Source organism: Hippocampus comes, unplaced genomic scaffold, assembly GCF_001891065.2.
Source record: "Hippocampus comes isolate QL1 unplaced genomic scaffold, H_comes_QL1_v1.1 scaffold142, whole genome shotgun sequence".
Classification (NCBI taxonomy): Eukaryota; Metazoa; Chordata; class Actinopteri; order Syngnathiformes; family Syngnathidae; genus Hippocampus; species Hippocampus comes.
In genome coordinates this window covers 920,578-1,064,756 of record NW_017805482.1, presented here as the reverse complement: position 1 = coordinate 1,064,756, position 144,179 = coordinate 920,578, and the positions used below count along the sequence as shown (strand labels likewise).

Here is a 144,179-nt window from a genome sequence, read left to right as displayed (position 1 = left end):
CTGGTGCAGAGCCTAAATAAACACACCAAACAAAGGCAGGGCCTTCTTAACGCGTGTGGACTCAAGACTGGGAAAAGACGGCAATTATGATGATGAGATCATTTGTGCGCAATTACTTTACCGTTTAAGAAACAAAGCATCTTGTTTTTTTATCCTTGTCAATTGGTCAATATTTAGCTATTTTATCTCGTAAAGTGATTTATGTTGAAACGCCACATTGTATTTACAAACTGAGTATTTTCTGGTATTGTGCTCATATCTCCAGGACACGCCCACAATTGCGTACAAAATAAAAAAATATGTGCACAAAAATTGTTAAATCCCAAACTTATGCAAATTCTCCCAAAACATTTTTGGGAATGGCTTTCTGTATAAAATCCTTCTAAATTCTTGGTAGTACCATACCGACTTCAGTGACATCAATGAAAATCACATCACATCTTACGTGCTAACATGACAGAGTTGTTTTAAACACTCTGGAGCATGCATGTTCAGCCAATGCTTATTTTTGCTTTTAGTTGTGTGAAGCACATTGAGTTGCCTCACGTACTCCATAAATGAATTTGCCTTTGCCTTGCCATTTCAAAATATGATAAAACCCTGAAGTGGTACATTACCAATTCAGTGAAAATATTCCGAGAAAATATGCCTCAAAAGTCGCACAAAAGAGTTGAAACAGCTGTCAAACATGCCCTCGAGCAAGGTTTAGAGGTACTAACCCCAAAAATGTTTTTGTTTTTTTTTTGCTAAAATACACTGTATGTGCCAGCACGAGTCAAAACATGGCAGTCTGATGAATATTGTGTTGATGGAATCAAACGGCATAATTCATTCACGTGAGGGTCCCGTCATGGCGAAATCCATTCACTTGTGAACCGGATGTGGCGTTGAAGCACAAGCAGCACAATGGCTGCGGTTATGTTCATCCTTTAAGTTACGTTATTCATTTATGAACAGTCTTTGTTGTTATAAGTCTGATTTTTACTTGACGCACGGCACTTTGCTCTGAAGCTGTGGTCGTTTTTAAAGTGCTCTACAAATCAAGATGAGTTGTGTTTGAGAGGTTCCCCTGCATTACTTGTACAACACAGTTTTCAATTCATATGTATCGGTGGATTACATTTTTATGACATTTTTGGACATACTAGCGGTGGCTGAGAGCCGATGGTCTGAAAGCTTTATCGTCACCTGTTTGCAGGTGTCGCCGCAGATTTTCTCCAGCAACTGCGATATTTTCCCCCGCTGTTCTCTCGCAAAACACAAGCCCTGTGTTATTGAGGCACTCTTTAAACAGTGCTGCGGTGTATTTACTGATCTATTTCTTGCAGCTTTTATGTCGTTACTGTGCCTCTTGTAACTTTGCTGCATTGTGCGGCGGGCGCCGAGCTCCTTAGAACGGCAGAGGTTATCCTCAGTGTGGATGACTGCAGGGGAGTAAACACTATTGGAGCGCGAGTGAATATTTTGTGTGAGAGGACATTAATTATTCATGGCCGCCTCATTGTGTATGATGATGTGTCAGGATGTTTGCCAATAAACAACAATATTCCTTGTAGGATTGATACGATATGAAAAGTTGTGGAGCTAGTTTGTCGCACTGTGGAGAAGTCTGACGAATGCAGTTTGCGGGAGACTGGGTACTTATTTATGGTAATATCAATATTGTATTATAATGCCGTATCCTCTCCACTCAGTAAAAACAATACAGGCGCTGCTACTTGAAATCTGGACTGTGAGACATTCAAGTGCATTTTAAACCACTGGGTACAAAGCTGTGTCATCAGATTCACAAAGGTAAACTTGGGAAGTCCACTGCAGATATTTACCGGAAAAAAAAAAAAAACACAAAAAGACTACGCGCCTCCTTTCCAAGTGTTTAGCTCCCACACGGAGGCTCTAGTGACGTATGGCGCGTACCATTGGCTCAAGTGCACAGTGATAAGCTCCTCCGTATGTCCACGGGGGGATTTTGTTTCCCTTTCATGGCGCCCCCGCCACCCGTCTCCCTGCAGCGCCCCGGGGAATACACCAACGCACAGGCAGGAGTGCAGCAGGCCGCACGCCGGGCGTTATAATTGCTATCTCCTCCTCGTGCAACACTGTGAACTGCGGAGCACGATGATTAAATGAAAAAAAAAAAAAAACCTCAGCATCACAGTTTTTACCTTGCAGGCAAAACAGCAGGGTCCTCTGGGATGGGGTCATCACGGATCCCTCCCTCTGTGATCTGTGGATGGGGGTGTACCCGCTGTTCACTATTATGTGTCAGTGCAGAGAATCCAAATCAGTCAAATGTTCACATACAATGGCGAAAAATTGAACACATATTTGAACTCGAGCGCATTCAGTAAAGTTGCCCACTTGGGTATCTACCTCATACATCCATCTGGAGTATGTCATTAGGAATGCATGTGTTATGCATTGAGAAATGTATCAATCACGTTAACACCACCACACTTTTATCAGGGTCCACACTTTACTGGCCCGTGACCCAATCTGCCATAGTTTCATAAAAGCAGGTTTTGGAATAACCATTTTAGTAGGCCAGCAACTAATGAATATTTGAATAATCTCGAGTCATATGTCCATTATTTTGTCGATTAATCAATTAATTGGATTTTTAAAAAACATTTTTAATATTCTCGTCCCTATTTTCAAAAAAAATGCACAAACCTGCACTAATTAAGATTCAGTCAGGTTTTAGGTCCCTAACATGTCAGAAAATGGGGAAAAGTGTTGGTTATTGTTTCCCAAAGTACAAACGTTTTTCAACACAAAAATAATAAATTTGCTGTCATGAAGGATCACAGAAATATGAGAATATTTTCTGTTGAGAGGCTGAATTTCCGAGGTTTGGGATAACTGTAAATTAAACAAGCTGACAACACAAATACCTTGTCACAATAGGAAAAAAAAATGTTCTATGCTTCTTCATGACGTAGCAAATAAATATGCTATGTGTAAATATGCTAGCAAACAATACAAGGTTCTCACGTATTTACTTCTCAGCAAGTGATTATTGTCCATGATCCAGATGACATTTAATTCAAGAGGAGTCCGAGGACTTCGAGAAATGTTGATATTTTTAATACTGCAGTGTCCGGAGTTAAGGTGCAGCAAAAGGGTAAGCTAACGCTAGCATGTGTGGTTATTTTTGTGTTTTGTAGCAGTGTATCCACAAATTTTTCAATCACACAGGGGATAACTGCTTGATCAATAAGAAACAATTCCACTTTGCAACGCTTGGAACTGATTTTGACTTGATGCGTACGAGGAGTTTAATGACATAAGATGTTTTTTGTCAACTATCGTGTCATGAACCTCGATGACATCATTGATATTTTTTTTCAGCGTAGCTTGGACCGGTGTCATGTGACGACATTCCGACCGACAGGTACAGAAATATAACGAAATGATTTTAAACGCAACTCACCATGATGCTATTTCTAGTTAGCGGGAGACTCCAAAACAGGCCAGTCTCGGTTTGTGTTCCCCAGTGCAGCGTGTTGTAAGACGGGAAATCGGAGGCAGTCTATTAAAAAAAAAAAAAAAAAAAAAAAAAAAAAAAAAAAAAAACAACAACAACAACAAAAAAACAAACATTTTTCTTGTGTGTGTGTTTTGTTTTTTTGTTTTTGTATTTCAGGATAAACATGCTTTGAGTCTGATTTTTGGTCAAATATTTCCAAACACTGGTGGCATCCATAAGGTCATAATGTATACTGATGTCAGTTTCGCAAAGTGACACGAGTGTCGCCATATTGGTGTGTTGCATCTCGCAACTTCTATGATGAATAAAGTTGCATTACCACCCAATTATTGTCTGTGCATTACTTGGCAAAACATTTGCGCGACTTTCCCACTTCATCGCCGATAGTCCCAAAGAATCGCTCTTATGAATCTCTGGAGTTGTGTCGATCGGAATAGCAGAAGTAAGGCTAACCCGTGCAGATGTACAGTATGAGAACTGTGTCGCCCTCCCTCGTGCTGTCCAACAGAATGATGACAACAGCAGAAGAGCAAGTCGAAGTTTTTTTTTTTTTTTTTTTTTAAATTGGCGGATGAGAAGACGGAATGCCAAAAAGACGTGATAGGCGATTTGTCGAATTCAATAGTTCAACCTTTTTGCGGATTTGTAAACGACGTAGCCCTGATAGCACCTGGCATTGCCAGTGGAAAAGCATCAAGAGTGAGTGAGAGCTGTGTTGAACAAAGCATGCACAGCGCAGTTGAAAATGGTTCTCAAACTCCCTCTGGTCAGCTTGTCGCCGATACAGCAAATTATACCTAAAAAATGTCAAATAACCAACAAAAAGCGATTGAGAACATTCCGTACCCTTCGTGGTGAGGCAATTAGTGAAGAAGAGCTGAGGAAGAACAATAAACTGCTTCATTTCACGCTGTGACACAATTACTTTGGATTTAATCACGGTCCTATTAGAGGATTCATTCCTGATTAAGCACAGCTAGTTTGAACGCTCACTCAATCAGCGGCAACCTGATTTAAAGTTGTCTGTGGCCATCAAGGTGCAGATAATTCACCTGCAGCCATAAAGAGAATTAGACCAAGGTTTTACGCAGCGTTATTGTCCTTGGACAACCTGCACATACGCCCGGAGCCGACCAATGATCACATCGGGTTAATGGCTTTGTTAATTTCAAGACATTAACAACTGCTCGCCTGTCCCCAATGAACATGTCATACAAGGCAGGCCTTGCATTGTTAAACGGGCCGCTAAGTAGATTGATTCCTCGGTTGCAAAGCGCAGCGGCGATGTCGGCGAGCGGGTTAATTAAACATTTACACACAAACACCCCAACAATCTATTGTGCTCGGCTAATTTATGACATCAATATGCACTTTCATCAGGATTTTTCAGAGGCATATGTCCGCCTGCTCCGTGCTAATTGGCACCATGCCGCTTTAACTGCGCCGCTGTTCTTTTTTTTCCCCCTCTTTCTTTTTCTTTTTTTCAGAGACTATTGAGCTCGCTGCATTCAACCATAATAGGGACATAGCGGTCCCACCAGAGTGCACATGCAGACTTAAGCACCTGCACCCACACCTCCACCTCCGCTCGCTTTCATCTTAGGAAGCTTTTCTGCCCACCCCCCTTCCCCCCACACAGCCTCCCCACACCCGCGCCACACACACACACACACACACACACACACACACACACACACACACACACACACACACACACAAACATCAATGCAACGTTTGTACACAACGGTCCACGCTAGAGATTCCTTCACAAGGCTCAATGTACAAGCAAGCTCCTCTTCCGAAACTCTTTCGCAAAACTCCTGGGGTCACCAAGGTGGGAAAAGTTTTCGCTTTTATCACTTTCTTTCTTAGAATTTCGACATTTGCGAGTGCAACGCGGAATCAGGACCAGGGGCGCCAACGTTCTCCATCTTTTCATGTATCCTCGGCTGACGGGAGAGCAATCAATCACCTCCCCGTTTTCCATCGTACGTGCGTGTGTCGCTTAATTTGTTAACACCGGGAAAACGGCACCTTGTCTCTTTGCCGGTCGTCACGGCGATGGAGCGTAAGGGCTGATGAATCCCAATCATCGCTCCAGATGCCGGGCCTCATTAACTACGGATGTGTTTGCTCATAGCTTCGCCTTAATACCTACCTCCAGTAGGCTATATGCTCGCATGTTGTTTTCCTCCCTTCCTTTCAAGTCGCTCCCAATTCACAAACACACACACACATGCCGCGGCAAAGTCTTTAATACGCGTGCCAAGCGTGCACAGGCCCTGGGTAAGATTCCTCCCGGCTCGATGTGTATCCACAACAGCGTCTCTCCCTCTGACATATGTGGCGTGGGTAAACAACACGGTTAAGCCTAAAACAATGCGGGTCCCCGATGACTGCAATTATTTATGAAATCAAACACAATTCAGCTCGTCGCCAAGTGGGACGGCTCTCTGACATCACTCGACAAATCACCACTCTTGACTGCAAACACGCCATGTGCCGAGCCACTTATCACAATAAATATCTGTGCGGTTAACTTCAGAAATGCATTGAAACATTGTAAAGTGGATCATGTGTAAAACAATGGCGAGCGTATCGGGCCTCGGGCGTTCGATTCTCATCCCCCGGGTGGTTTATGTAGGAGCCGGGGCTAAATTATTCAAGATGAGCTGGTATTGCTTGTGACCGCGGTGAGACATTGTCAGGAGTCAGGACAGTATGCTTGCTTGAGGCACTGGGCTGCGAGCAGCTGCTGCATATGGTGCGCTCACTTTGGAGTGAGATTTCAAATCAAATAAATGGTTGTGAAAGGTGAATGGCGGAAAGCACAGCAAGGAGCTTGACTGACCTGCAATATACCAGGGATGGCTAACTTGACTTAACTTTGGGGTATTTTTCCAGCATTTTTTTTTTCAACATTTCCCATATTTTTGTGGGGTACATAAAATGAATGTTTATCAAAAAATTTTGAACACTTTGGGAGGGTGTTGGGGGTTGTATTTTATTTTATTTTATTTTCTCAAAAAAGAATCAAAAGTGCTACTCAAATGGTCGACTAATACTACTTAGATCTTTCTGGCCCCTGCGGATCCGTTTTGAAAACATTAAATGGTGCCTATTTTGGCCACGATATTAAATATATCACCGACTGCCTACTTTTGTTCCGAAGGTTGTCACCAAGTCACAATAGTTTTATATTCAAAGTCCCAAAAATTTAATACACAACTAGAAACAATCACACTGTAACAATATTGCACCACCTATACAAAAAGAATCCGTTAAAGAGGTATAACACCAGTGTTCCTTGGAACAGCAACAAAGCATGATGGGAAAACCGCCTGTGATTACCGTAGCTGTCTTAAAGTTAGCATCAGTCGGCTAAATAGTGCATCAGAATGGTTGTGAATAGGTTTCAGAACAAGAGCATTAACAGGAAGTGTTTTAGCTGCCTTAATCTTGCTGTCTTAATAGTGTTTGGTAAATATGCCTTTATCCATCCATTTACTAATCCGCTTGACCTCACGAGGGTTGCGGGTGTGCCAGTGCCTATCCCAGCCGTCATCGGGCAGAAGGCGGTGGACACCCCGAACAGCCAATCTCAGGGCACACATAGACAAACAACCATCTACGCTCACACTCACACCAAGGGACATGTAAACCCCACACAGGAAGGCCGGAGCCGGAATAGAACCCTGCACCTCTGCACTGTGCGGCGGACGCACTAACCAGTTGACCACCGTTCCGCCGTAAATATGCCGTATAAAGCGTAAAATGTCTTATCGGATGTTATATATACTTTCTATTGTTCCCTTTTTGTCCTTTTGCCGATATTAGCCATTTATGTTGTCCTACTATTTCAAATGAACACTTTCAATTGTAAATTTGATTTTTAGATCAAATGCAATATGAATGTTGTGGGAAGGAATTGTAAGCAATTTTATATTGACACACCAATAAGTGTAAAATTGTGTATCTTCATTAAAACGTGAATGACAGTGGGCCTGTCTGAAACGCCAGGGCTGGAAATAAGTCCTACCCGAGCCCTGCTTGAGGGGGACTTCAATCAAACCGTAATTTTTTTGGACAGACGCATACAAGCAGATGGTGACAAGACAATACCCTCAAACTTTCCTCGATGTCGGGGTCACTGACCTCTCTGTCAGCGATCCTCTCCAAAGTGATGTAACAGGAGACTGGGACAATTCCAAACGAACGCGCATGTAGAGGGGAAAAACAACACTGAGGTCAGACGTTAATGACCTCCGTCAACACATCTGACTTGCTATTATTCGTATCATTTCTTGGAAATCTGTAAATCTGGTTGAAAGTCAGGATGAAAATGGAAAAGACTTTAATATTACTATTTTTTTTTTATTCTTTATGTGTTATAGTTTGTACAGAGCACCGATTAAATTGTATGAGCCATATAGTGTTGTTTTAGTGTCAACTCGCTGTGACGGACAAGCAGATGCTATTCTTTTATTGGCCTGTGGGGCACCACTGATCACGCTCCACAAAGCAGACAACGATGTGGCCGAACCCATGTGATGTGGAATCGATCTCATACCTGGATTCCTAAAAAACAAAAAACAAAAATCAACAGCAAAAAAAAAAAAAAAACAATTTAACAGCAGTTGCTATTCCAAACTTTCCACGGTTAATGATGAGTTATTTTTCTAATCCGGAAGTAAAAAAAAAAAAAGCCTGGTTCACTAAAACTCCTCCTCTTCCCGTGTGACTCCCGTACCCCTTTCATGAGGTTGTCCAAAAGCTGGTTGCTGCGCACAGCATCCACGAAACAGTAATGAACAGTTGTTATCGCTAGGTAGATTAGCGTCGCTTTTCCAGGAATCCCAAACAGCCCCAACACCACACACGGCTCCGAGCTCCCTGTCATTCATTTGGCCGCCCCCTCCGAGTCAACGGCTCGTCATCTTCACTCTGTCTGAAGTCGGTCGGCGGCTGTCTGAAGCCGCCATCCACGAGGCGGGAGCCACAACTTTCAGGCCGGGGAAGCCCTGAGGTCAAATTCTATGAGTTTGAACGGACAGAGCGTCCGCTTGTCACAGTCAAGCAGCGCACCCAACTTTGGCTCAACTGCTTTTTAGAAGTGAGTAATCAATATTCAATTCCAAACAATCATCAGAATTGTTAACGATCGACGAATCTGTTATTTGCATCCTCGCTTAGCTTGTTGTGGACGAATGCACACTCACATACAAAAACAAGTTGATCATCGTGACTCCGATGACGAATTCAAATGTAACGTTCGGAGCTGGCTGCTTATCGTGCGAAATTCTGCAGAACCGGCCGAGCGATGCCACACCTGCCCGCATTTCCGGTGCAGGGATTCTAGGCTCATAAATCAGTGGCAGATGATAAATACGTGAGGGCGACTAAATTAAATGGTACTTAGCCTCGTGAGGTACATTGTAATAGATCTGGAGTCGGAGGTCTAGAGAAACAAAGAGGTGCGCGTCCTTTCTTCTCCAGCCAGCGGTTGTAAGCCCTCCGATGATGAGCCTTGGCACAAAGGAAAGCAAAGATCATAACAAGAGCTTCTGGAAATGGATCTCATTAGCCGCCTCTTCCCATCGCTTCCTGCAAGCCCTCGGTGGGAATTTTCGAGAGGCGGGCAGCGCTGTCTCGCACTGCTCCCTCAGCTCTTGTCAAAACCTTCTTAATTATGATTAATTACACCGCCGTAAAGATTTCCTCTACAAATAAGAAGAGCCTCTCACTAAACACTCCATTATTCATTCATTAAAGGGCCGTTTGCCGCAAAGTGTAATTCCTGCTGAGAACGCGCCACTCGTGACGAGAAGCCATGTTATTCTCCCCGACCGCTCGGAAAAAAAAAAAAAAAACACATCGATTTGGGGAGCAAAGGACGCCCGAGCTGCGACTCCTCTGCATAGCGGAGCTTTTCCCCTCAGAGGCCTCAATTGTTATGGATGCTGTTTATGGTGCTGCGATGACAAGTGTGAAGGGCACGGCGTGGCGGAAGATGCACGGCTGCTCGCTGTCTGAATAGGATATAGGATTGTAAATGGCCCCGCATCGTGGCACAGGTTCACGGCGCGCTAAAGCGATTTTTCCTTTTTATCCCCGTGATGACTTTTTTGACACAAAGTGACAAATACCGCTCGAGAGCTTAAACGTCTGTAAATTCATTGGAGTTGTGAGTGCATGCCTGTGTGTGTGTGTGTGTGTGTGTGTGTATGTATGCGTGACTGTTTGTAGCAGGGAGGGGGAAGGGGGGGGGGGGTTGTTCTATAACGCCTCTGATATGGTAGGAGATCAAATTATTTCGTCTGTCTCACATTGGAAGTTGCTCCCAAGTTTGCAGAAAGTCGTCGGAGGAAAACAGCCAGCTGCGAGTAAAACAGCGAGAGTGAGTGACAAGAGGCAGACTAATGATAAGCTTTATGAGTTTTGATAGTTTTTTACGGCCTTCTCGCAGGCAACGAACGAACGCCAAGCGCTTACGGAGCCGCAAAGAAGAACAATGTGCCTTTGAGACGCGCTCGCTTGCACCGAGGCAGCCGCGTCCTTCCGCCTCCTGCCGCACATGCTTTACTGCCGACAATAAACCATTTTAGTGCAAAATAAATTGGGATCGTATTGAAATGCTGGCACTATATATGTCACGGAAGACATACAGTTATTTTTTAGCAAAGCTGGGAGCATAGTTTATCATCATGCGGCTGCCTAGATGGGTCTGTTCCGCATCATTGGCGTCTCTTGCTTAGTTAGATTGTGAAGGTCAGAGTTCTCAAGCCGTTTATGGCTGTTTAACTTTGGAGAATTATCACATGGGCGCCGCTTGGCTGATATACTGCACCGCCCCAACCCACCTCAGCATTGTTCATTCCAAAGCCATTATTTGGACCCAGAGGACAGAAGGGGATGGCCTCACAATGTGATATTTGCACGCACGGACCCGATTTCTATTGCAAAGTCAAAACCATGTCTAGAAATCCCCCCCACCACCGCCCCCATTTTTAAAAATATATATTTTACACCGCGAGAGGGCAAATTTTAAATTTTTCATATTTTTCACTCCATTATTAAAAGTGATAGAATTGGCCAGCGGTACACACATGCACAAAGAGAGACGTCAGGGCTGCGTTTTTGAACGAGTGCCCTGAGCAATATTGAAGGGGAAGGCGGGCGTGTTCTTTGCTCAAGGGCACCGCAGTAGTACTTGAGAGGCAAACTGGCGACTCTCCAGCAAACAGTCCCAATTTCCATATTTTGGTTTGAAGCAGCCACCCCCCATCCCGCCAGCCCCCACTCGAAGCCAAAATACTGCCACGAGTTATTCTGAAATATTGATCAAGATATGACAAACAGCCGACATAGTTAACTTGGTTTGACTTCTGACATTTAAAGTGTAACTATTGTTGAAGTTGAACTCGTGTTTTGATGACTCGGTATGTAGATAATGGGAGGAATGCTTTTAAAATGTGTTTTTTCTTTTTTTTGTCGTGTGACGGTCCCTCGTGTAACGTTCTTTGTGAGCAGACGTGTTTGTTGTGATTTACGCAAATCTAACAGTTTTTTTTTTGTTGTTGTTATTTCTGCATAGTGTATTAGCCCCTAATCGTGGGCTAATCAAATAGTTTCGGATTTCGAACAAATCGCTTTTCGAACAGCCTTCTGGAACGGATTATGGTCGAAAACCGAGGTATGACTGACTGTACTGTATACAGTATATAATTTTTTTTTCAGTGCTATTTTCAAATGGAAAACCATCAGCCACAAATCATGACGTTAAAAAGATAAGCCACTATTGTGCAGTAGAAAAAGACCATTAGTTACCCTGTACCTGGAAGGGCCTTTGCCGGTAGGGAATATTACTTCTCTGGACCTTTCCAAAAATAAAACTTAGCCCAAACGCAAGCTTCATTGGTGGTGGTAGGGGGGTGATGTTTGAATTCTCCCATTTGTTCGTAAAACTATTTGGTGTTAATTGCATTTCTGCATTTGAAAACTTTGCAAACGTAATTAGCCCTTCCGAAGTCAATGGATTTGTGCACGGTAGCGCATAGCCTCCATCAGGCAATTAGCATAAGAAAGGATTTGAAAGTTCTCCACTCGAAAGCTGGAGGGGAGAAGGCTTCTCCCTGAAACGGCAAGGTGACATTTTCTTTCTAACTGTTGGCTGTTAATTGATGCTCCGCTGATTAAAGCACATTTTATGGAGAAGACCGGGGGGGCTACGTTTGCAGGCATGGATTGCAGCAGAGTTACGAGGCCGCATCTTCGTTTGGGTTGCATCAGAGAGCCACGTTCTTGCGGCAAAGCAAACTGCTCGAAAAAAAAAAAAAAGTTGGCGAGGACAAAAGCTGCGGCAGACTCGAGGCCCGTTTGGGAGTCCGAATACTCATTTGAATGGCAGTTTAAGAACTCATATTTGAACTGCGGCGCTAACGAAATGAGCGCGTGTACTGTACTACACAGGCGACATGTGAATTATGGCATTAAATCTTTTGTGAACAATCCATATCATTAATCACGACACAGTATTTGTTTGAGCAAAGCAGACTCATAATTCAAACGCGCCCGCTGATTTATTTATGGGAGTGTGCAATTGATAAAGTGCCAGGAAGGAGCAATCTTTTAAAGCACCTCACACAAAAAAAAACCTCTTTGTCAGAATAACCAACACAATCTGCATAATTTGCATTACTTACTTAGAAGTGTGCATCCCGGCCTTAAAGTAAAGACGTTTGTTTTATCCTGTTTGTGCCTATTAGCAACACATTAATTAATCCGCCATCCAAATCCTCATTAAGCCACCAGCTATATCTGAAGACCGTGTTCTTCTTGTTTCCCAGAATACAAAAGGAAGAACGGCGGAAGCGCTGTTGTTTCCACAACATCATTGTGCCACTACACCCACATACACACACACACACCCGGACTTTTTTTTTTCTTCATTTGAATGCATTCAGAAGCCATTCAAGTTTGATTTCAACTTTAGTCTAATTTATTGATCTGCCACTAGGGGGCGAGGAGTTCCTCCCAGGGCTCACCCTGGCAGCAATAATATGCAGCCATAAAGTACTGATGAGGTGGCTCAGTGAATATTTATGAAGGGTCCTGCATTGGATTCGCTCTCAGCCGTCTTCATTCCAAACGCTCTCAGTGGGCTTTATAGCCCATGTATAACGACACATCCCAGAGCACCAATCATATAATTACTGACGTCTCCAACTTGAGTGTTCAATTCAACGCCGTTTCCCTCCGCCTTTTTTCCGATCCTCGATCCATCAATGGTGTGAAAGAGCCCGGGTCCTCCATTTAATATTGTTTGTTTTGTTGTTTGTCAACACAACAGAAGGAGATGTGCTTTTCTAAAGCTCAGTTGTTAAAGAGGCACCCCCACCCCCCGAGAAGAATACACACAGCGTTGCCATGGAGCCAATTGATGTGCAAATGTTTTCATTTAAATATTTTTAAGAGGATCAACTCAGATTACGCCAAAGTTTGACAGAGATAATTCGATGGCTTGTGTAGCAGCTTTGTTTGGGGAGACCATCATTCAAGGCACGTCGGACCACCTTCACAAGCCACATAGACTTTTTAATGAAGTTTACTTTGAGAAATAGGCCGCGGCTCGCGCTTCGCCGCCATAAGAAGGAGATCATCTTATTGGCGAGGGCCGGTTTCATATTGTAAGTCCCGCGAGGCTCGCTGAACATGCGTTGGCGGTTTCTTGCGAGAAGAAAAAGTTTGAGTTAACATGCTCGCTAATTCCGTTCAAAAAAGGCGTTGAAAAAAAAAAGTGCCAACAAGCCACGATGGTGGCATCCAGCGGATATATTTGCTCTTTTTCCTGCATTATAGATAAATGCACCATGGAGACCCCCCAGTATTCGGGACAAGTGAGAGGGGCTTAAATATTTATGCCTAAGCCTCTGGAGCCCCACTATTAGTCGTAAAATGTTTTACTTTCTGGGCCTGTCACTCTGCTCGGGCTGCCATTAAGAGCGACGCTGGCAGGGACCTCCGGGTCAAACATTTGAGGCGACAAAAGAGCCGGCTGAAATCGCTCCGTGAGACCCAAATTACTTCTGTGTCATTGGTGGACAATATTTTCTCCCCACAGCATTCCTCTGTCTGTTAACGCCGTGACCCCCGTCCCGTGCATATGGATAGATTGTTTGTCTACAACACTGGGCTATGGAGATGAGGAGAAGTTCATGGACAATGTTCCCGGCGCTGTTGGACCCCCCGCTGGGGGCGAAGCTCCCCTCCCTCCGTTTTGTTGGGCTTTGTGGAAAAAGTTGATAAAAACAGCTTGTAAATGGAGATGTGCGCTTGAAAATGAACAAGTTGGGGTGGAGCAGTGAAGCGGCAAATCCAAATATACAAGACCTCAAAGAAAAGTGGCAATGGCAAAGGGAGAAGAGACCCTGCGTCATCTGCGCGAAGAAGAAGGAGACGTGCAAAACAGCGTTTCACCGAAGACCGAGTCATCCAAACTGTTTCCAGAAATGAGATGAATTTCAGTCTACAGGTTACAATCCCATTTTGTTTGTTCGCAGGCTTACACAAAATCAGCAACAAAGTTGCAAAAACATAAACGTTTCTTCATTGCATTTCAGAATAGTTACAAAATGTCTGCTCGGACCTGCAAACAGAACCGAAGCCATAGAAACACTTTACGCTAACTGCTTACTATTTTTCAAATTGTATCCAAAGGCGTAGCTCAAATACCGAATATGAATGAAAATGAGTGTGAATAAAAAGAATGTGAGTCAGGCAAAACAGTGGCGCAGTCAATGATAAAAGTGATGACTGTGTTACTTCCAAAACATCTTTAAATGTCTGTGTTGTCATGCTCACTAAAGGAAAAAAAAAATACATAATGATACTTTTTCATCTCAGGTCAACTAATTTCCCAAAATTGAAGCGCTAGGTCAGGGGAGGCTCTCTGGCTGGTTCAATGCGGCTCCCGGGCTTTTACACGACAATTGTCGAAAACGCCTCAGAGATGGCGCTGCCATTCAAGCAACGGTGCTTAATACACAGAACGTACTACGTCAGCCTATCATCAATCCCGTTCCTTGATAGACGTAGAGGGCAACCAATCAGATGACTGAATCACCGCTCATGCGCAGACAACGGCGCTAAGTGCTAAGCTAGTCAGTGACCATGAAAGAATCCATTCAAATTTTGCCCAAAGAATGTTTTTTTTTTTTTTTTAATAAGATCTGGCCGTTTCATTATTCATGGATATTGATCCAATGACATGCTCTTCCAGTCAGCGATATGCAAAAGAGGGCTGTAGTAAGTCACTCAGCCGGACACATAAACAAACACTTTGCAGAGGAAAAAAAAAAAAAAACACACAACATCAAGCCCAAATGCTACTACAGTGCTGCGGTTCACCATGATTGTTTTTCCCATGACATACTCGTGCAGGTGCCACGGCGTAACCCAAAATTCAACAGTTGAAGCCTCACATTCAGAGAGCTAAAGAGTCACATTGCAAACACCATCAGAAAGACTCGGAAAGAAATGGCCAGGCAGGGGGAGCTTAGAAATCCCCTCTCAATCCTGAGTGGGTGGTCCTCTTTTTTTTTTTTTTTTTTTTTTTTAACTGGGGGTAACAGTGCAGTCGCCAAGCATTCGCACGGATGTTTTGGAGGAGGACCGACTCTCCAGAACGCAACATTCAGCATCCCGGGGCCATACATCCACACAGAATGAGATTCATGCTACACTGACTTTATTTAAGCCAGCAGTCCTGGCAGTGGCAGCGCTAAATGACAAGCCAGTCCTGGGCTCGCCTTTCTCTGGATTAAAGGATGATTCAGAAGAGCTTGACAGAAAAGACCCGAAGAAAGAATTCATTCAGGGAGAAAGAAGTCTATCCGAAAAAGTAACTGAGACTCGCCAAAGTGTTTTGAACACAGTGTGAACATGTGGCATTGACAGAGAAAGACACCATCGCCACTCCCGCCCCGACTCCCCTCCCTTCCCCACCTTTAGTTCGTACGCAGCCTTTCCCAATTCAAGAGGTTTCACATATTTAAAGGGGAAAAAAAATTAAAAACTAAACAAAACAAAATATATATATATATATATATATATATTCCTCATTCAACAAAAAGAGAAGAGTAGCAGCAAGGGTCAAAACACACCTCTAATTGTACATTTACATTGATGTTGGAAATGACAACAATGTCAAGCATGCGGTACATTTGAAAAGTGGGGCGTCATTAGTGTCATGGCCTCTATTTGAGCAAGCACCCAGGACCTGGGAATGCAAATTCCGCCTCCGAGCCAAGCACGGGAACTGTTTAAGTTGGCCCCACATGTCATACATTTCAATGATTTCAAAGAGACCCCCCAATTAAAAGCTACAAACATGCCTTTGGAATGCCAACTAACACAATTAAAAGTGCTTTGCGAGTGCATTAGAGGAATGAGTTGTGAATTAGGACTTTGAATACACAAGGCTGTGTTCACTGGTGAAGCCTTTCACTCATTTAAGGAGCGGAGGTGAAAAAAAAAAGGCTTTTTGAAGTCAGCCAGTCCTCTTTTCTTTCTCCAAGAGCAAAAGAAGATTGAGTCGGCCTAATCTGCTCCTTGTACATTTGAATGTCCTCTGCAAAGAGCTCATCCTGGTTGCTTGATAAAGGCCCAGGTGCAAAGACAGTGGCCGTGCCTAACTTTGTCTCCGTGGGGGCTGTAAATCATGCGCGGGGCGTGGTGGGAGACCAGCCTTTGAAGATACAAGCCTGCTTTCCCCGCTGATTTGTGGCCATGAGGGCAAACCCCTTCCAAGCGCGGCTCGTCAGCAAGAGTGGGCGTAGCGGGAGGTGGCCTCATAACTCGCCGATATGCTGGAGGACCCTCTATCACGCCGCACGGCGCACACTCCGCGCAAAGAGGAGCGGGACGACTGACTGTCAGGGGTCAAGTGGGAGAAAAACTTGTTGACATGGCTCCCCGTTTGGTGGCAGTGGAAATGTCAATAAAGTTGTTCAACCGACTGTCGTGGGGGAAAATACATTTGGTCTGCGAGGACGGTATTTAAGAAAAAGTGCAAAATTTCTCACTGGCTATGATGTTATACAATGGTGGGTGCTGGAAATCTACTAAAAGCGTCGTACCATAAATTCACCGTGTGCAAAACTAATGATGAGTTTTTATTTGGATTTATTCATCAATGTGTTTATTAGTGTGGTTGTAGTTTGCAGTGGTTCAGGGAGATGTTGCTCATATTTGGGTATTAAGCCTCACGGGAAGAACAAAGTGCTTCCGAAACTACTCTATGATAAAGGATGCAATTGTACAATTTTAAAAATTGCAATAACTAATATATTAACAATTAGACTTTGCACAGATCTTATCAGCTGGATCGGAATGGATCGGCAGATATTTTGCATTACATGCAAAATCGGTGATCGATTGCAATGTCGCGATTTGCAGAGCGATCAGTGATGGCAATGAGCAAAATAAGACATCACGGCAAACGCAATCACCTTCACTCCAACTATTTTGATATTCGATGAATCGTTTAAAGAAACTAACTTCACCCTTTCAAGCACCCTGTAACCTGATGACGTTAAATTTCCCACATCCTCACAATGACAGGCTCTGAAGAGTAAGTATTCTCAAATTTCTGTCAAAATAATCAGCAACTTAATTATGAAAACAATCTTTAGCTGCAGCCCTAATTGGATCGCGTCAGATTCGGAAGAACCGATTTGCTCCTTTGTCATGAAATAAATCTTGAAAAGCAATTTCAATCACATGGTGTGACAACAACCCGACGTCCGAACGACCTGACTCTTCCTTTTCACTTGTCTTCTGCGATGCAATCTAATGACGTCGAAGAAAGGAAATTAGCCGACCATTGCGCGCTCCCTTTGACAAACAGAGTCAATAAAGGTCGCCCAACGCCGGGCCAAAGCAACGCCCTAGCCGTGAAGCTCAGAGCGACACGCAAGCCCGCATAGGCCTGTTTGTTATTTAGATCCTTATTTACACTTGTTGTCAGCGACAGGCTGGAAGCACAGCAGTGGCTTCCTCCAAGGGCCGGATAACAATGAGCTTTAGGGAACAGCCCAGCGAGGCATTTAGCCCGGGCCCTGCCCCGTCTCGAGGAAAGCGAGGAGAGGAGGTTAACTGCCATGTGCAATCAGGCTCGCCTCCCCACTCAAATATCCACAACGGCGATTTCAGTTCAGGCACGCAAATTTGCACACCTTCAAGTTGTTGTTGCGTTGCTTTACAAGCAAAAAAAAAAAGTTTCATGATTTCCACTTTGCAGGTCACAGGCAGAGAAGGTTGGGTGCACCGAATTGAGATGATTCTTAAAGTTCTGCTTGTGGCTCTTACATTGCGTTTCATCATCCCGTACTAACGAATTTAATGACCCCAAAAAAGTAGAAAGGAGTGACTGCTTTTTCAGTGCCTCATCACAAAAACAGCCACACAGTTACATCAAATTCAGTTTGCGCTACTTTTTTTTTTTTTTTCTGGAACCAGGTCCTCTTTTGCAAACCTATGATTGTCATTTGTGTGTTTTTCAAGAATCAAAGACAGTACTTTAACATCCACCATCCATTTTCTGATCCGCTTATCCTCACAAGGGTTGCGGGGCGTGCTTGAGCCTATCCCAGCCGTCTTCGGGCAGTAGGCGGGGGACACCCTGAACTGGTTGCCGTTCCATCGCAGGGCACACTGAGCTGAACAACCATCCTCTCTCACAATCATGCCTAAGGACAATTTAGAGTTTTCCATTAACTTGCCACACATGTTTTTGGTATGTGGGAGGAAACCGGAGTAACCGGGGAAAACCCACGCAGGCACGGGGAGAACATGCAAACTCCACACAGGGAGGCCGGAGCTGGAATCGAACCCCACACACCTCTGCACTGTGAGCCCGACATGCTAACCAGTCACTCACCGGGCTGCCCGGTACTTTAACAACTGACACTATACACTATTTCTTCAGTCACAAAGAAGCACCACCTCCTCAGTGTGTTCTCATCGCAATCGCGATTAGCAACAAGTCCGTTGTGACGATGAGGTGCACAAAAACAACAGTTTAAATTCGGTGTTATCTGAAGGCCGTGCGGCTGTATGCACCTATTGTAGCTTTTTTGTCTGGTGACTTCCTGCGAGGACACGCAGCATGTACGGAGGTATCAGCAGCTGCATACTACGTGCCTCTGATCCGGGCAGCTATTGACTTCCTGAGATTTGAATTAATTACTTGCTTCACAAGAGAAACCGGATTGCTGAGGGAACCCCCCCCACCCCCACCCTTCCTAAGAAGTCCGCCAATTCTTAGGAAACTGCCCCATGGACTTGCAGATGGTTTCACTGAGATGTGCTTTCCCATAGAGAACAATTACACCGGGGATTGTGGCACTGGCGTAAACCTGGAGCGCACGGTCTCCATTCTGAACACCTCAAAACAGCCATAGGGGAGGTTTGTGACTTAACATAAATTAGACCACCAGGGAACGGACCGATCTGAAGTGGCGGAAGGGCGATATTGCAGATAAACGCACTATGCGCACACCTTTTACAAGAAATAGAGACTTATATTGGAATTACCTGTTCATTGAAACCACCGTCTAGTTTATGTAAAGTGTCGCTTTCTGATTTAAAAAAAAAAAAATGGATCTCCATTCCAATTTTTGTCCGCGTTCTTTGGCAGTCAATATGTGTAATGCATGTTTTATAAAACTATGTTTTGAACAAGCATCTTCGTTGAGCATCAGATGTGATGCACCCTGTAACCTGAAAACACGATGATCAGCGGTCCACTGGAGTAACCGCTGTCCCTGAAAGGGTTAAACAAAATACAATGATTTCACAGCACGCTGAAGGGAAAAAAAAAACTATGGAGGTAAAGCGTGACAAGACCCGCAGCACATCAAAGCCAAGAGCCAATCATCATTACTTTGCTTTAATAAGTCAAAGTGTGACAACGTTGGATGATTAAACACATTTTTGAGCAGATGATTGACAAAAAAAATTAAATAAAATGTATGTGTCTGATTGATTTATTCAGATAAAATTCAAGAGGCTAAATAGGCTTTGCTACTGATTGTTATAAGCTGAGAGTATCATAAATTACTCATAAGGATCAGTTTACCGTCGTAATCCATTATCATGTTGACACACACACACAACGTGTCCGCGCTCAGACAAGGACAATTCGGACAAGACTGTTTCAACATTTCAAAACATTCAGCGCACAACATACAGCAATGGTTCTGGTCAGAGATTTCTCTGAGAATGGACCACTTTGCTTGAAGTTTGTTCTTATTTCTCCTGAAATGTGAGTTACACGGTTGCGATCAGGCAGTTTAATGTTGCTGTTTTGGAGCTTCCTGTACGTTATTCAGAAACTGAAAGCATAAGTCATTCAACACGGTTTCAGCCTGGAGGTTTTTGTAAATAACGGTGTTATGCAAACTTAATTGTTTTCTTGTTCTTGCCAAGTCCTTTGAGAGAAAGAAAGCCACAATGACGGTCATTAACCTTTTCGTGCACAAATAATGATAACATGTAACCCGATAAACCGATAAGCTGTCCACTGTCGTAGCCGCTGTCCCTGAAAGAGTTAATAAAGTGTCAAAACAATGACAGTTGACACTCTGCCGGCCTAGCGTAGCCCGAAAAGGATTACGTTGCCTTGCCATAGCGTTTGCATTGCGCTTGCTTTCAATTGGGCCCGAGTCTTGTGTTCGGCAGCGTTAGTGCCAGCAGTCCTGGTTCGTCCTGGTCAAGAGCACACTTGAGCTGTGATGAAGGATCCAGGAACGCCGAGTTTACCGGTGGCTGCTAATTAACCCCACATTGTGCTCACTAACAAAGGGACAAAGGAACAAAGTGGAATTTCAATGCAAGAGATAATCACAATCACAATGAGCGCAGCGCTTGGATCGGGCACTTAATAGGGATTTTTCACACCAGCCACGACAACATGAGATTGGATCAAAGACAGATGAAGTTGCATTAACAAAACAATGTCGCCTTGTTATGCAATAACAAACAGCCATCTGGGCCACCTCCCGGCGAAGGCTTCGAGGTGTATGGCGCCAAGAGGCAAGAGAAACTTCGACAAGATGTTATCAGACAGTAGGAAAGGAGCTGAAATCCCTTCTTACACAAAAAAATGAGGAAATGGACTCTGATCTGGGCTGATGATAGCCACCTCTTCTTCTGTGCCACTGGCTGAGCAGCAATTACGGCTAAACATCCTATCCAGCGTAGCACCCGCCCGCCCGCCCGGCCCCCTTTGAGGAGGCCCTGACCCAGCAAGTTACCCAGAGGGCTGAAACAGGAGCCGTCAAAACTCACACCTTGTTGCTCCAGCTCCTGCCCCACGGGGCTATCGCCGCCTAACTCCCGCTAATCAGCCCCTACGTATCTCTGCAAGTAACTGGCCTCGAGTGGATGAAGGCCCCTTTCTCACCTCTGCTCCTCAGCACACCTTTGAAGTCCTGCGCAAGTGTTAGTTTACGGCAGGAGTGGCTATGATAAGATCCGAAGGAGTGGTGAAGAATTAGCTTCTTGTCACGGGTTTGAAAGGGGAAACAGCGGGCTGATAAAATCCACAGAATCTGTTACAGTTGTAACACGTCACAGCTAAAGCACTTGAGAAGGAAAAACACCGTTGTGGCAAATCGGTTAAGTACCTTCATTTACGCCGCTTGTTTGTCTCGACTGGCTTCCCACACTCAGATTGTGCACAAACAGGCATTTGGTCAGACGGCAGTGCCAACAAGCAAAGCGCGCCTTTTACAACCTCGAATTACGTCTGTTAAACGAACCGGGGCGCTCCGATGCCGTTCGCGGCGCTAAATAAGGAAACAGCAGAGGACTTGTGAGAGACGCATTAGATGTAAGAGCTGCAGGTTGTCAAGACTGGAGCCTGAACTTTGATTGATGCCATTCTGTTGGTTCTGTCTCACCTTGTCTCAACCTGCCCGACACGCAGAGGAGCCAATAACAGGAGACGTAACAAAAAAAAAAAATAATAATAATAATGCACATGAACTCAAAAGGGGCAAGGGAGTGCGGCTGGCTCTGTGAACTCGTCATATATCACTCAAGTGAAACTGGTAAACGGTGACCCCGGTTAGGGGTTTTCTAAACGCCATCTTTTTTGACTCCACGAAAAGGACACCAAGAATTTTTATGACAATGTCAAGATTTTTATGAGGTTAAAGTTTGATTGAACTGCCTATGGCTGAGACTCGCATACAGTCTGCAATGCAAGATTACTTAAGAACAGGTTATACTGTTATACCTTACGCGCATCGGAAGTTCTCAAGAGACTTTAATGTACGCTTAACATATGTTGAGTATTTCTGTCAAGAGATATTTAACACATTACAAGCTTAAAATAGTCATACTTAGGCCGTAAATCCATTTTAATCGTCCATATATTGTATCGCAGTGCCGGTTTGTTGGAAAACAAAAGTCTAGAAAGGTCGCTTTAATTCAGCATTGACAATTCTGACATGAACAGCAGTTGTAAATAAGACGGCTACGGATTTGTTGTAGTTGACGTCTTTGATATATTTTCAGTTGTCCTTGGTCATGCAATCTGCACATCTGTTTATCTGTCCAGTGGAAGGTAAGATTTTTTTTTTTGTCCTCAAATTGCATTGAAAATCACGACTTGCTTATTTGGATATTGTACATGTTCTAGAGATTCATATTTTATTTTTTTTCAGACCGATACAAGTGTTCACTCAGAGTACTCACCGATATTGAATTTTGGATAGCTCGAACACAAATATAAAATTTCATTGAACACAATGCCAAAGTTTAACGCTAACTACCGACGAGGACGACATACTCAATGTCAAATTTTCTTTGCCTTAAGTATTGGTAACTGGTATCGGCAGCATCCATGAGTACCCAATACCTAAAAATAAGGCCAGTATCGTGCCCACATGGATTGGTGCGCACTAGGGTGGTCCACATTTTCATGGCAAAAAAAAAAAAGTTTGTCGGATTCGTCGGGCCGGGTCGGAATTCTTGTCGATACTATGGTACAAGGTTCTGTGCAAAATTTCATTCCGATCTGATGATATTTTCCTGTCCCGCAAAGCGGCCAAAGTTTCCACCATAACAACTGGTCTCAATAGGGTGAACACGTGTATTTTAACCGTGTATTTTGCCATGCGTGACACTGGCTGGGCTGAATGTTGCCCGAACGATCACCTCCTGACTAACTAACCATTCCATCGCTGCTCTCAGCAGCCGGAGACAAACTCAAACGCACGCCTAACACACAACGGTCACCTACTGGCGAGCTAATATCTTTCAATTGAAGTCGAGAATAGCCGGCATTCTTACTGGACGCTGAGCTGAGGACGCCTTCACCACTGCTCGTCGGCGCGCTCGTCACCTACGGGTGGTGAACGACTTTGCGGAGAGGGGCGTCGCCCTCATCAGCGCGTTCTGCGGCGCCGTTACGCGCGACGAGGAACAGCGACAGCACCTTCTGCAGGTCGTGGAGCGACACCGGGCGTTGCACCCGTGCGCGAAGTAGGCATGGGATGGCACGCACGGCGGATTTCGTTTTTTTTGCGGTCTAACAGTGTCACTAGTGTTGATGGACATTATAGACAGATGGACAGATAGACAGATGGACCAGTTAACATGGACCAACAATCTCACCAGTGTTGAAGGATAACCACGGTTGCCTTTTTTGCAATACATGCGTTCCTGTCTTCCGTCTTTGAATTATTGCAAGTGCGAACTGAGCAAAACAAAATCCTTACTGTACGGGAGAAACCGTACTACCATTCAGCCCCGTAACATTCTTTCCATAGGGGAAACTTTGGTCGCTCTGCGGGACGGGATAAAATTATCCGATCGGAATAAAATTTTGCACACATCCTTGTGTCATAGTATCGACAAGATTTCCGACCCGGCCCGACGAATCCGACAAACTTTTCCAAAATGGACCACCCTAGTGCGCACACATCACTATTGAAAAGTGAAATAAATTATATAAAGTTTAAATTGACAAGATAGGAGCTAAGTAAAAAAATGTGATGTTACCTGAAGTAGACAAGCCCAAAAAATGTATTATTACAATTTACACATTGAAGATGATTTAGTTTTCGCTCATTTTATCTGGCTGGCATTTTCCAAAATTAACATTTTCAGTTGCCTAAAACTCTGAAAGAATAGAATAAAGTGTTTTTAGGATGGAGTAGTTTACGCGATAAATTCTTAGAATCATACATTTGTGTGACAATTATTGATGTAAACGTTTGAAATGCTTGATTATAAATTGTACAAAAGTGTATCGCATTGGGTTTCATCCCATTAGGATTTCCGGTAACTGCCTCATTTGTGGAACATGCAGGATACCAAACACTTTGACACTCTGGTTTCTATAAATTAGTCGAGTGCGACCATAAAATAGCTCTTAACTTTTTGTCAAGATTCCAACTCTTATAAGAACATGTACTCATGTAGAAATCATGAGAATATGCACCAAGTCAGAATCTTTGATGATGTCCACTGTCTGCTGCCGCCGTGGAGTTTTGCCACCCCGCTGATATAATTTGTTTCACAGTCACCAGCCAAGCAGCATGAATCAGATGTTGACACTCTAATTTCATGCACACACGGGTGTTTGGCTGAGCCAGCCCACGAAAGCTTGCGCCCTGCCCTGCCTCTCCTCCCAGCTACCCACTTCACCTGCCCTTTGCCCTCCCCTCACTGCCATGTAATGTATTTAGTCTGGGAACACTGACGGTGATGATAACAGATCCTTCTTGGGTCATTTTGATGTTGTCAGTTTCAATAAAAAGCTGACACACACAGCATAGGGTTTCGCCAGCGCACATTCCGCAGCGTCGTCGTCTATGCAAGCATAGATGCAAAGTGGGTGTTCCATTCTATCTATCAAAACGGGGCATGAACGACTATATCTGTTTACAATACTGCTCCAAGGGAAAATATTTGGTTAACTTTGGTCGTTTAAAAAAAAAAAAAAAAAAAAAGCTTTGCAAGAAATTAAAACAGCCAGAAGGCATGTTTGAAAATGTCAAATTCCTGCCCACACTTGACACATTTGCAGAGGATAATAGTGTGGTGTCCATTTGTGATTACTTTTGCCTTTTTCCTTAAAAAGTCAGCACTGACAGCCTGCTGCGGGGAAAACGGGGCGAGCTATACCTGCCGCTGTTTGTGGATGTCCTCATTCCGTCAAGCGTCGAGCGTGAACTGTTTTTCAACTCCGGTGACCAGCAGGTAAACATATCTATAGTATGTTGAGGACGGTTGGAGTTAGGGTTTAGGGTTAGGGTTAGGGTTAGGGTTTAGGGTTAGGGTTAGGGTTAGGGTTTAGGGTTAGGGTTAGGGTTAGGGTTTAGGGTTAGGGTTAGGGTTAGGGTTAGGGTTAGGGTTAGGGTTAGGGTTAGGGTTAGGGTTAGGGTTAGGGTTAGGGTTAGGGTTAGGGTTAGGGTTAGGGTTAGGGTTAGGGGTTGGGGGTGGGGGTGGGGGTGGGGGGGGGGGCGTAATACCCAGTACGTCCCCTTCATTACATATCTGACAGTTTTCCTTTTGGTGTGAGCATAAATCCACAAGATAAACCCATAAACAAATAAATTGTTTGAGAGAGCCAGACAACGGGCAGGTTTTACGAAACACTCGCATCCTCTTGACAAATAGCCAAACAATAAACACATAGTAAATAACAACAGCCCCGTCTGTATCAGTTCCCCTCGTACTTGAGGTTAAGTTGAGTTTATTGCAGAGGCCACCGTCCGCATGCATTAAGCTAATCATAAATTATACATGCTAATTACCTTGGGCCTCCACTTTAATGAATTATTTTAATTAAACGACAACGCTGGCGTTTTTTTTTTTTTTTTTTTTTTGCGTGCTGTCTATATTTCATCCCACACTGGAGATGACCTTCGTCGTTGTCTTCGAACATTGTGGAGCAACAAGGACAATGCCAACAACACCGGCGGGGGAATTATCAAATTAAAAGTTACATCAGGAGTTGACTTTTGCTTTTTCACAGAATTAATAACACGAGAAAAAGGAAATATAGGTCAAAGCATTGTTGCTACAGGTGTGCCTATTTATTCATTTTGATCTCAGTCATTCCACTGACACTTAAACCCTTTTTTTTCTCCTTCACACCTGTTTCTTCCCAATTTGCATCCCTGAAATATTTTTTCCCCTTATGCTACGTATTTTCATTCAGAGATTATTTTTTCTCAAATGCCAAAACTTTGAAAAAAGAGCGCCAATTTTATATATATATATATATATATATATAAATAAAACACAGCGCGCGCACACACACACACACACACACGCACACACGCGCGCGCACACACACACGCACACACACACGCACGCACGCGCGCGCGAATTTACAATAATTGGTACCTTGGCATTTTACCAGCCTGTAAAACACCACATTATTTTTGCAAAATATATGGTAGTAAAAGTCGAGTTTCATTTTTTAAATTCTACATAATATACACAAACCCTGCTTTGACTATTAAAAAAATGGCGATACTAAAAACAAACATTTTGTTTGTTTTCTGTCTGTAGATAATGAGGGGACATTGCATTTCAATTGATTCCTAATTGTTTTGGGGTGTTTTAGGTATTTGGCTTATTCAGTAAAAAATAAAAGGTTGTTATGTCTTGTCCCGGTTCCAACATCAGCAATCAATCAGGACTTAATGTTGCCCACACAACACAAAAGTGAGTCGAAAAAAAAACTGACACTGTTGTACAAACAGTCCATGGGGGAGGGTTGGATTTAAATTCCAAAAGGGTCTCGCAGCTCGTTTCCTAGTTCCCCAGTCAGCAATGTGTTTGTGAAAAAAATCTGGCTTTTTGTCTTGCTGAAAAAGGCTAAATCTACATTGGTGGCCCAGTTGAAGTTGCCTATTCTTTGCACTTTCAATCCGAGTGAATGAAGCAGAATGAAGTGGCCCGATCGCCTTTATTTGATCTAGTCCATTGCACAAAGTGACGGAATGTATTTGTTTAATGCCCGACGATGGACTGACGATCTGACCGATTTGTTTGAAATAACGCAGAACAATAAAATCGAATTCAACAAATGCACGTCGCGTATAAATGTAACGAAAGTGTATTTTTTTAAACTGCGCCCAACGTGCAAACGGAGAGAAAAAAAAATGTGCGTGCATCATTACCTGCAAAATGTCACTTATTCCATTAGTTGGTTGTTAAACGTGGTGCAAATCCGGGGTGCAGATTGCTTGTCGAAATCTTTATTGTTGGACTTTTTCCCCTCTTTATTTAGCTCCGCGCAGCTTGATGAATGAGCGCACTTGTCTGCGCTGTGGCCATGCCATGGCTGCACCGTGCATTCTAATGGGCAGCACAAATCATGTCTGTCTGCTGCTTCGAGGAAAAAAATCGCCCACTCTCCAATCGTACAGGTTGGGGATGCCACTTAAGCACAATAATCGTAGGAATTATTATTGAGAATAATAATGCGGGCGAATTGTTCGATCTATTCAACCCGACTAAAATGACAAATAGTAATAATAACAAGAAACATTTTGATTGTTTGCTTCACTTTTAATGAGAAAATATTTGGATGACCTTTTTTTTCCCAATTCATTGCAGAATATTTGCACACTTTTCAAAAGCACGCATGCTTGCAAAAACAAAAAGAAACGGGGGAAAAACAATAACATGAACATTAACACTTTTATTTTAGCTTAGAATGCATGCTTCACCTTTAAAAGAAAACGTACAAATTTACAGCAACTGATCCACGTGGTCACCACAGCCTTTTTAAATTAAATGTTTCACGGAACACATTTTTTTCTGGAAAATAGATATCTAAAACGTATAACTAAAAAGTGCATTTTACAACATTTCCGTTTCAGTTATTTGCAATATTCACATCTTGCATTTTTAAGCACGTCACATTTAGATTTTTCGATATTGGAATGATTTTTTCTTTTTGTGTTATTGTTTTTTTTTTTTTAAACAGGGAAATAAATCTAGTCTATTTGGTATACCCTCGCCCATTACTCCATTATTCGAGGAAAGCGTCAGTGTCATTGACGTTACAGTGGCCGCACAGAAAAGTGTGCAAAAGTTTTGCGAGTATAAAACTGAAACCTATTGACCCATTTAGGGCCTTACAACCCCCGCCCCTCCTTAACACGTTTAAGTCAATGTGAACTTTTCAAATAATTTAGATTTTCTTGAAGAGCAATACTGCGAAATTCTGTGCTGGACTTTTTTTTTTCAGGACACGATTTAAAGCGACACATTCAACATATACACAAGTGAATCAATAAGCAACTCGCCTTGAATAGAGTCCGACGTACGACAGATATATAAACTTTGGGTTCGCTAAACCAGCAGTTTCGTTTAGTCTGATCCGTTTGGTCAGTGCACGGCCACCGACTGGAGCGTCGCCGGGCTGGTGAGCGTCTCGCTGGGGGTGGCGGGGCTGCTTTGGCTGGTGGCAGTCTGTGGCGAAGTCGGGCTCAGGGACTGTGGCGAGTTGGACAGGAAGGCGGGCAGGTGGTGGGGGAGCGCCGAGAAGCCGGCCATGGAGGTCGGCGTGGGCTTGATGGGCACCGGGATGGCCGGTAGAGTCTGCGCCCCGTGACACAGGGACTTGATGGGCACGCCGTAGGCGCTGTAGTCGCTTGGAGCCATGGGGATGGGCGCCGCCGTGTCCATCACGCCGCTGTTGTACACGTGCGGCCAGGCCGAGGTGAGCTGGTTGTGCAGCGGGTAGCCGGCCGACATGGACTGCATGGTGGAGAAGGCCAAGCTCCCGGGGACCTTGTACTCTCTGGCGATGATGTTCTCGATGGCGAACGGGTGCTTGAAGGTGGAGGTCTGGTGGGACACCCCGAGGTTGTAGGTGGACATCTGGGGCAGGTGCGTGCCGGTGGCCGCCTGCAGGGCGCTCAGCCGCAGCTTGGCCTGCTGCTGGAGGTAGTGGGCGGCGTCCGACTGCTTGCTGGGGGCCAGGTGGTCGGAAGCGCCGAGCACCTTGAAGCGCTTGCGTCGCCTCAGAAAGCTGCCGTTCTCGAACATGTCCCCGCAGCTGGGGTGCAGCGCCCAGAAGCTGCCTTTGCCGGGCTGGTCGGGGCGCCGGGGGATTTTGATGAAGCAATCGTTGAAGGACAAGTTGTGCCTCAGCGAGTTCTGCCACCGCTGCGTGTTTTCTCGGTAGTAAGGGAAGCGATCCATGATGAACTTGTAGATTTCACTCAGGGGGAGCATCTTCTCCGGGCAGCTCTGGATGGCCATGGCCGTCAGAGAGATGTACGAATACGGAGGCTTCTGGTCGCTGTACGTGTTTCTCCCCGGACGAGGCATCCTCGAGACAGTTTTCAAAACAACAGCCCCCCGCCCCCCGAAAAAAAACACGCAAAGAAACAAGTAGTCACCCTTAATTCCTCGGTGCGAGTTTCTTCATGCAGGAGTTGTTTTCCCAGCTCGTGCGCCGACAGAAAGTGGGGCGGCTTGCTTGCTCGGACGTCTTTTCTCAGCTTGGTCCCGCTAGAGGAGCTCACAAGACTTCATCGGGGCGTCCCGGACTAAGTGGAAGATGCCTCCATGGCCCTCCTCGAACCATCTGATAGTTTTATGTCGTGACATGAGCAGAAAAGACCCCCGCCGAGGAGCTTCCATTAATGTGCCACCTCTTTGCTATCACATGACAATTGCCATGGGAGGAGGAGGTGGAGAGGGAGGAGGCGGAGGAGGAGGAGGAGGGAGGGGCGGAGGGAAGGAGGAGGAAGGCATAATCTGGTTTCATTTACACCTATTTACATGGACACCTTGGGCCAATGGAAATCATTTCCATTTGAAGACAGAAAAAGGGGTGAAAAGGCTCGGCAGCCGGAATTGAACGGCGATGGCACTCAGTGTGTGGAGGTATGCTCTTATGCTTGACACTTGCACCGATATTTGACATGACACGGCGGCAGAAGTTTTACTTTGTATTCATTTAAAGGGCAAATGCGCCCGCATTGTTTTTTTCCGACGGATGTGAAACGGCCCGTGTGTATCAGTTACTTTCAGTTGATTTCAGTCCGTGTATTTTGCATGGTGATAACACGGTCATTTTAAACAAGACACGTGTAAAAAATGTTTAAATGAATCACATTAACATTAAAATAAATGATTGTTTTTTTTCCTCATCCCTATTTATTTTATTAAAGGGATTAATGTATTGTTTCATTGTTTACAAAAACGCACTGTAAACATTTCGGGGGAAGCGGACGGTGTGAAAACATTACAACCCAATGCAAACAAATGCTGTTCAAACTCCAACTTGACGAGGCAATCAGGCAGCCCCTTTGTGTTTGTGGAAAGCATACTGAGAAGTACTTCAGGAATGCAAATAAACCCTTGAAGATGGTGTGCAGGAAAACTGTATAAAATATCCATAAGTCAATTATATGAATGTGAAAACCAAATGGGAAGCCTATTCTGAACGACTGCTATTCAAGCTTTTTTTTTTTTTTTTTTTTAGGAGGGAAGGGGGAGAACCCAGGGCCACCTTTCCGCTTGGAGGGTTTGCAATGGCGAGGACCACACACACGCACACGCAGATTTGCTCATAATTTATGCTAATTCCAAAACCTCACCCCCCCCCCTACACCACCGCCGCCACCCCAATAAATCCACAATGCGCCCCATCACCAGTCTGACGGATTACAAAAAAGAATCGCATTGCGGGGAACATTTTGGACAAAAAAAAAAAAAGTAAGAACGAAAGAAAGCACAAGATGTCCGTGGAAGGGCATCATCTCAGAGATCATTTGGAAAAGAAAATATAATGAAATAAAATGTTTATGAAAACTAATGTTGCAAGATGGTGCATACTTAAAATATCTTTAAACAGCGTGCTTTTTTGGGGGGTGGGGGGCCGGGGGGGGTTCCCTTCCCCTGCAGAGTGGCTTTTAACACCTGTCAGTTCCTATTAATGTTCGGCCCAAAAGGTTTTGTGCAAAAGGAAGTGCGAATAATGACAACACATCGCCATGGATAAACAACTTTTGACACCCATTCACTGGTGCATTTACCAAAACGATAAAAAAGGGGCCCTTTTGTGTTTAATTCACGCGCGTAAAAGTCAATCACATCATCTGGAATTTACGCTCATTTTATCCTGCAAATGCTGTAAATGTCACGTGTGCTTGAACGCGCCATTCTTCTTGACGCATATTAGCCTCATTGAAATCATTCATCTTTGTCAATCGTATTTGTTTATGTGCAGTTTAAAAAAAAAAAGCGCCGTGAACATTTTTTTTCTCATGTCACGCACAAAGTGTGTGGCTCCAAAATTGATGGGATATCAGTCCAGTGCACACAGTGAAAAAATACCACCGTGACTCTTGAGTGTGAATGCACCCAAACTCCCGAGTTCAAGCAGCAGTCGATCAAGTCTGCACTATGTTTGGTCATTTGTAGAGAAAGCCGAACAAAGGTTGGGATAAGCCAAATTGCATTGCACTTGTACGCGGTGCTGCAGTGGTGGCAAAAGATGAAGACTCCCCACAATGACAGAGGCTGTTCATCGTTTGGATCATTTTAAAAAAAAAAAAAAAAAAAAAGGAAGGAAAACAAAGGGCACTCTCTGCAACATCTTAAAGTAGAGTAGTGAGGCGTGACATTCCCAGGGTGAGCAGACACAAAAGCCGAGGTCACGGGGATGAAAAAGAGAATCAAACAGCCACTTTCACACGTCTGCCCTCCTCTGCTGCGCCCCCCTCGAACACAATAGGAAACAAATGTTGTTAAAAGAGGATCGATGCCATTCATCCTAAAGCAGCGAATGATAGCCAAACAATATTGTCACACACTGAGGCCAGTTGAGATATGCTGCCACCCAGAGCCACGCTGCTTCACAATGCAATTTAACCACAATCCAAATTTGGAGGTGACGCATTATTTGGGACATTGAGCTTTTTACTCACTGAGCCATGTATTTATTTTCCTTTTTGCAAAAAAAAATTGCCTATAGTGAAATATGTTCATGTCTTAAATGTACGGTGTTTGCATCATTTATTTTATTCGATTTGGGATTTGTTTGTGCATGCACTTTGCTCCTAAAACGTATACATTCTGTAAAAAAAACCCAAAACAAAAACATGTTAAATATAAATATTCCTTGCCTGCTGCAAAACCTCAATTTCCAATCAGAAAATATATATTCAAAACGTACATTTTGCCTCCCCCCCGGCCCCCCGGCCCGCAGTGGTGAGGATTTTTAAAAGATTTGTCACGGCTTGTGCATTAGAGTGAGAGCGAGCACGCGAAAACAATTTCCAAGTCAACCAATAGGTCCGCGCTTCTAATTAAGTCCGCGGTGATTTCAGCCCCCCCGGAGATGTTTTACGGTGCAATTAAGGACGCTCTGATGGTAAGGTATGAATATTCAGCGGAATGACAATTAATTAGCAGACAGAGGGTCCTCGTAAGGAGCTCCTCAATGCCAAAATTACCCCGTGTGACGCGACGCTCGCGCTGCTTCAAGGCCAACCGCACTGTGGAAATCGATGCGCCGGGAGAGGGACGCACGACGCGCGACGTTTTTTTTTTTTTTTTTTTTTTTGCATGTTTCTCCTCTTTTCTAATAAGTGATCAAACAGGCGATATCAGAAGTGTTCCTCGTGCCACTCCATTAGTTGTTCTGTGCGCGCTGGCATCAGAGGGAGTACCTGGAAAAAGACCTCGGGGCTTTCAGAACATATGCTCGGATTATGCTTAATGGTCTAATTACATAAATTAGGCATTCATTATACGGTACATCATCTGTAACAGATATCTCAATTGTGCGGAGGCGGGAACGTCTAATTCAATTTGTACTTGTGCGGGTTTTTTGTCCAATTTAGTGTTTGGAAAGAATGAGAAGAAAAGGAGATTATCCGATTGATCGTGTTTCTTAAAAAATGTCAGCATTATTATGGCATGTGTTGTAATATTTTCACAATTATGAACTACAGAACTGATGATACAAGAAAATGCATGTCTATACAGAGGAGGGTGGGAGCAGTTTCACTATATGGCCATCAGATGGGGACAACCACGGAGATATACACAGAAAAAAATATTGTGAATTTGCTCGATTTTATTTTGTCAAGTGCTTGCACAAAATAAAATCATTGGCTCCAGATACATTTAGTCAAAAATGTATCTGGAGCCAGATGCTTTTATTCCTTGCAACCACAAAATTCAACAACAATGTTGCTCAGGTATAGGCTCACCGAGTCATTCTAAAATATTATGTACAGTGAAAGAAATGTGTGTTGAATTTACTCAATTGTATTTCATCAAGTATGGTTGCACAAAATAAAATCATCTGGATCCAGGTACATCTTAAATTGTTGTATAGTCCACTTTAAAAATGCATCTGGCTCCAGCTGATAATATTTCATGCAACCAAAATAAGACAAAATAAAATAATAACAAATTTAAGAAAAAACTATTTTCAGTGTATCTAGCCACAATTTTTGGTTGTTGTTATATTCTTTTTTAAATTTTTATTATTGTGGCTGTAAATTGGAGTTACTGGGCCACCGTACATGAAAATCCAAATATTAGACACACATCATGGAGATTTCATACCAATGCAAACTACAAGCATAACAATAAACATATCATCAGTGACAGCATCAATAAAAAATTAAACATTATTATCAATGGATACTAGTCACACCTACCTACCTAAATGTGTGTGTGTGTGTGTGTGTGTGTGTGTGTGTGTGTGTGTGTGTGTGTGTGTGTGTGTGTGTGAGTCTCTCCCAGATCATTGACTCCATATGGTGAGAAACAGCAGGACTGATGAGCGCACTACCTGAGGTCCGTGTTTGTGCTGCCGACTGGAACCAAAACAGAGACCCCCGCGCGCCCCTCAACCCGCCGCACGATTCATTACAGACAAGACAGCGCCGCTCACGCCGCTCATTTCATCATTTAGCTTTTTTTCCCCGGCTTATTCTGACACGCGCCCGCCTAACAACAAATCATCCTTTTAAACTACACATGATAGTTATCTGCTGACAGATAAGAGAAGAGAAGCAGAAGGGATGGTGAAAGCGAGGAGATGTAAATGTGGGGGGGGGGGGGGTAAGATGAGCGCGAGGAAAAACAGAATAACAATATGACACAGTCCATTTCAGTATGGTGAGGGAAACGCAGTAGGCCCTCATTACGAGGGTGTGTTTCGTAACGAACTGCTTTCACGCCCAGCGATAATTATGGAGATTCCCCGGCTACATAGCTGGAAATGAGCGAATAATGCAATACAGAGCCATGTTTCGATCATGATATATTAACAATAATCTCAACAGGAGAGTGAACTTTCACTGTGAAGCATGGAGATCAAAAAGGGGGCTATTATGCACATGGGGGGGGGGGAGAAAAGATATGAATTAAGCTCAGTCACAAAGCGTTACATTTGGCAGAAGATAAAAATTAGATGGAGGGCTTTGAGCTGCGCAACGAGGAAGGGGATCACAGGATGAAATAATATTAATGGAAGGATAAAGACGACGGGATGGAGGGCTTGGCAAAAATCGTAACCGCTGTGCAGCGACGATGCGGTGAAACATCAAACGTGACATAAGGAGTGAAGAGCACTAAATGGACTGATATAGCGGGTCACTTACGGTTTGACCTCTGCGGGTCAAAGTTGTGGGTTTAACCTCCAACCCCTCTCCTCTCCGTTGCCCTCACTTTTCTATCATCTCATCATCACTCTTATTAATGCTGGCAGAAAGCAGGTTACCACTTGACTGTTTAGGATTCAAAAGCTTTGTGATCATTTCCTTGACACTGGCGTTCATTAGGCCGCTGCAGCAACGCCACAAACAAGTCACTCCTTTGGGGATTTGAGACATCAGGCAAATCCTTGTTTTATTGTGCGCTTGTGTGGTTGGAAGGCACGGGCTTTTTTGTGCGACTCATGTTCATCCAGACCTTGGTAGGGATCGGAACACACTTAACCAACTGGGACCAATGAGGGGCATTTTCCTTTCTGTCTTTCATGTAATACATGAGGGAAATACGCCGTCTCCAAGGATGGCTAACCAAGCCAAAGACCAGAACAACACAATACATAATAATAGTTACAATATGAAAGGTGTTTGTGACGCTCGTAAACAAAAACACAAGTCTGATCACAGGGACACCCACGGGGAAGGTTAATTCTGTACGTCATATATATATATATATGTATATATTTTTTTTAATTTTAAGTCTCAACATTGTTTTGAAAAGTTTGTAATGGATGTCCGGACATCTGGTTGTCTTAAGAGTGCTAATCTACCCGATGCAATCAACAACACAGTAGCATTAAAAGCTAAAGTTAAATGAGAATGCTGTTCTAAACTGCTAGCAAGATTTGAATGTAGTCTCTGGCCAAAGTCACGCCCCTCCCTAACATGCACGAAATGTGCACCGGGCGTGATTTGCACTGTAAACAAGCCAACGTTAGCCAACGCTGCTACGCTGTATGACTTATTCAAAATGGAGTGTTACTATAACAGTACATGTAATTGGTTTCAAGGTTTATTTGTTGAAACGTACAAGCAATTAAATACCCCCCCCCCAAAAATCCTTGTTTCCTGCGCCCCTTTTGATTAGTTGTGGATTAACAGGACCTTTATGTTTTCCACGCTGCGGCTCAGGTTATCTGCCCCTATTACTAAACAAATGAATTAGTGCCTGGAAATGTGTCATGCCTATTACCTCTCAGCAGAGGCGTAGTGGGCTGGTCAAGCATGCAGGAGCAGGTCACAGTATATTCATGCAACATTGCCTATTGTGTTTCTCTGTAAAGCTTTTTAGGGACGTAGTCTGAGGCCGGTTGTGCTTGGCATATTTCACAGGCCAATTAAGATGTATCAATAACAGCGCCGCTTGGTTATCAGGCACTGTGAGCGCTCATTGATGACGTGACGCTATATATATATATATATATATATATATATATAAGGCCGGCGTCACGTCATCAATGAGCGCTCACAGTGCCTGATAACCAAGCGGCGCTGTTATTGATACATCTTAATTGGCCTGTGAAATATGCCAAGCACAACCGGCCTCAGACTACGTCCCTAAAAAGCTTTACAGAGAAACACAATAGGCAATGTTGCATGAATATACTGTGACCTGCTCCTGCATGCTTGACCAGCCCACTACGCCTCTGCTGAGAGGTAATAGGCATGACACATTTCCAGGCACTAATTCATTTGTTTAGTAATAGGGGCAGATAACCTGAGCCGCAGCGTGGAAAACATAAAGGTCCTGTTAATCCACAACTAATCAAAAGGGGCGCAGGAAACAAGGATTTTGGTATATTAATTAAATCCAGGCTTGAATATTTGTACAGAGCGGGAAAAGCTGGACATAGGAGGTGCATCATTATTCCACAAGACTGCAATGTCAGAGTGGAGATGCAACCCCCCGTGCTGCAGGTAGCCGAGAGCGGCCGATAGCGTGGCGAATGCTGAGAGAGGAATATGTATTTATGTTTCTGAAATCTTGTTGATAAAGGACACTTGAAGCAGCTATTCGGTGTCGGGGATTTGTCATTGAAGGCGAGTGGCAACACAGCAAATGAACTGTGATGTTGATTAGTTTAGGCCCTTAAGAGGCGACACTTGAAACTAATGCTGTTGACTCTGACGTGTTGGGGAACAAGTACTTCAAGCGGTAAGCAGAGCGTTTGAATTATAGTCGGGGAACGATACACATGGGCCGCGCACGCACACAAAAGAATGTAATTACATTTCCGTCAAACAAATTTGATCTGGAGTTTAGGTTTGGGTGATAATGGACTGATGGGGACGAAGAGGAAGAATCAGATGAAATGTCAAGTAGTGCCCCGGTATCAAGAAGCATCACTGTTGGTCACAGAGACTGCCGGCTGCGCTTAGATATTAACATTCTGATCATCTCGGGAAATGTTTGGTTCCCCTGCTTAAACCGCCGCTATTACAATCCCAAATAATTAACTTTCAGCAGAGCAGGGTGTTGTCGTGACAACAAGGAGGGCGAGTTACTTTTGACGAAGTGTCACACGAAAGACAAAAAGAATTGGAGGCGTTCGAAATGTAATGGCTTTGCTCAGACACTCACTCGGCCATGCTTTTCGCCACTTTACTTTCCATCATACCTGACTGTCAATACGTGGCGATGTGGCAACGCAAGAACGGATGGCGCGTGCATGTGACAAAAAAAATGGCAGATTTTTTTATCCAACTGAACGCCTTCATTTACATGACGCCCATTCCAAGTGAAAGTGGAAAAAGCAATTTTTTTTTTCCTACCCACCCTTCTTTTACATGGCGACCGCGTTTCTTATGCAAAACAGGTCTCAAAGTGGGCGCCTTTGAAAATGACACTGATATCATCTGAGATCATTTCAAGAGTGGAAGACATGCTTATATGTATGCCATGTCCTAGAAACAGACATCATTATTGATTAGTTCATTAACTGATCATTAAGAATCCCATCAAATGTCTGGAACTGGCTGCTGATGAATCTGGCAAAAATGGAGAATGGTTCAATCCAAACTACTTTCCACTCTAAAGAAACAGAGATGCAAAGTTAAACCGAAGTCACAATGACCGTCAGATGCTTTACTAATACATGCGGAGGTGCCACATTCATTACAGTTTAAGGTTAAGGTTGTGTTTCATTCCAAAATTTAGATGTACGCAAGGTCTGGGCTACATACTGCACTTGTTGTCAATTCATATGAAATTCTTTTAACAAATGTCCTTAAAAAATATATATATATATATATCACAGATAATTATCTTTATGTACAAATGTCTTCCTCCACAGGATACGTTTTGAAGATCTCAGTCCAGATTATTTGGAACAGTTGTCAAAAATGTGTGCTGGTCATTGTTGAACTTCTGGAACCAAAGTTCTCTGTCTCGGGGATGAAACCACGAGTCTGCGCCTCAGACTCAAATATTCCTCAAGGCTTAAGAGGCCACTCGGATTCTTAACGTTGAGTATTTCCCAACACTCTCTTCTTTCCGAACCTCCTGAGAAGGTTATGATGATCGAGTAATTCATTGTGAAGAAAAAAAATGGACTAAATTTTTTTGGTCTGTATAAATCAAACCTCAAAAGAAGCAAATATCTTCATTTTCGGTATTTGTGTTGTATATTTGTCGACATGCACTGTAACAAAAAAAAAAGGGACTTTTTACTTGTTGGTCCAAAAAAAAAAAAAGTTTGTCGGGCTCAAATATTGCTTCAGTCATGAACTGCTCCCAGATCGGCGCCGTTATTCAATCATTACCCTGTTTATGTCCTCATCCCAGTGACAGATTTCAACAGGCGCTAAACCAACTCAGGTAATATGCGCTTATAAATGGGCACCAATAAAAAGCATTTAATCGTGAGTGTCAACATGATTAATTGTGTACTAAAATCCACGAGACCTCCCAGTCGTAGGGGGCAGTGAAAAGGCGTTTTGCATCTCAGCAGAACGGGTACCGAGACAAGCCGTTATGCGAGTCTATCCGCGCAATGGGATGAATAGCAAATTAATAATTAGCCATGTAATTTCTCCTCAGGAATTACTGTGCAGCAAACTGGCTGGCGAATTTAATTATTAGCACCCTTTTTGTTTCCATGTCCCTCTCATTACTGTCAGGATTGATGTAACGTAAACTTCATTAAAAATTAAAGCGGGAGTCTTAATTATGAGGCCGCGCTGACTGAAGTTAGAATTAGCCAACTCAGTGATGTGCAAATGAGAGCATTATTTAGGAAACATGCTGGAAGTAGTTATGCTAATTTCAAGAGTTCACAGTAGCAGACCTTTTCACTTGCACTTGCATATTCATTAAACACACTATGCAAATTTAATGTAGCAGTCTTCGTAATGCCTTGTTAATTTATTCAGATTTATCGAGTACGACTTGTAAAAAGTACAAATTTAATTACGCTATCTCCTTGGAAGGTAAGGGATATGGCCAAGGTTCTAAACTGTGTAAATCAGGAGTTTGGAGATAACGGGAATGAAAGGACACTGCTGTTAATAGCCAAGCAAGCGAGACATGATGATTTACCGAAGATATGATTCAAAGAAAAATACCTAATGTGCGTACTTAGCCAGAAAAAAAAAGTGCATCAAGCTGTAAAATGCTTTTGAGTTTGACATGGATATTCCTGCCATAATATAATGCAACAGGGCACTCCCTGTTCATTGAAGAAAAGTGGGACTTTAAAAAGCATGGTGCATGATTTATCCAATGGGGACACTTAATTGTTTAGGGCAACTGTAACAGTGAAGTGAATGCATTTGTGGCCGGAAATGAGTTAGGATATTAAGCTTGCCAAAGTTGGCGAATGGACACTGAAACCGTTTATTTTTTTAAACATTTGATTAAGTTATACTTATTGAGGAGACAGTCCGAAAATGTGAAAAATAAACTTCTCTGTGTGTTGACAAGCAGAAATGATCGGGCGGTGGCATCATCAAATTAGAACCCAACAAAAAAAAAATGTAGAACACGACATAGATACATTTTAAAATATGCTTATGAGGGGAGACACAGAGTAACTTGTGATACATTAACACAATATTTTGCCAATAATAATGACGGTAGCGCAATACGAAAACCACATCGCAATTTATCATCCCGATACGCAACTACAGGAGGGAATACTTTCAAAAACATTCTTTATTCAGAATGCAACCATGCGGAAGACAACCCATGTTTCATTTTTACAAATAGAATATCAGATTTTAACAGTAATTAAAAGGTCTAAAAATTACGTGTGCATTCGATGCACACTCAACCACCGGAGATCTGGATGAAAAGAAGGCAGTGGTGTTTATTTTGCAGTACTGACAGAAGAGAACATATTCCATCAGAAGGTGGAAATAATCAATCGGTGATGCTGGTCCGCTGATGCAGCACATAAGAGACACCAACCATAATATTGCAATATCAATATTTTGCTCCAACCCTATGATTCGACATTAATAACCCTTTCAGGGACAGCGGTTACTACAGTGGACAGCTTATCATGTTATCAGGTGACGGGGTGCATCAAAGGGTTAAGAATGCTTGGAAGAAGTCAGGTCAGAAAAAGGTGATATAGATATATATATCTATCTATATATTCTGCTCCGAGATTATTATTAATTCATGAAAACTAATGAAACAACTCAAACTGAATTAAAAAAAAATATATATATAGATAGATAGATAGATAGATAGATATAGATATATATAAAGTCTTTTCTAGTTTTTAGTCAGGTTTACAGCATATACATATATATATATATATATATATAAAAAGTCTTTTCTAGTTGCTAGTTAGGTTTACAGCCTCACAATATTTGCTATTTGCCGCATCAGGTCATGGAGAGAGCTCGGAAAGCTTGTGCACTGTGCAGCCAAATAATCTTGTTAGTTTGAAGTGGTGCGGTCAGTTGTCAGTGACTGGATATAAGCCCTGCGGGACAGCATTAAAAGACTGAATGGGAGGAAAAACGCCACGGCGCAAGAAGGCTCATCATTGTGGCCGGCGGACAAGCACAGAGGGCCACACAGCTTTGACCGCAGCGCCACACAAACACGCACACACGCGCACACACGCACGCACGCACACACACACACACACACACACACACACACACACACACACACACACACACACACACACACACACTCCAGGAGATAATTACATTGACTGGTTGTCTGTTAGTCTTGTCTGCTCACCCTCCCTCGGGATGTGTGCTTGGCACCGCGTGTGTGTGCCTGCACACCATAATGGTCTGCCAGGACGGTCCTGAAATCACCCTTAACTGCTTCTCTTAATAAAAATTAAAAGGTCTAACACAGCAACCAAATAAATACAAAATGCTATTTAAATACACTCTGCACTGTGAAGCTGTTCAGGGTTATATTTATTTTTTTAAGAAACCCCCACGCGTTTTATTACACACTCCATATGTGGAAAAGCACTCCAAAGCAAAATGTAAGTGCCTGGAAAGATTGCAGATGTACCATAAACACCTCTGAGTTGATTACATAAATATTGCATTACTCAATTATTTATGTGTTATTAATTAGAAAACATTTACTTAAAAAGGAAAATATTTGCAAGTACCCTACCGGGCCCTCTGCTTAATACATTGAAGCATGCTTCATTTGCATAAACATATATTATGATGTTCACGGTTTCATTTGCATACGTGGGAGTCGTAAATAGAATGTGTGCACACATACAAGCACATAACGTTTCATGATGGTAGTAGCATTCTGCTAATTTTCGGCTAAAAATCTTTTTTAACATGCTGTAATGAAAAAAATTAGGATGAATGTGTTCATGGCACACAGGTTTAATAATATGGAATTATGAAGCCAATTTTGCTGAGACTGAATATCATGAAAATATTCATAGATGCCCATATAGAGTAGAGGTCCCTGTTAAATTGACGGAGTACAGCAGGGGTATGTATCATGACATGGAAGGTTGTGGGTTTTCTTGGGCACTGATTGTACAATCAAGCTATTAGAACACCCCCTGCGGTTTTCCCACATTATTCTGACAAATGTCAAAATTAAAATGCGGCCCCCCCCCCCCATTCAACCCTATTGAACCGCCGACTAACAGATGACTTAATACGCATCCGTTATCGTCTTCAGAGGAATCATTTCCATTTTTCCTCACTAAGAGTGACAGATGCGAACCATCCCATTGACCATAATTAATCTGTATTTAGAATGAACCGGCCGCACAGTCGAGGAGGCGTATAGCCCAGGGTCTGAGGGCCTGTGAGAGACTTCTAGCTGTCTGGCCCCGCGCTTCTCCGTGTAATTATCCCATTGCCATGAATAATGGCACAAGGGGGATCAGAGGGATGCTTTGATAGAGATGAGATTAGTTTAATCAAGTTCATTGCTTGGGCTAGGCCACCGAATCTCATCATCCCTCCTCTCAAATCACCAGACCCTCACCCCACCAAGCGACGCTCCCTTTACATGTGCCACATTAGCCGGAAAAAAAAATTTATGACGTCGTTAGTTGTAAGTGCCACCACTGTTAGGACAACGCACACCGAAAAGAAAAGAGACCTCTGTGACGTAAGAGAAATCGTACAACATGGCGAAAAAGACAGTCCCGAATTTCTGGGGGGAGTCATCACGATTGGATTGCATTTACAACTCAAGTTTTTGAGCGAGGAAATCTATGCACGCATTGCTTTGCTAAGTGCCGTTGCTTTGCCAGCATTGACAACGGAGACAGCGTTGCCATTTCCACGTCAACATTGAATAGTCGTGAAGTGTCAAATTCTAAGCCGTGAGGATATTGAAAAAGACGATGGCGTACAACTGGTGGCGTACGGCACGTACACGTAGCATTTGTGGAATATGAATTAAGCAGGGAACGGCAATTTTGCCATTTTCTCTTGACTGAAAATGACATCACCGTTGCTCAGAGCTTAGGTAACCACTAATCACGACTCACCTGAGCCATGATTGGTTGTTTGTTACCTCAGCTCCGAGCAACGGTGATGTCATTGTCAGGCAAAATTTACCTCAGATGGATTAAAAACGAGTGGATATTATTGCTTCATTCATATTGCGCAAACGCAATATTAATCAGAATGTCATGTTTAGACTCGTGGGGCCACATAGATCATATTATTGTGAATCCAATCGTGTGAACACACTGCTCGACAGCTCCGCGGGCAGACGATTATGCTATAGTTGCACAATTTGCAAGTGATTTATCAAAAAAAAAGACATTTGATTAATTAAGCCTGGGGACTAAATTAGCCTCCCTCCTTGCTCATCAAGGTGTACCCTTGGTTTGGGTTTGGAGGAGGGGGTTGAAGGCTCCATGGTGGTGATGAGGCAGTAGGGATTCGCTATTCCTAGCATGTATTTACTTGGAAGATTATTATTTTCACCCCCCCAATGGGGTTTATGCGATTCTGTTCACCACTACAACAGAAGACATAGGAAAGGTCTTAAAAGCTCTTTGATTGTCCAATTGAAATAAAAACACCATTATATTTGTCATGCCATGAAAGTTTAAGTTATTTATCATTTTGGGTTTTAATGGACTACTTGAGAAACTGACATAATAGACCACAAGTGTTTTTTTTTTCTTATATTACACATTTTCACAATGCACACACATGCAATACGTAATTGCCATGCACTGGGTTCATTAGTCGGGAGAATCTCTGACTGCAGAGGGTCAAGCTTTTTGATGAATGGACTGAGTTGCTCGTATAGCCCCAGGCTAGGATTCGGCACCTCAAGAGGCAAGAAACGACCCAACACTGTTTAATGCAAAGAACCAGAAGAGAAATGGGAGGAAATGAGGGGAAGAGAGGGACAGAGAGAAAGCGAGGGATGAATTTGGATTACCCAGGAGTTGTGTCTCCCACGAGTGCCGCATCTGAGAGACATTAGGAATCTAATGTGCTATTATTCTCCATCGCCCCCCCCCCTCCCCCAAGCCTAAAACATCTGTCCTTGGGGTGTCTCTGGTAATAGACTTGGGCTTTCGGACCCTTGGCTGAGACAAGATAGCAGCTTCTACAAGGGCCCTTGACGTCCCGCCGACTTAATCCGCGAGTACTTCCACAAAATTGACAATGCCTGGAGAGTAAAGCAATCAGCCGACACGGTGCTACACAGAATTCTTATTTCGGCTACGGAAGGGAAGAGCTGACCTTTAGCGGGTGTGGCAAAGAATTGAATTTGTTTCAACAACTTTCAAAAGGAATTTGCGTGCCATTTGAGTTTTCTGAGAGCGTTGCAGATGATTCAGGTCAAAATACTATTTTCATCTTTGAAAGAATGTCATTTCTGACTTGATTGGAACAACTTTGGAACACAAAATCCGATTTACGCTGGGCTTGTGGTTGAATTTGGAACATGATTTTAGTCCCCGGGAAAAAAAAGGCTGTAGTAGCTCATCATAAAGACGTCAGCTTTTGAACTGCACGGTGATGATTCCAATCCTTTTGACGCGTGCAACAACAAAAATATATCATCAGCTAGATAGCATAATCACAATACATATTATATTGTATTCTTTTAGTGTACTTATTTTTTATTGGCTGTTTTTCCTTTTGCTAGCTTGTTCACCCATCTGGTTTAAGTTTTTGTTACTATCAAAAAATAAAAAATACTAATGCATGACTCTGAAAGGCATCATCACACTTGTCTAGAAAATTCATTTTATTTTGAAAAAATGTTCGATAAAGACAAAGCACTCTGAGCTCGGGACAGAGAACAGAATCACTGGGAAAGCACTGACATGTGACTTTGGTCTTTTCCTGGGATTTGTCGACAACAGCAAACATGAAGAATCTAGTTAACCTTTTGGCTTTAAGGGCCAAGTGCTGGTAAATTCCCTACTGATGACAGTTTGATCCGGACATAAATGAAACGTCTGTTTTCACTGATTCCCCGGTCTGATCCAGTGCCCCGCTTTGTCATTTTGCCCCGCAGATCAAATATGTTCCATTGAGGTGACATTTTGCAAAAACAACCAGTGTGCATGATAGCCCATTTGAAATTTCTTTCAAAATATTAAAACGACACGATATTAAAGATTTTCCTGTGCTTTTCGAGCATCACAATCATCGTTTTCGCATGACCGTGGACAGAATATTCATGATATTCATATTTAACAAGAAAGATCAGTTCGCGGAGGCCTAGTATTTGATGTTGCATTTCTGCTAAGTGAATTAAATCTAGTCAAAGAGCACTGATATTTGTCTTAAAGGCTTTTGCGCCCCCAAGGTCTCATTATTAATGTGTCCTCTTAAATGAAAAGAATATATCTTGATTCATTAATTATTGATGAGTGCGGGGGGAGGGGGTGGGGAAGCAGGAGTACTACGGGCACTGATTAATTAAAGTGAAATAATATTTCAATGTTGCGAAAGACAGGATAACGACAACTCTGCTGTGCCAATGTCCCCGATAGATCCATCACAGAAAGTGGATGAGACCGCGCAGTCTGTCAAGGTACCAAGTTTCTCAGCCGCGCTCGCGTCAAAAAGCGCAGACTGAGCAGATGGCCGAACGTGCGCCTTCCGCTCGGCTCGTGCTTCTGTTGAGCAATTAAAAGTTTGAGGCTGTTTTTCCTCTCCCTTCCCCCTACTGTACAGATTGCAAACATGACAAGGGGGTCAAATATCTGCAAGGGGAAAAGGAGTGGAACAACTGTTCCAGAGAGCCGCTTTGGCCTCAGCTGGTGTGCAAACAGACGAGTATTCACCTGCAAGAGGATGCGTAATCACCCGACACCGGAGTGAATAATTAGTGCAATAATTACCCGGCTGAAAATGAATCTGCAAGATGGCCTCGCTTGCATTGCCGTCAAGAATAACAGGTGTTGAAAGTGCCTGGAAGGGACAGAGATTAAAGATAGTTGCCTTATCCTGGTTCTCCTTCAGGCACAACTGTTCTGTATTTTATCCTGTCACCCAAAGCAAGGGTCGTGCGGGGGTCCCATTTTCCTCCGGCTTGGCAGTTTCGGGAGCGATCGGCATTTGACAGAGAATGGATGTTGTTTAATCTGGGAGTACGAGGCGTCCTTGAGCTTCCCGGACACGCCGTGTCCACATAACCGCCAGCCGCAAGGAGTTGGGTTGCAGTCGTGCTCATTACCAGCGGCTGCATGCTTTCCTTTGTGCTGACAAAATATGGACACGCCGAAAACCAAACTTCAGCTCTGCCGTGTGCTGTTGCGCTGTTTACAAATCAAGTTCCAAATGCAAATAAGCAGTTATGATATTTCTGTTGTTCCTACATACATATTTTTTTACTCATCCTTTCTAATCACACGATAAATTACCTTCAGGGAATAAAAGCTGAACAATGGACTTTCTTTTGTCAGCGTGGCTGCTACTTTATTGAGTCTCCTTTACCGGCTTTGTATGTACAGTATATTCTGTTGTGATTAAAGCAATGAAGCAAATGAGCCTCGGGGTGTTTGTTCTCATAAGAATTACTTAAGACTTGTCAAGATGCCACAACTCCTGCTTTCGGTTCCCAGGCTCTTTCTGTGTTTGTTTTTTTTCCCAGACTTCTTGTGTGTTTTTGAAATGGCTACAGCAGGTGGAACGGATCTTCGACTGGAAGAGGTAAAATATTTGTTCTCGAGCCTAAGTGGTGTGTATTTTGTACGGGTCCTTATAAATGATTTGGCATTTGAGGGCAGCTGAGCGGTATGCCCCGGACAGTGTTGTAATACAAAAGGATTGCCCAACACGCACGGCGATTTATTCCCATTTCCATTTCGGTATGACCAGAATATGTCTATGCAAAATCAAGATGAATGTGCAGTTGAAACAGACAGTGGTTGATTAAACTAGCCGCATGACATCCTGCACTTTATCTTTTCTGGTTGTCCTGTTGTCTTACAATGTTGCATCATTAGTTTCCCCTGACAATGATTTAGCTTTAAAGCTGCTACCCCATTGACCTGTGCTGTGTTTAAATGTAACCTTCTTTTCAGTCCAAGCCATCATTTGTCACTTCTGAGCGGTCAAATACACCCAAATTGGACGCAACCTGCCATCCCCAAAGACAGCAAGACATCGGGGCAGGGAAATCACGGGCATCTATTACATTTACATGGTCTGGGAAGGTTAGCGAGTCATTCCTGAAAGATAACCGCCTCTAATATCTTTGGGGATGATGGGGCCTTGGATCGGCTGCCAACCCCGTGTTCCAGGTCAGGGGCCCCTGAATGTTAACTAAGACCCGCAGGAGCAGGTCAGCCGGCAGGCCAAGGGACCGAAGGAAAACCTTTGCCCAGCTCATATACTGGTGGCCAGCAATCCGTGCAGAAAGTCGCCATCCATCTTTGGCACAATGCTAATGAGCCATTGTGAAGGAGGTTTGTGGTTAAGAGAGCTATCCAGGTGGTGCCTCCCTGTGGCTAAGCACAGCACCTCCCTTTCTTTCTTTCTTTCTTTCTTTCTTTCTTTCTTTCTTTCTTTCTTTCTTTCTTTCTTTCAAAGGTGACAGAAATGATTTGAATACTCATTTTGTTTAATATGCGTGATGACGCCCGGAGCAAATTATGGCACGGTCCGGTATGGTATTTGACCAGTTTGCGTGTGCTGAGCGATACATTGAATTTTAATCTGAATCACGATTTCGGTTGCCGCGATTAAGTTAACTTGATTGTGTGCAGTTATTCAAATTAAAATGAGGGCTCTGCTGCAGATCTAATCGAGCCCTTTCTCAACTAGTAGACAGCCGGCCACTGGGGGAAAACGCAAGGCTACACTGGAGAAAAAAACCCAAAGTACTTGAATTTTGATGAAAATGTGGTAAACAAATACATACGGTTTATACGGCATATTTTTGAGGAAAATTACATCTGTTTGCCACAAATAAATACAAAGGGCTATTTTTTTTCCAGTATGAAGCCTCATTAAGCTGCCTAAATAAAAGGTGAGCGAGCAATACAAGGGGAACGTTTTTTTTTTTTTGCAAAGTCCCATGTAGAGACGATTTTAAAACAAGCCCCATTCACAGAGAGCTGCATGAATGCTCAGTCATTTGCATAACACAGCTGTTATCCAAAATAATATTCTTAATACATTTGTTTTTCAGTTGAGAAGCAAAGTTTTAGACCTGTTCTGAACACTGCAAAATTCCTGTAGTCATTTAGATGTGCAGCCAAAACCTCACAGTTGGGGCCATAAACGGCCCCTCAGGCCTTAGAGTAATGAATATAGTGAGTTCGGCTTGAACTCTACCGGCACATGCATTCATGAGGAATAAAAAGAATGAAACGATCGCCTTACCAGATGAATGGGCACTAACGTATCCACAGTTGTGCCATATATACAATATTTACAGTACTGAACAGTATGTACATAAACAGTGCATTTCTCTTCTGCTTTCATAGGATGCTCCAAAGATGTACGCACGAAAAGACATTCCGCGTCTTGTAATTTTTCAAGGCACAATAAAAAGACAATAGGCCATCATGTTCTTGATCAATGTGTCTGATGTTGTCTTCTCTAATTGGGGCTTCCAATGAAATGGCCAATTAAAAAGGGCTGCGTTGCTTTGTTAATCAAGCAGTGACTCGGGGGAACATTTGGCTGTCAGTTAATTATGCGGCATTCTCCCACTGTCTTTTGGCCACGCGTACTGTGAGACTAGGAAGCTGTTATTGTGCCGCGCTTCCCTTTTTTGTATTTGTATAACAGAAAGAACGGGCATGTGTTTTGTTGCCGCCGCCTCATGCAAACTCTCAGAGTGTGGGAGTTGGTTGTTAAAGCAGAGATGCAAGAGCAGATAATACAAGCTCTCTGGATTTGGCTGTGGTGACATGAAAGGTAGAAATAATTGTGTGCTTGTTTGTTTGTTTGTTTGTTTGTTTTTGTTCCACCAACATGAGTATGACGACATATATTTGGACGATTGATGTTTTCATCTTTACTCCGGGACTGAGGATCATCATGAGGGCACCTTGAAAAGCCAATGTGCATGAATGTCATTTTCTGTTACGTTTCAATAATCACAACTCAAATTCCCACCATTGTGTACGGTTTGATACAGAATGTTGGTGAACATTAGACCCCCCCCCCAAAAAAAGTAATACAAATAGAAAGCTATTTAAAAGCAAAATCCCATTATTAGTGCATGTTTGATGTTTTCGGTAAATTTGAATTGGTAGTTTCATTGCACTAAATTACATTGTGGAATGATTAAAAATAAGTGAAACATTAATACTTACACAAAAGTGAACCCGTATACTTTATTCTCCGCACTACAAGGCGCTGAGGAGTATAAGGCGCACCTTCAATGAATGACCTATTTTAAAAATGTTTTCATATATAGGGTGCACCGCATTATAGGACGCTAAGAACAGAAGCTACAATAGTGGCTGCGGTTGCGTTATGCATCCACTAGATGGAGCTACACTAAACGGAATACAATACAATACAATGCAGCTTTACTTATATAGAGCTTTCACAACGACTGCAGTTGTAACAAAGCACTTTATAGAACATTTGAAATACTACGTCCAAGAAATCTGAATCTTGATCCATATATAAAGTGCATCGGATTATAAGGCGCACCGTCAGGTTTTGAGAAAATGGAATGCATTTAGGTGCGGAAAAAATACAGTAATACTTAAGATAAGTGAATCCGTGTACATTATTTTTAATACTTACAGATAAGTGAATCCATGCATTTTATTTTTAATATATTCCAGATAATTGGATCCGTGTACATTATTTACAGACAAGTGAATCCGTGTTCTTTACAAAAACGCACACGATTCTTCTACTTGTCAACACTGCTCTTTACGCTAACACCGGATGAGATCCGTCTCCCCTTTTCCATCATAAAAAATATTGGCTTTTAACAGCGACATTAAAGCACACGGGAGCTCAAGGCCATGTCGACATTGTGTAAAAGCCAAAAGACATTGGGTGCGCAGTGTGTGGATTCCCACGGCAAAAACAACTATCGCTTCATGTGGGAGTGAGCAAATACTTAACATTTGTGTGGCATAAAAGGAACCATAGCAACGCTCGCTGAAATAATAAAATATTGAAACGTCTGTGGAACATAAATGTGAATTCTTGCTACGTCTGTCTCCTGCTAATTGAGTTGCTACCAAGAATGTTAGCACTCTGGAGAATAATTTGTCAGTGCAAAACATCGAATGGACCAATTTATTGGTTGCTGCAGGCTGTGGAGTTCCAACGGTCTTTGATCAACCTTTTTTAGGTCAGTAACTCTCGAAATACAGAGAGAAAAATTGCACAGCAGAGAAAATATTTCATCTTTTTAAAAGACGAGGAAGTATTTTTGTAGTTAACGCTCCAGCTATAATGCTGGATTAATTCTTTTTGAAGGCTTGAAGCCAGAGTAGGAAAATAACAGCTCCGGTGCACAATATTTATTGTTTTGTGCGGATTGCAAACTTAAACATTTAACATGAAAAAGTGACAGACAGAGTAATTATAAGTTTTGCTTTGTCTCATCACTCACGAGGCGGAAGCAGCTTGTGCTGACAGTTACCGGGAGGCTCAGTCGCACTGTCAATTAAAATAAGCCTTCAAATGCTCGTGTTGGCAGAGGTGTTGATCAATCTTTGATTTGGAATCATTTCTGGCTTTTGATGATGTGACAGCTGTGCAAAACATGTTGTTTGATAGCGAAGACATACGTGCAAGTGAAGTTCTGTCTCAAAACTACACAAAGCCGATTTAGGTGCTCGTCTTTGTCCTTAACGTGAACTTGTTGAAGCAAATGAAGCACTGAATGCTGCTTTTCTCATTCAAAATCAGGATGCATTTTTGTCTGACGAGAGTCACTGACTGATACAATGAAAGCTAATTGCAAATATCGCTCGCAATATAGATTTCTAATGGTCCGTGGTGCAACAACGTCACACATTAATTTTGTACTCTCGTGTCAACTAATAGCACAAACTTATGTCTGTCCTCTGATTTATTTTACATTTTTGTCTTTGTGCAACGATACGCTCATTTGTTGACATTTGCGAGTCAACACATTGAGCGGCCATTACAAACCTGTTCCACTTCCAAAGCTCGCTTTTTAAATCTCTTGCCATGGCATCGTGGTTACCAGAAAGAAAACAACCGCCCTTTTTTTCCCCCACGTTAGAGCTGCCCCCTGGTCAATCTAGTAGGGGCTAAAAACATCATGTCATGTTAAAATGGTTCGAACTTCATTACAACAGGCTTGTATCTAACTATATTGTAATATGACCTTCCGCTTGTTAAGCCGATTTAAACTAGCCTATGCTGATGACTGCCTCCCATTCATTTAACCTACAAATGGCCGCGGACGACAATTATGCAGGCAGTAAAAGGAAATAGTGAGGGGTACATTTAAAAAAAAAAATGCTGAATAGGTTCAATTGATGTAGGCATGGTAGTAGAGAGAACTCGGGGAGGCTTATCATCCTGTGTGCTTTCGAATATGCTGCCTCATCACAAGCAGCCTACATTTGCTTTGCTTGACTGTGCCGACGTTAATCTAACTGAACGCTTGTTTTATTGGCTTTTACATAGACGGAGATTCTTGTCAAATAACATAACATGGTCTCTTAAGAGATGTGTTGCTCCAAAAAAACAAACCGTGTTTAATTAAAAATCCAATCACAGAGCTTTTTTCTTTTTTTTTCTCCCCTCTCCCTGAAACACATCTAGTAAAACCCCTCGTGGCGTATCAAACCGAGAAAGTGTGAGCCAACAGATCTAATAAACTCACGCGTGTTTGCTCGGAATATGTCAACACTCCATAACGACGACGTGCCGCAATTTCATTTATGCTCAAAACATTTCATTGAGACCCTCAAGAAGAGATATGAGCTTGCGCGGCACGTCGCGTCGCTATGGCTCCCTGCATGTACACCATCTCAGAGGACCTTTCGTTTGCGACACAAAAGTCTGTTCCTTCGCTGCGAGGTTAAAGTGTGGGTGACAGTTGAGGAAAATCACTGCTGAATGCATTAATTAGTTAGACCTAAAAGCATATTTATCAAAGGCTAAGCCACACGGGAATGATCCCGGGAAGGATCTAGTACAAACGAGACAGGTTAATAGAATAAAAGGCCTTGAATAGAATGTGTGCTTATACATAAAATATCCACCTGATCTCACGTATAAACGAATCATTAGGACGTCACGATTAAATGTGATGGCAAGCCGCTGACTGCTTAGTGCTTGCGGTGACCTTCATCCGGTCATCTTATGTTCACTCTGATTAAAATGTCAACGCCTCGGACTTAACTTCAAAAATTCCACATGAAATGAAACAATATTTGCTCAGAGTGAAAAGCGCCTGGCACACATTTCAACTTGTCTCGATCAAGTACCGATGTTGAACAATCGCTTTGACGTGAAAGTAGGGCTGAATTATTTTGAAAAATTATCTAATTGCAATATAGAGGAAAAATCCTTTACACAGCAATTGCAATTTAAAATGTAAATACTTTTTCAAGGTCCTCCCATGTATTTGGGAAACACAAGCAATATATTAATCTGTATCACAATAAACAATATCAGAATTATGATAAACAAATGTTTTGATCTTATAGGTCAGGTTGAGGCACAAATAAAGGCAAATTCAGCACAAATTAATGTCAAAGATATTTTATTTTTCAACTTCCATAAGAGTACTCATCTTAGTCAGCACATCGACTTCCTGTCTTTTCCATATTCACAACGTCACAAAACCATGCCAAACAAATGTGGCGTAAACATAAGTCTGCAAGTCACAATTGTGCTCTGCATCTCCGACTGAATCGCCGAACTTTCGTCAATCACAAGTGAATATTGAAGAGGGTGGTGTGGTCTATTGTCCCGCCGCGCGATGAACGATGGCCCTTCAGTTGGCGAGCGAAACAGACAACGCTGATTGAGGGAGCTTAGCTTTTTACGGTGAAGCCATGGAATTGTTAACGGGATGTGATAGCTCGCGTCCGCCGAGCTGAGCGGGGAAATAAAGCTGTTGGGATCGGGCTGTTTTCCCATCATTCACAGGGGTAATGATGTCTGTCTGGCCCAGAAGTAAGTAATGGTCCGCCTACAGGTTAGCGACCAGGACATAGCGTCGCCCACATAGTTGAACTCGGATCAGCGAGCAAGGGTAACTGCTATATCTTAATGCAATGAATAAGCTATTCGATAAAGATTAGAATGTATTGCAAATCCAGAGCTTCGTGAAGTTTATTTGAGGGAAAACGGGGTCCAAATTTCAAGCTCTGGAGTTCTGAGGTTGTTCATTATGCTCCAGTAATGACATAGCTGGGGACCAACATGGCTGCAAAGCGAAAAACTCTTAAAACATCCCCTGTGTCCTAATAAAATAGCTTTATTAGCGCACACGGGTATGGCTACGTACTATAAACGATATTCTTAGGATAACAACGGAGGTAAGAGCATGTTGGGGGGGACACAGTCAAATATCAAGCCGCACTCAATTATCTTTAGCGGGATAATTAATCAGTTCAGTATGCAGACGGAGTCTCAGAGGCATATTTGAGCTAATTGTTCTTGTTGACTTGATGGATTATTTGTTTGCTGATTTAATTATTTTCACATTTGGAAAACAAATGACTGTGCGCTCATAAAAAGCAGTGGAGGACATATATTTGTTTCTTAATTTCTTGTGACGGGAAGTGAAATTCACAAAGTGCGTGGATGTTGTGATACATTCTAATGCGGAATGTCTCTGGAGAAAAGAACACCAGCCATGTTTGCAATTTATGTCATCATGCGTTCTCTTTTTCCCGCCAACCCTAAACCGCAGCCCGCAGGAGGTCAATGAAACGCGTGTGCCTTGTAACAGCCGGCACACGCGACACTGAATCCATGGCTAATATTTCTCAGCTCTGAGGTCAGCCCTGGGTTACAGACGCTCTGGCCTGGTATGACTGGCATTCGGAAAACAATCATCCCAGTCCTCACGGCTACTGCCGCACAAATCAGAGGGCTGTTTCAATGGCGTTTGCTTCTATTTATCATGCTGTTTTAAATGTTTTGCTCATTTATTTCCTTTAAATATTTCATTTTCCTTAAAATATTCATTTAACTTGGCCTGTAAATTTTTTACCGCTCCTCCCCGCCCAGCTATCTTGTCTCCTTTTTAGGCCTCTACAATCATAAATAATTATTCATCTACCCAGAAAGAAGATCACATAAAACATGCACATGAATCCTTTTTTTGTCTTTTCTCATTAGTGATGTACTTCGAGTTGCCTAAATACTTCCCCGCTACCGCATTTATGGAAATTGGTTGGAGACTCTTCCTAATGACTACTTTGGTTACGCCGTCCACCTCAGATCCTGGCGTTCCTTTCCTCTTTTCAACATGAAACGAAGGGCGACGTAGCGCTGCAGCATTTGCATACGGCTCTGGAGTTCTTCCATTATTTTTTTCAAAAAGGGGAACCAGTCACATCCTGCAGTTGACTGTTTCGCTTTATTATTCAAACCAACTGGTACCCTTAAGTGGAATCACATGCAATAAAAAGCTCTCTCTTGCAAGCAATTGTATTTTTAACGTATAAGGACAGGAGCAATGTTAAATAAGGATGATTCTAGCTTGCAATCATTTATTATTTATTATTATTATTTCACTAGGCATAATACATTTGCTCAAATAATGGCTTCACTCTAAAAGACACAATGCCCCAATTAATAACTGCATGCATCATTCACTTGAATAAATAAATGCAGCACCTCAAATAGACATCTCCTTTTGTGACCCTCAAGAAATAAAATGGGTGGTGCGTTGGGTGGGTGAAATTACCTTTTCTCTGACATGACATCTGTAAAGCTGAAGTTTACGGTAGCCAAAGAGAAATTCCAGCAGTAGGCAGTCCAGAGCATTCTGGAGCAAATTCGGCCCAAAGAGATTCCTTACCCAAAAGATGGCTGGTACACTCTGTAGATAAATAAATCGGGAGGTGAGTATAGGGAATGTGCAAATACAACAACAATCATATTTGACTGTGACATTGCAAAGAAAAAATGACAGAAAATGTATTGGAATTATTATTGTTGATGCACTATTACCAATTATTGAGCAACCAGACCTTTTTCTGTCTTTTCCTGTATTGTAAAGATTCATTTGTACAAACAAAGAGGCCTGGTACTCTTTGCCGTCGAATAAACATGGGTGATGAAGGACTATAGCCATTATATTGACTGATTATGAGAAAATAAGATAATACCACGCTAAACATACCATCTTATCCGAGAATGTATGAGCAAATGATATATTGAGTGCTTCACGTTACACGGCTACAGCCTAGTGAGCAGATTTATCCTAGATAAAGAGGAAAGATTTGTCTTCATTTGTAAAGTAATTGTGCCACGACTCATTAGCAACCAGCACCACGGCGGATGAGAAGCATAAACTCTAAATTTGACTGGATTATCCGTTTGTGATGAGGCCTAATGATCCAACAGAGTAAATAGCAACGTGCTAATTAGAAATTACACCAGATGATCCCATGCACACGTAGAAGGAATTAACCTGAAATCTGCATTATGTGAGAGATATCTCTTTTTAACAGTAAGATCCGGTGGTATGATATTTTTCAAATAAATAAATGGGAATAATGTCATTGACAAAGGAAAAAAAGTTTGATTCTATGAAGTTATTAATCGTTCTTGTTAATTCAAATGAAATAGCAAGACTTGAGCCTTTAAGTGTATATTTGCCTCCACCTAGAGGAAGAATTTAGTCAGTGACTCAGAACAAAAATCTGACAAACCCACCTGGGGACATGTACCCATTGACGTATTAAATTACATATTAAAATACAAATGTGGCATTAAAATATATCAATCAGTGCGAGTTCAAACGCAATGTCTGTAAGTGTGATTAAATATTTTATCCAAAGTCACCAGGAGAAGCGTCTAACTAATCACAGTTTATTTACAGTACATTACATATTAATGTCTTAAGTATGAATTCACCGAAAAAATTATCACTGTAGTCGATTGCATACTGGGAGCAGTACACCTAGTGTTAATTGGTATTTAGTTTTAGTTAAGATTTGGATGTTTTTTAGGGTGACTAAATCATTCACTAATTTAGCAAATAATTGAGTGTAGTGATGTTTTGTTGACTGTGATAATGACAGTCGAGAGTATTGATACAAACCTGTAAAGCTAGTGGACAGACGGTTGCGACCCTGTCAGCAACGTTAGCAAACAGCGGGTAAAGTTAGCCAGCACGCGGCGAGTTAGTCAAATTCGTCGCGAAATATAAAATAAAAATAATAAGAATATATGGAGGCTTAACGGCGAGTGTAACTACCAGTTAGTGGTGTAAATAAATGGCCACTACAGCAAAATGCCGGTGAGTCACTGTGGGGAAAAAAATAAAAAGTGAACTCGCAACAACTAGTTCCGTAAATCGAGATGGTGAGATTGTAGCTGTTATTCGAGGCAACGACTGTTGGTGCCACTTTTACGATCATTTAGGTTTGGTAAAACCATCAGACAGTGGTTAGCTATAAACGTAACAATCGTAATTATGGACGTGGCGCCTCGGTAGACGCAGCTTTCTCGCGGCCGGCGACTGCGCGGTTGCCATTTATTTATCGCGGACAGTTTACAACGTCAGCGTCGACGTAGCATCCTTACATACGTCAGTTACGTATGCTTGGTGACTTGGACGGGAAGGAAGGAAGGAAGGAAACCGACAAGTGGGCACACTGACTGCGCACCGCAGCCCGAGAAAAGCTTCGGCTCCTTACATGATCTCTTTCGGTGAAACATTTGGAGTTTCGGGGAGCTATTTCTGCACCCGCCGTGACGTTCGACACGGTTAATTTAAGAAGATATGTAGCGAGTCGGTAAGTAGCTTGTTGTCACCGACAACGAAGCGAGCTGCTCCGCGTGCTAAAGCTAACACGCTAACATCTACACTTCGGAAGGAGTTGTGTCATATTTCGGGTTTTTGCTTGAACGATATTACACAAGAAACACTTCTTAGCTAACCGTAACACCGGGGGTGTTAGGCGGACGTGATGGCTTCAGATGTGATAGAAAGCGAGGCGACTCTGAAGGGTGTGAGTGACACCAACTTGAACAATAGTCGCCCAGATTTTGGCACACCCAGGCGGACTCACGAGGGTTCCGGGAACAGACGCACGTCCAGTCCTTCGTCTTCTGGGGTGTCGGGAGAAGTGGACGAGGAGGAGCTGGACGAGCTGCAACACAGCACGGCGTCCACGGTTGAAAATGGCGAGGAGGCATTTGAAAACAGTTTAACCAAATCAAGCAGCAGTCCAGATGAACGGACGACTCCGGACAATGAACAGAAGCCTGGTGTCCCGGTCAACCTTCCTCAGCCGTGCTCCCCAGCTGGACCCAGTGGAAGGTATGTTGTGCTGTGCTTACTTCATGAGGTCGTAGGTACACATGCACAATCTGGTAACGAGTACAAAGAGCTGTTTAAATGGTTTCTGGTTTTGCAACTGCACTGGTGCATTCTGCTCGATCAACCTATGAATGGAATGTAATACTAGTACTGAACATTTCGAGAGGAAAAAAAGTCCATGCGTTTTGTTTTTGATGTTTTCCTCATGATTGCGATTTCATATGTGATTATTATTAAGGACCTCTTCTCATATATTTTTAAACATGCACTAGCAACACATTAATCTTTATTGCAACAAACAGTATCGGGAATTTCAATGAACAGAAAAATGAATTGATGATGTTTGGTCCTAGTCGCCCTTGTACATCCCATCCTGCTGACCTGGGCCCCTTATCTCAAGCCAGCAGTCTCAAACGTGCGTTGTTAACTGGACAGTGATTTTAAATGGGATCAGCAAATTGATGCTGTTGTTCAGTCCAGCTTCTTTCATCTGAGCCAGCTGGCTAAAAGAAAAACCTCTCCTTTCTCAACAGCATTTTGAACAGAAATACGTGCCTTTGTCACATCTCATCCTAATGCACTTTATTTTGGAGTCAGCTAATCCTCCATCAAGTGTTTCCAGTTGGTCCTTAAATGCTGCTGCTCGCCTCTTGACTGGCATTCGTATGAGGGAGCACATAACACCTGCACTGGCGTCCCTTCACTGGCTCCATGTACATTGTTGAGTTCTTTTTAGGATTCAAGCTAGGCAAGCTCCCTCGCTGCTCATCTTTAAAACAACCCTTAAAACAAATTTTTATTCTTTGACTTTTGAGTCAGCATGACACTTGATGACTGTTTTGTGCTTTTTACTGTTTTCTTTATTAAATTATTGTTTTGTCATTTTTCTGTTGTAGGATGTATTTTTGCCCCATGTACAGCACTTTGTTCACACCAATGGTTGCTTCAAGGTGCTCTATAAATACAGTTGAGTACATGCCTGCACTGGCATGTGTTGTTGTGTTCTGGATTAAAATGTAGTTAGACAGGCCGTAAATGACAAATACCTTGGCCACAGTAATTGCCATTGTGCGCTGTGATTACTTTCTGGTAGTTTTTCTTTTACTCCCCAAACAGTTTAAATGGCAGCTGTACAGACAGACAGAATGAGACTCAACATTGATTTACACAGCGTTGTGGCGCTCATCCGTGTTTAGTGAAATTGACTTTCAGATCGCATTGCTGTCCATGTTGAATTTGATTCATGATTTTAACGACAACAGCTATTTCAAAGCCATGTACTGAGTCATCTGTGCTGAACCAAACGTCGGCAATGTTTCCTGATCACAACCATTCCACTCTTGATTCATTTCTCAACTCAACTTTCCGGTACAGATTCCTGTACACGTTTAACATCTAGGTTGTACGTTATGTGGGGGATTTAGGCACATACCTGTACATAAGCGCTACAAGCTAAGCCAAATGCTCTCATTATTGTCATATACCGAATGCCCAGCATGCTTGTGTGTCTGGGTTTGCAAGTAACAGTCATGGATGTGATTATTGCATCAAAGGCAGCACTGTACAGCGAGCATACAGATGATCAGCATTAGCGAAGGGAACCTTGTGGTTCAGAGAACTAATCCTTAAACACCAGCTTGTAAGCTTTTCATGAAGCCAGTGATCTGATTAGACGGCAAGTAGTAAATTGTAACAGTTGGAGCGACTTGAAGATTGCGCATGATTGGACAAGCGGCATTTGACCAAGAGTGGTGTAAAGATTAGCGAACGATAGCGTGTAATGTACCTTCCGTATTAGGACTGCTCAAATTGACTGGGTTTGTGTTTTCTGCACTAGAGATCCTGAAGAATTGCTGCCTCGTAATGGAGGCAGAATTTGTCCACCTGTGCCGTTTGCACCAAATCCAGCAGCTTGGGATACTGTCATGGCTGTTTCTGGCACATTATCAGATAGTTTAGATGCGGCAACACCTGGTCTGACATACAAAGTACAGGTCGGACAAGGAAAATTGCTGTCAGTAGGGTGGGGATTGCAAATGTAATGAACGCACATATACATTAATTGCTCGAGTGGTTGACTCCTCTTGAATCTCTCCTCTTTCATCTCAAACTGCTTTAAACAACAAAGCATATGAGGGAAAAGTGGCGAGGATTGCACGACTGTCCGTGTTTTATGTTATGCGTTGTGTTTATTATTTTACTTTATGTTAACTGTTTTGTTCAGCGCTTTGTTACAGCTGCAGCTGTTGTGAAAGCGCTATATAAATCAGGATGTATTGTATTGCAAATATATTTTGTCCTTGCTTGCTCTAGCGAAATTTGTTGCACGACCGACCACTTATATCTGCTTCTTTTCTTGTAAACACAAGATGCCTCTCACAATTTCAAGTTAACCATAAAATGCGGCTTTACGGCTCCCAATTTTGTTTTGCATTATGTCCCGACACATGCGTCTAAGGCCAAATCCCCGATAAGAAAATGTGTGAGGTGTTGTTTACACTATCAACAAAGCAATGACATTTTTTTTTTTTGCTCTACACTACACTAAAAACACACAAACATAGGCGCAGCCAGTATCTGTTGGCAATAACTGGCACAGCACCAGTTCCTTCGCAAAGAGAAACTCACAGAAATTTGTTTGTCATCTTTGAGCTTTGCAAATGTTTAAAAATACAGTCCTTGTTTTGTCCTATCTAAAATAGACCTGTTTTCGAGAACACGTAAAGGGATCTCACTGACAGTGTGCTAGTGTCCAGGTAGTCTTTCAGGTGTAACATTTCATGTTGTTGTTCTTCAAATGTTTTAACTTTGTTCGGACTTGAAGTGCCAGAGGAATTAAATGAGAGCTGCGTTGGCTCCAGGCAAATCCTCAAATGTTCATTCCCGTAATCCACTGCGGCCTGTACAAGTCGTGTCATAGTTAAATGTACGCGTTTGCAGTCCGATGACTCCTGGGACTCTTCTCGCTTCAAACATATTTGCCGCTGCATGGTGCCGTTGTGGCGAGCAAAGTTTGATTTGTTGTTTGGTTTCTTACCCAGCCTGGAGCGCCAGGAATCGGTTGCCACGACAGAGGCCCGATTAAGGATGGAGGGGGTCGAGCTTAAGGAAGAGTGGCAAGACGAGGACTTTCCACGGTAGTATTACACGCACTGTCATTGTCGCGGGGAACGTGAGGACGACGCGTTCCAGTTCAGCGCCACACAAGTTTTAAAAAAACTTATCTGATTACATTCTGCCCGTTAGGCCTCTACCTGAGGAGGAGGAGGAGCTCGAAGAGGAGTTGTTTGCTGGAGCCGCTGAAGAGGGCGATCCTGGTAATCAAGAACTTTGGTTTCTGGACAGTAAAGTAGATAAACAGCAATGAAGGAAGCTACACTTAGCCGCACCATCTGTTGAGAGCCGATACAAGAGGTCATCAGAAATGCTCGTTGACAAAGATAGTCATGCTTAATTTTTAACTGCCATTTGTTTGAACAATAACCCCTTGAACTGTGAGCTACGGTTTATTTATTTTGTAAAGGCAGGATTGTATTGGGCGACAAGAGAGCTCTCAGAGGTGCCGAATTGTGTCTCCATTGAGTGTGTATTAATAATCAGTTAAGGGTGTGGACAGTGACACAAAGAAAAAGTCTGATTCATTTTGGTGAACTTTGGTTGAACTTTAGATTTATATTTTTTTTCCCCTGTTCTCAAAAACGACTTCCTGAGTGTGGACGATTTCGATGTAAATGCACATTCATAATAAAAAATCGTATTGGATTCTCCATGCGCACCGCAGGCTATGAGGCGAACCACAGTAAAAAGGAGAAAAAGAAGCTGGCGGCCCCGGATATCAGCCTCACTCTCGACCGCAGTGAAGGTTCCATTCTTTCTGATGAGTTGGATGAAAGTACGGAGCTGGACTTGGACAACATGGACACGCCTTCGGACAACAGCAATGAGTTTGATTGGGAAGGTAACACAGCTTGACTATTTTGAATGTGTTGCTTAACTCATTCACTCCCAAAGACGTTTTTAAACGTCTTTTTAGACTTGGTCCAGAATTGGCTGGTACTGAATGAGTTAATCAAATCTGTCAATGTTTGAAAGTCTTTAACAAATATGCAGATTTTTACCCGCAGAGGTTCAATTTGTCAATCAATTATTGTGTACTTCATTAAGAATGCTTGTTTTTCCTGTTTCGTTGATAATACGCCATACGGACAAACGTTTTGGGACACAGTCATTCCGTATACAAGGAGTGACAATGCCAGAAAATATGGAGTTGGTATTGCTTCTAAAGGGATTAAGGTCAGGGCTCGCGTTCTTCCACATCGGAGTCATCGAGCCACCCTTGTTTTGGACACTGCTCACGGGCAAAGAAGAATTCTAGACCAAGCCTTGATTATTACGGAGGTGTGTCCCATTTTCTTTTGTCAATATAGTGTATCGTGACTTCATTTGGTTCCCCGGGTTTGGGTCAGTAGGGAAACTGCCCAAAGTGGAGTTAAAATGTGCTGTTGTTTTTGTCTTTCCACACTGCTGCCTTCCGCTTTTTCACGTGGAAGGATTGTTTCCATTGCCTGCCTGGAAACAGGCTGCAGGCCAACAACAGGTTTCTCGCTCGTGCTCGTGGTAAGGTTCCTTGGACACTGCAGGCCAACAACAGGTTTCTCGCTTGTGCTCGTGGTAAGGTTCCTTGGACAGTTCCTGGATGCCCCCAGTTTTTGGTCAATCAAACCTTGTTGTCCAGATTTTGTTCTGTTGCCACTTCTTCCAAAAAAAAAAAAAAAAAAAAAATCATGAGTTTTTTTTCATTCGTTCTTTTGTGCATGATGTTTCCGTCTTTCTTTAAATTTGAGCACATTTTGAGAAATCCATGTCATGCATGTGTCATTCCTGCAAACATGATACATTTCATCGTAAAATATGAAGCCTGAAAGCAAAATGTCGACATTTCAGTAATTCAGTCTATAAATGTGAGCGGTCAACAGCAGCACGGCTTTTCAAAAATAGTCATTTAAATCAGAGCTGCAACTGTTAAACTTTATCGCGGTGGAGCCCACGTAATGTTTGTGATGTCATATTTCTTCACGGGATCTTTGCATATTGACACACACTACTCTCCAAATGTTTTCAGGTCAATTGGAAATGTACTTCATTTTGAAGGCCAAACACTTTTTCCAGTGAGAATGGCATTAAATTCATCAGAAAAACAGTCTAGACATTGTTAATGTGGTAAAAACTAGTGCACATTAACTCATTCACTCCCAAAGACGTATTTAGATGTATTTTCAGACGCCACACATTTAATCCCAGCTCCTCATTTTATATTGACTGTACTTGAAAAGGGTCTGAACCCTTTGGGAGTGAATGAGTTGAAAAAAAATGTACATTTTGAAGTGACACCCGAACTCGCGCAAGTAAAACAATTGATAGTTGCTCTTAGACGGTCAGAGTATCTAAATGAAATGACATGTGGAGATTGTGAAGGTTTATCGGCACGTTGATGAAGTGCAAGTGGAGCAGAAAATATATACGAGGCTGATAATCTTGATATTTAATCCAAAAATAGTCGAAATCGCCACTGTTGGTCCTCAAGCGATGTCGATGTGATTCTCCATGCAATCATTCTTTGCTTTCTCCGCCACCTTCAGTTCTGTTACACTGTGACATGCAAAGATCATCCGCTCTCTACTGTCATAAAGAAAAAATGGTGGGATGTATTTTTTTTTTTTTATTTAGATTCCGCATGGCGATCCCTGTTGATCAATGAATGTTTTGGTGATTTATTCCAACCAGTGATACCAATACCACAATAAGCATCTGATGCCACCTACTTTCTTCTCAGATGATCTCCCCAAGCCCAAGACTACAGAGCTACTAGAAAAGGGCGTGGAGTCGGTCCATCCGTACTCCGCCTCGGAGGAGAGGGATGAGGGCCGCCGCTGGAGGGTCTTTCGCATCGGGGACCAGGAACACAAAGTGGACATGACGGCCATTGAACCTTACAAGCGGGTTATAAGCCATGGAGGTCAGTGTGTAGGTTCCACCCCGACAACTGCCCATGACGAGCTCAGTTGCTTGGGCCATTCACTCTTCAAAGTCGAAATGAGTGCTTCGTGCATTTTAGTATGCGCTCCAGTAACAGTGGACGAAGCAAAACAACAAAAACCTCAACCAAAGCCCAAAGTCAGCTGGAATAAGCTCCAGATCACCCGTTACCTCAACAAAAAAAAAGCCCGACACAAAATGGATGCTTGCATTGTATTGTAATGTCATTTTTCCCTTCAGGTTACTATGGAGACGGCTTGAATGCCATAATTGTGTTTGCCGTGTGCTTCATGCCTGAGAGCAGTCAACCAAATTACAGATACATCATGGACAATTTATTCATGTGAGTGTTTTTGTTTGGCTCCCAACTGAACGTTTTCGAACCTTTACTCATGGAACGAAACCCTCGCAGGTATGTCATTGGCACGCTGGAACTTTTGGTGGCAGAGAACTACATGATTGTGTACCTTAACGGGGCGACCTCGCGGAAAAAGATGCCGACCGTCGGCTGGCTCCGAAAATGTTATCAGCAGATTGATAGAAGGTAACTGTCACTGTAATTAGAATAAACAAGAAAAAAAAAGTCTTTGTCATTTTCTCTACATTCTCCATTTCTGTTTTGCAGGCTGAGGAAGAATTTAAAATCTTTGATCATCGTCCATCCCTCTTGGTTCATTCGCACCCTGCTGGCACTCACCAAACCTTTTATTAGGTAACATGAATGTTGAGAATAGAAGAGAGAGTGCACCTTATTGGTCAATTGTGATCATTTTAACACATTTCTTATTTTAATAGCTCCAAATTTAGTCAAAAAATCAAGTTCGTGTACAGCCTGACAGACCTGGCAGAGTTAGTCCCATTGGAGTACGTGTCCATTCCGGAGTGCATCAAACTGTGAGTACTCGGGTTCCTCAACTCTCACACACATTCACCCATTGCGTCCTCCGTGTTTCAAACAAGCAACACACTGTTTTCTTGTCTGACACACCGTGAAAATGCAAAACTTTTATCGCCGTAATGCCATCAAAATTGTCTTCATTTATATAACAAAATTGGTGAGTGGGAGTCATTGTGATTGAAAGGTTGCCTTTCTGCTCAATGTTATGCTTTAAGCCGAAGTGGATCAGGTGATTGTCAATACACAAGAGCCACCGATACAAGCGTCTTTGAGTATTTTGTTTTTTAAGAACTCTCCAAGTCAGACCGCATACTCCAGACTCTATATTAAAAAGTCAGAGCAGAACATGGATGGAGGTTTGTTTGAATAGCAACCAGATAAAGCCCGACCATTCAGTAGTACAGTTGAAACTCTCATTTTGAACTCAAACTCTTATAGGAAATTGATTGGCCCTTCAAAAAAATGTAGGACATTATTATTGATTTTTTTTTTTCCTTATAAACATATTTATACATTTGAATGTATGATTGTTTTAAGTGTTTGCTGGGGTTTTTTTTCTACCTAAAACTTCATTTCCCTTCCCCCTCTAAAGGTTTGACGAGGAAAAAAATAGGAAAAGCCGTAAAAGGTATCATGTATTTTTCACCTCGGACTTGTTTCCTTTCACAAAACTAACGATAAGTTTCCCCTGCACAGACACCCCAGCACACTGCCCGGCCCCTCTGTTGTTGTTTTGGATTGAAATGATTTGCATTTGTACCCAAAACCAATAACATTTGTAATTCAGCACTGTTTGTCCACTCAAACGTATTCTCGGGATCATTTCAAATGTGTATTTTATGTAGCTTGATACAAAACACAATCAAAGCATCTCCACGCTGATGTGGCTACCAAGAAGCCTCTCTTGTGTTTGTTTTCTTGGAAAAAGGTTTACAATGAGACTTTTTTGATATTTGGTAAGTTCAACCGTGTTGTTCTACTGGAAGTGGGTGGAGTCACCAGGAAGTAGCCGGACATGATCACCGTGGTTGCGCGATAACTGCGCGCTCACATGGTTGGGCCCCCTTCCCTCCGCCGGTCACTCACTGAGTGGAGCCCTCACAGCTTGTTTTTTGCATGACTCACCGCAAACCTAACTCTCACAAGCCTCATTCTTCCTTACTTGCACACGTTGAATTAATATGCACATTTTGACGCGGTCGCTGCTCATTTGCTTCATTTTTTTTTCTGTTTTTTAATTTGATTTTGTTTGGAAGGGATGATGCACTGCAGCCCGTCACATACACACTTTTCACCTTAGCTTGACCGATAATGTTGTGCACGGATCTTTTATGACTTGAAAAAATGTTTATTTGTATATGAAGGGGAAAAAATGAATATAATGTATAATTTAACAACAATCGAAAACAAGAAATAAGCAAAGACAATGAGCACCTAATAATTTTCCATGCCCAAAATGACAAAATGCTGCACCTGAAGTGCTGAGCTCCTGTTTTTGGTGAAAAGAATTTGGGTTGCACGATTGCATGTCATTAATTTCCAAGATTACGTGTCTCATTGTGGCGCAGTGGCTGCCCGCTTCTCTAAAATACTAAACATACAACACCACTGTAAATTACTATTTGTAGCAGCAAAAGCAGTAGTCCTCTTGACAGTGGAGCTACATTCATGTGGGTGCTGATCAACCCCCATTTTGTATGGGAAGAAATGTCACCATCACAAAATCTTAAGTGGACCAGGCACTGTTCACATTCTTAACTGTCATACGAGTGTTTCAAAAAGAAAAAGCATTTGAGGAGTTGCAAAGGCGCATTCAGTGTCAAGTCTTTAAAGCAGATAGTCTGGAGGGCCGGGGTAGGGGGGGTGGTTGATGATCAGTTGCACATGATTCAAATGTGATTGACTGACATGAGTTTCCCCTCCTCTGATTCAAATAATTCTTCGAACTTAGGATCTTAGAACTGTGAGGCAGATATGTTCACCGGTAGACGGATCTAAATAAACATACAAAGAGATAAAAAAAATAATAAGAACAATAAACACTGTCCGTTGGTATGCGCAGGATCGACCAGGAGGAGCACGGCAAAGTGGAGACGGCCACTCCCGCGCTTCCTGAGTGATCCTGCCAATTCGCCAGGGATGTGGGCGATGAAGAACGTTGGAATCGCTGCCATTCTTTGTGCGTGTTTGTGTTTTTGGGTGACATGACTGGAACAGTTTTGCATTAGGAAAGTGCCTTTTGATACGATGCTGCCTCTTACGTTGTGAAACATTTTGCTGGTTGCCTTACTTTGTGAAGCGGCTTTGTCCCTTGTTTCCCCTCCCCCACATGCTGTGCAAGAGGTTTTTTTTAATCCTTTTTTTCTTTTGGTGTAATTTAATGCCACAATATAATGTCTTCTTACTGTTGTATCTACTCTTTATTTAAGGCACTCTGTTACATTTGAATCGATTGCTGCATGTACTGCTTTATTACATTTAAATATATATTTATATTCAAAAAAGGTGACAAAAGGAGAGAAAGTAATATATTTTTATTGTTGCTCTGATTTTAAAAGTACATTTTCGGTCTCTTGACTACCTTCCCCTCTTAAAGGCATTTCATTAACCTGGGAAAAGCCCCCGAATTTTTATTTACCAACTACATCCTGCGACTTGTGTGGATCTGAACACAACGCTCTCCATGCCATTGATCAATACTTGTATCGTTATACAGTATGTACACACATTGTCAAATTTCTTGTTTATAGTCAAGATTGATGTGGCTTTTAAGTCCATAGAAGCGAAATACTGTACTGCACACAATACTTTTCAATTGGGCCGTTAGGTGGCACTATAATCCTTAAATAACTACAACAATTTTGACAGTCAATGAATGAAGTGCACTGTTATATCAAATACGATAATATTTGACCAAGGTCTTGACATAGAATATTGTGTAAATCCTTGCTACTGTTTACCGGAAGCACAAAAAGTACACTTTAAGTAAGAAGCTCATTTGACCCTGCCTTGATGTTTTCAGAAGGGTCCATGTGATGTTTTCTGAGAAAGCGAAGGGAGAACTATCCTGGGTGTATCGTACAATGTAATGCTTTATTTGAAAGATTTAAAAAAAAAATGAGCCACTGATTGTGTAATCTGATTAACGAGATGCACTGCAAGCATATTTAATCCATTAAACTGAATGGTCAGAGACAAAAAAACGAGAGCCTCCATGTGGTGATTATACATAGCTTTCAGAACAGCAAGTATGAGCGCCAAAGCTACCAGACAGGAAAATGCACAAAGAAAAGTCTGCGTCTGCATCAGCATCTCTGGTGAGTACAATGGATTTTGTTTCAATTTTTTTTAAATTGATAAATATTTATTGTGAATTGCTATATTGTAGAGGAGGGGTTTGGAGTTAAGAGGTGATGGATATTGAATGAAGTCAACGACTGTCACGGCTCACCTGTTTTCTGCGTGTTGTCATGTGACGTTCGCAAGCTAATGTAGCTTCCCCGCAAGGTGGGAAATCGGAAATATCCCACTTCAAACGCTTAAAAGCGTTCCAGGAGAACGTAAACAACATGGATGTCTTATGTTTTTGTTTTGGTTCATCACTGCGCATTTGACCTCCGGCAAACCTTCCTTTATAATTTCCTTTATTGACAAAAAAAAAAATGAAGGAATGTCTTTAGTATCTCAATACAGTCAGTGCAAGCCACGTGTTACGTGAAGTTAGGTTAAACAACTAAATGAATAATAAATAAAATAACATAAATATATGATTACTGTATAATATTGTAAGTCATGTTTTACAGTCCATGGTCCGTGTCTCCAAATGCGTTGCCATTGTCGACTGACGTAAGATTGAAGCCGGTTACTTGGACCTCCCAGTTCAAAGTGGCGTTGCAGTGTACCTTTCCGGTCGAAGGTTGGAAAACTCGACTTCCCACTTTCCTGGAACACAGCATAAGCCCTCTGGCACAATAATGTCATTTTCAGTCAACGTCAAATGGCAGTGCAAGTCAAATTGGCTGCCCGCTGAGACTGATTAAAAAAAAAAAAGTGTTTTTTTTTTTTTGCCTAATTCATATCACACAATTGCAATATTAATCGGAAAACCGTGTTTAGACTAGTAGCAGCCCATACAACATTTTCGACTTAACTTCTCCTTTAAGTCTTATTTGTACACAATAATATATTGCGAGAGAGCAAGAGAAATCGCGAACACAAAATATGTTACAGTGTAACGGTGTAACAATCTCTCTGTGTTCACACTTACCAAGTCACGTTGATTCCAAATCAACAAACGTAACGTCACGACTCATAATATACTGTACATCAATAATAATGCCCAAAAAAATGTACATTACAAAATGTACCAAGAGCCATTGCTTTCTGTAGGCGTAAAAAGCAGGCTACATGAGGATTTCACGTTCACTCATCTTTAACAAAATCTCGGCTCACTTTGAAAGGTTTCCCTTTTTCACTCGTCTTTCGATGTTACACTGTCAAACAATAACTTGGTGTCATCTAGTGGCCAACGATGTAATTTAACATAAAATAGGAGGCAGAACAAAATGATTACAGACTAACCGTCCATGAAATATCAGGACCGCAAACCCGGAACCAGCAATGGAGGGAGTTCAGTGTATATTTCAGAGGATGTCAAATTTTGTGAGGACACACTGCGCTATGCTGTATAACCTCTGTCTAAAGCTTTAAAATAGAGAATAGACTCCAAGCACCTGATAGCAATGTCATCCACCATTGGATCAAACTTATTAGCCAGGAGGTGGTGCTGTCTCAAGAGCCACGGAAGGTCTCCGGTTCCATACACACAAACTGCTCTTCTATTTGCCCCTCTGCACATCTCATACGGAGCCCCTTTCCTCACATCCCCTGATAAATAGCTCCATTTGACCGCGCGGGCGATGGCTTGCATGTCCGACGTGTCGAACTTGACGTTTGCAGGCACTGATCCGGGCACGGAGGGCATCCGCTGTAAAGTGGCCCACAAGTGCTCGTCCGGGCTGTAGGTGTCCTTCTCCCACTCCAGCAACACCTGAACCTCTCGGTCCCGCATCACGTGCTCCACGAAGGCCCTGCTGGCTACAAAGTAGGCATTCCCCATGAACATGGGGCTTCTAATGGGAGGTGGGCTTTTCCTCACGTCGGTCCTGACAACTGAGTCTGTGACGTTGTAGTGATATTGCCAACGTTGCGTCTTGTAATCATTGGTGGCTTCCGTTTCCATGCTGTTCTTCCCATTGAGGACTTTCAAAGCTTGCACCATCTCTCTGTTGGTCTTAATCGGAAAGTCTGTCCCGCATGTGTTCAGCAGGTACCTCCACCGGACATGAGACGCCAACAAACTCTCCATGCAGTTCAAATCAGCCTGCACTCGCGCCCATGAGGTATAAATCACATTTTCTAATTTCCCAGCTATGAATACATTCTCAAAGCAGGATACAATGGCTTTCACGGCCTCATGGAATTTCGCTGTAGATTTTCGGTCCACGTGCACGCAGTAGATGTTCTGAGGGGTGTAAATGGCACGCAACAGTCGCTCGAACATTTCGATCTGTTCGTGGATCACCATGGAGTATGCGATGGGAAAATCCCTCTCTTCTTCACTCAGAGGATCCATAAAAAAGCCTCTCTGTCTAATATAAGTGCGACAGTCTTGGGTCGCGTTAAGGTAGAAGTCCTCGGTGAGCACAACTTGCCTTGTCTTCGATGATAGAAGGGCTTGCAAGTCAGCTTCACGGCCTGCCAGGTCTCCCGTGATGATAGCAGAGCAGGCGGGCAGGTCAGCTGTAAATTGCTGCGGTATCATAGGATCAGAATCTGTTTTCCATAGGACAAGTAAAAAAAATAAAAACACAAAGAAGAGGGTCAGGATGCTCAGAAGGCTTCGGCCTTTGAAGAACTTTCCAGAAATCCTTTTCTTGTTGAAGAGCTTCATTGCAAAGTTCGCCTGCTGACCTCTCCAACTGAAACGTTGCAGGTGAGAGGCCACGGTGTGCATATTACTTGACAAGACGCCCAGCCAGGAGGCGTGTCATATTTCACGCAGTAAAAAAAAAAAATCACCATAAATGGCTTACATATTAGGTGATAAAGATCCAATTATTATAGGATAAGCATTGCCCTCCTCAAGGGAAAAGTATGAAGGAATTGTTGGTACAGACTGTTTATTAAAACAAACAAAAAAATAAACACTTTTTATGAGAGTGTGCAAGAAGGGTTAACGTACCAAACTATTGGTATTAGACATAATAAACATAACACGACATATTTATGGAATATTTTTTAACATTATTATTAGTCAGAAACAAATTACTCAAACATATTGGGATCGCTTTAAAGATAAAGGAAGGCAAATAAATTATTTCTGTGATCTATTGGGCCCAATCTGGTTTAAGATGTAAGAGGCACCGGAAAAACAAAAACAGCTGAAAAATTAAATGTGTTGAGTGAAATGCAGAATCAAAGTCTTTTGGAAGTGTTGACATCATGGAAATTAGTACCAGTACTCACAACATTTCCACATATCGGAAAAAACATCTTATGTCGTCCAACCATCCATCGAAGCGATATTTGGTTGCAAAAATCTGAGATAAAATCATTTCACAAATAGCTGCAACAGCACACAAATCTAAGGAAAAAAAATCTGACTTTTATTCATTCGTGTGTCAGTGTTTACTCCCATAACTTCACTCATAATTTCCATCACAGTTTCAAAATGCAGGCACTTTGTACTCGTATATACAAAATCAAACTGCCCCACAGGGAATCACTCATCAGCAGTGGGGCAAATGAAAACTATTATATTGGATTCTTGCTTTGCTTATAAATTGATTCTGTCAGGTGCAATCCCCAAAAAACTAGCGTGTACTAACCCTCTCTGTCTTGTGATGAATATAATTTTAAAAAATTAATGTTTCTTATAGATATCAGAAAATAAAAAAATGAATGCAATTCCCCTAATATCATCCATTCATTTATTCCCTAGAGCCCTCGTCCGCATTAGTGCCATGAGTGGGCGGGCGCCAAGCGCAGCTGATTTGGGATAGAGGCAGGTTGCCTTCAATTAAAAATGCCCAAGATTTGACATTGAGTAAATTTAGACATGATTATCATTATTTCGGTATGTATGCTTATTTTTTTTGGGGGGGGGGGGTTGCATCATGGGATTTTTTCCTAATGTAAAATAAAAGTTTGGAAAAACAGCACTAGACCACCTAATATGAACAATATAACTTAAAGAGCGACAGACAATGAATCCTTCTATCGTCTATTGTCCTTTACATTCCCTTTGCTTCAAACACATTCGAACAATAAAAAGTGTCATCGCCAACTACTGGCCTGGCATACATATTACAGTTTTTTTTTGGTGGGTTTTTTTTGGAGGGGTGGGGGGCATATTTGCAGGTTCATGTGAACTTTGTCCTAAATCGTCGTGGTACACTTTGGTGAGTATTGACTAGGACTGGTTAAGACAAGTACTCTCATCCGCTTGCTGATCGAGGTTGGCGTCATACTCGTGGATAAAACTGTAACGACGGTACACGGAGCCGCCTTGACTCGTGTACACCACGTCCACTTCATCACCGCTGTCCGGGTCGGGCACACCGTGAGGCATGTTGGCGCCGCCGCTCAATCTCTCGTAACTCTGTTTCCAGCAAAGCCTCCTCCTAGCTCGGGCCTTCACCAAGGCAAAGGCGAGCAGAGCCAGCGCAAGCGCGACCAGCAGGGCGACAGGCGCAGCAGCCGACGTGTGATGGAGGACGCCCGAAGACATGTTTGTGTCTGTGACCGGCGCGTCCCCTGACTTGGGTTCGGGGGCCTCCACGCACAGACCTACAAAAAGAAAAAAAATCGAGTGAGTCAATTAAAATATATTTTTAAACATATTTGAAACACACTTGTACATAAAAGAATAAATGCAAGCATTAAGTATCTCTGTTTGATCCATTACTTCCCCTGTTGGGTGTTTGTGTGTGAGTTTCTGGGCGTGAACAGCGGCTTGGTATGAAAAAAAAAAAAAAAAAAATCCCATTGAAAGAACAGATTTTAATTCCTCCACAGGTAATTTGAATAGAGTGAATATAGACACAGCTGCTTCTGCACTTTTAGTCGCATTATTTAACAAACAGTAACACAATAATAATAATACATTTTATTTGTGGGCGCCTTTCTAAGCACTCAAAGACACCTTACAACAAGCAGTTAAAAACACAAAAAATACAATGTTAAAAACAACATCAAATCAAATAAGATAAAACAAAATGGAGATAATGGATTTATGGTCAGCGTGAATACCGTAAACTTGTCTAAACAGATATGTTTTGAGGATGGATTTGAAATGTGTTAATGAGTCTATGTTACGAAGGTCAGCGGGGAGTGTGTTCCAAAGCTGGTGACGAGGTGGGCGGGGGGACAGTGAGGAGGAGAGAGTAGGAACAACGAAGAGAGCGGACAGATGTGGCAATGTGGATGAGGTCAGATAGGTATGGAGGGGCAAGGTTGTGGATAGCTTTGAAAGTAAATAGCAGGATTTTATATTGAATGCGGTGTATAATGGGGAGCCAGTGGAGATGTTGGAGGACAGGTGTAATATGGTTTATGGATGGTGTGAGTGTGATAATGCGAGCGGCTGAATTTTGGACCAGCTGAAGCTTATGGAGGGTTTTTTGAGGGAGACCGAAACAGGAGGGAGTTACAGTAATCAAGCATACACACAAGCACACATAAAAGCATACACACAAGCACATTTTTAGAAGACCTGCTAATGCCCTCGATTGTTGCTGTACGCCAGAGTGGCTAACGTTTAGCCAGTTAACAGCTATCCAACTCAACAAACCAGGCCCGCCTTTCAAAGGCACACGTACACATTCAACGTCACATATACTACAGTGTAGAACGTCAGCCTGGTTTATGACAAGAGGTGTTGTATACTGCACCTGAGCGGCTGTCGCAGATGCAACAGTCTGTGCGGTTCCCTCCCACCTGACAGCAGCGGGCACAGCGGCTCTCCACGGCGTGAAGGCCAAAATCTTGGTGACAAGTCAGGCAGTGGTCAGATCTCGGGCCGCTGCAATGCTTGCATGAGCTGTCACATGGCTCACAGGTGGCCTGCAGAGGTAGCCGTAAAAAAAAAGGGCCTTTTTTAATATTATGCTGAAATTGCAATTCAAACATTAATTGTACATTTATAGAATTTTACATTTGGATTTTGGGAGGGAAACACTGTGGATCCCCAAATAGTCACAGTTCAGCATTTGCAAATTCGCTCCCTCAATATTCACAGAAAAACTCGCCAGTTTGTGATTTGTGATCTGTAGCGTTTCAAAAAGATTTTTTTATTTTTTAACTTACCATCAACAGTATATATATTAATACCAACGGTTACTGTCGGCCATAAACGCCCCAAAACTACAAGCTAGTTGTCTGCTCAACCAAAACTAAACACGCGTACTTGTTCCGCTTTCCGCAATGAGTAAATATTCCACAAAAAAAAAAAAAGAAAGAAAAAAGAGGCTTTAAACTGCTTATTTCCACTCTCAGCTGATGATTACTGTCAAACTAAATGTAAAACAAAAAACAATGATGTTGTGTCTTTACAACAGCCAAATAGCCTCCAGTATCTTAACGCTGACTATGTATTGGAAAACATCAAAGGCGCACGGGCTCACAATTAGCATCCACCCGTTTCGAAGCAAAAGTGTTTTAGTCAACCAATTTTTGTGGTCCAATTAACCGAATTAGCTGAGTTTTTTCCCCAGCCCTTAAAAAAAAAAAAAAAAAGAGCCAATTTTTACTGTTTAAACAGATTACTGGCATTTCCATTCATTTCAATAGAGAAAGCTGAAGATACAAGTTTTCAGTTCCAAGCATGGTCTAGGAACAAATTCGCTCATATGTCAGGTTACCACTATAATAGGCAAACAAACACTGAATGCCATACGATAGTAGTACCATAAAACTGCTCGTGTCAATACAATACTGTATTTGCATTGCAGCAAACCTTTTCGGTGAAGTACCTCCCCTCCTCACAGCGTGGGTAGCAGACTTTGTCCTTTAGCGTGCTGCCTTTGTCACAGGTCACGCAGCTCTGAGGCGAGCCATCTGTCAAGCACATGCGACATTTGCTGAGAAAAATTGTGACCAATATTAACACGTAGGAAAGGAAATGGCGGCGAGAGGTCGACCGCTTTGGCTTGATGGTCACCTATGCAGGTGTGGCAACTGATGTGGCATCGCAAGCACACGTCATTGAGTTTGTAGAAGCGCTGCGGGCAGCGCTCCACGCACAGCTTGGTGCCTTGCAGCTCCAGGAGGGGAGGCAGACAGGCCCGGCAGGATTCTGGCCCGGGACCGGTGCACATCTCACAGGAGTGGTGGCATTTCTCACAGTGGGAGCCCGCTTGGTAGTACCTGCAGAAAGGCAGGAAGACATTGATTGGAACAAGAGCAGTGTGGGAGGAGATTGAAAAACTACCCTTCAGTTTTCTACAATGCTTGTCCTCATGCAGCTAGGATAGACAGCACCCCAATTAAAAAAAAAAAATATGCTCAATTGTTTTCCTAACCCTCTTGCTGGGTTGCAGTGGACTTGGAGCAGATCGGGTTACTTTTACCCAAGGTTGGGTTAGTTATTTTGACCCAGCGGATTAGGTTGAAGATTGGATTTGGGCAGGCTGAAAAGTTGAAGCTGGTCGCCATTTTGGATGTTTTTTGTGGTTGTTTCATGAAGTTTAAATGAATTTAATGTAACATTGTTCCAACAGATTGTGCAACAAACAACATAAATCATATATGAACAGTCCACTCGGGCTGTGTTTCAAAAGCTATGGAATAAAAATGTGTCTTTTGACGTGATTTAAATATACCTGCAGCGTAGGGACTTGCCTAACATTCAGAAACAGCTCGTTTTACAACTTTAGAGCTGCCACTTCAAGTTTCAACCTGGATTTCGGGACAATCAGGAGACGCTGATCAGAGGACCTGAGAGACCTTGAAGGAACACAGGGTTCCAACTGGTTGGAGGGGTAGCAAGGTGCCAAGCCATTCAGGCACTTAAAAGGAACAGCAAAATGTTGAAATCAATCCTACAAAGCACAGGAATTATGCGTACTAGTCAACAAACGAGCAGCAGCCTTCTGGACTGTTTCCAAAACGGAACACGATAAAAACGGTTTGACCTTGGAGAGCCTCCTCAGCTGAAAAAAAAAGCTCTTTCCTACCGCATCGTTTATTTTCATTTAAAATGGAGGGGTTGCGTCAGGAAGGGCATCTGGTGTAACAACTGCCATCACAACATATCACACGAGTGTCTCGTGGCTCTCCTGTCAGGGGAAAATTGCTTCTTCTTCTTCAAAAATCTTTTAATCCAACGTGCGAGGTCAAACCCCCATAACCCCGACAATGAGAATCTATAACCCAACATTGGCTCCGTGCCTTTTTGACCCATGTTTGCGATTTCACCCAATTTGCATCACTTTGAACCCGGCAGTTTTAAGAATGTAGGAGTATCAGGATGGCAAGTGTTCTTTTGTTGACTGATGCTCACAAAATTAAGTCCAATGTATGGTGAACAAATCATTTCTAGTAATGTGTCAGAGATGCTCAATTGGACAGTTGAACAGAGACTGGACCCAGGAACAGATTGTCTTTGACTGCCAGGCAGGAGGTACGGTTCTTTGAAGCCGCACTAACTCGCGCTCGCCTCTCAAAACCGAAAACCCGAACCCTCGCAACTCCTGCTGGCCTTTATTGACAGTATATGCAAATTACAAGTGACATATCAGAAAAACACTGGCCCCTTCATTTACATGTTTTTCTACTTTTTCTACTTCTTCCCTCCGAACTTTGCTGATGTACGTTGCAAATTTCTCCACTGTGAGACAATAAAGGTTTTCTGATCTTATCTTATGCCGCGCCTCTCAGTGGACACCTGGGGGGCCAAAACACTTCCCAGTACAAGCACTAACATCTTCCCATGAACTGATACATCTGTAACTTTGCTCAAGGACATCTTATGCTGGAGCACATTCTGTCCTCCCTATCCGCCCGAAGTTGAATCTTCCTGTCTTATCAGTTGACAAGCACCTCAAACTGACTCCTGAATCTCTATGCTCCATTGTGTACAAGCTGTAGCAACACACGCGTTCAAGGTCCATCAAGCATGTAACAAAATGTAACTTTTAAACATGATCGCATTGTCTTTGTCGATTCTCCATCATAAGTTTGAAGACAACGTAAACAGACCAGGAAAAGAGCTTATGACTCCGTACAAAGTCAACGATATGGTACCAATGAGCTGGCATTCGGCGTCATACCCTGTGGGACAATGGCGGACGCAGAGATGAAGGAGGCGCAGGTATTTCGGGGAACAAGTGAGGCAGTCTCTGGGCGATGACCCCGTGCAGGTGTCGCACATGTGATCACAGGGCAAACAGAAACCCAGCTGGGTTCCATCTGCCTCCAGCCCGCTTGTGTACGTACCGGCCGGACATTCGCTCACGCAGGTCCTGTCTGGAAGACAACACACACAGACACGCCTCTGTTTTTATGCCCCCTTCGAAGACAATCGATGACTTTGTCCTCTCATGGCATTCTGTTTCCCTTTCTATTTTTCTATCATGGCCACAAAAGAATCACATTCTATCGCGCCGGTAGATATCCTGGGCTATATGCTGCGAACAATGAGCTGCAGAAATGACAAATAGTTTGAGATGAAGAACTTCATTGGAAACTCACTGTGAAGGTATCGGGGGACAGCACACATCAGGCATTCGTCGCTGGCAAGCCCCTCGCAGGAGTAGCAGTGGCGGTGGCAGCCCATACATGTGAACTGGTCGTCATGCAGGAAGGTCCTCGGAGGACAGTCACTATCACCGGTCACGCCGCACAGCAAGCTGTTCGGATCCAGAACCAGGCCTCGTTCGCACTGGGTGCACTGGTCAGGGTTCGGACCGGAGCAGCTCACACACGTCTGGTGGCACTCTGCACATCATCAGTGTCATTTCTAGCAAACATGCTGCCTTGAAATGCAAAATGATGCTTGATTTTGCTTTTCATTATTAAGTAGTTATATATACTGTATTGGTTAACCGGCAGCTGAGGAGAAGTTATGATGTAATTTACATTTCAAAAACCAGAAGCCATTCATTTACGAATGTGATTGCACTTTAGATTTGAATGAGGCAAAATAACATGCTTTTTCTCTCAAATATATTGTTATATTCATTTGTTTCAGCTGCACTGTAAATATTTTCTGTATAAAAATTAATTTGGTGTTCAAAAAGTCGTTTTTCAAACTTCGAGTTTTGAAAAAGAGGGGGTCGTCTTATAATCAGGGCCGTCTTATAATCGGGCCAATACGGTAAGTAGGAATCATTTGTTCCTGTATTAGATCTAAATGGGGTAACAGAGGCCAGATGAATGAGCAGAGTGGGGTGTAATCTCAGAAGTATGATATATATTGTCAAACGGCGGATTCACCTATTGCCAGATTTTTGGGGGTGACACAAAAAATGTTTTTTCCTTTAAATTTCCCCAATCACCCGTGTGCTGGAGCCTTTCCCAGCTGATGTTGGGTGAGAGGTGGGGACATGGAGTACACCTTGAACTGGTTGCCAGCTAATCGCAGGACATCTACATCCATCCATCCATTTTCTGGACCGTTTTATCCTCACAAGGGTCACGGGGGGTGCTGGAGCCTATCCCAGCTGTCTTCGGGCAGTAGGCGGGGGACACCCTGAACCGGTTGCCAGCCACTCGCAGGGCACACAGGGACAAACAACCATCCGCGCTCACACTCACACCTCGGGACAATTTGGAGTGTTCAATCAGCCTGCCATGCATGCTTTTGGAATGTGGGAGGGAACCGGAGTACATCACCCGGAGAAAACACACACAGGCCCGGGGAGAACATGCAAACTCCACACAGGGAGGCCGGAGCCGGGATCGAACCAACGACCTCTGCACCGTGAGCTCGACGCGCTAACCACTGGGCCGCCGGGCCGCCCCTGGGACATCTATAGACAGACAAAAACTTCAATAGATGTCACCTTGGCACTCTGTTGCTGCAGCCTCATAGTAGGTGCCAGTCGGGCACTCTTTTGAGCATGCGCCCTTATAGAGTTTAGGACTGAATAAGGAGCAGGTCTCGCAGTCATCCGCCAAAGGCCCAGAACAGCTGCTACAGGTCGGATGGCACAGACCACAGCGGCCCTCCTCCATGTCCTCATAGTAGCCCGTGGGACAATTAGCCTTACAGGCACCATTCAGCATCAGGTACAAGAAAGTGCATTCTGGAAGGAGACGGAAGAAGGTGGGTTGCTTTGTGCTGAACTGAAATACTTCTACATCCACTGTATCACTTCCAACTCACTGAAGCAGGTCCTGTCGTCCGAGCAGATATCGCAGTGAGGGGGGCAACGCCTGCAGGCGCCGTCGTCGGCAGGGTAAGCCCCCAGTGAACAGTTGAGCGTGCACGCACCGCCCTCCAAGTAGCGGCCTTCAGCGCAGGAGAGACATTTTGTACTGGAGCCTTCACACGTGAGGCAGGTATTGTCGCAGGCGCTGCATGATCCCTCTGCCGTCTCCCAGTAGCCTCTGGAAGCAAAGTCAAGGGATATTTATTTGACTAGAATCCATCATAGAATTAATAACTGTGTGAGTGGTGAGAAGCATTATTTTGTGAATTTTTGACGCATTTCTAATGGCGCATTTCTGAACCAATTCCAATTTGAAAATATTCACTCCTTGAAAGAGATCATCTGAACCATTTTTAAACTTCGCCCCCTACCCTCTTTTTTTGACAAGAACCGCAACTATTCCAGTTTAGGAGAAATTTAACGCTTCAAATTCATGATTTCTCAACCAAATCAAATACTGTTGATATGTTTGTACTGTATCGCCACATTTCTCAACCAATACATCCATTCCAACTTCAATTAAAAAATCAGATCATTCAGGACAGAAGGGAACTATTTTTAATTTTAAAAAATCCACACTTTTTCCATAATCCAATCTTTTTCGCGGAACAAAACCATTGCAATTAATGGAAAATTTACATTAATTCAAACCACTTCTCAAACAAGTCACATTTTTACCTCCACATTTGTTAACCACCTTCAACTATTCCAACATGAAATCGGTCAGCTCATTCAGGACATCTTGGGAATTATTTCTGACATACCCAGAATTCACAGTTTTCACCTACCGGTAATTCCGCATTTTCAGCTTTCTTTCCGCAATAGTTGAAGACATTTTTTTCTTTTCTTCTCAACAGGATAATTTCAAACATTCACATTTATCAAATGTTCTCATTTTCTATGAGAAAATGTCCCAATGCATAGAGATTTTTTTACAAATTTACCTCTATCTGATAATTCAGCAAGACTCACATTCTACATTTGTAATTCATTGTACAGCTTTTCATTTCGGCGCCAGCTCTCCACCATCCATGTGCAATTTGTACTGAAATTCCAATTCCTACAGAAAGTGCAATTTCTTTTCTTTGACTTCAATACGTTGTGATGTATTCAAGAGTGCTATAATCCTCACTTGATTTCTGTCTTTGGCATTATGACTCAACATCTTGCATTTCTCAGCTTTCACACACAATTTATAAAGGAATTGCCATTTCTGGCAATGATAAAAAGTGCAACAATAGCAGCTTACTCCGGGCAGTTTGACCAGCACCTCCCCTGGTGAAGATAGAGCTTAAAGCTGCCTTTGGAACAGTCGATACAGTTATCGCTGGAGCCCACGCAGGCCTCGCAGTTTGGTGAGCAATTTTCACACAGCTGTGTGGCCGTGTTAGCATAGGAGCCGGGGGGACACCGCATCACGCAGGAACTTTCCTGGTCCAGGAAATAGCCTGTGAGATGATGATGATGCAGTGAGCGGTTTCAGGTGTGAATTTGACTGCCCGGCAGAAGGTGTTTGTACCTTTAAAACACGAGGAGCAATCCTGCGCCTGTGGGCCAAAGCAGGTCTTGCAGGATACATCACATGTGTGACATTTTCCAGAATCAGCTAGAAATAAAACGCACACGCGCACACACACACACACGGAGAGTGTCAAATCAGATTCAAAAAGGCTAAAACATGAGTGCTTGACTCAAGAATGAAATGATTGCTTGCATACATTTTGATTGGCAAAAAAGATGCAAACACAAACGTGAATAAAATGTTCCGCTCATATAAGATCTGAGGAAAAAAATAGATAAAATAATAAATCCCACGAATCACACCGTTAAACTTTGTTTAACCATTTCAAAGAAGTATACGCTTAACAATTGCTTATTGTTCTGCTTGGTAGGTGTTGAAGACTGCGCTGCATCATACTGAGAGGTGTTCCGCATCATCTGTAAACTATAAATACGCACTCGCTAAGACTGTTCATAATAATAGCACGGTTGAAAACAACTTGACTGGTGCTTCAAATGAGTCCAAGTGCCCTGTGCTGGATGAGCAAAGCTTTCTGGAAACGCTCTTCTAAAGCGTCTCTTGAGTGAGCATGAACTGTTTGACTCGAACCCACAGCTCCCACGAGAGGATTCAAACTTGTGTCATCTGTAAGCACCCACTCTGCTCAAGTGTCCTTAAGCAAGACACCAAACCATCAGCGATTGAAGCAGTCAAACATCAGGTCAGCATCATCTCGGTCACTTGGTACTTTGCTCAGATACAACAGTAGTTATCTCCCGGAGCGAAATTAGCCACATTCAAGGTTGGAAATTACTGGTAGCCTTACCGTCAAAGTAGTGCCCCAATGGGCAGTTAGTCAGTGGGCACTGCCCGTGAAGAGGAGAGTTGCCCGCCAGACAGAGGTCACAGTCTGTTGAGCGAGGCCCGTGGCATGTCTGGCAGGAGCTGTGGCAAGGCTCACAGCGCCACCCGGTGGTCTCCCTGAAGGATTGTTGTGGGCATTGTTTCACACATTTGCCTCCTGTCATGGGCAGAGAAGTAAAAAGATTCCACTTGACAAGTGATCTACACAACAATCTACCCCGAGGAATATATATGAAATACAAGTCTACGCACCGCTGTTAAAATGCCAGTTTTTGTGATGAGAACAAGGTGAACGATTTCAAAACGTTGTTCGCCTGTAACCTAATTGTGGCCTGTAATCTGTACAACGCCATTGAAAAAGTTGTCCAAAAAGTGATGTTTCTAACTACTATACTAAATCCATTCTTCAATCGCGTTTGACCTCATTAGAGTCACAGCGGAGCTGGCGCCGACGCGAGCTGACTTTGAACGAGAGGCATTTTTTTCATGTTATTGAAATCATAAAACAATTACTCATTGATTTCAAACTTGGTATTTATTCAATTAGTAAAACACATTTACTCAAAACTACCATCATAGCCTCATGCCCATTTCCCTGCACACTGAACACTTTCTTCTTGAACACGCTATTCTTTTTGTCAAGTACAAAATGACCGTGTCACTACGATGAGAAATTCAAGCCGCTTTCATTTTCATTCTGCTGCAGCCGCACCTTTGCTGCACTGCATCTTTGCACACATTCAAACCTTGAAGAAGCATCTCCCTTATCTCTTCATCATATTTATTTGATCTTATTTTGTTGTTCCGTTTTGATTTTCACAAGTCTTGGGATGCATGCGTGGAGTTTACACTTTCCGATCACGGACATCCTCGTTCGTTTATATCAAACATGCCCAAACCTTTTTGACCGAAGATCTACTTTTCGATCAACCAACCTCCCGCGATCGACTCATTAACGCGCACACGCACGCCATGATGAGGAACAGCCTGACGCGGAGGCATGCGAGGCACTTTGGCAGCCTGTTAACTATCGTAGCTCACCCGTACCGTTTAAAAATAATAATAATAATAATAATGATAAAAGATAAAAGCGCAACAGCTCCGATCACAAGCTGCAATTGCAGACTGCTGAGCGCTAACAACTTCCGGTGACGTAGGTCACGCGCCAGCGTAGGTTAAAGATTTACCTGCTTTTTTAACATTTTATTTTTTAATACTTTTTGTGAAAATGAGACTCATAGGATGATTAGGGTGCAGTGTACATTAACACAAAAAAATATTTTACTAACATGCGCAAAGACACTCAAATGGTTGGTTGTTTTTTGTCTCCTCTACACCCCTCTACCGGTCGATCGCGATCGACGTAATGGTCACCTCTTATATGATAAGAAGAATAGAACAAGAAAGATACGATCGAGCACCGGTATGACTCGTTTGGCACATTAACCCTTTCAAGGGACAGCGGTTACTCCAGTGGACAGCTTAGCATGTTATCAGGTTGCTAATTAGTGAGCAAAATGGTGGAAATATAAAAGCGCGGTACCATTAAGGAAGTAATCTGGCTGGCAGGCAAGGCACTGTGCCTCACCCCTGCAGTCTGCGCACGGCATGGGGCAGGACAGGCACACACCCCTGCCTTGGTCCTCATATGTGCGCTGGGGGCAGTGCTTGCGACACTGGTGTCTGAAACTGTGAAAGGAACAGTTAATAACCAACCCATGTATAATGCCAATCGTAATATTTACCCTTATCAAATAATCATCTAAAACCCCACCTTGCTGTGTGCATGTGAAACTGGCCGGTAATTATTGACAAAACCTCCACTTGTTTTTAAGCCAATATGTTGAGCTATTGTGACATTTTCAATGGGCCTTTCAAAGTGTCACAATTACAAGAAGAAAAATGTCGAGGCAGGCAGGTCCCACCCCCTTTGTAGCAGGATGAAATGACACGAGGGATGATAAAACATCCACCACAACTGCAGTCGTATTGCTTTCATACAACAACAGACAAGGATACACGATGCCGACCGATTTTTTTTCAGACGTTGTCGCTTTCCTCTTAACACAGAAAATTAATTGGCATTTATTTGCAGCTCGGAGGCACGGGGGAATCATTAACCTGTCTTCCGTGTCCCCCCGAGGCCGATCTGAGCTATTTAATTTCGCCAACCGTCCTGAAATGTAGTGCAAAGTAAAGATGTGCACCAAAGATGTCGCACAGCAAAATTGCAACAAGCAACGATCCACTAATCCTCTTGTGCCACCTTCCCTAATGAGAGTCCGACCCAGTGACAAGCCAGGGTGCGATCTCTTTGGCGTTGCCTCGGCGCTGAGATGCGTTGGCTGTTTGAGGGGGAACAGCTGGAGGCGCCACATAGTATAAATCAAGTGTTGAGAAACCGCGGGATGTTTGAGGATCCCTCTGAGCCAATATTAGACTCTCCATTCCACAAGGGCACGGCAGCATTACCCAAGCAACACCCCCCCCCCCCTTTTCCTTAATGTGTGTCTAAGTTAGGTAAAATGGGCTGCAGATGCACCACAAAGTTAACCTTTAGGCCATGAAACAAACCTGCTGAGTGTTATCTAAGTAAATTCGTATTTCCTTGGGAGGACGCCAAAACGTCCATCACGTTTACAAACTCAGGACTTTCCCATCAGAGCCTCACACCACAAAAGGAGAAATATTTGGTGACGTTTTCAAATTAATTTTGTATGTAGATCACTTTAAAAACACAACCAAAAAAATGACATCATCAAACTGCTGAGGATATGTATTCCAAATTTGGAATTTAACCTATCCAACCTAGCCAAGTATATCTTTTGTGAACTGCATATTAGAGATGCAATGATTAATCGACATCGAAATGATTATCAAATGAATGGACAACTATTTCCGGAATGTATTAAATGTCAACAGTAAATATTCTCAGATTTCCTTCATCCTCCATGAACTCAGAACTGTGATGGTAGACTTTAACCTCCTGCGATTGCTGAGCGGTAACGTGAAGGTGGACATCAACCCGCAGGCAGCCTTGCACTCTTTGCATCCACCTACTCAAATTTGTTTGACGCAAACGCCGCCTCCGAGCACCACTCTGGCTCAGGTAACAGTGTCTCTTTTTGAATGTGCGGTAATCTGACACACAAAATGCCAGAAAAGGGGCAGAAGTAAACAATGAGAGGTCTGTTTAAGATCCCTAAACTGTGACCCACAATGTGTGAGTCAGCAGAGGAAGAGAGACGATTGCAGTTTTAGTTGCATTGATTAAAACTTCACAAATATATAAAATTCATTAAAAAATTTTTTAATATGTCTACAACTCCAATGACAAAGGGTGACAGCAAAAATTCGCAAACCTTCTTATTCAAACGTCTTCTTTTACACTTTTAATCAAATGTCAACTCATCCGATGTTTACACACTTTCAAGGTGAGCGCGAGAAGAAAATGTCACTCGTCGGCAGATAAAATGAACGGAAGATTAAAAACTTACAGAAAGTAACCTTGAGCGCAACTGCTGCAAATCTCAGGGTCTTCTGTTAAAGAAAGAAAAAAAAGGATAAGAACAACCAATTTAAAGTGAGTCATTTTACAAACTGGGTTTTAATAGCCTGAACGGACCATTCAATTGATACATCAACAGTAAAAGTGACTTTTACCTGTGGAGCATGTTTTGCAGCCCATCTGACAGTCAATACACTCGCCTGTATCGAGATCCTGCACTTGTCCTGCAACGCGGAGTCATACAAATCTGACATTTTGCGACATTTTCTGTAATTACATTTCACCTATCTTTGCATTCTGTCCTCCATTTTGGATCACATTGAACAAACCAAATGCAAGTCTGGGAGAGGTCACTAACATGCTTTTATCTGGTTCTCAAATGTAGCCACAACAAAAGATTTGGTGTCCTGTTTACCTATATCACAGTGTGCCGTTTGGCAGAGCCCACCGTGGAGTTTGTAGCGTTCGCGACATTTGGCACATATATTGCCATCTGTGCAGAGTTCACAATTGGCTATGCAGGGCAGGCAGGCATAGCGACCCCTGTCAGGATACAGTCCGCGGGGGCAGTGCATCCGACAGCGACCTTGGTGGAGGAAACGTTCCTGTCCATTTTCATCTGAAGGAAAAAGAACAAAGAAAACCGAACGCATTTTGTTTTCTTTGAGATACTATTTTGCCTTAGGGAGCCATTTCATGCAAATCCCTCCATTATCCATTTTCCATACTGCTTATCCTTATTTGGGTCACAGGTTAGCTAAAGCATATTTTAGCTGATTTTTTGGGGGGGCTAGAGGCATCCCAGAATTCGTCGTCGCCAGTCAAATATTGCGCACGCACAGACAAAACAGCATTTGCACTCACATTCACATCCAATGGATGATTTTAAATGGACATTTTTCACGACACAAATGTTTTTTGTCATTTGGGAAGAAGTGGAAGAACCCGCTGAAAAATAATGGAAGTATGCCTGCACAAAGAAATCAACACAGAAGAACCCTGAACTTAGATTCAAACAGATCGACGTGCCATCTTTGTGCCATTTCATGAAATCCCTTTCCGCAAATCTTTGAAAATAGTATTTCCATGCTTTGGTTGGACTTTTGGAGGACTTCTGTGGGGGATGCAGTAGCTAGAGAAAAATAAAGAGACCTTTAAAAAAAACTATTACAAGATAACTTCAGGTATAGTTGGTTGTGATTGGATTAATTTTGAATATGTGGATGAATTTTGACCCAAAATGGGATGATCGATTCAAGCCCCGCCTTCATATAAATTCAGGTCTATTTTATTGTATTATTATTATTATTATTTATTTATTTTTATTTCTTTAATTGCTGTCACTAAGCGACCTGTAAGTTTCTCTATTCAAGGCAATGCAGGATATACTGCTCAAATAAGTAAAAGAAAATATTTACCTTGAATTTTTAAAAACACAAATCTACAAACAAAGAGCAGAACAATGCAATTATCAGCATACCTTTGCAAGCTTCCCGTGATGGGTTCAGAGTGAAAATGAGGACTTTGTTTGTTGCTTCTCATTTTACAGCGGCATGGCTTCTAGCAAATATCTTCAGCACCAATTTGCAAGCCGAATACTTTGTTAGTCGAAACTTATATTTGACAGTGATCATAATTTAGGCTCCACCTGTGTAAAAACAATAGATGTACACTACTCGGTGCAACCAGAGAGTCACTGACGAGGATAGGAAAATGCTACCATTTTTTGAGAGTCACCCACCGAGAACCTCTAATACATAAACTTTTTCAAGTGCCGCGTGAAACTAAAATGAATAGTCAAAATATATAAAGTGTCCAGGCCCTGGTTGCTCATATTCTGTGGGCCTAGCTGTGACCCTTGAGGCGTCCCTAGAAGCAGCACAGTATTAACTGTAAGAGTCGAGTGGGGACTGGAGGGGAGCCACAAGCTGCACCTGCTTTTTGAAACTCCTCCACCTCCCAGCATGCACGCACACACACATCACAGCACCATGACAATACACTGCAGAGAGTGACTTTTGATGCTTTTTGAAGTACAACATCAAGGCCGCCGTCCATAGTGCTATGTAATAAAAGACTATGTACTGCAAGTGCACTAACTTACAGATGGAGGCGGCCAGAACACACACAAATGAGCCCATCCCACAAGTGTGTGTGGCAGGGAGGTAAAACCCGGTGAACCGCACAAGTAATTCAAGCCAAAGGGGATATTTTCTCCTTTCCCTCGGATTAACAAAGAGCCCATTTTAACACGATCACATTACTCCGAAGAAGTAGGAGGGAAATGATCACACCTACATTTTTTTAAACAATATCAACCGTCCCTCTGTAAGTAGAAATGTTAGAAATCCCACCCGTGACTGTTTTAACAGGGGTAAATGTTAAACTGCAAACGACTTTGGTGTGTTTTAAATGGTCATCCATTAAAACGATGGACAGAGGCAATCCATTACATTCAAACTACAAAAACTGATTGAACTCACTAAGAAGAATTGTTAAATTATCTTTTTTTCAATTCATGAATAAAGACGAGACAAATCACAACATCATACATTCGTTAACGAGTTCAAGAAAAATTAGGAAATGTAGTACCATAGTTAAAACTGCGTCATTTATATGTTCCAAGCAGGACTTCCTTTCACTCACCCACTCCACAGGTAGTGCACTCAAACAGCTCATGGCCCCAGCACTCGGAACAGGTGGGATGGCAGAGGACACATTGGCTCTTGAGCACAAACTGTCCTCTCGGGCAGGACAGAGCTCTGCACCCGACGAGCGCAAGGAAGAGGAGCTGGATCGCGCCGAACAAGAGGGACCTCATTACTGTTGCTGCGGCGACTGCAAAGTGAAGACGAGAAGGCAGCAGTGCCGCCGACTGACTTGCACGGACGCAGTGTCCGTGCATGCAGCAAGTGAAGCGCCCAGACTCAAACACCAGCCCACAAATACTGTAACCTGCTCGACCAGTTCATTGGGAAGTGGACAAATGGCCAATGTGCAGGATTGGATAGATAGATAGATAGATAGATAGATAGATAGACAGACAGACAGACAGACAGACAGACAGACAGACAGACAGACAGACAGATAGATAGATAGATAGATAGACTACTATCCATCCATTTGCGTGCATTTAAATTGTGTGCGTGTTGGAATCATCTGACCTAGATTTAATCAAAAGTAAAATCTAGGTCGCACCCGGTTTACTGAGGTTTACGGATGTAAATTAGAGGGATTCTGTGGTTTTCCCCGCCGTGGCTGTTTATTTATTCAACTGCCAAAACCGATTGCAACGCGAGTAAAACGATTGTTAAAAGACCGTATAAAACCTGAATAAAAACAAACAACTACTTAGGGGTGATTTTGAGCAGAAAAAGAACAAAACGTGGTTTATGGGGGACTACATAGTTTGGCGGCAGGAAAACTTGCCACCTTTACGAGCAAACTATTAAAAACAGTAGCGTTTTTGTAAATGTATTGCAAGCTCTTGACTTTATTTGGGAGCACAGCAACAATTACTGGACACCCATTGCACTGGTGCGGTCGTCCAAAGTTGAGGTTTGTTTTTACTCAGGCACTACAGCGGCCTCTCGCGGGCTTTTGGGTCCTCACTCGTGTTAGGCGCGCACTCGCCCACCCGACGCGTGCGTACGTGCGTTACTGCGTGCGTGCTCCCGAGCTCCCAGCCGGTAGCTTACGTCACGCGGCAGCCGGAGGGGGCGTGGCTTATGGCCACTGCAGCGGAGGAATATGACACTGGGATGAGCGAGCGCGAGAGGAAAAGACACCGAGAGGCGGGAGGGAGACGACCGGCCAGGAATTAACGGTTCGCCAAGAGGTCTGCGCTGCAAACGTTACGATGGAGAGCAATGACTGACGGCAGAACGGTAAGAGACACTCGGGTTTAATTTTTCGGGGGCCGGGTTCCCCCCTCACAGCGCGACAGGCCCCGCTTCTACGACTGCTTCAGTGCCGATTGAGCACAATGGGTTAGCACTGCGGACAGGTGCACCTACGTGCTTGGATGCGTCCAACTTTAGCGAAGCTTTTATTTGGAAGCTCGAGGCTCAAAACACCCGAGGCCAGACATCACGACGGGGGGGTGGTGATGCAACGTAAAGCGGCGGCGAAGAGTTAAACAGTGTCAACATGAATGTGAGGCTATGTGCTTAGTCACAAGTCGCTTTTGTGGTCTTGTGGAGCAAGTGTGACAGCCGGCTGTATTTTGTGATGATGGCCCATTTTTTAACCGATAGACAATTAGCTCACTGAACGTGTGTAGCCTACCTATAGAATATCAATCACACTTTTTTTGGAGGTGGGCACGCTGGGGTAGATCTTTTAACGTGGACACGGATGATCATCATAATCATACATGGTTTAATTAAGACGAGTCAAATGCAACATTGTATAGTAGTGGGATGTACATTTTTCTTCCTCAAAGGCCTGATTTATGGTGTCTTCCATCAATGAATGTCTCCAGGTAGGACAAAGCCACAATTTTTTTTTTAACTTTACATTTATGTCTGTCATTCATCCCTTTGTGTGGGACAAACAGTGAAATGAACAAATCTCTGTATTATTTACTCCTCTGTTTACAACCTGCTTTCTGGACAAAGCTAAAACAGAGCCACAAAGCCAAGACAAGTGTGTGGGTGCCAGGCTAAGCCGTGCCATTCCTTCTCCTACAGATAGTGACGAAAGGGCACTTGGCACCAGATCAGTTCCCACTGTGAATTCTGTTCCTGTCAGTGGCATTTAGTTGCACAAAATCAGAACAGAGATGATGGTTGGTGTTGAACTCCGCTGGACTTTCATGTCACTCATGGCAGCACTCGGACAATGGCCAATGACATTCCTTTGCAAACATGTCTGCCAACTGCCCACTACCTCCATTACCTTAGCAAAGAATTCCCCCCATTATGATCTGTAATTCTTAAAAGAAAAAAAAAAGAACAAGGAAGCTTTGGTTCTCATAATAATAATAAGCACCTGACAGCTTTGGCTTTCTGCCACATCTAAAATCTGCAAAGTTTAGTTGTTCAGAGGAGATGAAATGAGTCAAGAAACTCATGTAATCCCCATCCAATCACTGCCCGTCTTTAAAGTGGACCCCGTTCTTTAGACATCTCTACAGGTGGTAAGGCCATGTCAAGTGTCTTCTTTCATGCAGTGTGGTCATCTCGAGGCCACCGAGAGGCTCTCCTCACAATGTTAGGCTGCATGTTTATAAGGCAGATGTACAAACATTGCTTTTGTGCTCCCAGGATCACCCAACAGAACAACACAACAGCGACGTGGCGGAAACCGAGTGAACTGTCGTTAAGTGTGCTGTGTTCGGCAATCAGTTTTCATGAGTGGCGGACGGTCGGGCATTGAGCGAAAGGGGCGATCGATCATGGCCTCTCGTAACTATTTCCTCTATTTTTGTGGCCCGCTATTTCTTCCTTGACAATTATGCTATGTATTTGTGGTTCAATTAAAAAATAATACAGTGCTGTATGCTTTACGGGGAACCTCAGAACCCAGCGCAAGGTTGCAGTTTTGCCGTTGCAGTGCATCAGTCGTGTGGTATTGAATCGGTAGTGTGCCGAAGAGAATAATTTTTTGAGATGGTGGACTTAAGTCGCATTGGGTCGTGTCGCTCAGTGTCCAGCGGGTGCATTCATACTCTCGGTATTTAATCCCTTTTGAAGCAAGTTTGTTTCCCTTATTTGTTCGATTTATTAGTGAAGCGTGAGCAAAATAGCCCACACTAGTTGGTCGTTTTGGGTGCAAGAACTAGAGTTCTGAAGAAAAAGCCTGATCAATTAGATTTTATTTTTTTCTGCCTTATCTCCATAAAATATCATAAAATCAAAATCCTCTTTTATATTCAATACAGAGTAGCATGAAATCCAGGATCAAGTTCTTTTTTTGAAAAACGCTTTTCATTATCATTCACTCACACCGAGTACTCTTTGAATTATAAAAGTCTGAAATGATCTGAAAATCCAGGGACCACTTCTGGAAAGCCAAAATTGTCTGACGATAATGTGGATTTATACGGAGATCATCCCATTTTAACAAGATAAGGCTCTGCTTTACTGAAGCTTCTTTGCTGTCACCGCCTTCGTGGCTTTGACATTTTGAGGACTTCATACAGGCTTTAGTGTGATATTTATCATGAAATAGTGCCCTGGCAGCCTACAGAGCCTCATTGAAGGTGCATTGCTGCAGTGTATAGAGGTTGATCTCTATTATTATGTAAAGCTGTTAATGGTTTATGGAGTTTAAATGAACACAACATTGTCACTTGCAATGTTCGATATGAATTTTTATGTCAGCAAAAGCTGGTTTTATTGTTGATAGCTTTTCAGTTTTTTCATTCTAAGCTGCCTTATTTTTCCAGGTTCCAAAGATTTAAACAGAGGACTCTCCAAAGCCAAATCTCTCTGGGTTCGTGTAAATTGTATTTTGCGCAACATACCTGGGAAAAATTTGACCAACGTCACGCAGAATGTCAGAATATGACAGTAGACATCTATTTGCTTCTGTGATGTCTGTCCCAAGAGCATAAAAAAACGAATGAAGCCAAAAGGATGTGTGGTTGATTCTACTGGCATTAGTCCTGGAAGCAGGCTAATTGCCGGAGACGTGCGCCTTTGTAGCATGTTCCCCACGAGGCCATTCGGGCACACCTCTCACGTCTTCCCACAATCCAGCAACGAGGGAACATTTTTCCAAATCAAACAGAACACTGTTGCACAGGAAACCCTCGGTGGCTCAATTCAGACTCATGAAAACCCACAGTAGGTCTTTCACTCTCAAAAGGAGGTCAGACCTCCTTTTCTCGGCGAAAAAAGCCTTTCTGGAAATTCTCCATTTTGTCTGTCAGTTTCTTTCTTCTGAAGGAGACGCGATAAAGGACATGCAGGCTGAAATCAGTTGCTCAGCTGTTGCTCATTCTAGATTTTAAGTAGCGTAAACAAAGGCACCGCTCTCTGCGGCTGTCTCATCGAGTGCTTATCAAATGCATGAATGACATATTGATGAGTCAAGGCAGTAGCTATGCACTTGTTCCATCCAGTAAGACTGCACCCTTCTCGGTCAACAGTTAAAACAAAGGAGAGGAAATTGGAAATGACTTGAAGTCAACAGGGAGAGAGTAGCTGAAAGCAGTAGTTTTCAACTGTTGTCACCCTCAGACCTGCATTTTCCTATTGTCGTTAAGTTGCGACCTACTTGTATAGGCATTAAGAACAATGAAGACAATGTATTATTCAAAAGTAGTCATTGGAAATATATTTTTAAACATAAGGAAACATGCTTGCATAATCCAAGTGCCTTTCAGAGCACCTCATGAAGAAACTAAGGATGAACATGACAACTGCATGTACTGTACAAAAATGAATACAATAGAATTACAGAAGAATATCACAATTGCACACAATTTCACTTATCGATGGCCCCGATCTCGTCTTTTTAGGAGGCTTTCTTCTCCACAAAATCCTAATTTTAAAAATACATTGAAAGAGCTTAATCTTGGGAATGAAAAAAGAGCATAGTTTTCAACTTGGATTTAAAAGCATTTACAATTTATTTTAAATCTTTCTTCATTCTTGTTATTAACTTTGATAATAAAGGACAGCAGCGAATAGGGGGACCATATTATATCCAAGCGGGAAACGTTTTTTTTTTTTTTGTTTTGTTTTGTTTTAATAGGGATGCTTCGATTGATCTGTGGCCAATAATTATCAGTCAATATTCGTGAAAAAAAAACGTGTGATGTGATATGTGATCTGATCAACACCTCGAAAAGCCGATCGATCAACCCACTTATTTGGATGTACGGATATGTTACAAGTCACTCATGACGTCGAGGAATTAACATGGATGTCACATAATTTCACACACCGTTCAAGGTTACGGTCTGTTCAAAAATTTCACAAATGTTAGCTTTTAAATATGAAGCACATTCAGCTACGGTATGACAAAGATTAACCAGTTTATAAATTTATTCATGAAAAGTATTGCGCCACGCAATGCACTCTGGGAACAGAGCTGCTCGATATTATGACGTTGCCTTTGCAGTGTTGCTACATTCTGTTCATCGGCGTCACAAAAACTCAAGGGGAAAAAAATCAAGGATGTATGCTCTGTATTGATAGCACCAGTTTTGGCGTTGACAAAAAAAAAATCTGCTTTTTGAAAACCGTTTGAGAAATGAACAAGCTATGCCCTGTTTTCAATGCTGGTTTTGCCTCGTTTAGTAACCAGCCTCCCACTGGCAGAGGGCTAGCATTGGCATTAGCGCTTCGCTTCGTTGCGCTCATCTCAAACCTTCGAATGCCGCAGAGTTTCATAATGGGTGGCAGTTGCTGTCTGGACTTGATGACATTCAAGTTCGATCGCTGAAGTAATCTCAAGAGTCGGCGTTATATTTATATATTTATTCACGCATTTACGGTGGAGTACAGCACCATGACGTCACATCAGAGTTCTTGTTCTTCAAGGTTACGTGGGTGCCACCCAGTGTTCAGATAGAGAAACTACAATCGAAAACCTCAATGTGATTTGAAGCGCCCTTATTTTCCTTCAGCAACTTTTTATTCTACTTATACTTCGTGAAATTAATGATTCAATTATTAATGTCATACTCCAGCAGGATTGGCAATAGGAATGCATTTTGTTTCACCCCAAATGAAATTTCATTCCATTTCATTCTAATTGGAATACAAGCCTTGATGTAAACATGAGTAGTGGTTATCATTGTGTTTGATCAGTATAAGATATTTGCGAACAGCTACTTTTATTTGGGAAATTAAGCTCAAAGAAGCCAGGTGTTATTCTTCACTCTCTCCACTTTGCTGCAGTCGCCCGCTGCTGTCCTCAGTCAGTCTCATAAAATTGGTGTCCACACACAAGACTAAACCAAGATGAAGAATCTTTGTGTCGACGGAGCAATTTAGGTTTCAGAACTATATTTGGTGATTTAGCGAAAACTCTTCAGGATTCTGTCGTCAATATTTGCAAGGAAAACGACCTTAGAAATAGAATAAACCCAAATACCAGATGGCCTGGTGATCTGACGTTGAATCTAAAAATACACAATGCAGATCGGTCTTGCTTTGACTGAACATTTCACTCTTGGCCCCAGTAGTGCGCGTGTGACACTTGGTCGGAATGAGCCCAGTCCAGATTTCAGTTGTGATAGCACAGCTGTAGGGGCTGGCATTTAAGGGGGTTATGTTCTTGTTCTATGACCCTCAGCAACCACAGCTTTGTATTTGGTTGAATGCTGCACACGCAGCTGAGCTGAACATTTGACTTGACCAGACAGTCTCTTGTATCAAATCTCAGCTCATGCGTTTACATGCGGTGTAGCTAAAGAGTGATTTTGTCTTCGCCTGGTCAGTAGTGTGCATCCTTTTGCAGAGCATCATCGATTGAAACATACCTCAGATGAATATTCGTGTTCGAATAACAAGTCCCAGCTCTCCGCACACTCTTGCTGCGCTGGCAGTGTGCAGCGTGGCAATGAGATGTAAAGTGACATTATTGCTTCCTGCAGCATTTCTCACCCAGCATGGAAGTCTAGACTTTTAAAGGCCCAGCAGTTGTAAAGCAGGGCAACAGTGTCACATCTGTGTAATGATATTTGCAAATGGATCAAAATGACTGCTTCCTCCCGGCTGCTGCGCTTTCCAGAGGATCCCCCTGGCCGGGAGCCGATAAGCAGCTGTCTGTGACTCCCGCGCAGTCATTTCCCCTAACGGCAAAGGCTCGGTGTTGAGAGGGTATCGGATTTTTAGGCTGTATCCCTCACGCAAAGAATAGAGTTTATCCATTTATCAAATCTACCTTTGGGGAAATAATTATTTATTTTTAGGTGCATTTTGACCATTATCAAATTCCTCAGACAATCTTTGATTGATTTTATTGTTTTCGCATGACTTCGCTTTTATGTATTTGTTTTGTTACTGATAATAAATTACTATGCTAGCATGACATCCAGACCACAATTTGCCTTTGTTGTTTTTGTACCGTCTGCAGGAAATTACTCTCTTTAGGCTTCCTGTTGGCTTAAATGGCCTGGACACTTTGGCGATAAAGGCGATAAATCTGCTACTTTGACATGCACTTTGCAACCCTCAAATGTGTTTTTAGGCGAGTGAACTTGAATCCTTTCTACGTCGTAGGTGCGGAATAAGTAGTGCATGTCAAGTGCTTCAAGATGCGATTAATCAACAATCAATTCCACACAATCCAAAGAATTCCCTAACCCTCAATTAATCGATTTTTGTGCCCAGCCGTGAGTAACCGTGTGCTATGACTTCATAGTGTTTTAATGTTCCACCTGTCTGTTAGCCCCGAAGGCAACAAGGGAAATCTAGGCAAGTGTTCGGAGCAGAGCATAATGGTGAGATAAGAACAAGTGCCACTTTCCCGAAGACATACAGTATATAGAAGTTTAGCTAGGAGATGGCAACTACATTTGTCACATTATTCATTCGCTTATTTTATTTATTCTTATACAGTAAAAAGAGCATGCTAAAGTGAAGAGTTTTGTAAAGGACATATACTGTTGAACAGAGGTGTCAACGTCAAGGCTCGGGGGCCAGATCTGGAACGCCACATCATTTTATGTGGCCCGCGAAAGAGAATATTGCGTGTCAACTGGCATTATCCTTGCGAAAATCTGTACTGAAATGTGAAATTGTCAGGTGGAATAAACAACGTTGAGATTTTGCAATAATTTTGTTCCCCTACTTACGACAAACAACTAGTTTTAAGTCACGTCACAAGGAAGCAGTGACAGCTGCGACGAAGGCTGAAGTGACAGCCGAAACTGTGAGCCAGGTAAGCGTTGAAGAGAAACTTCACCAAAAAAAACATTGTCTGGAAAAAAATAAAGAAACTTTAAACCTAATTTAACAAACAAATAGTCCACTTGAGTGATTTCAAAACGAGTCATCCATCAATTGGTTGTTTACAAGTTATGCGAAGAGATAATTTATCCGGTTCTACTGTCGTAACGGCCCGCTGAGGGGAAAACGTAACTCCAAAGTGGCCCGTGACAAAAATCAGTTTGACACCCATGCTGTAGAAGATACAGAAGGCAAATAAATGCGATCAAGATAAAATATCACACACGAAGCTTATAAAAGCCAACGTATGTTTTGTTTAATTTGAGTGAAGAGGATTGGAACATGTACTGCAACAATGGCTAGAAGGTATTACTGCAAACCTCCATGAACGCTGTATACGACATATCTTCCTATAATGGAAGCGAAGGCGTTCAAGTGTGAGTACACTTTACCTCCCACCTGCTGCATGTCTGTGTTGCACGTGGGTGACTATGAACTCATCCTGCTACTGTATCATGGACATGTATCAGCGATACATGTACAATTATAGAAAAACAGCAGGCGGTTCATCGCCATGTAAAATGTCAGAAAAAACAGAACCCCGTTTGTTTTCCTCTTGGTGATTATTGCTGATTTTCTCTCGGTATTGTACAGGAGAGGATGCATGTTGTTCCTCGAAGGGATGAGCAAGTCTTGCATCGGGATGCCGTATCATTTTCACTCGAATGGTGTTTTTTTTTGCAAGTCTTGCATCGGGATGCCGTATCATTTTCACTGGAATGGCGTTTGGTTTTTTTTAATTTTTATCTGCAATGCAAGTGAGCCTAAGTGAAAATAGCACAACTTGAGGCTCACAGATCAGGAGCTGACATGTTCGCAATAGAGCAATTTTGTGACTACGCCGTGATGAATAATACATGAGTTAATGCTCTTACCTAAGTGTCGGGCTCCTCAGCTCAAAGTAAGAGCATGACGCTAGTTGGCTGCTAGGTCAGATATTTGCCGCAATGTTCCAAAAGTGCTCATGTTACTAGCATGAGAGGAAGACGAGGGAGGCAGTTGGGGTGAACGTTTAAATTACGCCAATATTTTTCACATAGATTACATTTGTGTTTGTACCATTTTTATATTATATATTTTTTTTGCTGTGGTATCATTTCAGTATTGGAATCAAATTACTTTTTTATAGGAAAAGTATCAACACCAGAATTTTCATGCTTTGCGTTTTTTTGTTTGTTTGTTTAATGGATTCTGAAGGGCTTGAATAATGGATTGAAGTTAACATTTTACTTGTGATTTACACCAAAAATAAAATGCGATACAAAAGAATTTAGTGCAATATTTATTTATATATATATATTTTTTAAAACAATCATGCCATCCAGCTAGCTAACATACGTTGTTACGTAACCTGATGTTGGCAGGAACAAGTTCTGATTAATGACTTGTTTTTCAATACATGAAGTCATTTATTGATGTAAGAGTTGAAGGATGAAGTGGTTGGAGTACCTTCAAACTAAAGAACATATTCATGCTCCAAAATCAACCGCAGTCACATGTGTAACCTTTGTTCCCACAAATAAAGCATGAAGGATATTTTAGTCTTAAATGGGAAAACTTTTTCGATGCTTGCCAGCACTCTTGCTGAGAGGTTGGTGTGAGGTGTTGCTTACTATGCCCTACTGGGTACAAAATGTGTACTTTCAAGTTAAAAAAAAAAACCCAAACATGTATATATTCTCCCTGCAGAGTTCATACAAAGGCTGCTTTCGTATTTGTCTTGGGGTGGAGTGAATATCTTAAATGAAATGAAATCCCCACTACATATTGTTGCATTTATGGAACACTTGTGACATTTCTCAAGATCTCCCCCCCCCCCCTTTTTTGAACCTGTCAATCTCTCCCAACTCATCATATGACGTCTGTTCGCACCCTTCCAGTAACCTTTCCTGCTTTATGCAGCGTCAGCAAACTCGAACATTGTTGTGTATAAGCAAAGATTGTAAAGATAGTTTTGCATTTTCTTAACCGGGTTCGCGTTCATTTCACACGTGCGTCCGCATTTTATTGCGAGACTCTTTCCCTGTGCACGTCGCACATTTAGGTGCTACTTGATGCTTTGTGAGCAGAATTAGGCAGTTTCTCGTCATCGTGTGATTTTTACAAGGGAGTGGGACTCCCTGTTCTCTAATATGACTCAAATGACAGTACAGTAAGTAGAAGCAATCCGATGATGTGACTCAGATCATTGTAATGCTCCTACTCAGTTCAAACAGTCGAGGTGTGATTCCATTCGGTGTCTCAGTTCATCAGAAACTAAGAGTATATTTTTCAGTTTCAGTGGGTGACTTCCTGTATTATTGTGTATATTTCAGGGCATTCTGCATCCCCGCTGTCTTCCTTTCCTTGGCGCGTGAAGCCATGGACTAGAGCTCTGTCTGGTCCCGACAGTCCCACGGTCATGTGATGGCGTCGCATCAAACCTCGGAAAAGATACAGAAAGTAAGTTTGAAAACAAAAACAAACAAAAAAACTGTTTGTGGTTTTGAAGAAAAGCAGCACTGCCAGCCAAACGTTGTTGAAGTGAAGAATATTTTGTGTTTTTGTTATTGATACATTTCATGACCGACCAAAACTAATGAATGGATTGACTACATCCCTAAGTTGCCTCGCCATCTAGTAGTTAAAAACACGTGTCTCTTTGGTCGTCCAAATTTTGACATGCTTGATGCCACATTAGTCTGTAAGATGGAAAAGTAGTTACAGTTCATGTAATATTCACTGGGTGCTGCATTAGGTACTGCCCAACCTACCGGTAATGATATTTAATATTTATTAGGAGCATTACAATTCCGTCTCCACGCCAGTTCTACATGTTGTTTTCTTTTTCTTTTTTTTCCCCCCTATATTACCGTGACTACAGCTTTCTACCTGAGCTGATACCCTGAAAAGTGAGCACCAAAGCCCTTCTTTTTCTTGTCGTGCAGCTTTAATCTTGCTAGCTCTGGTTCCAGTGGAACGTCGACCAATTGTAAACCAACCTATGTTTTCTTTTCTTCAAGTTGAATTCATGGTCGGGTGTGTGAATTGATCATCAAGGAACTATTGCAATGAACGTCTTCTGTTGTTCATTTTTGTAATCCTCTGTGTGTGACAAGCAAAAGTTTAAAAATGATTTAACTAGGATGGGGGACTCCCGCCGGCATAATGCCATGTCAGAAAGAAAGCACGTAGTCGGCTTTTTCTGAGTCACTGTTACCTCCCATGTGGGTGGAGGGGAGAAATAGTGGGGGATGATGGGGACATGACTGTACCTAAAGGAAAAGTTGAGGTCTTACCCCTCAACACTACAGTACACCTAAAAAATCTATATGCCCTGCCTGCATAGCATCATTCGGATTCTGCTAATATTAGACTTTTCTTGCCACAAGAGGATTACTCAATCTAAAAAGATCCAATACAACGTTTATATTTCTCCATATTTCCACTCGTATCCCAAAAAAGGTGAATGTTGAATTTTCCTAGTGTACCCAGCGCTTGTAAATTCTATTTCTATTTTAATAATTGGGCTCATAATACCATATTTTTTAATCCAAGAATTCAATGGGAAGACACGGCTCGGGTGTGTCATGTGTGACCATGACGGTCTGGTATGAAGTACCTGAAATCGATAATTCGTCAAAGTGTCAGTATCTTAAAGGGGAAGTCAACCCGTAAAATGTCTTCACAATTTTAGAATTGTATGCGCCCCCTCCAGCCCAAGCACGGCATTCTGATTATTATTGTGTTTGGGGAATATGAATTAAGCAGCAAAATCCATCCTTTTTTCATCCATCTCGGGTTCAGCCATTTTGCCGCTTTGTGCCGACTGAAAATGACATCACAGTAGCCAGGGATCAGGTAACGACCAATCACGGTTCATCTTGCCAATGTCACATGACCAAACTCGTAAAACAACTCCTACTCAGATGAGAGGCGAAGCGTCTTCTAAGTCAGACGATCAGAAAAGTCCAGTTGCAATCAAGTCAATGCCCTGAGAATGAAATGACCTGGATGAATGAGAATATTCGCAAGCACACTCCAATCACTCACTCACTACTACAACACCGTGCAAATGGCTGACGGTAACTAGGTCAGCTAAACTATTACATCCTAATTGCAAGTTTGACTCATTAATAATGCATTGTGATGAAGAGCACAACATAAGTCAAGCCGCTCATGAGAGCCAACGGTAGCTGAGAGGACATTTTAAAGCCAAGATGCTTCTGTTGTGGTGGGTTCCAAATGTCATGTTGTGCTCTTTAATGCAGACAGCCCGCGAGTAAGAGCAGAGCGGCTGCTGATGCGGGCGGGGCCTCTCCGCTGGGCTTCAGCTCATCTTGGGTGAAAGCCACGGGCCTTAGCAGGCTCTGTTCTGCACAGAGTTTCTCTGTTGTTGCGGTCGACCTGTGGGTTGTTTGTTTCTTTGCTGCTGTTGCTCGGGGCTGCTCTCTGACCCCCCCACGCTGCTTCTTCCCGAGGAATGAAAGTTATGCATGAACTCATTCATTCCACAGAACGAGGGAGGACATGCATCTCATTAGTGTTGTTTGTGACCTGGACTATTGACCATGAGAAATTAGTGGCTGTTTTTTCGTCGACGTAAACAGTAGCACTGATGTGGTTTAAGATACTCAATTACAACCATCGGCCCACAGAGGCAGGAAGAGAGTTAGCATTGTTGCGATTGCAGGCAGTGGGCCAAAGGCTTTGGAAACAGGCAGGTGTGTCCTGGATACGACCTCTGGCTGCAGCTCTGTTGATATTACATCAGTGCGGCTGGGTGTTCTGTTATGACTGTGAGTAAGATGAGGAGGAGCGCCGCTTGCACTCATTTGACCCCAGCTCAAGCTGGGGGGACGCAAAAAGTTTTCTCTCAAGTGCTCGCTTTTATCCGGCTTTTCTCCGTTTTTGTCTTCGCCAGATGAGAACGTGAAGGCTAACGTCCCGATTCGGCTTTTCTCTGCTGTTTTTTCTTCGCCAGATGAGAACGTGAAGGCTGGCGTCCACCAAGGCCTCCGCTGCACCGTGGGCAGCGCGCACCCATGATCACATGACTCTGGACATGGACGCGGTCCTGTCAGACTTTGTTCGGTCCACGGGGGCAGAACCGGGTCTGGCAAGAGACCTGCTGGAAGGTAAGCGACTACTGTTACTCACCGCACTAAAAAGGGAAGGATGATGTGTTTGATCATCCTCTCCTTGATGTGGGCTGGGTTCCGCGATTAAGAGTGGAGAGGAGAGGGGTGGAAAGGGAGGAGAAAGGAAACAAAAGGAGGGGAGGGGAAGACGGGAGCTCACGACCGGGGAGCCAGCGCGCTGATTTAGAAGTGGCTGTGACGTTTTTACGGGAGCGTTCCCAAGAGACAGCTTTGTGTCCATTCACTGGGTTGCATTGAGGAGCGCTGTGCTACTGGCATGTAAGCTTAACTCACTTAGCCACATGGAACAAAACAAAACACCAGAGTGCAAAAGTTCACGAGTCAACAGAATTATGGTCTATGGTTAGCAAGATTGGAGCCGATGTCTTGTGTAAATACAAATTAAGATCAGACGTAATGTATTGTGCAACATTTGTTTCTCTATGGATGTGGTGAATGTAGCGAGTTTCTCGCACTCTGTTGTTTCGACCGATGTGCACGTTTCACACAGCAATGTTCAAACATGAAATGATTCAATACTGTTTATTTATTTACTTACTTTCTTTTCAGTCAAAACTGATACTCCGACCCCGCCGCCTTTAGCCCACGAGTATACAGACCCGCAGAGACACGCACGTTATGCAGTTCGTCAAGTCTCAAAGTCTCAACTATGACCACCGTCGACAAATATTAACACCATATGTGACTAAATGATGACCAGTAAACGGTGTAGTCCACCTTTCACCCGGATTCAGCTGGAAAAGTTGCAGACTCCTGTAATGCTGAAGAGGATGAGCACGGTAGAAAACTAGATGGATCGTTGTAATTCCTTTTTGTATTTGCTTTGAAACCCTAGTTAAGTTCAAGCTAATACAGTATATTGGTAATGGATGCGGGTAACTCGCGTTCCTCACTTATCGACGCTTCCTTTTGCAGACGACGGCCATTTCAAATGAACGAGAGAGCTGTTTTTCCATTGAGAGCTTGCGTGGAAGCATTTAGAGACCACCCATTACCCGCCATACTGCCGGCCGGGCATTTTGTTGCCATCGTGGGTTTTGATCACCTCTGAAATCTGCTTTGCATTGATTTGGCTTGAGAGACAGGTAGCCGTGGTGCCAAGTTTCATGTTCAGTTAGTGGAGAAGCATCATGTCTGGATGTCTGGAGGAAATAGCACCGCTTCCTCTTAAGAGTCCATTAACTGGCTCACAAACATACTCCGGTTACAAAACCGGTGGACACTCGCTCCCCGGAATGTCTTCAATCGCAAGTATTCTACCAACTGATTATTCTGTCATTATCAGAAGCATCATTATCCTTTATTCTGCCCTATTACTTTCTTTTTTCAGCTCTGGTTCTAAAACAAAATCTATTTAGCTGCACTCTGCTTAAAAGAATGTGTTGGACCAGACTGGGCGTTAAAAGCTTTCTCTCTGAAAGCAGCTGCCTGCTTCCTCTGAGAAAAGACTCTGAGCGTGATAAGGGAGAGGCCAAACAAAGCCAAGGACCTGACAGTTGAACAATGATCTTACAGTTTAGTCTTTAATCTGAGGCCAAGATATAGTCTGGTCATAATTGCATTACATTGTTATCTGAAGAAATATAGATTTTTGACTTTCATACACGTTCAATAAACAGTTTTCCACACACACTTCCCATCACAACGAGTCTTAACGAGTGTGTGTGTCGGCTCATGTTCCTCCTCCGCATCAGGATATTGCTGTCACTCCCTTAATGGATCTGGCTCACTTCGCCATCAACACTGTTCTGACCCCGCCCAACGTCAACCTTTCCCTGTTGCTCACCGTTTCTCAGTTTTTGCTTCATATGGGCTACTTTTTAACATTGGCATTGTGTTTTATGAAAACAAAATAAGACACAGAACAAAGGACCCGTCTGATTTTTCTCTGTGATGTTGTGCTTGTTCACAGTTCAGTAATTGAAATGGAGCACAGCTCATCACATTCAGTTTTCTGTAGCATGTCCAATATGAAATAGCGTTGTCTACAGTACAAGGAAAAGTTCCATGGGAACATCCATCCATCCATTTTCCGATCCGCTTATCCTCACCAGGGTCACGGGGGGTGCTGGAGCCTATCCCAGCCGTCTCCGGGGAGTAGGCGGGGGACACCCTGAACCGGTTGCCAGCCAATCGCAGGGCACACAGAGACGAACAACCATCCGCACTCACACCCACACCTAGGGACAATTTTGAGTGTTCAATTAGTCTGCCATGCATGTTTTTGGAATGTGGGAGGAAGCCAGAGTACCCGGAGAAAACCCACGCAGGCCCGGGGAGAACATGCAAACTCCACACAGGGAGCTCCGGAGCCGGGATCGAACCGACGACGTCTGCACCGTGAGGTCGACCCGCTAACAACTCGACCCCCGGGCCGCCCTCCATGGGAACATTCAACACAATATTTTAAAAAAAAAAAACGGCTATTTAAAATAATTTCTTTACACCTGTTAGTGTGTTTGTTCATTGTCTGGATATCTTTCTTGATTTGCGCCTGGCAGGTAAAAACTGGGACCTGAGTGCTGCTCTGAATGATTATGAGGAGCTCAGGCAGGTCCACACTGCCAACCTGCCGCAGGTCTTCAACGAGGGCCGCTACTACAAACAGCCAGAGGCACGTGACACACCAACCCATGTCAGCAAGATCGACAGGTCGTGTGCGCAGAAGCAGGAGGACAATGGACAAGGTAGACTCTTATTTTGACAACTTTTTACGTTTTCACAAGCATTTCAAAAATGCGCAGGTTGGCATGCGCTTTGGAGCGCATGAATTTGGAGTCTCGAATACTTTGGGCTGTGTTACCGTGAAAGTTTACAGCTCATGCCGGCACAGTGGTACTCAGAATGAACTGAACATACGGTGTAGCATTGCATATGATTGCTCGAGAGAACAACACTGGCAGAAAATATCTCGGAACCCATTTTTTTTCCTCCCTCATCCATTCCATCCCCCCCCCCCCCCACCCCCAGAGAAACGTCTGTCCCGCGGAATCTCACATGCCAGCTCCGCCATTGTCTCCCTGGCGCGGCTGCAAGTGGCCAACGAGTGTACCAACGAGCAGTTCCCTCTTGAGATGCCTATCTACACATTCCAGCTGCCAGACCTCAGCGTGTACAGCGAAGACTTCAGGAGTTTCATCGAGAGAGACCTGATCGAGCAGTCCACCATGATGGCTTTGGAACAAGCTGGTCAGTGTCATTATCGTTCATGCTTATTGGATCTCTTGATTAAAAGTGAGACACTGGCTGAAGACTCAGGTTTTTTCCCCCCAAACTTGCAGGATCCCAAGGATTCATTATCCAGCTGAAGCTTTGAATTTTGAAGCTTCTCACCTCCCTGCAGACAACAATGATCGCAACTCGATCCTCAAGTTTTTTTTTTTTTTTTAAACACTGCACGAAGTAGTTACCACTAAATACATTTATTTGCACAGATAAAGACAAAGACTCCATTATAACCTTGTCATTTATTTATTTATTCATTTTTTATAAACCAATCATCCGTACAGAATACGTAGCTAAAAAGGGGATAAATGCGAACCAACTTGTTTTTCATGTTACGTTCTCTAGATCGCCACTATGGATAGCAGCCCACATTCATCTAATTGTTGTAGGCAAAAGCAATCAATACCTACTTAAATCAGTTGAAAACATTTTTTTGATCTCAAACAATTATTGAGCTCTGCAAATTATGAAATGCAAAAAGAACGGTCAGTGTCTTTGAAAGGTTCACAAGGCTCATGAGATGAATCTATGCACTTGTTAAATAAAATGATGCAGTTATTTCAGATGTGAGGATTGTGTGCCCCAACACACACACACACACGCACACGCACACACACCCTGAGGGACACTGGCTGGTGTGATGTGAGAGGAAGAGGATTTTCATCTTGGTTTTGGGCAGATTATTTTGCATATTTTTCATGCTATAACCTGTCCCCGCTGGAAGAATATTGGAATCAATTTTTTTTTTTTTTTAACCGTATCAAAGATTATGTTCCAGCTGTCTGATGGGTCACAGGATATAAAAGTTATCTACTGTATAAATGTCCTGTTCTGAGACTAATCATCATTTTACACCCTCGTTTTTTTACCACAAACTAATTTTTCACACAAAAATGTGCATTCAACCCATCAAAGCAAACAGTGCAAGCATAGTGTTTGTACGCTTTATTTGCATACAATTACATCTTGATTGCTGCCTGATTGTTTTCTGAATGGCTTTAGTGTGATTGATTCATACTTGACAAATATCGTGTTGTTTATGCTTCCTATATTTTTGCACAGGTCGTCTGAACTGGTGGTCCACCATGTGCACCAGCTGTAAGAAGCTCCTTCCTCTGGCCACCACTGGGGACGGGAACTGCCTCCTCCATGCTGCTTCTTTAGGTAAGCGTCCCACTTTTAAGTGACTCGAATGCTCTGTCAGGAGCGCATATTTAAGCTGCCAGCGAAGAGAGTGACACATCACATTTGTCTGCACCATCAGGGTTTGCCTCCTAGGTCTTTTTCATCCTGTTAGTGTCAGAGCACATTTTGGAGAACATGCTAGGAAACACAGTTGGGTCAAATATCAGAGCTCATGTCATTTGCATCATGTAAATGTTGGTGCAGCAGCAAGGCGCAATTGTACTTAACATTGTGGTTCCCACTGTGGTACAGTAATATCCGGCAAAGTCACAAATGCACCCATATGCAAACTTTGTATGTCGGTGAGGAGTTGTATTGAGCCTCAGTCGGGAGTGAAAGAAGTTAGGAGTGTCTAGGCCATATTTATTTTTCAGGGTATTGACGAGTTTGAAATTGTATTACTAATTTGTTTGTTGTATGAATATTAATTGAAAAGCGGGGTGATAATGTTAATATTAATTTTCAGTCATAAAAGTGCACTGTACTCAAGTCGATGTATTATGTTAATCATCACATAATATTGTTTTGAAGCGCAGCTGTGCAGAACTGTCATGTAACATTGACTACATGCACCAATAATGTCTGTGTGTCTCCTGAAGGGATGTGGGGTTTCCATGACAGAGACCTGATGCTCAGGAAGTCCCTGTACACCATGATGAAGAGCGGAGCGGAGAGAGACGCCCTGAAAAGGAGGTGGAGGTGGCAGCAAACCCAACAAAACAAGGAGGTTGGAAGAGTCTCTCCCCCCCATCACACGTTGCATCCCGAGACACTTCAATACGCTCATCTGAGAAAGCAAATTCATTACATACCCAAATTAACTCTTGGAGCTCACGTATTGCCTTTTTAAGTGAGTCTAAATCGCCAGGCAGCGCGCGGTCCGTTTCTGGGACTCACTCGCCTTGACGACGCTTGGAACTATATGCCAGTCACTTTGTCATGTTTTTTTTGTTTGTTTAGTTTTTTTTTTTTTTGCCCCATTGGTAGCAACGGGTTCAGCAAACCACAAACAGTGACACTGAATGATAAAAGGGATCATGTGGGCGAGCATATGCTCAACAGAGTTGTGTTGCTTGTGCAGTCTGGCCTGGTGTACACCGAGGAGGAGTGGGAGCGGGAATGGAACGAGCTGCTCAAGTTGGCCTCCAGTGAGCCTCGCACTCACCTCAGCAAAAACGGCAACACGAGCGGAGGGTAAGCCGTCTCGAATGCACGTCTCCCACACATATGCTCACAATGCAACTTGCGTAACATACATTTGAAAGGAAAAGATCTGTATTTGTATCATTTGTGAGCTGTACCAAAAATCTAACTCTGAATTTCATGGTGCATTATGTTCCTAAATTATACAGTAATATAAGCATATACAGTGCACATACACATGCCGTAACGGCCCGCAACATGAACAAAACAGAACAATAAAATAGATACAAGAGTTTGTGGGTTTGTGAAAAGGAAATGACTGCCTACCTTTGTAGAGACCTGATGCAGATGCATGGGATGCGTTTTTGCAGCGTGTTAAGTGCAGGAACGTCACCATCGTAGGTCGCGTGTACCGTTGTAAAATGCTTCTCCTGGCGCGCCGCATTCCCATTCTTTGCCAGTGCCATTGGTGAATGTCAGATGAAACAAATTTTGAATGAGAATAATAATTTAAAAAAAAAAAAAAAAAAAAAGATCGATCCACACAGCTCTGATTTCAAATGTAACACAATAATCATGACAATTGATAATATGTATCAAATTTCTCTCACAAATTTGACCAGGGTATGAATCATTTGGAGCTTAACTTTGTGTCGTACATCCATCCATCCATCCATCCATTTTCTGATCCGCTTTGTCCTCACAAGAGTTGCGGGAGGGTGCCGGAGTCTGCCAACTGTGCAGTAGGCGGGGGGACACCCTGAACCGGTTGCCAGCCAATCGCAGGGCACACATAGACAAACAACCATCTGCGCTCACAATCACAACTAGGGACAATTTGGAGTGTTCAATCAGCTTGCCATGCAAGTTATTGGAATGTGGGAGGAACCGGAGTACCCGGAGAAAACCCACGCAGGCCCGGGGAGAACGTGCAAACTCCACACAGGAAGGCCGGAGCTGGAATTGAACTCACCGGGCCTCTGCACTGTGAGGTCGACGCGCTAACCACTGGTCCACCGGGCCGCTTATATGAAATTTCTCACAGCTGTAGCATGCTTGGAAAGCCTCACCGTTAAATAGTGAAAAAGTGTGTGTGTGTGTTGGGGGGGGGGGGAGTACAAGCTCACGCATTACTCTGCCATCTAGTGGCGTATTTTTGCTATTTTCCATCTTAGCTGCACCGGCCTCCTCCCTCCCACTCAACTGCGGCTTCCCTTTTGCATCAACGCAGATGCAAGCCCATTTATTGAAGCAGATCGGAAACAAACTAGTTTCCTCCTCCTACGCACAGAAAAAAAACATATGCGTCTTTTCTCATTTCATTTCTCGCAAAACAGGTGTGCTGTGTTGACTAAAAAGGAAACAGACGTGTTCAGCACCGGGATACTATTTAGCGCAATTGTATTCTTAGCTGGTTTTCAGTCACTGACAACTTCCCCTTTTTAAAATGCCTCATTTACTCCATGAGTAGGGTGGTGTTAACTTGTCATTGAGCTTGGCTTGTAACACGGTAATCAGGTTTGGAATGCTTCATGGTCCTGGTGTGAGATGAGCCCCTAAATGGGTTGAGTGGGATTCACATATTAAGAGCCTCTTCATTAGAGTTAATTTGGCTGCGTAGGCTGTTAGTGTGCTCGGCAACTTAATTGTTGCACATTTCCTCGTTCCCTGGTGATGGCGAGCCAGAGCGCTCTGAATCTGCGCCTCCTTTTGCTCTCTTTCATTCCAACACATGTAGCGCCTGAACAGATGGGCCAATAGTTGTCTTGCCTGTCAACAGCCGCCAGATGAAATAGATCTAAGGGATGAAATCATGTGATTAGGTTCTACACAATCCTATTTTCACCCACTAGTCTGCTTGTATCTGACACGACCAACTCAGGAAATCCTCACCAAATCCCACGGGTATTTCCAACCGCAGGGTGGATAACTCTGAGGACCCGGTCTATGAGAGTCTGGAGGAGTTCCATGTGTTTGTGCTGGCCCACGTGCTGCGCAGGCCGATTGTTGTGGTGGCCGACACGATGCTCAGAGACTCGGGAGGAGAAGGTAAAGGCTGCCCCTCGCCTCGATCACCTCAACAATTAGCAAGCGTTCGTCACTTCACTTTCTGACTCACTTTCAGCATTTGCGCCAATCCCGTTCGGAGGTCTCTATTTGCCCCTGGAGGTTCCTCCAAGTCGATGTCACTGCTCCCCACTGGTGTTGGCTTATGATCAGGCGCACTTCTCTGCACTGGTGTCCATGGAGCAGAGGGACCAGCAGCGAGAGCAAGGTAAGCGGTCATTGCACGTTCTTGGGAAAGACTGCTTTCTTCAATCCAAGGCAGCACCTTCTATGGAATTAAGGAAATCTTCTGACTTCATGGGGAGATTGCAAGTGGTCTGCCTGTCCTGCTGGAAGTGAATAATGTATGAAAGAGCAGTGGAGCTATGTGTGATCCATTATTAAAAGATGCCAGTTGGAAGCAGGAACTTGGGAGCGGCCAGAACGTGGACAGCGGGGTCCTGTGATTTATTTAGCACTAATACTATGGAAGGGTCTGATAAATCAATCTGGCAGTTTTTGATTTCTTAAAACTTTGCTGGTCATGTCCAGTACATCAGCAGATAAGCAAATGACATTTTGTCGAGCCAGGAGAAATGCGTGCATTTCACTATGCGGAAGCAGCTAGCAAAAGACTCACTTAAATTGTGTCCAATCAGTTTGTTGCCTTGAAGGGTTACTGACAAAATCCAACCTGAGTTCTCTATAGTTGTTCAAATGTTGTCTTCCTGACAAGCGGAATGTAAAAATTCCCGTTTGGATCGGAATCGAACGCTGCACCTCTGCACTGTGAGGTGGACATACGAACCAGTCTTCCACCGTGCCACCTGAAATGTTTCTTTCCATCATTAAAAAAAAAAAAATTATAAACAAATTTACAGTACCATATTTTTCAGACCAGACCCCCATCCCTATCTTTATAAGATATCCTTTATTTGTCCCACACTGGGGAAATTTACATCCATACACCATATGTTAGCAGTTTCATTTGGGCGCGATGTCGATTTTCCCCATTTGGTCACAGGACTCCTTGTTTTACCTATTGAGATGTCAGCGCTCCCACTCAGGATGCATCGTTTATTCTTGAGGTCACAATAATCCTTGCAATGGGTTCCTATAATTGACAAACAAGAGTGGGTCTCCTTGACAACCAGCCTCAGTAGTCACGGCACTCTTGTGTATCTGACTCGGTGGGTGGAACTCACTCGTCATTTTAGTGGGCAGCCGGCCAGATCCTTCTCTCTGTCTCTTTCGTGCTAACAACTTCTCCTTCGTCTCAATGCTGAGTAAGGTCCTACTCTCAGCATATAAACAGCAACCTAGTTATTAAATCAGACTATGACCGCTGCAGACTAGCAGGCAGACATGATTATAAAGCTGCTAACCCTTGCTTAGCCCTTGACTGCCAGCAGCCCTTCAAATGCAGCCAACTCCTCACAGTCATTATATTACCCCTCCTCAGCACCCCTACTTTTATTTACCGTATGTGGTAATTCCATACGTCGTCCACTAGATGGCGCGTAAGTCCACAGAAGCCTCCGTCACGCCATCGCTTTGCAACACGTCCGCACTTTCTCCCTCTGGTACACAGAGTTCTGTGCGGGGGGAACATTTCAACTGCAGTGTCTCTCCAGGATGTTATGAAAGCACTTTTTAGTCGATTCATGCGAGGAATCACATTACAGAGCAATGCCACGGTGTGTTTTGCTAGACGGAAGAAAAGCGTTGAGATGCTTTTACGTGATGGAAATAGAAATAGTCAAATGTTGCTAGATTGGCTCATGTTTCTGACCGGATGCCAGCCATTCAAGAAGTCATCCGAGGAAAAGGTCAAAATGAAAAACCCCCGCTGCCAATTAGGGCCGTTCTAAGCATACTCTTAACCACATCACCACATATGGGCAGGGTCCTCAGGCCTGCCCGGGGGCCCCCAACAAACCGAGACTCTCCCGACAGACGGACCTCTGTGTGGACGTCTCAGGTGGAGACTCGCTCTCATTTTCCCCACTCGCATCGGAGGGGCCAGTGGTGGTCGTGTGTGTGTTCAGGTGCCACAGACTGCTTGAGAATACTGGCTCTTTCTTCAGCCCTCTCTGTGAAGGATTAAAGCAGGGTCCCACCCGGTAACTTGATTCTAAATTGCGCAGACATATCCTGCAGTTGGTCCTTTTGAGGTTGCTTGCATGGCTGCTCAACGGTGAAGTGCGAGAAGCAAACCAGGCAGGGCCCACCAAAAGTTGCGGGTTGTTTTCGAGGGGATCTTTTTTTTCGTACTTTCTTATCCTCGGGTTTTGTTCTGAATGAGGTTATCGCACACCCCCGTTTATTGAAGACCGACCTCTTCAAGCGCCACTTGCTGTGACTTTTCATCAGCCCGCTTGTGCTCCTGTGGTCAAACTGGCCCACTGGAAAACTCTATTTCCAGCCCTGCTCCTAAACCCATTACAGGTTTTCTTTGGCAGCCTTGCAGAAGTCCCTCCAGCGCCTATTTAAATGAAGTGAAAGGCCATCTTTTACACAAAAAGACCACCTACATAACAAGCAGCCAACTCTGGCTAGCTTTCACCACTCCATTTATTAAACACCTAAGTGTTCTACTCACCAGGCTGTCTGCTTAATTGAATCAACATGGCAATCAGAATTAAAATGTTACTTGTTGTGGTTTCATTTCCTGCTACACATGAGGTACGGCTGGAATTAAACCGCTGGAGTTCCGCTGTTAAAAATCCACAGCGAGAAGCTGAGGCCTTCTGAAAATGCACAACCGCTGTTCACTCTGCTGGTGAACTGGGCCCTTTAAATTTGCAGCTGTGCAATGACCAAAGTCGGGAATTAAACTTTTCCAGAGAGCACAAATTGTTCTTGAACAAAGGAAACATTGGCTCAGTGTTGCAAAGCTGCAGTCGGTGACTTTGTCCTCTTTGGGAAATAAAAGAGGCCCGACAATCCACTGCTTGCGGTGCTGGAGCTGCCCCCAAAAATGCAGTTTAGCCTTTCCAACAGCTGTTTGCTTGCAGAAAACACCCACGTTTCCTCTCTTGCTGGCTACTTGGAGCAAAGATGCAAAGTGAGCAAGGTGATGAAGGTTGTTACGTGCACCGCTCAGATCCAGCGAGGGCTATGATGTCATCCGAGCATACGCTGTGGGAAACAGTCACTCAAGGACTGCAAAACAAGGCTGCCGGCGGGGAGAGTAAATACATTACAGCACACTTTAGTCTCCCGGAGCTTCACTGGCAATCTCTGAATCTGGACATTGTCCAAGTGGCAGCAATAGCTTACGCAGTCCTTCGGAAAGGCGAGAAATTAGGACAGCTGTGCTTGTGCTGCGGCAGCCAGAACTCCACCTGACGACAGACCTCCTCTGCCTGCTGCATGACCCCCCACGCAAGAGAACCGCTGCGAGCGGCCTCGTTCGCACATGCCTGCAGATTTGTTAGTGTACGCTGTTTATTTCTCTGAACAATGGCCCTCGTCACACTGTACCACAGGCATTAGTCGTGCCTATTTGAGCTCACTGGTGTGGCTTGCATTGTGCAAAGCCAAGCTAGACAACTGCGGTTTCTAATAGGCAACCTGTGATATTACCGCCAATCTGTTCATTGTGTGTTAGACGTTTTAGACTGACCTGCAGTAGGGGGGCTCAGGCTAAAGCAATAAAGTATTGCATCTTATGTTGACTGCGATTGGCTGGCAAACGGTTCAGGGTGTCCCCCGCCTACTGCCCAAAGACGGCTGGGATAGGCTCCAGCACCCCCCGCGACACATGTGAGGATAAAGCGGAATAGAAAATGAATGGACGGATGGATCTTATGTTGAAGTGAATTGAAGATGTTCATTTTGACAGATTTGCTTTTCCGCCATCTTGTGGCATCTTGGTGCCAAGAAACTACGCAATGTCAAAGTTTCATTGAGCCAAAATACCGTAATGCTTTTCCGCCATCTTGCGGCATCTATAGACAATTCTAAATCTTTTTGCGGGGGTGTCAGTGATTTGTGGTTTTCGCTCTTTGCAGTAGGGCTCAGTGCCTGCCCCCCTTTAATTTTTTGCATTGTTTTTAAGAATTGTACCCCTGTATTGTATTAGATCATAGTAAAAGTTGGTGTAAAGAAAGAAACTGGTTCTATAAAGTGTCATGACTATCGTATTCAATTGTTCAAAGGTGTCTTTATAGGGGTGTGACCAAGTCAACAGCTGAAGTCAGCTTGGCCGGTTAGTTCAGTGTAAGGCGTCAGGGTGCGCGTATTCTCATTTTGTTTTTCTGTGTTTGACTTTTTGTCCCGTTCAACAAACGGATTAAAATGCATCGGCGACTGTGGTTCTCCTTGCCCATCTCCAAAAGGGCATTACAGAATCATAAATGTTCATTTTTATTTTTTTCCATACGTAGCAATGTTGTGTTAGTCTTATTGGGCCACACGCAAGTCAAAGCACTTGTGTATACTGTAAAAATCCATTTAAACAATTGCTATAAAACTGCAAATCTCTGCGATATAGCGGGGGATTTCAGCAATAGAGAAGTACCTATGTTCCATGAAAAAAAAAAAGTGTTACAGCAGGGTCGAGGTAGGTGAAGCGCTTTTAAGCGAGGAAATAACTGTACACAGCTTGAACGGACGCGTTAGCGTTGTGGCCACCGATGTCAGATCACATTTAGTGATCATCTTGAATGTGCTAACGCCTCTCCGGAGGCTCTGACCCTCCACCAGGCCGGCGAGGCGTCATCACAGAACGTTTCCCACCAATGTTGTGACGCTTGTCACATACTGTACAGAAACGCACTTAAAAAGAGTACCAGAGTGAGCAGTTGAAGTCATCTTTCTTCAGGGATGAAGGAAGTGTGGTTGCACTGTCGTTATGAAGCCTGAAGCGGGGGAGCAGCCTCGTGCTCGTCGAGTGTGTCCAATTTGAGGAGCCTGCCACTCTCTGCTGTCATGGGGATAGCTGCCCCGCCCCCCTCCGCATACCCCCCTCACTCTCAGTAGCCCAAGGAGATGATCACGTGGGCAAGTAGGAGTCTCGCTAGCGGCCACGGCGCGCCCACGTTGTTCACGTGCAGTGGTTAGATGCAGGAAGCAAGGGTTGGGTGTGTGTTTTCTGTTCTGCGTCCAGCGATTAGTGCTGAGGTCCACTTCCTGTCTGCGAGGATGTGATGGTATCAGCGGAGGATGAATGAAAGAATCTGGTCTCCTATCACACGCCGCTGTGTCTGAAATGCGCTCAATTATGAAAGCGAATCAAATGGTACAACCCCCGCCGTCTTAAAAGCGCTCGCTTCCCCAAAGTCGCCGCATGAGAAGTGTGTTTCCTCACCCACGGGTTCTTTTTTTTTTTTTTTTTCATATTGAATCATGCGGCATTATGCTATTCAGTGTTTTACAACAACCCCCCCGCATTCTTTTTATCTTGATTATTCACGAATTCACCCGTATGCATTTTTTTCTGTGGAACTTCAGCTGTTCGTTGAAAAGTCAACAATTGTTTTTGTGCTCTTTCTGAAATGCTTTACGATGACCCCAGTCTAGTCGGAAAGTAATCGACTGCACTTAAGTAATGTTTGATCTACCCCACCTGGTGCCCAAAAGCGCTGAACAAAGCCTCGCCATTCACACGCATTCACCCATTCACACGCACATTCACACACCAATGCTGCCAGGAGCGAACAAAGTGTCAATGTCTTGCTCAAGGATGCTTCGACATGTGTTGAAGATTGAACCACCCTACCGCTGAGCCACAATTCCAAAGTATTGGCAGTAAGGAACTTTGCTGAAGTCCATTTTGACCGAGAGACAAGCTCCGTGTGTCGGGCAGGATTTTTGGAGGGGATGTGAATTGCTTGCTTTTTTTTTTTTTCTTTGCAACAGCAATTGCGCCTCATGAGCTCTTCCGATTTAATGAATTCAATAAAATACAATGCAGTTCTGCACCATTGCAAATTCTTTTTTTTTTTTCCAGGTTTTGCAACACATTTAAATGTTCTATGTTTGCATACCGTTCAACTTGTGAGGGCTCACTGCAGTTTAAGTGATAAATCAAATCTCCTTTCAACTCTGATTCTCATCTCTTTTCAGCTGTAATCCCTCTGACAGACTCGGAGCACAAGTTGCTGGCGCTGCATTTTGCCGTGGACCCTGGCAGGGACTGGGAGTGGGGCAGGGACGACAACGATAACACCAAGCTGGCCAAGTAAGTCCCGTGCAGCATCTCCCCTGGGCTTTTGATGTTTGTCGTCGGACTGCTCGTGAACGGCTTTCAAAGTGGATTCGAAAGCAACGAGAAAGTCAAATCCATGCTAAGTTTGTGTTTGTCTGTGAGGGGTTTAAGTTTCATTATGGGCTCCGGCTCGGGTCACTTCAAAGCATGAGCGCACAGAGAGCAAATTGTGAGTGCCGTCAGTCATCCAGAGGCTTTCCCAGGGACGGGCCTCGCTGAAGCGGCAACACCCGCTCTGATTTAGGAAGGAGTTTATGGAAGGGTTTCTGTTTCACATTCCAGGCAGTCAGGAGGTTACGTTTATCCTCCAAAATGCGGCAATATGGGAACCATGCAAGATACCAAAAAAAAAAAAGCAGGTCACCCTCTCATTAGTTTGGATGCCTAAACAATTTCCACCCAACGGTGAAGTTTAGGCATTGAAGTCTAGACCGCGCTTTTTGTCACACACTGACACTGCATCCCGCAATCGGATCATTAGATGTGTCACACTGTCACCACAACATCTGGTGCGACAAATAAAATATTTTATAATTACTTTCAACACAGCCGGGCGTGAGAAACGCGTGTCATTTTTCAGTTTTTTTTCCCCCCTCCAGATTTATGGCATCCTCTTGAGCACTGGCGCTGTCGCAGCTTTGTTACTAGATCTGAAAGCGAGAGCATTTTCGGGTCAACTATGTGTCCCCGCCCATTCTTCGTCAGTGCTGTTCATGCCGAAGTGTGACAACGACTACAAATGCCTCACCCTCATACATCTTCTGCTGCAGCCTCATCTTGTCACTGGAGGCCAAACTGAACCTGTTGCACAACTACATGAATGTAACATGGATCCGAATTCCATCCGAAACAAGGGTATGTTCTTTTTGGACAGCAAAGTCTCTAGAGCAGTGTTTTCCCAACCTTAATTGGACCGTGTCATACATATTACATTCGAAAAATCTCAGGACACAACACCAAACAAAAAATGTCACAGAAAGTGATGATGACCACATCTCAGTTGACTCCAAAAATGTGCTTACTGTGTGAAATGTGGGCTTGTTTGGTTGAACGCCAAGCAATTGTTAACTGGCAGCATGTGGATAGACGGGTTAGTTTTACATTCTGCACGTTAATGGGGTTGCAATTAATTGTTGTGCCTGTCACTATAAGTCAGTGGCAGAGATAAACAAAGATGTAGCATTCGAGTGGATACGCACGGTACTGTATCTCGATGCGTGTGGTGCGATTACGATTCAAGGAATGGCTCTCTTGTTTTAAAGAGGAGCAGTTCGCTTTGATTCGGTGGGATTGGGATTTGATTTGATCTGCTACGGCTCACTTTGAGAACGTACGATACATTTTCAGATAAAATACGTAAACATATATATTAGGAATGGTTAACTTGTCATTATAATTTCAGATACATGTGGTTTGATATAATTCATATAAAACATTTTAAAGTGGAACAATTCGGTTCAGTGCACTTTTAAATTAAAGCCCATTTTCCAATTCAAAACGTTTTTTGTTTTTTTTTTGGTTTTTTTTTGTTTTTTTGCAGCCCTATAAATAACTTTCAAAGCCGTTTTAAGTGAAAAGAATCTTCTTCAGCACACCCGGAGAGCTTTCGTGGCACAGTGGTTGGGACTGACTGCACGAGAGAAACTTCACCTGTTGATGTTGCACAGTTCTATGGATTATTCATTCTTAAGAAAATGTCACCGAGTGCTTCAACCACGTTCATTTTTTTTTTCTCCGTCACCTTTGTGCAATACAGGCTCCCCTGGCTCAGCCCGAGTCTCCGACCGCTTCTGCAGGTGAGGACGTGCAGTCTCTGGCTGAGTCCATTGACTCTGACCGCGAGTCTGTTGGCAGCAACTCCAACGTCAACACGGGCAAGAGCGGCAAGGACAAGGATAAAGAGAAGCAGCAGCATCGCAAAGACAAAGACAAGAGCCGGGCCGATTCTGTAGCCAACAAGCTAGGTAGCTTCAGCAAAACGCTGGGAATCAAGCTGAAGAAGAACATGGGGGGCCTCGGCGGTCTGGTGCACGGCAAAATGAACAAATCGAACTCTGGCTCAGGTCGAAATGGGGAGAACGGAGGGGAAAAGACAAAAAAGAAAGACTCCAAAACACCCAAAGGGAATAAAGATGAATCGGGTCACTCGGCCAGCTCCACTTCCTCCGAAAAGGCCACGAGCCCCTCGCCTACAGATAGAGACAAACCATCCAGCGCCTCCCCCACCGACAGAACGGACAGCGCGGGGAGGGTCTCGGGTGACAAGAGCCTGGACAACTGGAAATACAGCACTGACGTCAAGCTCAGCCTCAACATCCTTCGGGCCGCCATGCAGGGCGAGCGCAAGTTCATCTTCGCGGGCCTCCTCCTCACCAGCCACCGACACCAGTTCCACGAGGAGATGATCAGCTACTACCTGACCAACGCCCAAGAGCGCTTCAGCCAAGAGCAGGAGCAGAAGAGGAAGGAAGCCGAAAAGAAGCCCCCGGCCGCCGGCGACGCGGCCGGCAAGAAGCCGGAAAATGAGAGCGTCTTCCAGAGGGAGAGGTCGGACAGCTCGCCCCCGGAGAGCTGCTCTCCTGTCCCGCCGCACCGCGCCTACACCCCGCAGCCCCCCGCGGCGCTCAAGGCGCAAGGCCGGAGCAGTCCCGTCCCCGCAGCCCCTCACGTCTCTTTCCCGCTCCCTCCGCTCACCCCACCCGCCACCTCCCACCCCGTCCCGGGGCCTTACTCCTCCCCCAATTTTGGTGCTAAGAGACTTGGGCCCGTTCCCGTGTCCGCCCACTACAGCCATACCCCTCCCATCCAGAGGCACAGCGTGATTCACCTCCAAGATGTCAACATGCAGTCCCCCGTCTTACGAGATCCCTACAAGCCCGCGCCCACGGTGGGCACCCTCAAGACGTGCGCCACCTACCCCCAGCAGAACCGCACGTTGTCGTCGCAGAGCTACAGCCCGGCGCCCCTTTCGGGCGTGCGCGCCGCCAACACCCTGGAAACGCTGGCGTACAACATGCCCGGGGAACACAAGTCCCACACGTACACCAACGGATTCAACGCGCGAGACATTCAAGACTGCCTGGAGTTCGCCGACGACGACAACAAGCCGTCCCACGCCTGGCTCAACCAAGACAAAACCAAAGGGCGCGGCTCTGGAAGCCCTTTGTACTGCTTTCAGCAGCGGCGCTGCAAGAGGGACAACTGCTCCTTCTACGGCAGGCCCGAAACGGACCACTATTGCTCCTACTGCTACAGGGAGGAGCTTAAGCGCAGGGAGAGGGAGAGCAAAGCGCAGAGGCTCGCATAGCCATCGCCGCCAAGGGAACGACGCTACCTGCACTTTGCATCCACAACAACGCGATGGAGAATGCTCTTGTATTCCCGTCCCCTTCCCTTGTTAGTCAAGACGAGGGAAGCAGAACTCGAAACGGTGAGCAGCTTTGGCCAGATATTATTGTGCTATTTTTTTTTTTTTTTTTATGTAGTCTTTTACTTGTTTTAGAGTAAAAGTCATCTCTGGGTCTTTGCGAATTCGCAAAGACAAAGTTCCTTATTTTTCATTGTAGAAAAAAAAATTCAATCTCATATTGGCGGGGAGCATTTCAGCGAAGCCGTTTTGAACGCGATGCCTCTTCTCGCTCGCTCCTATTTTCTCCGGAAGATTTCGTTGTTGTTTTGCAATCAAATGAACGTAAAGGGGAGATTGGTATTCGCCTCGGAAGCAATAAATTTGGTGATCTCCTGCTACACTCTCCCCCAATTTTGTCTATGCACCAATAATATATAGATACTGTAGGTTAACTGTGTCTTGTAAATTGTCAGAGATCGTCACGTGGTGCTCCCGCGAGCAAATTTCAACGACAGGAATTCAAACGTACACGCAATATAGCTTAACGTTGGATTAGCTTTGTCGAGTGTACCTTTTATCCCGCGAAGGATTCACCGCACGATGGGTCAAAAGTGGCTTTTTTTTTAATTTTTTTTTTTTTTTAATGAAAGGAATTTCCTGTGCCAAACACTGAACAATGGCACGCTCCTCAAATATGCAGTGTTCACGGTGTGTCCCTCTGAGCTGCCTGACTAATACTCCTAATTGGTAAGTGTCTTAGATGAGAAGAATCGTGGGTAGTACGAGCAAGAGCCGATGCGTATTTGTCTAAAGTGTGATTACGTGTCCGCCCCTGTAGGCCCGCCCACCCGTCTGTCTCACACGCAATCATGGCGCGCGGTCATGCTTTTTATCACGCCGTGGTTTTACCGGTCCCGCGTGACAGTGTGCGTCCTTCGTCCACATGTAGAGGCCGTTTCAAGAAGCACCTGCTGCTATAAGAGCACCTCAAGCCTTTGTGATCATCAGTGCTTTAACCAATCAGTGGGTTTGGGGGAGGAGGAAAAAAAAAAAACAAACAAACAAAACAAAAACAGGAACAACCCGGGCCTCCAAGTGCTTTCTGCTCATTGAACATGACGACTGTAAAGAAGCCGTGTTTGTGTTGCCGTTTGTTCTGGTGATGCTGTTTGCCGAATAATGTACCATGCTGTCTTTAACAAAAGTGTGTCCTGGCCAAGGATGTCCACTGCTGTTCGCTTCTGTCTCTCCTGTCCACTCTGCAGTGTCGCTCCTCCTCCTCCTCCTCCTCTTGGTTTCTACGTGACCCCCCCTTCATGGACTGCCACCATGTTAGGACTGTAAGATATGATTTTGTATTCCTTTAAGACTTTTACACTACTTTAAATTATTGATTTGCACATTAGGTACAGATGTATATATGAACAAAATAATAGTTTATTGTTACAAACATCATGTGTCTGTGTCTTTATTTTCCCGGACTCTCTCACTTCCGCTAATAACCCAGGCTAAACTTGGCTCCTCCCCAACACTAAAAGTTTGTCATTCAGCGAGATTTATCACTTCAAACATACTTGCTTAAAACCAATTAGCTAGGAGAGGCTCCATCTTGACCATGAAAAAAAATCTCCAAAAACTCCATAATTTTAAGTTTTGTTTTTTTTTTTTTAATCCCGCATGGTACATTTATTAAATACAGTTTAGTTGTGTTTCACTTAAGTATAAATTTGTATTTCATTTTTTATGTGCAATGTATTTTGAATCATTATTTCATCATATGTTTCGTCTCACTCCAGAAATAGGCCTCTCATACTGCTCTTAAACGCACAATATTTTCATACTTGTGAGGTATTCATTGAATTGAAATAACGGAAACCACAAATGTGACCAACCCATTAGCCAGTTTCTTATAAAACCTTATAAAAACGAGCTCTTTTGTAAATGGATGCATTTTAATCTTAGTAGAATGAGAGCATTATGCTTGTGTGACTTGAATGTTAAAATTGCCTGTGCAGTTATTCGAGATTTGGGATCGCTCAGGGAACATTTGTCGAAAAATGTCAACAAATCAGCCAGTGTCCCGTTTGTGTTTTGACCTTTTTGGGTGATGTGCATCTAAGCGTAATATATTGGTGAAAATTTTTCTAAAGAGTGTATACACACTGTTTTACTCATGTATAAAAAAAAAAAAATCATCGCAGCAGGGATGAGTTGGAGTGAGAATGAAGAGAAGGTTACTCTGTGGGCTGCAGCCTACTGTGTGCGTGTGCGTGTGTGTGTGTGTGTCCCTGCTGTCCCGCCATGCCAAATTGGAGGCCACCCACCCTAAGCGCAGTGCACGGGGGGACGAGCCTAGGTTTTGGTGGCTGGCACCGGCTGAGAGGGAAGCTTAGCTCTCAAAGAAGGTCACGGAGGGCAACCCCGATGAGAGGCGGCCATGTTTGACTGTGTGAGGTCGTTGCCATCAAAGGGGGGAAAAGGGTCGGGGGCATACGTCATGCAACTAGTTTGAAGAGGTGGTGCTGTACAGGCGGGGAAAAGAGGAGGACAATATACTCCTACTTGTTGTTAAAAATGAGTTAGATAAGCCGCACTCAAAAATTAAAAAAATATATTAATTAAACCCTCCAAAATTAAAAAAAAAAAAAAAAATTACAAAATCACCTTCTCCGACATTATTGAAAAAATTTAAAAAATGCATGAACATCACCAATCATTCAGGTGGCCGGCACTTTTGCTACACACTTAACTTACCAGGCCTACACCTGCTCATTTTTGACTCATTTTAGAAGCTGGCTGTGTTGTCCAAGTCCTGGTGCACAACGACGCAATAGTTATTTTGTCCTACATTGTTTGTCCGCTTTTTACCTGCCGTGTATGTGAGGTAGTAAGCACATTTTCAAAGCCGTTTCGCTCCGGCATAGCTGTACAGATTTTCTCCTATGTACGCAAACTGTATTGACTTTATGTAATCGTGTCACGCGAATAGCTCAACTCACAATCGGTATGACCGCAGTATATGTCGTGTCCTCGTTTAGCAAACGTTTAGTGCACTTTGCCGACAATAGAGCTATTTCTGTGCTCGTTTGAACAACATGCTTGCCTGCTGGTCGCATCTGTGACTGGCTGAATATGCGTTGCCGGATGTTCGTGTAGCTTATGCTAAGTGATGAAAGCTATTTTAAATGTAAGAGATATTCTACACATACTCTAGCTAGCTTTTTCGGGTGTAAATAAGATGATTTTCAGACTTTTTAACGTCAAAAGTTTTTCCCCCTCACAAGACATGTGAAAAGGCGAACAACAAATTAGCATTCGTGCTCACAAACACGACGGCACCGCAGAGTGAACAAGGTTTTGTTTGCTGTCATGTCTTTATTTCGAGGTTCCGATCGATGAAGTCATTGATAGATCGCGCAATTATGACATGACAGTCACTCAGAGATTTGGCATAAAAATGCAAAATAGCGCTCAATTTTGATCCACTCAGATCAGATCGGTGTCGAGTTTGCATAGCTGCAGTCCATAAACAGGAACTGAGCCACCCCAGAGAAGATTTACACCCACATGGCCGTCCCATTACAGGACTGCACACACACACACACACACACACACACACACACACACACACACACACACACACTCTGTATATATAGTATCTACACGTGCCCACATTTCACCTTGACTGCACTTGCTAATAGAAGCTGACACTGCAAGCAGCAAAGGTGTGAGTGAAAAGATCCATCAGTCGAAGTCCCTCCCCCACATCCACATTCTGTCTGCACTCACATTCTGTCAGCGCAGAATACACACCCACATTACGCAGCAGAAAGTGTGTCATTGTCAGTGAGGGTCCACACGTGACTGGCAGTGACCCTCCGAGAATGCCCCCACACATACACAGACATATGCATCTCTCTTTCTCTCCCTCTTTTTCTCGGCCTCACACTCTTTATAATAGTGTGTGTTTTTTAAATATGGTTTGCTCGCTCTTGGATATCTGCAGATGCATGACCCCCCCCCCCCAAAAAAAATCGCAGGGTTCAGCATTTTGATGCGGTGTATTAAAAACTAATAATGCTTGATTTTGCTTATTGCTTTTGATTTTTTTTTTTGTACTTTCTTCCCTCCAAATTTTGCTGCTGTTCATTGCTAATTTCTTCATTGTGACACAATAACGTTTTTCTTATCTTATTTTAATTGACACTGTCAGAAAGTATTCTCTGATTTGGTTATTTTGGTGGCGATCGTTTGAACGACATTGCCTCATACCGTTTGTCGTTTCTAATATTTTGCTGTGGGACCAAAGTCAAATACATATCCACAATGTTTTTTTCTTAAGGTGGTTAATTATGATGATTACTATCTATAGTTTATTGTAAATGACAAAAATGCATTACATTATGTAAATCATTTTACATATTTTACATACACGTTTTTCCCCCTTACTTATACTTATGACCTGACCCATCTGTTAGTTTTAAAAACCAAATGTGGCCCTGCACAAGACCCAGACAGCTTTTTTCAAACTAAATATAAAGACATAAACACACATACCTTCGATACACAAAAAAACAGCCGCAACGCTGGTATAGAATTGCAGCACCAACCTTATGGCAGTGCACAGTGGAAGTACTGGTTGTAAACATAGACATGAGCCTGTGGTACAGTATTGCCACAGTAGATGAAATTCAATTAGAATCTAAATTGTATCGAGATGTGAATGCAAGTGTGAGTGGTTGGTTGTCTGGCGTTCGGGGTGTACCCTGCCTGCCGTCCAAAGTGAGCTGGTAAAGAAAAGCAATCGAAAACGCAGGTGCCTATGAAAGCTACGGGAAGCATGCAGAAGGTGGTCGAAAAATGAAAAGCAATCCTTTGGCGAAGATGGCGACGCCGTGGTGCCAAGTGTGGCAGCTTGTGTGCTTGCTTGTGTGCCTCCAACCCGCCTGGAGACATGCAGGGTGTAGACCAGAATCATCAAGCAGAATTTTAAAATGTTTGCGCTTCCTTCCTGTCTCGCGCTGCATTGCTGAGTCCACACGATTTTTTTTTTTTCAGTGGTGGGGCCAGTCAGGCCTTTTCTTCAATTGGCTTACACACGACCAGAAATGCTCGCCTTCATTTTCGAACAAAAATCCAATATTTGTGTCATGAAATTGAATTAATCTATTCCCAACAAGGTTCTGAAAATCCAATATTTGTGTCATGAAATTGAATTAATCAAGGTTCTCTTAATATTGTAGTGTTTCTCTCGTCCAATCAGATTTCAGCCTCTTTGCAATTAGACTGTTTCCGATTTCTACTTCATGCTCACAGGGCCAGCTAGCTGGCCCACGATCACGACGGCATTTCTCTGCCTTCTGATCGGTTGGTCAGAGCCAAACCTGTTAGCGCCAACTTCAACTACCAACCAACCAACCACACAGACTTTGCAGAGATGCACACCGGTTGCAAGCCTGACAATATGTAACAAATCTGGCTCGCGACACAAAAAGGAAGGAAGAGTCCTCAGCAACGTGGCGCCCCGCCCATTGTTGATACCCCGTAGTTACAGTAAATATTTGCATGGGTGAAATAAGGGAACAAGGTGTACTTCCTGTTGCAACAATAACACTGGTCTGTGTGAGAAACAAGCTCGTCAGAGGCTGATAGGTCTCCGCCTGTCTCCGCTGTATTCCAAAAAGCCTGCTTGAACCGATGACATCTAATCCTCAATGAGACGTGGGAGGGCCCATTTATGTGTACAGCACATTTCATAGCAGTGGCACCCCCTGAAGTAGTGGACAGAGTACTTGGTAAAAAAATTCTGAAACCCCGAAACAAAGCAAAACAAAAGCCAGAGAACACAAAAGAAGAAGCTTTAGCTCGTTATGAAACGGACAGCGGCATTTCGAGCAAAGAGGAAACTGTCTGACAGCTGACCTGCAAAGTAACGTTTTACAATCGTCCAGCCTACATGAGGAAGTACACGATTGTGTCCCACAACAGAGTTGATATGTTATGTAAGAGAGGGAAAACGGCAACGACGTGGATGCTCTCGGGTTCCGTCGGCGTAGCAAATGTGATGTCGTGCAATGGAAATGACACATGGTCAGATATGCATGTACTCATGTTTGTGCTCTTTTTCTGGGCGTACACACTGCCTTCGGTGTGCAAACAACTTGCGGCGCGTACCCAAACAAAAGCAAAATGGGTCACTTGAGCTTGTTGTGTAAATCTGGACTAAGAGCACTGGAGTTCTACTGGTATGTAGGGACAGAGTAAGCTTAGACTTGCGTGAGGCGCAGGCTCGGTTGGAGTTTGGTATTTTCATATTATCGTGTTGTTAAATTGCGGTTCACATTAAGGTTAGGGGAGGAGGAGGAAGGTTTTAAGTTAAGGGGTGTGAAACTCATTTTTGGCGCCGGCCACATTTTAGTTACCGTTCCACTTGGAGGGCCGTTATGACTGAAACCAAAAAAAAGAACTCCAGGATAACTATTGATTCAACTATTGGTACCAAGAAAATGCTTAGAATGTATCTCTAATTTATTACATATGAGAATGAAAAAATTTAGTCGACATTTTAAAAAGGAACATGGAATTTGACTTGTTTGAGCTGTTTTCACGGGCCACATAAAACAATGTGGCGGGCCAGATCTGGCCCCCGGGCCTTGAGTTTGACACTTTGGGTTAGAGCAAGGGGAGTGTCGTGGGGGGGGAAACAAAACCAGTCGAAACAAGTTAGAGCTGCATATTTTATGAATTTATTTCCAAATGTAAACTTCACTATTCCATGCATACGAGTTATGACAACATACATTGTTCAACAATCTTGTTATTTTTCATATTTGCATAGGACATGGTCACAATATATCGTCTAACATGTAAAAAATAATGCCATAGAAAGGTACAGCAGAGCAGCTAAGACCAGCACATTACATTACATGTGGTTGAAATCCCAGGTACTGTACAACTGTAATACTTGTTGAGTGTAGTGATTTTGGTTTGCTGAGAGGAAGAAAAAAAAAAACAAGACACCTGAAGGTTAACTGTGAGGTCATAGGAGAATGTACTGGCCATAGCTGAGTCGAGAATTATTTACACATTACATTAGAGTGAAGCCGGCCCGGAGAGGGATGAGAGGGGGCGCGGCGCCTTAGAGTCACTACAACAGGCAACTGATGGTGATGGACAGAGGAGAAACGCACACGAGGTATCAAGAGAAGCGACATTGCACTGAGGACAAACAGGGGAGAGGCAAAAGCACACACTTTTTTGCCGCCTCCTAACCCGCACTAGACTCCTCTTCATAAGGGGCCGCAACATCCAACCAAAGACGATCACGCGACCCGTTGCAGCGTACGTAACTCTTTACATGCTTACGTCAAGATTTGAGAATACCCCCCACCCCCCCAACCCCAAAAAAAGGTCCATTATCAAGCCCAGCCTCGGCCGAACCAAATGACTGCAACATTCATGTTTCCCTTCATAGCCTTTGGTAACAACTTCTTCACACCCAAGAATCGCGCCATCCCACAAATGAGTCCGTCACTAACTAGTCTTAAAGGTATCCCAAAAGAATGGGGGGGTGGGGGGTGTTAGCAGGAAGACACACCATGTATGTCCTTGACTCTTGAATGTTGTTCATTTTAATTGGCTCCACAAAGGGCCCCTAAGGGGAAGTATGAGGAGCGATTACACTTGGGAAACAAGAGGAAAGTACCTTGTGCACCACTCACAATGGGTAAAAACTCCGAACTGGGATACATTTTCACCCTCAAAAAAAAAAAAAACAACTACAACGATCGGGTCCATGTAAGCAGCAACACAGCGCAATTTTCAAACCTTTGGAATGGTCGGGGTTCATCGATAGCATTAAAATGATTCAAATGACCAAAAGCCATTGCATGGTGGAAGCCCGCATACTTGAGGCTCAACACCTGCACATTTACCTTTCGGTAACTTTTCTCAATGTTCTTTTATTTTGTTGTTGATGTTGTCGTTGGAAGGAGGGGCTTAAGGGCACCCTTACTTTTCAGTTATGCGTGAATGCAATTTATATAAAAATGTATATGTGTGTGTGTGTGTGTGTGTGTGTGTGTGTGTGTGTGTGTGTGTGTGTTGTGTTCGTGTGTGTATATGCGTATATTTTTTCAATGCATTTATTATGGCCATCAATTATATGAAGATTTTTGTTATTCGCGAGCCCGCCTGGTCCCCATCCCCTACAAATAGAGGGGCTCCACCGTACATCGCTTGTGTAACGTACAGAAACCAAAAGATCACATTAAATAACAAGAATTAAAAGAAAAAAAAAATAGGCGAAGCCATACAACCAAATGGTTTAAAAGCAGAAAATATTTTGCCTGGTATATCAAATATGCACATTTGCTGCTTCATTAAATCCTGTACATGACACAAAAGCATTTTTTTTAAAAAGCTGTACAATATCTGATAGTAGCTATTTACCCTTGAACATGTATATTTTGGCACACAGTTGTATCCACCAACCCTGTACTTTGACATCAGTCCAGAAAATTCCACGTGGTAGCTTTAAATCAATTCAATTGAATGCATTTTTTTTACAATAGGCAGTCAACTATTAAGCAGTACAATGCAATTAGGAACCTTACAGGTTCAAGTCCTTTCTTAAAGATTAGAATTGTAATCATTTTTCAATTCTGACATCATCCTGCATGTTTAAACCAGCACAGACGGCGAGTGTGTGTGTGGCTCATTTTGCAACTTGGAATCAAAAGCAAGTGAAGGACCCTGACATGTGATTTTTTTTTTTTTAACATATACAAAACACAACTCGTCATTTATTTACAGAATAAAAAGCTTCAAGCAGAAACAAATAATCCACCGTTTTTGTTTTTGTTTTTTTTGGATTTTTTTGTGCTATTTGTCTAGCAGAAGCTACACCGTGCGTCTGGAGCGATATGAACAAGAAGCAAAAAGAAAAAGTTTTGAAGAGGTATGATCCTGAAAACGATACATACTTTTGATAAACCACCATAAGATATCATTAATATAAATTAGGACTAAATAAGAACTGCTACACGTGTCGACCCCCCAAAAAAACAAACAAATGAAAAGCTGTTTGGAGATGGTTTGACATTGAACATGTTTGTCTATAATTTTCTATATGAATCTCCTGAGAGACAACTATCATCTCCGCTTCCTCAGGTCCGTTTTTAGTGTGGTACACACCATGGCACCAAACAGCACAGTGGCTACTTGTCACCCTTTAAATAGACTGACTGACAGATTTCAAGTTTCAGCGCTCCTCTGATGCTAAGTAGAGGGCACACCTTGGTTGGAAATGTCCTAATGGTCAATTTTTTTTTTTTGACCCACAATTCAAAGCAATGTCTGAGTTTCATTGTTTAACTTTAATTGCTATTTTTATTTATGATTACAAGTTATTTTCTGTGACCACCGTGTTTTTCTTTCATGAACAGCGTTGTTATTTTGTGGGTAACACCCAAGGTCTTTAATTTTAAAGAAAACAACATTTAAGAAGAAAAACAAGTCATTCCGTGTGAAATAAATATACATAGAGGTCAGGAAGTTTCATTTACTAACTGCCGTCCACCAGTCCAACATTCCCTGTTCGTGGACCGTGGAGGACTTTGGGAGCCTACGTGGAAGCAAGCGCCCATCATCCTGACATCAACGGCTCTCTGGTGAGTGGATGGCTGCTCTTTTGGAACAAAAACTTAACAATTCAACCATCAATGACCCAAAGACGATGGAAACTTGAACAAACAAAAGCCGTCTCTCCGAAAAAAAAGGTGTATTATTGTCTTTTAAGAAAAAAAAAAAGTTAAAATGTACAAAATGGTGTTCAATGGCCTTTTGTGTTGAATTGTTCAAGTAGTTTTGGTAGAACATGGATGGAAGGATGGATGGGGACATTTCCTCTTTCACATGTCGTCAGATGTGCGTGCGTGTGTGTGTGTGTGTGTGTGTGTGTGTGTGTTTGTGTATGTCTTCAAGGGGTTGTTTCATTTCAGCCACAGGGAGCCCAAATTGCCACTCAGGCAGGATGTTGTGAAGACATGAGGCAGGTGGGCCTTGAGTATGGCAAAGGGGGGTGTTCAGTGGACACTGACCAGCAGTGAGAACAAATAATGCCCTTACCCCCATACTGTATGCATCCCATAGAACCTGAGGTCATTGTGCAGTTCATGGATTAAGAAAGCATGCAAACCTGCACAAAAAGCCGCTCAACAGCATTGAAGAGGATTGAAAACGCCCCCCCCCCCGACACCCCCGCAGTGGTTTCTCTTACCAAAAGTGAAGGGACTGGCTGGATTGGATCTAAGGGATGTTTTGTTTTGTCTTGTCGGGGATGTGACAGAGCTGCTTCTTTGAAAAGAATGATGGCTCCCAGGGCGGGGGCGAGCTGGGAGACAAGGCTCGCCATTCATGGACGTACACCTGCCGGGAGTTGTTAACATGCGCGTGGCGCCGGGGGAGAGGGGTGAAGCAAGTACACGATCACTCGCCATGGCAACGGTCTGGATGGATGCGATGGGATCAAAGCAATGCGGACGGCTGCATTTCCAAGCACGAGGATGCAGACTGTACTAGTTTGGATAAGCGGTGCCCGTTTGCAGAAAAGGTTTTGTTTAGTTTTTTTGCGTGACTTATCGGGGCATGTGCGTGGAGTGGCACAAACACCAAGATATGTTCTTTTTGCTCCAAGGCGTTCAAAAGCAGCTGTTTAACGGTTTAAGATTTGTCCCGTTGCATGATCGAGATGGAAGGGGGACTCCAAGTACCTGAAATCTTCGTGGGCCACGGGAAATGATCCTATTTCACTTCATCGGTCGGCAAATTTTGATTTATTTGCGACAAAAAAATTGGTCGTCTGTCTATCGCAACGATGTATAGTGACAGGCAAAACAATTCAATGCTCTTCCACTAGATGGCAGAAGGTACAATCAACCTGTATATCCACCTCATTACAGCAGAATATACGATTTCAGACAAAAAATGTGCATACGATGAGAAAATGATTTTAACTATCCAGAACCATCGTAGATAAACTTGTGTTTGGTTTATTTTTTAATCAAGACATCTGGAAAATAATTCCGAGTAGTTGTGAACCCACATGAGATTTCTGATGGCAAAAAAATGCCTCAGCAAATCTGAACTTGGTATCTGCATTCAGATTGGCCATGGGCGTGATGATCAAATGATGTCATTTTTGCCATTCACGTGCATGGGGGCAATCGAATTAAAGATATCTGCGACTGTACCTTGCGTTTAGTATCTGAGGTGAGTTAAAGATATCTTGATGTGGGATTATGATCAGTCAGACCCAATTTGTAGATATCAGACAGATATCTTGAAGCGGGGAGAGAATCAACTTGTAGATATCTACAATTCTGATCGCTATCTGATGCAGATTCCAAATGATTGGTAAGATATCAGAAGTGTAGATATCAGTAATGGCACAAGTGACATAATTTCTCCTAGGCACACGATAACGTTGCATCTATCTGAAATGCTAATTCTAGAAAAGAAAAATGTAGTTGAGGATATCCAAAAATGTTCTTTGGCAAAATTAAACAAACTAACTGCAACACATCCGGTCTTTTTGTGCCGTTTGTCTTTGGTGTAACTCATCGCTACTCAGAAAAAAATCAGTCAGGGAATCTCGGGGGGGAAGTTTCAGGATGATTTTTATGTCCATCTGTTCAGTGTTTCAGCGCTTCCAAAGCCTGCCACACAAGCGATCGGCCAAATCCGAGTGAACCCTCCCTAAGTGTATATTGTTTTACAACAATACTGAAATATATTTATAATTTGATATATACCTTTGGATGAAGTTTCAAGTCTGTCGCCAAAATGAGTGAGCGAAGTTGGGTCATTTGCATAAGCAGGAAACGAGGGTGTCTCCTCCTCTGCTCAAGTTGTGATAAACTTCTCTCATTTTATCAGGAGGCGCCTTTTCCCGTCTGAACGTCGCAGATAGCTCCACATACACTTTGCACTGTGTTTAACCCCCACAAGTTCCATTAAAGCTGACAGCTTGACGTCTTAACGGGACAGGTAGAGCCAGACGGGCGACATGCTAGCCTTCATGACGCTTCTTGCGGCGTATTTTGTAGGCCTCAAATCATCCCTGCGCCTCACTTCTTCAATTCTCCTCTCTTGTACTTTTTTTTTCTCCCCGGTATGCTTGTGCGAGTCATCCCTTTGTGTCCATTTTTATTTAAACAGCTGCTTTGAAACGTATTTTTATAACCCAATTCTTTGTGTTTACCGCAATAAATATCCACCGAGAGAATAGATGCTGCAAATACAGGGGGTAGTGTCTTTAAAAGCCGACATTTTTCTGCAACGCTGTTCTTTATAAACGGCTCTGACAGTCCAATTTCCTGGAGGTGGTCTCAGAGCCGTAACGGCTATTGTCGCCGTCAAGACAAATAACGTATTTTAAACCAGACGTCTCGTCTTCAATGATCTGATTGCGCGATGCAGTCGACACATCGAAACGCACACGGTTGCAGCAATAGTCTTCCGCTTGGTTCCATGGAAAAAGGCAAAGACGGATAAATGCCGGAGGGGGCTTCCGTTACAGCTTTGATGCATCGTTTTGTCGCAAAAGAGGCTTATAATTACGTTGTTTATTTTAGGAAGAGTGAAGCCGACGTAAAAGAAAAGAGTGCAATATTGTATTGATATACATACGTATATACCTGTACACTTACAGACGCATACGCAAACACCTGTGTATAATTATACATCTATATAGACATATTGTGTGTATGTGTGTGGACTGACTGTTTCTCTCCATTTGTTCAAGCTAACAAGGCCATCCCTGAGCAGGGCGAAAAATCCAACCAGCGGTTGAACTTCGGAGTAAAGTGATGAGTATATTGTGCATTTTGTGTGAAGTCCTGTGGTGTTAAGAGAAACTGTCTTCAATCCTGAGGTGTTTGTTGTTGTTGTTTTTTTTAGCGTGTGTACACTAAAAAAATAAAAAAAGATGCTGGGTTGTTTTCCGCAGCCACTCGCTGGGTAAGTGTGGATTTCAAATCGATAGGGTTACTTTTACTGAAGAATGGGTTCATCATTTGGACCCACAGATTGGGTTGAAGATTGAATTTGGGCGGGCTGAAGAGCTGTAGGTGGTCGCCACTTTTGAGTTGTGTACAAAAGTTGACTAAAAATGAATGTGAAAATATTACAGGTGGCTGCATGGCTCAATGGGTAACACCAACCTACTGTTAGGAGTTGGGGACCCTGACAGGAGAAAATGTTCATAAAATTTGTATGATTTCTCGATAGCTTTAACTTATCAGTATGGGTAGTTTTTAAATCGTTGATGGATCAATATCTTGACCCAACACGCTGCATCGAATCCCCAACCCAATGTGCTGGGTATTCATAACCCAGCATTGGCTGGTTCCCTTTTGGACCCAGTGCTGTGTCAGCTGTTTCACCCAATTTGGATTATTTTTGACCCAACAGTGCATGTGTTTGTGTGTGTGTGTGTGTGTGTGTGTGTGTGTGTGTGTGTGTGTGTGTGTGTGCGTGTGTGTGTGTGTGTGTGTGTGTGTGTGTGTGTGTGTGTGCCCCTTCTCATCACCCGTTTAAAACAACAAAATGGAAAAGAACAATGAAAGACAAACATTACGTTAAGACTCCTGTTGTCTTTCTTCTAAGTCATGTTGAGTTGTTGCACGCAGACAATTAGAAGAAAAGTCGAGACATATATGGTCGAGAATGTAAATATTGCCATCTGGGAAAGGCATTACCTTCTGCTAGGATCACACATGTCATTGCACTACAATAAGCAGTTCTGTACAGTAGGGTACACCATAGCAAGCGCAGGATTAGCAAAGAAGGGCATCGCCGCTGACAAGTGTGCAACAACACGAGTGTTATCATGAAAAGAACACGCGCCTCGGCCGCGCTGGTGGTGGAAAGTGCGAAGTTCAGTTTAAGGCGAGCTGGCGGGGCTGAGGGCGGGGCTGAGGGTCGGGCTGAGGGTGGGGCTGAGGGTGGGGCTTGAGGCGTCCGAGCGGCTGTAATCGCTGAGGGAGCCGGGACGCGTGGCGTGGCCAGCCACCCCACCGCCGACCCCGCCCACACCGCTGCTGTGGGGCCTCTTGAGCATGCCGGGCTGGAAATCCGAGTGGCGCCTGGCGTGCTTCATTAGGTGGTCGCTTCGCATAAAGCGCTTGTCGCAAAGCGGGCAGCCGAACTTCTTTTCTCCTGTGTGAGTACGGTAGTGCCGGGCCAACTCGTCGGAGCGGGCGAACTTCTTACTGCAGTCGGGCCATGTACAAGGGAACGGACGCTCTCCTGGACAAAACAAAAATAAGACATTAATAGTGGGGTGATGAACTAGCAGAATTAAATCGAATGCGACAGAATTAAACCGTTTGTGCATTATGATTTCATGCTTTAATTCAATTCATTTCGGTTGCTCCTTCCTGTCTGCCCGCTTACAATCCACAGTAACATATTCATACAGACAAACGAAGAAGAGCCGCTCTCGACCATGTTTGTCCGTATTCACTCATTATTCTCAAGTGACTTCATCAGCTGCGATACTTTATTTTTTCCCCACAGGGGATAAAGATCAAATTTTCCTGTGAGTATTGTGATATTGTCAGTCTACCTATGTTGCTCCACCGTTTGTGTTGAAATATCTGTTGCTTCAAGGGTTCTAAAACCGCTATGGAGATGCTAATTAATAGCGTGTCAATGGCGTTTTCCATCCTATGCTAGCATTAAGCTAGCAGAAGGTAAGGTTGTGTGGTTGTTTTAAATACATGACGTGTGATTCTCTTTGTTTTACGTTTAGTTAGACAGTAAATTTCAACTGGGAGTGGCAAAAATCAAAATAAAATTAAGAACTGTTTACTATTTGCCGAAGTGCTGCTTATTATGAAGTGAGTTGAGTTCACAACAACCATGTCACAACAACAACAACAAAAATCAGAATCTTGAAAAACTTTTGTTGGGGCATTCACATCTCAGTAACTCAGGTGTGCCTGCCTGTATCAAGTGCAATAATAAACAACCTTATTACATTTTAGAGCTTCCATTTTCTTACAAACAAAAGTCTGAATGAGCATTCTGCACTTTTGCCATAATTTACATTGTAACCGCCCCGCACAGAGTTTTTCCACACATGACTTGGAAGCTCCGCTGGACAAAGATCCAGCGCCACTTTCAAGCATGGACCGGCCACCAGACTACACTGTGTGAAACACCCTCATGCAGGCACACCTGCGTTCCCCACAGGAGCGAGGCCCCTTCCATCAACTCTGAGCCAAAAGGTAAGCAGAGCCGCGATGAATTTTGCCGGATGCACAAAATAGCGTTCACAAGCTCAGCGACGTTGATGAGGTGTCGTCGTGACACATACAGCAGTGTAGTGTATGAACAGCCGCCTCCACCAAAAAAACTTACTGGATTCTTGCTTTTTTTCCCCCCCTCCACTGGTCTCTCCTTTTGCAAATGCCCTTTAGAAGCCATAAAAAATGAGCGTATACGAGTGACCCCCACTAAACAGCAAATCTGTTTGAAGACAAATCATTTGTGTACTTTCAAGATGATCCAATGATTTACTAATTGACTTTTCATCAAGACACCTCCACTCACTACAGACAAGCTTAATTCAAAATCAAACATGTCATAATAAATAAATAAGATGGAAAAAGAAGCCGTGATTCAAATTTGGTCATGAAAATCCAATATCCTTTCATCAAAGAGGAATTGGAATCAATTCTGCAATCAAGAGCCGTGGGACTGCGGCCATGTGGTAGACGGATGACGTCATTCCAATTTGACCTCGCGATTGTCTGCGAGGATTTCAACATGTGATATGCTCATGTTTGTCCTTATAACAAGTTGGTTCTCCTTATATAAACCACAGTGACGCAGAGCGTGATGCTTTCACATTGCGGTACATCTCATGAGCATGACCGAAACCTCACAACTGGAAGCGTCAAAGGTATGCTCATTTCTTTTGTTTTGTTTTGTTTCTTTTTCTTTTTTTTTTTGCAACACCAATTCTGAAATGTGGAGCTGATTCTCAATGTTAGAATGTTTATAATATTTTCTGTACCAGTGCTTGGCTGCCAGCGCCAGGAAGGCCTTCTCTGCCGGCTAAAGCACGATCAGAAGCACTGACCTACATTTACAACCGGAATTCTGAATTTTATTCCATGAAATTGGATTAATTTACTCTCAACAGTCTATTCTCTTCGTTTCGCCGCGTTTCTCTTGGCTGCACTGCTTCCCGTCTGTGCATGCAGACTTGAGATTTTTTATTTATTTTTCTGTCCAATCAGATTTGAGCGTCTATGTGTTGCCGTGTCAATCTAATCTGCCCTGGGCCTAAAAAATAAATAGTGCTAGCCAACATAACTTAAAAGTCCCTGCAAAGTGAAAATACATGTATTTTTTTTTTCATGGGTTTACAATGAGTTTTGGATTTCTGAATTTACTTTATAGTATAAAAACTATTTTTACCAGAATCAGAATTACCGGTAAACGATCTAATCTGCCCTGGGCCTAAAAAATAAATAGTGCGAGCCAACATAACTTAAAAGTCCCTCCAAAGTGAAAATACATGTATTTTTTTTCATGGGTTTAGAATGAATTTTGGATTTCTGAATTTACTTTGTCGTATAAAAACTATTTTTTTCCAGAATCTGAATTACCGATAAACTACCCAGCCCATAGTAACAGTAAGCATTCTGTTATCGGATTGGTTTGTCTGTCGCAGACATGAATAGATTTAATAAGCAGGTCTCTGGTTATTATGGCATATTTTATTCAAAAGTTTGACATTTTATTTGACAAATATTGGTTTTATCATGATCACAGATTACAAACACATTTCTTCTAATGGGATTTTCTGTTGCTTGGGAGGAGTTAAAATGTGACTATCAGGCACCCTCGAGGAAAATCCGAAACCTAAAAAGCTGCGGAGTGCCTTTAAAACAGCCGTTAACCCTGACGCCGTTGAATTCTCCAGATGCATTCACAATGGTCGCCCCACCCATTCTCCAGCGTGTAACTATCTGTGAGTCGGCGCATGGGAAAATTACACCCTCCCCCCCGCCTTCATCGGGCAATAAAAGTGGGCTTTGACACAAATCTACTCAAAGCCAGATGGTACCATATATCTTGTGGTTTCCTTCCATTCTATACAATGTGGAAACATTGTGTATGGAGCCTGAATGCAGCCTCGCCGTGTTTTTTTTGGGGCTTGGCAAAAACGGGTCATATGTTCCTCGCAGTATGACAGAGCACAGTATTTTGATAGATTTTTTTTTTTTTTAAACATGACTTTTACTCCCCAGCTATGTGTTGTGATCATAAAGTAAACACGCTCGCATGTTTAAAGGTGCCGTAACAAATGATTTCATGAGAGCGGGCCTGCCAAATGCTTTCTTTGTTCTGCGGTTTCCCCCAAGGCCACAATGGAAAGAGTTGCTACTCGGATTCAAAACGCTCCTCGTACGCTACCTGATGCCAACGTGTCTCAAGAAACAAGAAGTTGGTACGCGAGTAGCCTCGTAGGCCGTCGCCCAGCCGCCCCCACGATACTGCAACAAAACGTGCAGACAGACAGAGCAAGTCTAGACAGCCCGCTCTGTGTTCCTGCTCCTTGACGCCTCACCTCAGCTGTAGGCAAACCCACTTGGGTCCTTCCCACTTGGGCTCCCGCACGCTCAAATGGATCTATGTTAATTTATGACTGGATTTCCATTCAAATGTTTAGCACAGCCAATGCAAATTGCCGGAGTGTCGCTTCTGGATAGAATTCAAAGCTGTAAATAACCCGAGCCTGCAGAAACATACTAGCTGAGTGTTACTTTTATGGCCCTAATCTCATTGATGAGCCTCATGATGGTCTGATTTCATACCTTATTAGCAAGAGGAACAGCCGGCACGGCCACCTGGCGCTGCCCAAAAAAAAAGGGGGGAATTTGCACGGCTAAAAAAGTGGCGCTAAGCTCTGCAGGCTGCTTTAGGCTCAGTAACCAGTGTAACAGATCCAACAGCAATGAATATTTAATCAGACACCAGAGAGCCTGTCTGAGATGTCCCCAAGTCCTATACAGCGATGATGCAGCCATGATGGAAGCATCAGGTATCCAACGGCAACCTGCTGCGACGCTTCAAATTATTTAGATCTCCGTCACGACTGGGGATTGATGGACACGTTGACCCTTTTTCACCTTCACACTAAGTAGCTTCGGGATAAATTTAACGCCAGACTTAACTTCCAAATCATAATGTGGGATTTTCACGAGAGGAACTTATTCCTGGAAGTCCCCTCGGGAGATTCATCGCTACTTTGATCCTAAGTGGAAATAAGGCAATGGTCGGGTGCAAACACAGCCATTATTCAGCATCGTGTCTGCAAGGAATGTGACGAGACGAATTCACTCGTTCCGATCCTCTCGGGCCATGTATGCACAGACGCAAGGATTTTTAGGGTGGTTTTGGATAGCACCTGTTTAAAAGAGGCCAAGCTAAACCAAGTCCAAGTGTTCCAAAAAGGGAAACGAAAGCAGTTCTCAATTCTGACTTTGTTTGGCATCTTCACACACCCTTTTTCCTCAATTAGCGGCCTCCTTCCATAATAAATTGCTCTACCCCAATGAATCGCCAACTTTTCTTGAGGAAGAAATTGTTTTTTTAAATAAATAAAATAAAAAGCCATGATTTAATAACTTCATAAGAATCCAAAAATAACAGCACTCAGCACCTCCTTCCACTAAATTCCTTGGCCCTAAAACAAGCACACACAAAAATGCTAACTAATCAGTCGCTGTGAAAAAAAAGCAACAACAAATAAAGCTTTTTTTTTTTTTACTGTTTTGACTCTTCATCCAGATTTATGTTGAAACAGACTATTTGGAAAAGCTCAGGTCAGTGCAATTTTCCCAAAAATCCCTTTTTGATAAACAAAGTATACCCGATAGCAGTACATTAGTAAAATAATCTGTGAAAAAAAATGGCTCTGTCTGGCCGAATCCTGTATCTCTAATTTGATTTTTAAGAAACCACCACACCTGAGGAAAAACAGTCAATCAGAAACAAAAGGTGAGACCGACGAGGTATTCATCCTCTGCCACGCAGTTGAGTCGTTTTACCCCAATTGCTAACGTAGCAGCCATGGCTGACACCGGTTTTACTTCTTATGCATGTTAGTGAGGGGCGGTGAAGCGACATTCAAATCTTGCTAGCGGTTTTAAAAGTGCAAACCCCGCCCCCATCCCCCCACATATAATCCTACATTTTCCTTCTTACCAGTACTCTCATTTTTGTCTATTGTCGTTGTTGTTTCGTGTGCTCAACAACAGTCCAAAGTAAGTTGCCCATCGGAAACCAGCCTAAAATTATTCCAACTAGTGTTCCAGGTAAAAGTAAAAATGTACAAAATATGGAGCTGCACGCCTTTCACAGGACAACCTAATTATGTTGCCTTTTTTTTTTTTTGCAAATGCTTTTGATTGGGTAATTGCTGAGTTGGGTGTTAGCCATGACGTCACCTGTTGCTTGAATACATTTTCATGTGGGCTAATTCCATTAGCATAAACAATCATCTTTAGGTCTGTAATACATACAGTACATCCAAATGGATTCGGCTAACTTCCCTTATCAGGGACACACACACACACACACACACACACACACACACACACACACACACACACACACACGGATTGTTGTCCCATCCTTGCGTGCTTGCCACATCCAGGGTGTGGTTGCTCTTTCTCAGAATGTGTCAGTTCGAAAGGGCGGGGTGGTAAAGGGAGTGGGGGGGGGGGGGCAGCACTGACAGAATTGCCTAACAAACACAGTGACCCATTTAGCCGTAAAGGGAGTTACATCATGTGACGACAACTGTACTTCTACCAAGAACTGGCATTTGGGTTGGAGGGGTGAGGGGAGGGGGATGGCAGTAGTTCTCCGTGCAATGTGATTATGTCACAGGTACTGTAGTTATACAAGCGTTCACTCTGAGGCCAGTGGGTCAGTAAATAAACAGCTTAGCTCTGACCCTCCCCCACTTTCCTTATATTCACGCTTAAGACTTGGGGATCATCGGTTTCTGCAGAAAGGGTTAAACCGGAGTCGTGAAAGCCGGCCCGGTCCCAGCGAAGGCGAGATCTAATCACTTCTTTGACGTGAGCAACAGTGCGACAACTCGGCGCGGTCACCTGCTCTAACAAAACGCTCCGGCATATCAAATGGAAGCAGATAACATTCCTGGCGTGTCCTCGAGCATGAAAGCAACACGTGACTCCACCGTAGGAGAGCAAAAACGTCCTGTAGGGTGAGAAAGGTGTGGGGGCGGGGGTGTATAACTTGAAAATATCTGCAAATTTCAGACAAAGACACAAGGTGCAGAGTAAACCCGCGCGGACTTTAACATGCAAACATCGGAAAGATGAGGAAACTGCATTGGTTAGTTCAATGCCCGTTAAAGAGTAGTCGTCACTTCGCCTCAACTCTTTAGTGGTCAACCAGCATGGCAACAAATGAGAGACCAGTTCCAGTGGTCGCCGCTTGGCACACTTCTGACATATGGTTGCGTGTTTACAGCAGACTATAAGCTCGAGCCAACCCGGAGCCTGCCTCTCTGCCAGCAGAAAAACACCTATGGGACCATTAGTCTGGAAAGTAAAATGACTAGCTCAGGCTGGTATAAACCCACGCCTTCGTGCGTTAACAGAGATGACGATGAAGCTTAAGGTGCAACGGATAAATATTGGGCTAGTAATGTCATTGTTACTGGTTTTGTATGATGGGACTTTTATAGCTTGCGACTGAATGGACAGTTTCCACAAAGAAGTCTCACGAAGCTTTTTTTTTTTTTCAGTATTTCTAGTGTAAACTCTTTCAAACTATCTGACCTGTACCGTGGCGCTTTTAAGCAGCCTCTCATTGCGGTGACGGTCAGTCGTGCGTTAACTGCCCAGGGTGGCGCTAGACATTGCTGTCCAGTAATGCACCACCAGAGAACTGAATCTTCTGTGTTGCACTGGAAGGTAAAAGTAGAATAGGAGGAAAAGATTCCATGCAAGCGTTTGCGCCAGGATGCGTTAATCTCCTTGGTTGAGTTTCGCGGAAAGTTCTGTGCTGTCTCGCTGCCAGGATATCACAGCTACAGTATTTACAAGGTAGGCACAACATCATCGACACACCCCTGCAGTGGAAACAGACTGAGGAATGGCACAGAACAGTGGTGCCCAACCTCTGGGCTGCGGCCCTATACTGGTCCGCGGGTCATTTGGTGCCGGGCCGCATAGAAAGACGAAATAACTTACATTACTTCCGTTTTATTCATTTCGCAATCTGAAAACTGTTTTATTTTGAAACATTACCGGATTCTGTTATATCCGTCTACAGAGGTGAAGGCGGGGCTTCTCGGTCACGTGATAGGTTACCGTGAAAATGAAAGCCAGGAGCTAGCAAAATGAGTAAAAAACAAACATCTTTGGGAAGGGGAAAGGCCCACCCAGGAGACAGAAGAGGAGCCTACGACTTCCAAGTAAAAGAAGGCTACATTTAATAGACAGTATCAAGAGTCCTACTGAAAATACGGATTTATCTCAATGGGATATTCCGACCCACCAAGCCAACTCTGCATAATGTGCGGCGATGGTGAGTCGTATTTTTCATGCACTTTGTATTTGCGCTGTATCTTATTTTGAAGGCACGTTTAAACGATAGCATAGCAACCCGAGAGCGTTGCGGCCAGATCGGACGTTCCTCGTGTCATGATTCGTTTTTTGGGATGTTACGAAAATACCACAGTTTTCATGCAGGTCATATCATATTATTTTGTTGTATTTATCCGGCCTTCAACACCGGTCCCTAAAAATACTGTCGGGCATTAAACCGATCCGTGGGGCAAAAAAGGTTGCGGACCGCTGTCACAGAAGACCAAACTGAACTGTAACGAATAGGGCAGCGATTCTCAAAGTGGATCCGGCCAACTACTGGCCCACGAACAATGACCCGTTGGTTCTTCAGTGCCTTGAGGGACAAAAATGTCGACCCGCCGCATCCCACAACCCTTACAACGTTTGGTATTTATCTTTCTCGTACCCCTGTATGTAACATCGTGTGAAACACCAGCGACAAAGGGCGGGGTCAGGTGCGTGTGACCTAAACTCGGTTCAGGAGAGGACTCTTAAAAAACCTGGAGATCTATTATCCTTTTGTCGTTATTGAGAGGGACCGGTGAATAGACTGCCGGCACTTGTGGGCCTTATAGCTGTCAGGTTGTGAACAATAGCGGCAGCCTGGCTCCCAGCAGGAGAAGCGCTCCTCTAATGCATTTCAATCAGACAGGCGGCGCGTACTAACCGTAACGTTCTTCCCCTCAAGCCGCACTGCACAGGGGATATTGACATTCAGTCTGGAGACGCGCAGCGAGGTTGTGTTTGACCGTCCGATTCCTGCATACACTTATCCGTGCATTACTTCATCCCCCGTAACTCTTAAGGGAGCGGCAGGGATGGCTCGCCTGCATTGACCAGGTCATCAAATTTGCCTCAATTAGTTTGAGTGGGCACTCTCTTTTCGCCTTGAGTGCATGCAGAAACAACCTGCAGTCTCCTTATCTTTTCAATCCTGGTTAACTAAGGACATGCAAACAGTCGTGGGCATTATTATGTGTTTGCAGTGTGTCCGCAGAGACGGGGCGCAGGCAGGGGGTGCCACATTATCCGTAAACGGTGGGGCCCGCAGGACAAAGCCAGCTTCGTTTCGCCGATGGGAGTCTTGACATGACGGCTCATATGAGACAAACCTTTAGAGCAGCCCACAACAGAGCCGTTCAAACCCTGAGAGGCCTCAGCACTGCTCGATAAGACGAGATACAGACAGAGATAATGTTCGCCTTCGACCCGATGCTATTTAAGTGCGAGAAGTTTGTCCGACGCCATTTTAACGGACCTGATGCGGTTGCTTACCATATGACAGTAGCATGCTGGAGCCAGCAAGCGCAAACCTTTGAAAAAAGGATCCCAGTGAGGACGTTTTGAAAATGACACATTTTATCGTCTAAAGTCTAAATAAATGGAGGACATGCTTGCATGAATGCTTCCCCAGCAAAGTGTAGCGGGACTGCACCACTAGGGCAAGTACGGCCAGGCCCATATAAAATATATTGCAGCATTGACACATTTTCTTTTTTTGGGGGGGGGGGCTCTAAATACCACCACAATGAGTTAAAAAAATGATGTGATATGAAGTACCGTCCAATGAGTTCTGAAGAGGTTGGCTGATCACGAGCAGGTAATATTGCGCAAAACACTTCACAATTCACCCTGCCGCTTTTGTTAGCATCCTCAATAAATACAATGGAACCAGTTCCGTCGGCAGCCATATACGCCCATGCCATGGCGCTACTTAATGAGGTGAAATTATATGAAGAGTAATTTGAGATCACACCCGCGAACTGGGTGAGCATCTTGAGAAATCACCAACTAGTGGGTTGGCACTGATATGACAGCAGTGCTTCTGCACCGAAATATTCCGGGGAGAAGACAGCCATCCATCCATTTGCCATATAAAAAGCCAATTCGTGGCAGGGCTCGGCCCCTATGCCTCTCTAATGGTGAAGCTCCTCCCCGACATGCAAAGAGATGTTAGTCTCTCAGTTGATATGTTTCATGTCAACATATGCCCTTGACGCAGATTACTACTTTCCTATTAGCAAGAGCTTTGAGCACCAAAATTATGGTCCAGCTACAGGTTGAGAACCACGAGTTAATGTGCGAATAGCAAGGGGTCGCTGCCCCACTTGGTCAGCCAGGTCAGTGTAACACCAGGGCAGATTTTTGCTACGATTCTTCCCGCTGCTGCTGCACAAAAATCTGACCTGGTTAACATAATCCTACCGTTCACCGCGATGTTGTCAACTTTACAAACAAAATACCCAACCGTCCATGCTTCCATCCATTTTCTATAAGTGATCCATAGCCAAGCTGTCTTTGTGCGAGACGTTAGGTGAACCCTGAACTGATCACCAGTCAATGACACAAAACACAAAGGACTTCCTTGTTTTTAACGGGTCGATTTCCTGGCCTTTTTCATTGATGGTTCCATTAAATTCTCTTCACCCCTGTGCAGAGGGCCACACCCCGGTGTGCCAGGCAAACACACATGCTCTGGTTTACCACAACAAAGGGACCCGCCCGCCTTAGATACCACAATGAGCATATATGCGGCCCTGCAAGAAACTAAATACTCCATTTAGTTCGACGGCCCTTCGTCTGGAAGCCAAATGCATCAACCCGGACCAAGTCGGAACGCAAAACTCACAGATGGAACCCCGTGACGGCCTAACAGGGTGCCCTGTGCTTTAGAGGTCTTATCCATTCAAACGGTAATCAGATTAGCCGCAGATGCAACTGAATACAGTAAATGACCTACATCAATGGAGGGCATTGATGCAACAGAGCCGTCGCTCGCGTGCCAAGAAGCGCTTTGTTGGTTTTTGAACAGTGTGCAGTGTTCCACAGGTCTGAATCCCTTTCTTCCTGCCACTGGTAATGAACACCACCTCGTAAGTCCTCACCGCCACAACACAACACGCTACGCCACCTATTTTCTTTTGCGGCCCGAAGTCTGTAGGGAGGGGCGGCTGGGTGGGAAGAACAGAGTGGCTTTTTATAGGAATCCTCCCAAGTGCTACAGTACCTAAAGAATATACGAGCCTGTGGGCAATTGAAATCGGCGTGGCCGTGGAAGTGAACGACGGGGTTCTTTCTGTGTTAGGAGTGGCCATCATACGTGCTCGGCTGCTTAATCGCAGCTAAATCGGGTTTATGCTCTCACGTTAGCTAAGAAATATCCTGTTAGCTATAAAGTGCGCAGACTCGATGTAGGTTAGAAAATAAAAATGACGTGACGCCGGCCTTGTGTGTCCTTTAACGTGCAGTAATACAAGCAGCACATGATTAGAACTGGCACGACAGTGGCTTACACGTTGGTGTTATTTACATCCCTGGGATCAAGTGGATTAACTAATACCTTGTTTCCAGAGGACACATAACATCCAGCTGCACGGACTTCAAGCAAACATTTATAAGTGTATTTGACTTCAGTGGAATGACCGCAAGGCTCAAATGAAGCTTTTCGAATTAGGTTTGGGGGAAGGGGGAGGGGGCGGGGCTACCAAAAGGAGATTGGGAAGTACACCTGAAGTTGAAAAAAATTCACTGTGGGGACGTTTCACGCAGGTCAAATTTACTATCAGTGAAGAAGTAGTAAACTTGCGGGGCGGCCATCTGCTTGGACCATGTTGAATGGGCAACAGGATAAAGAGATGGGTGCAAAATGGATATCCTAAAAGTCTTCTTCGCTGAGCCACAGGCAAGAAAAGCGTAGCCACGATATCGTTCAAATTTATGCACTAAATGCTAATTTGTGGGCCACAAAATACGGCAGTCATTTGTGGGTGGGAATGAGTTGTGACATAGGCGCGAAATACGACTTTGTGGCTGCATAGTAGGTCAAATGTGTGCAATAAATAAGAATTATAACACATGCACGCAAACACAAACCTTGAAGGTAGCGGTGGAGGGCATCACCTATTTCAGTTAGCCAATATGTGCTAGCTATGTTTTAATCCACAGCCATCCCAAAATCTGTTCCAGCAATTGATTTTAACCTACAAATGTGCTCACGTTAGACCTACTTTTTGGCGCCGTACCTAGATTGTGAGCACAGTTGTTTCTTTTAACATCCATGTCACGTCTGGGGCTCTGCACTTAATCAACAACTAAGCCTAATATTCCAGCAGGCAGTAGTGCTTAGTTGTGGCTGATGTGGCACATTTTGAAAGCTGCTATTCCACTTTTCACCATCCTTTTTTTTTTTTAAAGGTGCCAATGGGAGTGGCTCCAATGTGTGGAAACAAAAATGTTTGATAACCAATTGGTCATTGGTGTGCCTTGTTTACAGATCATGTCCAGGTGTGGAATTTCCTCTTGTCGCTTGTGCTGCTTAGCGACGCAGTGATGCCCATCCCGCCCATATACGCCATAGTGGAAATACAAGCCTACTCAGGATTTACCGGTCTTGGTCCAACAGTGGTGATCCAAACTGAAATCTCCAACCTTGGTGGAAAGGTGGGTTGAATCGAGCAACCGCATGCTGGTCATGGGGTCATTCATTTAAATTTGTGCAAAATTGAAGTCAGTTGCTCATTGTTAGAACATCTGTTTGGGCCGAGGCAATGGAGAAAATGACAGGATATTTTTAGGGGCAGCGGGGAAGAATGTGGCCAGGATGAGAACCCGAGTTTTTTTCCTTTGTTCGTTACAAAGGGTCCAATGCAGACAACATGCCCCCGCCCCCAAAAAAATAAAATCATGCTGCTTTCTTAAACTATGCAGCCAGCATTCCTTAAAGCCTCATGTTTGCAGGAAACAGGAAACTGCTGAGTTTCTCCCGACAACACAGCACGAAAATATCGGTCAGCTGGGAGGGGGTTGGTGGAAATCCTGCCGTGTGGCAGGTAGACACACTGACCTCTTGTACCCGTGTAATATTTTGATTTAGGACGAGACCCAGACTCAGGCAAGGGCGGGAAAACCCCATCTCCACCCCGCTACCTCATCCCGGCCACATCGGAGTACTGTGCACTCTTTGTCGCGGCACGAGCCAAAACGTTAAACCTCTGGAAGAGCCGCAGTATATATAATCTCTTTCTGTTACTCCTTTTTCCTGTGTGGAAATTGTGATAATTTAAAAAAAAAAAAAAAAAAAAGTCCAACACTAATCACAGCTTCACACGTGTACCGAAAAAAAAATAGAGGGCAAGCATGAATAAGGGTTTGTAAATGACAGTAAATCTGTGCTGCCAGGTGTCGCCACTTTTCTTTTTTTTTTTTTTTAGGGTGGGCAAAAAAAAAAAAAAAAAGCCAGACAAGCACCTCACTGTATCAGAGGTACCCCCGGCAGACCACAAAAGCGGTCCGGACAAAACCTCAAACCAGCTGTAAAATATCCCATTAGGCACTTTGTCTTTAGGAAATATTGACCCCGTTCTTCCTCGGTGATGCCAACCATTTTTGAAGAGGTCCAATATACTGTCAAGACGGCCTTTTGTGAGGCACTTAGCAGGGGGACACAGAAGGCCCCGCCTGTTGTTTTATGAAGACATGACTTATAATGAGGTTGTCAGGGTTGAAGACTCCTTTCGGAATATAGCAGATGACATGACATAACCAGAGCACAGTAATGAGGCATGTATGCAGTACACCGTGTACTCGCTAACCACAAGACACCACAAGAAGCTCATGGGA

The 144,179-nt window shown here is 43.5% G+C and overlaps 6 protein-coding genes and 3 long non-coding RNA genes across 15 annotated transcripts in view; 4 read left to right on the top strand and 5 right to left on the bottom strand.

Annotated features, from left to right (window-relative positions):
- Window positions 1-27,504: 27,504 nt before the first annotated feature.
- Window positions 27,505-31,014, bottom strand: foxb1a (forkhead box B1a). The gene has a single exon (XM_019875879.1). It carries the CDS (start codon window positions 28,859-28,861, stop codon window positions 27,914-27,916), a length of 948 nt encoding a protein of 315 aa, XP_019731438.1. The 5' UTR covers window positions 28,862-31,014; the 3' UTR covers window positions 27,505-27,913.
- Window positions 31,015-51,653: 20,639 nt separating this feature from the next.
- On the bottom strand, window positions 51,654-55,280 carry LOC109519447 (uncharacterized). Its single transcript, XR_002168969.1, has 2 exons — window positions 55,193-55,280; window positions 51,654-53,965 (listed from the first exon to the last, which is right to left on the bottom strand). It is a non-coding gene; the product is annotated as an uncharacterized LOC109519447 (long non-coding RNA).
- Window positions 55,281-55,718: 438 nt separating this feature from the next.
- bnip2 (BCL2 interacting protein 2) lies at window positions 55,719-66,479 on the top strand. 3 transcript variants are annotated; one of them, XM_019875983.1, is made up of 11 exons: window positions 55,721-56,416; window positions 59,458-59,553; window positions 59,663-59,733; window positions 60,198-60,374; window positions 62,250-62,432; window positions 62,693-62,795; window positions 62,865-62,996; window positions 63,078-63,164; window positions 63,248-63,346; window positions 63,943-63,978; window positions 65,413-66,479. In XM_019875983.1, the coding sequence occupies exons 1-11, from the start codon at window positions 56,064-56,066 to the stop codon at window positions 65,468-65,470; spliced, it is 1,395 nt and encodes a 464-aa protein (XP_019731542.1). In that variant the 5' UTR covers window positions 55,721-56,063; the 3' UTR covers window positions 65,471-66,479. The 3 variants fall into 3 exon arrangements, with proteins under 3 accessions (XP_019731541.1, XP_019731542.1, XP_019731543.1); XM_019875982.1 differs by lacking the exon at window positions 65,413-66,479 and having other exon boundaries at window positions 55,719-56,416; window positions 63,943-65,312; XM_019875984.1 differs by lacking the exon at window positions 63,943-63,978 and having other exon boundaries at window positions 55,723-56,416.
- On the bottom strand, window positions 66,463-69,378 carry gcnt3 (glucosaminyl (N-acetyl) transferase 3, mucin type). Its single transcript, XM_019875985.1, has one exon. The coding sequence runs from the start codon at window positions 69,364-69,366 to the stop codon at window positions 68,029-68,031; it is 1,338 nt and encodes a 445-aa protein (XP_019731544.1). The 5' UTR covers window positions 69,367-69,378; the 3' UTR covers window positions 66,463-68,028.
- Window positions 69,379-70,760: 1,382 nt separating this feature from the next.
- LOC109519469 (proprotein convertase subtilisin/kexin type 5) lies at window positions 70,761-86,640 on the bottom strand. Of its 2 annotated transcripts, none has more exons than XM_019876026.1 (16): window positions 86,305-86,640; window positions 84,074-84,277; window positions 83,814-83,882; window positions 83,648-83,690; window positions 81,694-81,839; window positions 80,113-80,307; window positions 79,305-79,391; window positions 79,035-79,233; window positions 77,740-77,963; window positions 77,417-77,659; window positions 76,104-76,349; window positions 75,683-75,878; window positions 73,573-73,778; window positions 73,369-73,469; window positions 72,305-72,476; window positions 70,761-71,201 (listed from the first exon to the last, which is right to left on the bottom strand). In XM_019876026.1, exons 1-16 carry the CDS (start codon window positions 86,561-86,563, stop codon window positions 70,825-70,827), a joined length of 2,967 nt encoding a protein of 988 aa, XP_019731585.1. In that variant the 5' UTR covers window positions 86,564-86,640; the 3' UTR covers window positions 70,761-70,824. The 2 variants fall into 2 exon arrangements, with proteins under 2 accessions (XP_019731585.1, XP_019731586.1); XM_019876027.1 differs by having other exon boundaries at window positions 86,251-86,324.
- Window positions 86,641-87,374: 734 nt separating this feature from the next.
- otud7a (OTU deubiquitinase 7A) lies at window positions 87,375-118,323 on the top strand. Its single transcript, XM_019876005.1, has 13 exons — window positions 87,375-87,545; window positions 96,884-97,010; window positions 99,532-99,685; window positions 102,211-102,396; window positions 102,680-102,898; window positions 103,997-104,098; window positions 104,719-104,846; window positions 105,201-105,313; window positions 107,184-107,311; window positions 107,388-107,537; window positions 113,381-113,495; window positions 114,293-114,377; window positions 115,279-118,323. The coding sequence occupies exons 3-13, from the start codon at window positions 99,601-99,603 to the stop codon at window positions 116,827-116,829; spliced, it is 2,862 nt and encodes a 953-aa protein (XP_019731564.1). The 5' UTR covers window positions 87,375-87,545; window positions 96,884-97,010; window positions 99,532-99,600; the 3' UTR covers window positions 116,830-118,323.
- Window positions 118,324-127,575: 9,252 nt separating this feature from the next.
- LOC109519405 (uncharacterized) lies at window positions 127,576-128,179 on the top strand. The gene is made up of 2 exons (XR_002168958.1): window positions 127,576-127,920; window positions 128,108-128,179. It is a non-coding gene; the product is annotated as an uncharacterized LOC109519405 (long non-coding RNA).
- A 2,327-nt stretch (window positions 128,180-130,506) lies between these two features.
- The window catches only part of klf13 (Kruppel like factor 13), an 18,361-nt gene continuing 4,688 nt past the window's right edge, over window positions 130,507-144,179 (bottom strand). Inside the window, exon 2 of the mRNA XM_019875905.1 lies at window positions 130,507-131,181. Within this exon, the coding sequence (XP_019731464.1) occupies window positions 130,817-131,181 (365 nt within the window). The 3' untranslated portion in view covers window positions 130,507-130,816. The remainder of the gene's footprint in view (window positions 131,182-144,179) is intronic.
- LOC109519404 (uncharacterized) overlaps window positions 132,277-144,179 on the top strand; it is a 23,945-nt gene continuing 12,042 nt past the window's right edge. For 2 of the 4 annotated variants that reach the window (XR_002168955.1, XR_002168954.1), the window contains exons 1-2: window positions 132,282-132,841; window positions 142,834-144,179. The exon at window positions 142,834-144,179 is cut by the window's right edge and continues 303 nt beyond it. This is a non-coding gene — a long non-coding RNA (uncharacterized LOC109519404). Of the gene's footprint in view, window positions 132,842-142,833 lie in introns of all 4 variants that reach the window. The other 2 variants (XR_002168957.1, XR_002168956.1) reach the window with 2 other exon arrangements.

Excerpts from the sequence above, each read along its gene's own strand:
- foxb1a (XM_019875879.1), bottom strand. The coding sequence starts at position 28,861 with ATGCCTCGTCCGGGGAGAAACACGTACAGCGACCAGAAGCCTCCGTAT.
- bnip2 (XM_019875982.1), top strand. The coding sequence starts at position 56,064 with ATGGCTTCAGATGTGATAGAAAGCGAGGCGACTCTGAAGGGTGTGAGT. Across the intron at positions 56,417-59,457 it reads CCAGCTGGACCCAGTGGAAG|CCTGGAGCGCCAGGAATCGG; the intron begins GTATGTTGTGCT and ends TTTCTTACCCAG. Across the intron at positions 63,165-63,247 it reads CTCACCAAACCTTTTATTAG|CTCCAAATTTAGTCAAAAAA; the intron begins GTAACATGAATG and ends TTATTTTAATAG.
- gcnt3 (XM_019875985.1), bottom strand. The coding sequence starts at position 69,366 with ATGCACACCGTGGCCTCTCACCTGCAACGTTTCAGTTGGAGAGGTCAG.
- LOC109519469 (XM_019876026.1), bottom strand. The coding sequence starts at position 86,563 with ATGCACGGACACTGCGTCCGTGCAAGTCAGTCGGCGGCACTGCTGCCT. Across the intron at positions 77,660-77,739 it reads GGACGACAGGACCTGCTTCA|AATGCACTTTCTTGTACCTG; the intron begins GTGAGTTGGAAG and ends GTCTCCTTCCAG. Across the intron at positions 73,779-75,682 it reads GTCCGCCATTGTCCCACAGG|GTACTACCAAGCGGGCTCCC; the intron begins GTATGACGCCGA and ends GCCTTTCTGCAG.
- otud7a (XM_019876005.1), top strand. The coding sequence starts at position 99,601 with ATGACTCTGGACATGGACGCGGTCCTGTCAGACTTTGTTCGGTCCACG. Across the intron at positions 102,397-102,679 it reads GCAGGAGGACAATGGACAAG|AGAAACGTCTGTCCCGCGGA; the intron begins GTAGACTCTTAT and ends CCCCACCCCCAG. Across the intron at positions 114,378-115,278 it reads GAATTCCATCCGAAACAAGG|GCTCCCCTGGCTCAGCCCGA; the intron begins GTATGTTCTTTT and ends TGTGCAATACAG.